This window comes from Streptopelia decaocto (genome assembly GCF_964273445.1).
Source record: "Streptopelia decaocto genome assembly, chromosome: 6".
In the NCBI taxonomy this organism is placed as follows: domain Eukaryota; kingdom Metazoa; phylum Chordata; class Aves; order Columbiformes; family Columbidae; genus Streptopelia; species Streptopelia decaocto.
Window position 1 is genome coordinate 20218200 of NC_138660.1, and position 144179 is coordinate 20362378.

Here is a 144179-nt window from a genome sequence, read left to right on the forward strand (position 1 = left end):
GTCTTTGTTCTAAGTAAATTGAGCGCTTCTCCTAAAATAAATAAATATGAAGACTATTTTTGAAGTAAAAAAGAAACACAGATTTGAGATGCTGTGTCAAATCAAACAGATTTTGGATGCAAATTCCTATGCTTGTTTCAGATTTTTTTATGCCCTCCACCCGGTCTCCCCAATGAAACCATAGTAGAGCATGTATTTAATTAGTTTATGCGGTAGGGTATTACCATTGACATTAGCTATCTGCTTTTCTCAGTGTAGTGAACATGGAGTTAAAGGAATTTCAAAGGATGTTGCATTGCCATGAGTGTTATGGTAAAACATGAACGAGTCGCCCAACAAATCTCCAGCTCTTCTGCAGAGTGGACATGCTGTAACTACATGTTTATGAGTAGGGCATTCAAATATGCTCCAAGATTATATTAATCTGATTTTCTGAAAGATCTTAGAAGAATTGGAAACCTCCTAGGGCATAATATTTGGAAACTCTGTTAAACTGTAGGCCAGGCACTTTTTTTTTGTCCCCTCCCCCTCTATGAGTGGTAATGGACAAACAAAACCTTTTTGTCATATTTTTGGCAGTAATATATCTTTTTTTAAGAAAACAAAGGAGGGGGCAAATCCTTTAAAACCTATTTTCTATAAGTTTTGCTTTTCTCCAGGTACCGAAGGCATCAGTGATGGAGAGAGAAGGCATTGGTAGCAGGCAGACAGCAGAGACTTTGGGGTTTTTCCCTTGTTTTGTTTTGTTTTCATAGTGATGGGAGAGTTTTGATTTCACTCACCTGTAGAATTCGGTCTAACAAGAAGGTGTAGATAAAAGGCTTATGTTTTCATCATAGAGAGGTTGAATACTGTGTGCTGCCAGGAAAACCAAAAAGTTTTGTTTTTCTTGCTCTGAGCAATGTGTGGTGGAGCACATGGAGAAGCAGAGTGCGGTGTGTGCTGAGCACTCGTGCTCAGGGCTGGGTGGCAGGACAGGTCTGAGCTGCTCCAAGCGATGAACGCGCTGCTTCTCGCTCTGGTACTGCCTCACACCAGTGAAGTATTTGGCGTAGACTGGGATACCTGCAGACAATCCGGCCTGCTGGACCTTGAGGATTTCACCACCATGTCAGAGAGCATTTCTTTGATCAGTAAAAACTTTTTATCAGTAAAATGTTCAGATGAATCCTCAAACTGAATGTGCGGGTTATGCGTTACTGCATCATTGAAACACTTTTTGCTGTTGAAATAATCCTTGACATAGTAAAATGCAGTTCTGAACTTTTCAAAAAGAAGACCAGATTTTTTTAATGTTGAACTTGTTGTGGTAAAGAATATGTCTCCATATACTTCGTTGTTTGAAGACCTGCGCAGATGGCTGGTCCTTCCGCTGCTCCTGTGCATGAAGCCAAGGGCAGATGTTGCAATTTGTTATCTTGACAGTAGGATGAGTGGAGTGTTTCAGTCTAATTTGCAGTTCTAAGAACTAATGGTGAAGTGATAAGAGGTGATAAAGATCATAATCTATATGAAGTAACAAGGACCAGGACAGAATTGTGTCATTTTCTTGGCTGCAAATACATGTAAGTATTGCTCTGCTAGTTCAAATGAGGTGAAACAAATGCAGAAATTCTGGAAAAGCATGTTCATAAACAAAAGTATTTACCATAGATGTCCCTTTACCACCAAGTTATGCTAGAGATCAATATATCTTTCTTGGCTGGTTTCTGTCTTTATATTTGGATATTTTTACAAGAATAAGATTACAAATGCTTAGCTTTAGAGCATTATACTTATGTAGCTTGTTTTATCTTTGCTTTCTTTTTTAAACATCAACGTTTTTCATGAACCGTTATCATAATGACCTTCTGATTAACAAATTTCTGTTCTTGTTAGTGGCTAGTTGAAAAATATAAGGTGACAGCATTGCAGCTGCTCTAGTGATACTTTAAAAATGAGAAATACAGCCTTTTCTTTAACCAGGAGAGAGCACAAATCAAACCACATTCCTGATCATGTGTAAATAATCTAAAACTGGCAGCAATTCGGACACGAACTTCCCAAATTGTTAAGCATGGAGTACAGCCATTTGGCATCTTTTTCTCAGTTGTGCAATGTCATGTAATACAGTAGCTGGATGATTTTACCATATTTTGGGAAACCATGTAAGTATTTGAAGGCTTTCGTGTAGTGACTTCAGTCTTTTCAGCCTCTCAGGATATAGTTCTATTTTTGAATATTCCAGTTTGCTCAGTGTCTGTGAAAAGCAGTAAGAATTACTAAAGCAAAAAACTCTCTGGATTATGTGTTTTGGTTCCTTAGTATCTGCAAAGTTGGTAGTGCAATTTGGGACACTTTCTGGCTTATCTGGGGAAATGAGCATCTTGTAGGTTGAGGGTGACATTACAGTGTATTCATGCTGTTGTACAGAGCTGCTACCTTTAGACTCCTCATTGAGGTAGAAGATTCATATATAGCTAAAAGTAAAACATAGGTACCCACAACAGGTGATTTGTAACTCTAATTGTTCTCTGGAGGACTCTGCTCATATCCATATAGGCAACGTGCTATGGAACAGGCTGTCCAGAGAGGTTGTGGAGTGTCCTTCTCTGGAGACATTCGAATCCCACCTGGACACATTCCTGTGCAACCTGCTCTGGGTGAACCTGCTTTAGCAGGTGGGTTGGATTGGATGATCTCCAGAGGTCCCTTCCAACCCCAGCTGGTCTGTGATTGTGTCTTGCTGTGGGAATGTGAGAGGAGGCTCCTGACTGCTGTCCATAAAGTTAAATGTCTGAGGCAAATACTGTGACTGTCCCCCCGTGTGGCAGTGGGGTGACTGTCCAGGGCACACAAATGGAGCCACACACTAAATTCACACTGTTGCCTGTTAGGTGCTCTCTTGCACAGGCTGGTGCTCTGGAAAAGGAGGGGAGTGCTGACTGTCCTGTCCACTTCAACACTGGGGGCTCTGCCCTTTCAGCCACACCTGGGCAGTTACACTTCTTCAGACTTTCAGTGCTTTGGATGATCTCATTTTACAAACAAACATGTTCACACCTCTGAATCGCAAAGATCTGAGAGCCTGTTGATGGGGAAAGGTTTCTCCATACAAGATTTTAATCTCAATTACATGCTTTAATGTAGATTTTGTTTATTCAGTGGCTGTTGGTTGCCTCCTGTGTCGTGAGTTATTGTTAACATCTGTCTTCTGCATAGCAGAATTTTCATTAAATAACATTTGAAGAACAATACTTGTGCAAACAAATGTTCCTCATATTCATGGCAAATCTGCCACTCATTTCAAAGTGTGCCTACTTATAAAACAAGTCTAGGTGTAGTTAAGGAAATAGTTTTAAAAATACCTATCCTGACAATTCTTAATAGTTTTGTAAGCTATTATGGCATCGGTAGAGCATTTAATCCGGATGTATAGTTGTGTGTTAGATGTGCAAAAGTGCATGTTAATCTCATTAAAAAAAAAAAAAAAAAACAAAAACAAACAAAAAAAAAACTTAACAGATCCTAATCTAAGAAGGTTTTCTTGCATATTACTAAATTAATCTATTTCAGAGTAGGTTCACTAGAACACTGAATAGTTTTTATAGATTGATCCTTTTTGCTCTGCTGTAAGAAAATCTACATGATGAGTTGCTTAGAGAATTGTAGTTAACTAATACATTGAGTATTACTTTCTTCTACAGAGAACGTAATTGTGCATTTAACCAATTTCAGGACAATTTCCTTATTTAGAGCAGAACTTTACTCTTGCAGAAGAAGTCTGGTGGGACAGACTACAAAGGAAATGGGGAGAGCTTCCTCCAGGTTGTTTTGTTAAGATGGTTTTTCCCTTACAAGACTTTTCTTCTCTCTGTTGGCTCGGGGTCAGCAGTGACTTTCCTGGCTGGCTGGAAGCACAGTAATAATGAGAACACACTTCTGGAAATGTCCTTGTTGTCTGTTGCCCTTGGAACTAGTCCTTAAAAAAGGTTTTGTCCTTAAAAGTCTGGAGGAGCAACGTTCAGCCTTAGCTAAATTACTTTCTGTTCAATCCATGGTGTGTAGGATGGACACCACCTCTCTTACTTGTGATCCATGCAGGTCCCTCACTGGGGGGTGTGTGGCCAGAGCTGCAGTGGCGCTGGCTGGGGCTGCAGGGGCTGCAGTGGTGCTGGCTGACACAGGGATAGGAGAGGGCAGGTCCCCACCTGACCCACACAACTGTTCCAGCTGCTCTTCAGTACTGACCAAGTGTCATTCCACTGGAGCTTCATGTTGATTAAGGCTTCAGTACATTGTCTTGGAGATTAGTTAATCCTGTCATTGCGTTAGTGCTGCTTACTAATGCAATTAACAGGTATTAATGTCTGTGCTTTTCAAGAAATGAACAATAATATAATTTCCAAATCAGCTTGTTTTTCACAAGCATCTTTCCTGAGCTATGCTATACCTTAATGGCAAGATGGAACTACATGTAGCTCTCTGCAGTTCTACTAGGTTCAAACAATCCATAATTTAATTTGAAATGGCTTAAGGGGCCTTAAAAATACATTTGTGTTATAGTCAGCTTCATAACATATTTCAGGTATCTGTACCAAATATTGATTTTTTTTTTTCAATTTTGCTTTTTAAATTTCCACATTCTCAAAGCAACACTACTTGAAATTACAAGTTCAGTTATCAGCAACATGAATTATTGTTATCAATCGATCTTTCTTCCTCCAGATATTAATTTTCTAGGGCCTGCATTTTGCTATGTTGCAATGAAAATGAAGGTGATGCCTTATTTGGCTAAATGATGGTTGAGATTTTGTTATATTTATGGTTTTGCTCTCTTTTTATTTCTTGTGGTTCAAATTGGTTATAATGGGTCCTATACCTAATATATGTATTTTTTTTTTCCATCAACATTTTAAACTACATGTATTGTGGGCTCAAAGTTATGTAATTAAATAAAATCTTAATAATAAATGGGATCTTGTATGTTAAAAATTAATTTTTTTAATGAGGAAAAATATCAGCACTTTTGTGTAGTGAACAAATTTTTTTCTGTAGTGAAAATCCATAAATGTATACAGTTGAACTAACATTTTGGAACGTTGGTTGAATTGTATTTAATTTTATCAACTGTCTGGATCCACTTTCAGGAAAAAAACTGAGAACATTCTCAAAAGTTCCTTATTCAAAGTCAAGTGTGACTACCTAGCAGTCCAGAGACAGAAATCCATTCACACGGAACCATGTCTCAATAGCAAGATTGCAAATGTTTCAAAAGCAATTATTTAAATAATAAAACAAACACCTGCTCCTTAAAAGCCAAAAGCAAAGAAAATCCACCCCCCTGCAAAAGCCCAAACGCAGAAGCGTACTCTTTGGAAGAAAAAGACTTAGTGCCTTAGGAGTTTGCTGAAGTGAAAGATGACTCTAAGCTCACCAGCTGAACAATAGTCATGTTTTTAGCGCTTGCTTTAAATAAACATTCTCTGGTGAGGGCCTCCTTTACTGAACATGCTTTTTGTTGGTTTTAGTTGTTCTGTAGCATCCTCTTCCTTTCATCTTCTAGATTTTGAATACATTTTTGACAAAGTGTGATTTATTTAAAAAAAAAGAAAAAAGTAAAAAAATAAAAGAAAAAAGCTTTATGCATCTTGTATGTGGGACTTTTTTCTTAACCTAAGAAAATTGTAAAGGAACTTGTCAAAGTTGATTTCTTTGTGTTGATCTAAAGAATTCGAGTTAAAAGCTTTTTGAAGTGTGTAGTAGCTGCAGCAGCAATTTATATGGATGGGAGATCAGAGCCTTATACTAAATAGCTAGCCGCATGTATATAACTTCTAAAAGCCTATCATCTTGTCTGTTAAGTAACTTTTTTTTAATTAAAAAAAGCCTCTAATTAATCATGTGATAATATTGTGGTATGATTAATGGAAGCTTAATTTGATCTAGAATTAATTTATTTGCCAACGTGAACATAGTTTGGCAACATCCTATTTAACTTCATCTCTGAATTGAGCTTTTTGCATTGTGCTAATATTATTACAGTTGAATGACAAAGCTGCTGACTTTCCGATGGAAGCAGCAGGCGATGCCCCAGCTCTGCTACCAGTGCCTGCCCCACACCTGACTCACACTGTGCTCATGGGTCACTTCAGCATCCCATGGCAAAATATTTGGGGGATAGAGGCCTGTGTTCCTGAATTATTTCTGGAGGGAAGGATTAGATATCTCACCCCTACTCTTTTGTATCAAGGTTAACAGGGAACACCCAAGTTTAAAACCAGCCACCCCACAAGGTACTTGCAGTGAGGATGAGGAGATTGGTTTCCTCCCTTGTTTGCTTTCTCTGGGCTAGTGGGTTGGAGAAGCTGCACTGACTTGCCCAAGCCCACTGGAGGTTCATGTCTCATCAGAAACAAGTGTCCAGTTGTGGCTGCTCCTGCATCCCCAGATGTTCCATGGAGCTTGTGCTCAGCCAGTACCAAAATTTTTGAAGATGTGCTGCTAGGACAATCTCTCAAACTGTCTCTGATGTCTGATGTTATGCTGCTGAACGTGAGCTGATTTTGTGATAAGGTTCCTAAGTAGTAGTCTTCTGAGTATCACCTGGAATTCAGAAGTCACAGAAATTCTATAATCTTGTGTTTGGGATTGGACTGATTACTACAGGATAGGAGAGGGGTAAAAAAATCATTTGAACCCTTGTTGCAGAGGGTCTAATACTAAACTTCAGTTTCCTAACTCATGATTGAAATAGTCATCTTTAATGCTCTCTCCTCATGAAAAATCTATGGCAAAAGTAGTTACGCATATGATATCCAGTAACATACGGTATATATAATGTTGATTTGGCTCATGCTGATGGTTCTCTGTCTATCTTCTGTGTGAAAACAAGGAGAGGTGACAAGATGACAATCTTTCCTTCCCTATTTCTGAACAGAGAAGATAATTTTTCCGTATGTGTTTCATCCTAAATGTTTTAGGTCCCACATCTCCTCTCATCAAATGTTCAGTCCTGCTTTTTTTTGTACATCTGAAAAAGGTCGTGTCTTTTGTTTTATAAAGAATGCAACTGACTCTATGGAAGAGGTAAGAAAATGTTCTTCTGGGAAAATTGTCCTACAAATTGGGCTTAAAACAGGACAGTGCAGTTTGATATGTTTGATATGTCTGTATATAGATATATATGTTTAGGCATCACCAGTGATGTAAATATATGCTGTGAAAGGTCTGCTGTTTTGTTCTGCAAGTGTAGGACATGGTGGGTAGCAATGTGGGAGCTGAAGGGGGGTGTGGGATGCTGGCGGGACAGGGCAGAGCCAGGAATGTCAGCACCATCGGTGGCACCGAACTGTAACTTGGTCTGTTTAGATTGAAACTGAGCAAATGAATGGGAACATATTAGTGGTGTTGGTGATGAGGTTTTTATTCTACATGGTACTTCTTAGGCTTCTAATAAAACAGAAAGGGAGTTGTAAGTAGTATCAATTATCTCCAAATATTGCAGAGGGAGTGAATTTCCTTTTTTTGGAAGGTGATTGTGATGAGTTTTAGCATTCTGCATGTCTTCAAGACCAGTTTTATTGTTCTCGCAAACTATTGGTGTGTCTGATTGCTTGAATATGCTATTATTGTCAGTTAACTTTCTGAACTTGGACAATGAACAACACGAAATTGCTGTTACAATTTCTTTTTCTTTCTTGGCCAAATTGTTCTTCTGTCATATGACAGGATTGGAAGGAAGCTTCTGTTCACACATATCCATTTTTCTTGACAGAACTATCTGCAAATGTAGATATTAAACATTGCATCTTATGACATATATAGAATACATAAGATATTTTATGTTTTGGAGTATATCCTGAGGATATAGTTTATTAACAGAGTTAAACAATGGCTAATTTATTTCCAGTAAAGATGTCTTTTGATTGATTTCTGATAAAAAAAAATGTGGCTTTTTCTGAAAAAGTGAAAACCAGCTGAAATGCATGCAATTTAGCACTCTGAAATACATAATACTATGCAATTATAATTTTACATATAACAATAACTCCTTCAAAGGAAGGGAGTTCTGGGTGTATGTAATTTGGCATACTGGCTGCGCATCCTGCTGTCACCGAGCGAGGTGGGTGACAACACTTTTTCCAAACAAGCAGTTCTCCTGTTAAAGTGTTTGAGTCAGAGCATCCAAGAAGAAATCAATTAGAGGTGAATAGCCTGGAGGTAGGAATGCTGTGTTGCAGACCATGTGTTGATCCAATTAACTGGGAAAAAAAAAAAGAAAAAAAGAAAAAAATTAGAGTTCATGAAGTCCTTGTTTAACTTCCAGCAGAGAAAAATGTTTTTTCCCCTCTCGCTTGCCAGTTTCTATTAAATGTCCTTACCTCGCAGTGAATTCAGGGGAACCTGGGCTGGTAGCTGGCTTGTAGGATGGGGTTTGTAGCATGTTGGTGTTTGCCTCAAGCTAAACGCAGGCTAGAATTTGAGCAGCAGACTCTACCTTAGAGATGAAATCCACAGTAGTGTTAACTCCCAAGAACAATAGGTTGATAGGATGGAAATCCTGTTGAGCTCTCGGCTACATTGGTTTGACCATTACCATTTGGTTTATGACTTCATGTAGAACTCCAAAGGTGGAAAACCCAAAAAAGCACTTATCTCCAGCTGCACACACACTTTCATTTTCACTTTTGATGGCTGGAGCTCTGATAAAGACAACAAAGAAATCCTGGTTCTCAAGGTTTTGAGGCTTTTAGATCAAAATTGCAGGTAGCAAAGGCTGTGTGTTACTCCTGAATATCTTTTCGTTCTTTCCCTAAGTAAATTAACATAGTCTTGTTTGATTTAATTTTTACACCTTTAAACTTGCATTGTGTTTTCTCCGTGCTGATATGGCAGTGAAATGTTTCTATATTTTCTCATCTCAATCTCATTCAAAATTCACATGCTTCCTGAGTATTAGCTCTCCTTGCTTTACTCCTCATCCTTATTCTTCTGTGATCTGCTATATTTGTCAGAGCAGCTGCTACTATGATACTACCTTTTCCCCATCTGGAAGGCAGATGGGCTAATCCACAAAGAGCCACTATTTGTTCATGGATCAATTTTCAGAGAGTCTAAAGTGAACAAATGACAATCTTCCCAAAGATGCTGAACATGTCCACGCCTGGGCAATGTTCCACAAAACAAGAGTCTTTCAAGACTTTTATGTGTTCCTCTGTGTATAGGAATAGGAAGACAGACAGACCATGGTAATTGTTTTTAAATTAGAAGATTATTTTGAGAACCCCCTTATGCAAGTGCCTCTGCATTTTTTTTTAATTCTTTCTATTTTTTAAGAGAGAATATATTACAAAATGAAAAGGGAAGGACTCATTCTCTTCTCCTAGATACCAGCAACTGCAATAGTTAAAGTATTTTACAAATTCAGCAAGGATTGTGTTATATCAAAAGGCTAATGCTTCTTTGACTTATGATCTCTTAAACTTTTTTAGTTTTCCTACTGGCATCTTGCTCTTTATTTAAATATTTGGGCTTTGTTGCCTGGAGAGTTACTTCATCCTTGCTGTTTAAATATGATGTCAAACTATTTATCCTCTGGTTTTGGAAATTTTGAAAAAGTACAAGATGGGCTAGAAGTACACTTAGTCTTCCAAAGTTTAGTTAGCAGGGGGATGTGTGCCATAGTATATGTGACAGCACACAAACTATGGATACATTACCATTAGAAAAAAGCTCTGTTGGGGGGCAACTTGCTACTTTATGAATCCTATTTTAAAGTCCTTCATAACAGATTGAAAAATAAGTGAAAAATTATTTTCAGGTATATTTTTTGGGGATGAGTTAAATAACAAGATTTGTTTTCTTTGTCTCCTCAGACCTTGAGTTTCTATTCTAAAAGACAGTCAGTGGGACACGTTCTGCCTAACAAACAATTATGCGAGACCAGTATCTCTATTGTTTTCCTTCCTAGAGGTTGTATGTCCCTTGTGAGCCCTGTGCATTGTCCCAGGTAGGGCAGGTCATACTGCAGAGAAAATATTAACAGAGACCCTGCATATGCTCTAAGTTGCTGGAAAGTGGCCCTGTGGGTGTCAGAGTCCCATAAAGAAAATGATACATTTTCACTTCACAACATAGATTGTCACAAGAGTTGTAACACATCTTAATTGAGGGCTGGAACTGTTTTCTTTTAGAAGCTGGCCCATGCGTATTGTGTGCTTTTCACCTTTGTTCGCCATCTGTCCGTGCTGGAGCTGACGGCTGCCATCCGAGGGCTGCCTCCCTGATGCTTAATTCTCTGATTAGGTGCTTATGGCACCCTCAAAAAAAGCCCCAGAAAACCAAAGACAATCGTGTGTCTTTGTACGGCACACACTTCCATAGCCCCACGGCGCTTTTGTGCGCGCACCCTTAGGAACAGCCCTTTGTGTGTCCAGACCCCAGATGGTTGCCTGCAGTCACAGCCTTTAGTAGAAGAATCATATTCAAATTGTCTAATGGATAATAAACTGTACTGACTTGGCTTTTGATGTGAATGGATGTTTTCAAGTTGAAGGAACAAAAGATCTCTCGGGGAAAATTGCCGGAGATATGTATAATTGTAAATCTTGAAGAGTTGGGGCAAGCTGAATAAATTACAGCTACTTGTTGGGTTTGCTGAGGAAACAAGCGCTGCAGAAGTTGAACATTAAAATCCAGAAAATATGGTAGAATTAGTAGAATATCTCTTCAATCCCGTTGCCTGGATTATTGCAGCTAAGCAACTAATACAGATTATTTTTTTTGGTATGTTCTGAATTCACACAGGCCATATTTGATATCTGGCATATTTAGCAGTCTAATTTTACCAAAACAAAATGTTTTCAAGAAGACTTTACAGTTGCTAGAATATTCCCAGAAATTTGCAATGACAGTAACAGAAAACCTTTGAGGCTCTGTCCCCTCCTCTCTGACCTTCAAATCTGGGAACAGAAAAATGTGACGCATCCTGAGAGTTTCAGATGGAGTTTCCTGGAGTTTGAGATGTTGATAATCAGTCTGAGCAAAAGAAGAGTCCACACAGGTATTAATCAGGCTTAAGTGGGATCTTTGAGTAAGTATTCCAGGGCTGGGAAAACAAAGTTGTGGGTTTTTTTTTTTTGATAGATGGTTTCTTTAACATGATGAAAAATGTATTAATGTAAATTGGTTTTTAGCTCTTAGAGGCACGTTGCTAAAATGTGTTTTTCTAAAAATTAGGGTTTTTTTCAGTCTTTTAAAAAGTAGTAATTAGCACTGGATTTTTTTTCTTCCAAACATAGGAGGTAAGATAATGAAACAGTAAAACTCTTAGATATATCTAATATTCCTGGAATATTATATGTATGTGTATATATATATGTATATATATGTGTATATATATATGTGTGTGTGTATATATATATACATATATATATCTATAAAATAAGGTGAATGTCTGGAATATGCTGGGTAACAGCAGTAGTGTATTTTTATAGGGAGGATGTGAATAAATCTATCTTTGATACAGATTCCTCAAGTTTTGGAAAATGCAGGATTTTTCTTCCAGAAGCAAGGCAGAATACAGTGTAAATTCTGCCTTTTTGAAGAGAAGGATCTTTTTTGGACCTACTTCTTCATTTTTCTGATAGTTACATTTTGAAAACTCATGGAAATTATCCACTAAGTAGTTTAGGAAAACAGTTTGGAAACAAAAACCAGTCTGTTTCAGTTAAAAAATTTCTGGGCACTGTGTGTGAGAGATACTTTATTGCTTATATTTCTAGAAATACATTGTGGGGAAATGTGTGTGACAGGTCTACCCACATTAGCTCCTCAACAGGTTTTGAAAGAACAGCTAATGTCCTCTGGTTTTGCTTGCTCAAGTTGCCTGTGATCTGAAGTATGCGTCTTGTGGCTTTCCTCAAGTAATTAGTTTGGGATGTTGTATTCATATTAAAAGAAAAAGATAGGAGAGAAAGATCGTCATAGTCACTTCTTGCTAACAATAAAGTAAAAGCTTTTAACATGGCAGGTTGTGCAGACCTTTTACCTCACTTTGACTGGCTCAGTGGGCAAGTACCAATATTATCAAAAGCATTAAGAATATCTAATCTGAGCTTCCTTCACTTGTGTAGTGGCTGATGTAACAGAATGAATACACGGTGACCTAATGATCCTGGGGGCTGGATCACTCATGATTCAGTCTAAGTAAAGCTAGGATGATGCTGATGCAATGAGGAGACTCAAGTGAGCTAATGAGGACCCACTTGCACCCCAAACTCATCAGTGTCACTGTCCTTTTGCAAAACAAGCACATGATGCACTGCAGCATCAGCAGGCCGGTACACTGACTGGGTTTGGGGTGTTCATCTTACCACTGTCCTCCCAGACTCTATATCTGTCCCTTCCTACTGAAAATTTTGTGTTCAATTTCCTTCCCAAAATGGACCTTCCTGTAGTTGCATTTGATAGCTATAATATACTCTGGGAAGTGCTATATAGTAATATCACTTGAAAGTTAAAGTTAATGCAAAATATGATCATGTGCATTATGCAATTTTCAAGAGGAGACCACAATGCCAGAGTCTTGTGATGTGAACTAGCTGCCAGTCGGGTTCCAATGAGGTTTGTGCATTGTAATGACTTAAAAGGGTCTAATGATGTTTTAAAGCAAGTTCTAAGAAAACCCCTCTTTGTGCTGGGCTGCAGCAGCCAGGGGACGTACGGGCTTGCTGGGCTTCCTAAACATTAACTACATCCTCAGAGATCATTCTCAGACAGAGGTTTCTGTGTTGGAATTTAACCACTGGAATTTGCCCTTCAGGTTGTGCTGAACCCAAAATAAGTAAGTAGAATGAATTTCGGATTGGTTTCAGTACTGTAATAACTATTGCCTTTGTTTATCAATTGATTCTGTTGCATCCTCTGACATGTCCCTACCTTGTTTACTGCTGGCACAGGCCAAGTAGTCATTACAGTGTTCAAGAAAAAAATCCCTTCCCTAGAAACCATGGGCTGACTTGTTTCTGTGTTGATGGAAACTTACGTCTATCTATGTCCAACTAAATTTTGCATGAGTGAAAGACTTGACTACCACAGAGCAGCCAGTTACTTCAGACAGTCCTTGAGACGGTGAGGTCTGATGAAGATAATACCAGAGCAAAACAAAAGGGGACTTGAGCTGGATTTTTCTAACCTGAGAGTTTTGTGTGTGTATAGTCTGAGTATCTTTTTTTCCTTATCGGATGTGTTTGGGGAAGAGACTTGGCTATGATGTAGGATAGGAAGTATATAGTAAGCTTTGGAAATCCATCTGAGAGTGTGGGTAGCTCTGCTTTTTGGACAGACTTTTGACACTTTAAATAAGCTATTCTTGCAATGTTAAGTATTTCTGAATGCCATCCTTATTTCTCAAATGGGGCATGCAGAATTTTATCCTCTGTTTAGAATCTTTGAACTAATTAAACGTTTATGCAAGTAACTATTTCTTAATCTCTGTGGACTCTTCCTCGTTGTGCTTGTAGGGGGATGTACTCTAAGAAGGTAAATTCTAACTTCTGCCCAATGGCCTATGGGAGCAGATCTCAGTCTCAGCAGCAATTTGTCAATTCATTAAGAGATACACATATCGTAGCTTCCTGCTTAATAGTTTTGGTAGACTCCAAGTAGCAGTGGGGGAGTCTGAATTCGTTGTTACAAGTCCATGGCCAGGTCAGAATGAAAACCCCCATGTCAAGTAGCTCTACCATGGGACAGAGCTTTGCGTGGTCAGAGGGAGGTGTATGCTTCTGTGTTTCTCTGGATCCTTTGATATAGACGTCCAGCACTCATCCAGCACTCTCAGCTTTGAGAGTGGACAACTCTTAAGATTTAAACATCTTTTGTGAGTGTTTTGTGAATTTTAGACAGCTACAGCTAACATCATGTCCTTTTGTGTGAATATCTAAAATGCATGAAAACAAGTTTTTTATCATAATTCTCAACTCTGGTTCCTCTGTAAGAATGATGATCGTAGTAGTATCGCTGTACCTAAGAGGGCTGTTAGAAATAATATGGGTTGCTTAAGCACCTTAAATGGAAAATATGATGCAATGAAACATAGTTCTTTACAGTCTATAAATCTCAATTGTGTATTTGTGCTGTCTGGTGGACTTCAAGGTGGGCTTTGTCCTCACTGTCCATTCTGCAGGTAACCTTTTGTTTTCAGCCTCTCTCAACTCTCTCCTCTGCTCTTACCTGGATCTTGCCCAAAACTCAGACCTGCACTCATACTTGCATCCAAACAGGAAGAATTCCAGGGGTGTAGAACCACGGGATGTGGTACCTCAATAGTGTCACATTGCGAGCTCCTTTGGCCCGTGCTGTGAGGTGGCTCTGCGGGGAAAGCCAGGTGGCCGCAGGGCAGGTGGCCTGGACTGTCACAGAGCAGCTCAGCCTGGTACTCAAAATCAGATGTTGACACCCTGAATATAGCAGTACCTGGAAACCAAGAGGATAAAATAATAGTTATTTATTTGTTATTTAGATGAATTGTAGGGTCAAGGCTCAGGACTCATTGCATGTGTGTAGGAAATATTTCCTAATTACTTTCAAGCAGAGTTGAGGGTGGATGAAGGTTCACCTTGAGGTAAACGTGCAACTTACTTTGAAAATGAATGTGTAAGGGCAGAAAAAATTTGGGCCTTTAATTCTTCTCTGTCTGTTTGTCAAGCTCAGATGTCAAGATACAACTTCAAACTGTGATTCTCATGTGTGATACAAGTAGAGAGCAGATTATTGCCTTCTCTCTCTTCATCTAATTCAACTTCCCTTTCCTCATCTTTTTTTCTTAACTGTGCTTACTCTTTCATGGGCAGCAGTGAGCAGCTTTTACCCTCAACTGTCAGACCAGCAATTCCAAGCAGATAGGAGAGGCAAAAGATTTCTCACCTGCTCCTCACCACCTAGCAGTGGCATTTCACAATCACATAGAGAAATGCATGTTAAGAGTTCCTTCCTGTCTGTGAGTTTTCTTTCATGAGGTAAATCAAACCAATGGAAGACTCGGAGAATCTGAGTAATGCACAATGCTTTATGATACAGCCTGGGTTCTGCCCTTTGTGGTGGGCAGCTCCAGGAACTGTACCAAATGGTTGGTTTTGTTGCTTTTGTGTCACAGAGTTTATCCTGAAAGGCTCCTAATGTTATGCAAACGTCTACCTCTTCCTCACCTCCCCAGCTATTGTATGAGATCAGCTCAGGAGAGCCAGCTGTATCTATACCATGCTCAAAGTCTATTTCAAAATCATGTTAATATTTTAAAATGTGATTGTTTCCTATTCTTTTAGTGAGTCCTTTGGAGAGGTGTATATACATCCTCATCTATGTACAAAGAGCATGTTCTAGACCTCATTAATCAAAATGACACTTTCTACACCCTCAAGTGTTTTCACATTTGCACATGAAGTGTGTTCCCGAAACTCTGTGCTGACTGACTGATCTCTGCATTGTTCAATTTTCAGACCTATGTGTCTAAAGCTGGCTGAAAAGATACAAAAGTTGGCTTCTAATGCGATTTCTTTAATCTTCATTTGTAGAATTAGTATTACAAACCATGTAGAAAGTCTTTCCAGGCTCTCTTTTTGCATCAAGCTTGGCACATGCAGGAAGGACCACATCCCATCTTACACTGGAAAACACAGTGCTTACTGCCAAAAAAAGCGTTAGGCGACACTGCTGCTTTTGGAAAGTGTGTCAAAGAAATGTGTCTGTTAAAAACTGAGGAAAAGAAAGGAAAACATCCTTCAAGGCACAGGCTTGCCCTGCTTACTCTGTTTAAACATTGTGTGTTCTAGGGCTCCTCTCCCAAAGGAATGCCATGGAACAGATATTAGCTGGTGCTCACATCCAAGAGGAGGATTTAAATTCAGTAACGTGTCTGCTAGTAAAAAACACAGTCAACTACTCATTTCAAGACTTCCACGTGTGTGTATATACAAACCAGATAAAGAGCGCCTGAGGGAATGGGAAGCAGTAGAAAGCCTTTTCTAAGCTCAAAGAACTGTGGAGCATATAGAAAACTCCCATTCATCCTCTGCTTTCTATTTGCTGTACTTCTACCAGTTATCTGAAAGGCTGGGGAGACGTGTGTGTGTGTGTGCAGGGTCTGGAGAGGAGCCTGAGTTTAGTGTGCTTTTCTGAAATATTTTGGTAGGGTTCTGGAGTGCCTGAGCTCTGGAGGCACCTCTGGGTCCCCACAGCAGAGGTGCTGCCCGTATCTGGCACTTTTTCTGCCCACATGGCATGTGTGAAACACACGGCCAGTTTTACTGCAGCTTGTACTAAGGATGTCTCGACTGAAGACTCTCAAAAGAATTTGCAGAATTTCCTCTCTATTTTTTTAAAGGTCTAAGCACGGGTATTTCTCTTGTCTGGCTCAGTTCTTTGCTAAAAGCCTGTCTGAGGACTTTAGTAAAAGATGTAAAAATAATGTAGAAATAAATATCACCATGAAAGAGTAAGGGGAAAAAATTTTGCCCTCTCCATCTCCGGAAGTACAAAGGATTTGTAGGAAATTTGAGGAAATGTACTTCCTAATGTAAGTTCTTCACCTTTGCAAGTTTTTACTGTTTTGTCCTGAAAGAGATAAGTCACGTTTATGGACTGCTCTAAACTCTCTGAGAGGTTAATCTAGTTTTGGGGTGGGAAGTGCATAGACAGCATCTGATGTTTCTTGGCTCGAGCTCTGACCCACGTGCTGTGGATGTGAGACAGAAAATGCAACATCTGTGCAAAACTATGCTGGTGTTCCTGGTGCTGGGGGGCTTCAAGCCAGAGATTAAGATTAGAAAACACTGATTTTCAGGTTGTTTACTGATATTGACGAGTAGCAATGGAAGGGCTTGCCTTTTGACTGTTTTGTAACCTGTGCCTGTAACTTGCCATGTCTGTAGCTTTGTAGAAGTTTTGGAGTTTACCTAGAAGTGTGTGTTCGGTTTTGTTATCCAATAGTATAATGAGAGCTTCACTTGCAGGTATATGGCTTAGAGAGTCCAAATAATGAAGAAAGACAAGAACAACACACACCCCAAGATGGTAATTTGTGTAAATAGTGTTTATAGTAATCCCACGTGCAAACTCTGCCCCGTCCCCAGCTCCGGCTTCCCCGGGCAGCCCACGAGGGGCGGGCAGGAATCACGGGCAGGGTTTGCCCTTGTCGGCTCGCTCCCAGCCCGGCGCGGTGCTGACCCGCGGGGCTTCCCAGCGCCGCTCGCTCTCTCCGGCCCGAAGCGGGGGGGGCGGCGGCGGCGGCAGCTGGAAAAGTTTGCAGGTGCGCGGGGGCGCGTGGGCAGCGGGGACCCCTGGGCGCGCGCTGCCCGGCTCGGCGGGCGGCGGCTCGCGCGCGGCGCTGCGCGCGCGCGGGGCGGGGGGAAGGGGCGTCGCCATCTGCTGCGAATTGCCGGTCATTGGATTAGTGCCCCCGGGGATGAGATCAGCGGGATCGGCTTTCGCAGGGGGCTCGGCGCTCGCCGCGCTCCCCAGCTGCGCCGGCTCTCGCATGAGGCGGCGGCGGGCGGCCCCGGGGAGGCAGCGCGCACAAAGCCCGGGAGCCGCCACAGGCCGCCTCCCGCCTCGCCGCCGCCCCCGGCACCGGGCACCGGGCGGGGCTCCCGGGCGGCCCGGCCCAGCCGAGCGGAGCCGAGCCGAGCGGGGCTGCGCCGCCCCGAGCCCCGGAGCCCTCCGCAGCGCCCCGGGCGCGGCGCCTCCCGGCTCCCCCCGCCTCCCCGGGGCCGCGACTCGCCCTGGCGCGGCGGCGGTTGCTGGCAGGCAGTTGGGATCGGTCTTCTCCCGGAGAGAGCACCGTGGAGGGGGCACTCCTGCGAGTCACAGCGGCTGGGGCTTGAGTTTGTTTACTTGCGACGGGCGTCTCTTCCCCGGGATTCTTTCTCTGCTCACATAACGGATCGATAGAGGTGCTCGGAGGGGGTTTATGGTAAGTTTGCCATGGGTGGGCTCTTCTGTTCGTGGGAATTCTGTGTTTTGTTGCAGTGTGTAGAGACGAGATTTTTTTTCTTTAAACAGTGCTGTTTTTCAAGCTGGTGTTTAAAGAAATACTCTTCTGAAACGCTTTCTGATTTACACTGAAGTATTTTATAATAGAAAATAGTTTCTTGAGCTATAAAAGAGAATTATTTCTACGTGTTAGGCAGGTAAAGATTTACGTTTCTTATAAACTGAGTTTGACTTTGCGCTGAAGAAAGCAAAACCTCTTGCCTGATGCTTGCCACAAGCCAATATTTTACTGTGGTTACTTGGTGCTTTTTCCGGCAGTAAAAGCCAGACCTCAGTTCAACTGTTTAGACGGATCTGAAATCCTAAACTATCCTCGCAGCAAGGCTAGGAGGCAAGCTGAAGCTTTGTCAAGTCAAGTCCGAATTTGTATGCATGACTTGGGTTTCAACAAAGACAGGTATTGACTGAATTTCCCCCCGCGTTACTCCCAGAGCTGCCAGCCGGGATAGGTGCTGCCCCTGCAGCAGGGCCCGGCTGGGGACCGACCGCTGCCCTCCTGCCGGGATCACTCCTGAAGAGGCTTCGGCATGAGGGCAGCCGAGGAGCTGATGTGGCAGCGTCTGTGCTGGCTGCAATTCATTTTTATTTCTTTGTGTCTAGGACGTGGAGCATAGATTGCTCTAGGGGGGCAAGCATCCTATGTGGAGAGGTGGCCAGCTGCTATTTCAGTCGCTGTTTTGATGTTTGCTCCAGCCCTTTGGTGCTGAAGTCATAACTGATATTTTCACAGTGCTTTGCTTGCCTTTGGTGACAGAAGTGGTCCCTGGTATCTCCACGTTGCTGAAGAGCTTGTCCTCTGGGGAGGAAACAGCCCCAAAGAGTTACTCCTGATGCTTGTGGCTGAAACTGGCCTGGCGCGTGCAGCATATCTCAAAGGATGCTACATTTTTAATGTTGTTTCTGTAACTAAAGCAGCTTGTAAGGGACGTGAATATCAAATAGCCGTTAGGCTGTTTGGCACTGCTGACAGAGTGATGCCAGATCCATTGAGTTCTCTTAACAACAAGTGGAAGTTTTATAACCGGCCTTGGTAATGGAAGTCTGGTTTTCTTGGTAGCTAATATGCCTCAGTGTCTTGCTGCTGACTGTGGATGTCCTTGGATGACCGTTCCGTGTGCCTCAGTGTCCATGCCAGGGCTGCAGGGAGACTGGGTACTTCCCTGCGTCACAGGGATGATAAAACTTCACAGCTCCATGCCTTGCTGGGGCCCTCATGTGGGTGTTGCTCTGGAAGTACACGCTGGGGCTGTTGGGCTTGGAAAGCCCTGTGCTCACTGATCCCCTCCTACCAGTGTGCTCTCTGCACTTGTGTTTGTCTTTGCAAATGTCACTTCAGGCAGCTTTGAAACACCAGGCTTCCTGTTCAACAGGCTTTGGGGCTTGGGAGTAATTAGGAGTTGTGAGTTTTTTTGGCTTTTTTTTCATAGAGGCACAACCCTCCCCTACTGAAGTACTAATTGAATATCTTGTTTTCTGAAATAACTAGAACTTCTGATTTTTGATTTGACCACATTGCAGTCAGTTTTTACTCGAATTTTGTGCAGCATAGGATTGAGCCTTCTTTCCTGTCACTCCGCAAGTAGCAGCTCATTAACTTGTCAGTCCTCGTTGTTGCTGTGTAAACTTCTGTAATGGATTTTCCATGTACCAAGAAAAATCAAGCAAGCTATTTTTGTCTTGTTTTCCTTTGCAATGGCTGTTTGCTCCTCTTCGGCCTGTAGGTCACAGTCCTCTTTTGTGGGGAAAGAAAATAATTTTCACAGTGGAACTCGATGCTGTGTCGTAGAACTCCGTGGTGGTTTCTTTGAGTTGGCTTTTGTAATTCGGACAGCTGGAGACTTTGCCTTTGAGGAGCTATTTTGCTTATACACTTGAGGCACAGTGACAGCAATTGAGGAAGAAAGCAAAGTAAAGCATGGTTTTCTGAGATGTTAGCTGTTAAAAATGCTTGATTAAAGTGTTTAGCAACATCATGTTAGAGACCCAGCTGGCCTATCCCCATGATTCTTCTTGGCCAAGAAGAGGGGAGTGGAAGGAGGGATGCCTTTACCAAATTCAAGTTCTGTAAGTCACGCAGCATTTTAGCTGTCTTCTCTCTTTAACCTGCTTGACTGCTCACTGCTACTGTGCTGACATCCTTGACTCGCATCTTTTTGTGCTGGGGCAACACCGCTTTGGTGGTGAGGCTTACAGAGTGCTTCTGTGCACAGTAAATGCCAGCTTGAGTAATGATAACGCGGAGTGTCCTTGATACTCACTCCCATTTCCTTCCTCAGTTAGTGAGAATAAATTCACTCTTCTTAGAATATCCACGTAAAGGAATTGTAGATGTATTTTTGTTTTAGCAGGTTTCCTAGGATAGAGATTTGACATAAATGTTGCTGGAGTTCATAAATCCTGGCTTAAGGCCAAGGCAAGACTGATGGTAGAGAGGAGCAGAGGCTGGTGCCTGCCTTCCTGACGCCAGCCAGGAAGCAAACCTGGGCTCATGGCTCAAGCAGTGAAGGGCTTCACGCTGGCAAAACTGTTTAGATGGGCGCAGCTAATTTAGTGTAGGTTTGCTGAGTTATGTTAGTAGAGTACACAACTTGAGGCTAATGGAGATGTAAGCCACACATATTGTCCTGGGAACTTACACTATTTATTAACCCATTATAGATCAATTTTCTGTGATGAAGGCAATGCTTAAGGCTGCCCCTTGAGCCGTTAACCAATTTTTTGAAGTCAAAATGCAGTGTAAGGTTGCTATGTGTATCCAAATATTTGCTAATAATTCTGGAAGTTAGTGTTGTTGGACTTACTGTCTGAGAACAAACATGTGCTGTGGATTGCAACTTGCCAGACCAGATAGCTACCTCACCCACACGTATTTTTTTGTGGGGTTGTGTACATGCTAGTGAATCCGCGTCACTCCCTGCAGCACACACATCCTTTAGGGATGGCTTTAAGCTGTCTCTGTAACATACAATTTGGGCAGCTGAGAACTCTGTAGCTGATGTATGGTTGTGCTGTAGGATAAGATGTTAATGTATCGTGAGCTTCTGGGAAGAGTAGTTTATGTATTCAGAATTTTAACTTTGCTCAACTTTGGCTCAGGTTATTTGGGGGGGAGGTTGTTTGGAACGTCTTGCTTATTTGCTTTTTACTTTGAAAAGGTGGCTGTGACTTGCTCACACGGTCAATAGACCATAAATGTTGACATGAAATAGACATAATGTTGACATAAATGGACGTAAATGTTGTAGTGTGCCACTCCAAAAGGGCTGAATAATGAAAAATCAACTGTTGTCCTCCGAGAAAGTTATTTTGTTACACTGTCTAAGCTACTGTTGCTTGACTGTTGCTGTGTGCTCTTTCCAGAGGAAAGGTATTTGAAGTGGTGGGTGCTGTCTGAATCCCGCTGTAAGATGATGTCCGGTGTGATGTCAGGAAATGCCTTTCTCTTGCCTTGGCTGTTTGCAGTGCTTTACAGCCCACAGCCCTTTACATTGTATGATGATAATTTTGTGTGTGTATGTGTGTGTTTGGAAAGCTGGCAGTATAATCAATAGCATCCATGACTGACCAAGGAAAAATCCTTGCCTTGAAGAGATTTTGTTCTAAAGCAAGGCTTAAAGAAAGCAGTGTGCCCTAATAGCCTTGGTGGCAGCGTGGAAACATGTATCAAAGAGGAGAGCAAGAAAACAGGGTTTATGTTTTGGGAGCAGTGCTCGCAGGGTGCCATGGGTCTGAGCTAAGAACTGCAGTTGCAATTTGACTGGCAATATTTGGTTAAAACCCGATGGCTGTATTTTGGCTACCTCTGCTCTATTAAAGACTGGACCTGCCCATCAGGAGTGCTGGGTAGAGCTCACTACTTTCCTTCCTTTGGCTCCTTTTTGACCAGTAATGGAGTAGTGAAAAGTACTAGCTTATTTAAATTTACCTGCGTATATATATATATTTTTTTTTTTTTTTTGAGGGTATCTTTTTAAAATGGATGTTGTCTTTGCCTCAGAGGCTAATACTGTGCATCTCCTAATCTGTGTATCAATTGAAATGCAGAATTTTAATATAATTTGCTGTGTTTTGGTCATAGCGAAGAAACGTATGAGGGAGAGTTTGAATCTGTTTGCTTTCTTAGTGAGAGGTGAAGTGCTCAGGTTAAATGTGGGTGCTTAGCTGTGACCTAAATCTGTTCATACTGAAGTCACCTGAACTTAGATGGATGCTGAGCAGTATTTGATATAACTTTTGCTTCTTGCTGCTTAATCTGTGTATCTTTGGGCTGAACGTGATAGAGTAATGCTGCTCCTGACTGCTGTCAGGTGACAGGTTTTGTTGTGTTGCACTGCAGAGTGTGGGTGACTTAGCAACTTTATCTTTGAGGATTTGTCAAAGGCTGAAGTGACAGGTACACTTTGGTGTGCGGCACGAAGCATGGCAATGCTTGAAATCCATCTTTGAGCTGATTACAAACTAATTCTTTCAGAGCCATACCGCAGACGCTGTAGTTGAGTTTGCTTTCTTGATTTAAATATGTGTATATCCCAAAGCTCTTTCTAATACTGCCTTTCTTGTTTCACCTTATCACCAAGGTCTGGCATGCACTTGCCTTCTGTTAGACTGAGCTGTTCCTTTCTATGTTGACAAGTCCCGAAGATCTCGCAAAGGCCTTTTGAGAGAGAGAAAAGATTGGCTGTGTTGATGCTGTCTTGTCGGAAGAACGAGGATTTATTTGCTTCCTGCACAAACAGGTCCATGCCCTGGCACCTCAGCAGGGTCTGACTTGTGCGAGCTCCCTCTCCCCACGCCTGCCCTTGGTGGGGCGGCTGCTGGGCTTCTGCAGCAGCTCCTGCCCACGGCTGCCAGCGAGGGCTGTGGTGAGCACTGCGCTGCCGGGCGCTTTGCTGTTGTGTATCTTGAGTAGTTCTCGTGCTCTGTACCTGAAGGGAGCAAGGCTCGATATGAGGGGGGAGTGGGAGGTCAGTACCTGGACACCATTCAGGCTCCTTCTACACCTGGCAGCAGCAGCTGCCTCGCCTGACTTGGAGTTTTTCTCATGACAAGACTGCAGTATTAGGTAGTCTGAGCAGTGCTTTGTCCATTTCTTTTTAAACTCAGTAGGCTTTGTTAAAAGTGGTGTTTCTTGAATATTAAAAAAATTACCTTATTTAGAATTGCTCTCTCAAGGGGGCATTAATCATATGAGAGCATTTGCATAGTTTTAGGCATGGATAAAGGCAGGATCTTTCAAAATTGCCAAAAGGTTTAGGTACTTAGTCGTCATTTAATTTTTACTGTTTGTCATCCACCTCTTCTTCAATGAATGCAGAAATAAATACCCTACATTTTTTGTTATATATTGGAGGCCATAATTTCAAAAGAAAGCTTTGTTGCACAAAGTATTTACATCAGTGGTACATTTCATACTGAGCATGTGCTGTCCACAAAACTCCCTAAGTGGTGATTATAGCCATGGTCATGATCTGTGAGTTTATTTTTTTGTTTTTTCTTCAAGAATATTCTGAAAAATAGTTTTACTAGGGAGAGCCAGAAGTGGCTTGCAAGAAAGTTGGCTGTTGTTACCTTTGAACACTGACTTATTCCACAAAATCTCAAGCTTATTTCATAATTAAACTATTTTTGATAGGAGCTATGCAGTGCACAAATTTGTCAATGATGACTGTCTTACTTCACAGGTCAGAAAACGCTGTGACAGTCAAACCTATGTGTAGCCAAGGAAATAGTTGGATTAAGTGTGGGGTAAAGGGAATTTTTGATTCAGAGCTTAAATTATTTTGTACGTTACTAGCTAAATTGTAAAAGGTTTCTTGTTTTGAGAATTACTTTAAGGGTAGCTTGGACATATAGACCAATCATGGGTACTTTTGAAACTTTGTTTTCCAAGCTAAATATTTTGGACTCCATTTCCAGAATAAGCTCCGCTGTGTTATTTGCCAAAGGTTGTCATGTGCTTTTGGCAGCAGAATTGTTGTAGTATTTTGAAGCGAATAGCTGCTTTAAAATCAAGTTAAAATGTTAATTTGTTGATACTAGTATTTCTTGCTTAGTGATGTCATTACATATAATTTTGTAGTGTATCCTGTGTTTGAGTTAATTTACATGGATTATTGGCTCAATTTAAAAGTGATCCCATAATTCAGTGTAGTGAATCTGGGGATTTAAGAGTTAAAATTGAAATCTGGTCTTTATGGCATTGTTTGTGTTGTATTATTTGCTTTTCTGGCTGAAAGAGACACTTAGTTGAGCTTAAGAAAAGCTCATTAAAATTAAAATTTAACTATTCCTTTTGTTATCTTCAAAGTTCATCCTTATTTAACCTGTAAGAAGATTGACTTGTAGATATTTTTTTCAGATTTGTGTGACATGGAGAACTGAGTATCTGTTCCACATGGTTTATCACTGGTCTCCTTGGACTTAAACTGAGGACCTGGGTGTGCAATACTGGCACGTGCTGAACTTTTCAAAGACCTATGAATATTTTGGGGCTCCAGCTAGTTCACTTGAGCAGCATCGTTATTTTATCCTTTGTATAGGAAAGAAGCAGCAGATGCCCTTGGGCATGTGTTAAACCTGAGACTGTTGATAAATGAAATTCTGAGCTTTGGTGGTTTCATCCCGTGATTTAACAAGGTCCCTGTCTGTGGAACACAGCAGCTCGGTGGTTATTTTGGGGGTGTGACCCCACCAAGGAGGTGCATTGTGTCAACTTGATGTAATAAATTAAAATGCAGCATAAAGAAGCCAAAATACTGGCTTCCCTGTTGTTGTTGAAAACTGTTGTTGAGCATATCAGAGATGTCAGGAGTTGTTTGAACTAAAGATGGTGACGCATTGGAGTGTATAAAAGACAGCAAATGCTGCCATCCCAACCTCATTTTAACTATGTTGCTGCATATTAGTGTTACACCTGGTTTGTGCCAGCTGTTGACTGCGTCCCTGCTTTTCGGTATTGTCAGTCTCTGATGCTGTTAACATCTGGGTAATACTTACTGTGATATTCCCCTTTCTAATTTAGAGTGTACAGATCATTCACTAAATATTTATATAGTCCTTCATTTTGATGTTGCAAGATAAAAAGGATGTTTTTTCCATCATCTTTGGTATTCAAAGGCACATAATGTGTTGCGGCTGCTGATTATTTAAAATTATTAAAACATAAAATAAAGACGTTCCTTTGTACTTTGGTCAGTGCTGATGTAAGAGTTTCCAGTAGTCTAGAAAATCTTCCATGTAGTTCATTGATGGCTTGTTTAGACTAAGATGCAGTGTTTTAAGTGCAACGATAATTTACCAAAGATGTGAGAATGTGCTCAGGAAGGATTTGTTACAACACGTGTGGTATCTGATCCTTTGAGGTTTAAATATAACAAGATATATTAAACAAGCATGAGCATGAGATGTGGAATATGTACTGGTTGTTCTTAAGTTTCTTAACGTTCATATCAATGGTATGTGGAGCAAAATGTGTGGGTGGAGAGGAGGAAGGGAAGAGAGGCTCGCCTGTACAATAACGTTCCCAGCAGCCATGTACTGAAGCACAGACACAGCGGGAGGAGAGGAACATTCAACAGCACAGGTTCTTGGAGGTGCACCTGGAGAAAAGGTGTTTAGTTTGTCAAAGGGGCTAAGCTTAAGTATTCCTCAGGATTTTAAAATTAAATGGGGAGCGAAAATAGATTTCATAGGCACGATGCACAAATGAACCTGTCGGAGTTGTTGTAGGATGCTTCTGTAATGCTCAGACCCCTGTAAGCACTCAGCACTGACGTGGAAACGTACCTCACCTTTGATAATTGCTTTCTGTTTCCTACTCTTAGACCCTGTAACATGAATCAACAGCTTATTTTTACTCATATGCACCTCTTTCAAGCAATGTTGAATGATAATGCAAGAGTAGAAAAAAATCCATACATGCCAGGCCATCTCAGTTTGACTGCTGGAAGAAAACACCAAAGGGAAATTCAAGCTGAAGTGTTTCAGCGCTCCAGGGCCGCAAGGCTGACTGATGAGCTCGCTCTTACTGCTGTACTCCATCCACAGCCTGCTAATAGAGGATATTGGAGCAGAATGTCTTAATGAATACAGAAGCCAACTCTTATTTTTAGACTTGTTTTCCCTGTGTTAAAATAGATTGGAACTTGGGGAACCTATGCCCAAGGTTGGGCAGAAGTGTGACTAAGTAGTGAATGCTGCCTGCTGTGCAACTATTTGGGAGATGAGGGGAAACTGTTTCTCTTTCCCTGTAGCTGCGATTGATTGTTGGTGTAATGTAGTTCCAGTGTGTGAAGGCCTGACATCCTGTGTGCTTCTGCAAATGAATGAAGATAGTGAATTAATGCAGAAGTGTTTTTCTTTTAATTTTGAGTGTTGGAAAGAGTGGGAAAATCACTGCCTTAATCTGGCATCTAAATTTAGATGCCTGAATTAGCGGTGCAGGAAACGTGAGTGTAGAGAGCAGCTCCGTTCCTCTGGAGCGATGCTGGCGGCATAGACAGCTTGGGCACATAAGTCATTCAGGCACCTCCACTGTGCCAAGCAGGCATCTCTGTACCCCTTCTGAAAAATGGGTGTGGGATGCTTCCTCTGGATATCCTTACACCAAGACATCACAGGCATTTTAATACAACATTCATCAGAGTTCCTACTGAAGTGGTCTTCACAATGGATTTTCTGCTTGTACTTTTTTTTTAATCTGAATATTTGCATACAGTGGTTTCTGCTTCCACAACTGTTTTGTGTTTGGTTTCCTAAGCGGTAAGAAATGGAGTATGCTGAAATCAAAGCTGACTGTGATAGACTATTGTATAATTGTAAGGGAAAATTCAAGCAGTTACTCTGTTGCAGCAAAGATGTGTGGGTTGGTGGTCTTGGTAGAATTCAGTTGTTGCATTTAGGTCTCTTATGGTGCAAGAAGACATTTTTATTATATGCAAGAATTAGCTTTTGAAATAAAGGGGATTATCTTTCATTTTAATCACTCTGTCTTAATAGCAGCGAAGAAAAATCATTGTTTTGTAAGAGTCCCAACTCCATTCTCAGTGTTTTCTAGAATGACATTTTAATTGAATTTTATATCTATGGGACTGATACTTAAAACTTGCTGTTCTCTTGGGTTCATATATGTTCCCTCACTGTATATTAATCAGTTGTATTTTTAAAGAGCGTAAGCTTCTGTCTTGCTTGTCTTACCAAAAAAAAACTCGGTAAACAATTCTCCGTGAAGAGAATTATTACTTCTATTGGTTGTTTTTAATGTGTAACTCTAATACTCAGCTATGCTTCTCTTGTTAACATGAAGCATTATATAGTTGCTTCATATCCAGTACATGAAGAGCTTGTAAATAAATAACAAAAATAGGTTTAAATTTCATGCCTGTACTTAGCAAAACTAATGGATGGTAATCAGCATAATGGCTGATGATAGATTGTGCTGTGCCAGCAGGGGAACTTGCACCCAGAAACACTAACACAGAGCAGGAGTGGATGGAGACTGTTTGGTGAATGTGTTCTCCAGATGCTTTCTTAATTCCTTCAATTACCTTGATTAAGCAGCTTAGCTTAAATAAGCAGAATATGTGACTTGGAAGTTGTCCCATGTAGTATTTTCCTGTTGCCTTAGGAATTAATTCCTTTGATATTTTGCCTGTGTAAAGCAGGCAGCCTTGGTCGCTCCTGCATCTTGCACAGACATGAGATGGTGTATGCTTAGTACGAGAGGCATACACAGGGTGGGTTTTTTTCTCCTCTGCAATTGGATCTAGGCAGAAATCATAGATCATAGTGATTTCTGCACAGTGCAATTGAATGGAGACTGGCTACCTTACATTTTATTAGTATTGAAAGCTCCCCGCTGCGTACATCACTACGAATCCTTCCTGCACAGAGAAGGATGTCCCCGTTTTTCCCTTTGCGATTTGCTCTACTCCAGAGCTGTTCTGTGGTGCAAGGTTGGCTCTGAATGCCATCCTCCGATACCTGAGCTGGATACCGGGTATGTCGGTGGCAGAGCCTGGCCAAAGCAGCGACTGGGAAGATTTTCTGCATGGGATTCTTTGTTCACGAACGCTGTGCACCGTGTTCCAATTACAGCATTTGAATGTGTGTTTTCTCACTGCTCTTGGGTGTCTGTGTTGGCTGCAGCTGTAGCACAGGGTTCCTGTCAGTCTCTCTTTGTTTCTGGTAAGAATGGTGGTTACGTTATAGTGTCTTCTCTTTTTCAGAACACAGGAAAGTGGCCAAAGATGAAGTCTGGTGGTACTAGAGAACTTATCCATTAGGAACTACTGCAGCACAAACTTAAGGTTGACTTTTGGGTATTGTGGTAGCCTGGAGCTCTGTGTGGCTCACCTTCTGTGTTTTCAGTTGCTGGTCCAACAAATTCCAGATTATAGGAGTCTCCATCTGGCTCTGTCTTGTCCTCCAGCAGGAATGTGTCCTGAGCTCCACTGTTACATGGCCACAGACTATTTTGACCAGTTTTCTGAACAAATACAAGTATTTTTTTCAGTATTAGAAGTAGAGATGTGTCTCACAGATTGTCTTTAAATCCATGTGGCAGCTTTGGAAATGGGGATCTGTGTTTGTAACTGTTTTTTTCCTTGCAAGAGTTTCAGAGAAGACCCTGACACTTTTACCTTTTCTCCTCCCCTCGATTATACTGTACTGATAAAAATCATGACATAAACATCTTGATAATTACTATTAAGTCTGTAAATTGGGATTGAACAGGTAACTGCTACCTAATGAAAGGTGTTGGTTGAATGGTATGTTTGTGTGGTCTGTCTTCTTCCAGCAGTGCCAGCTGGGCTTTACTAGCTTTAAGAACCTTTGCTGTGGATTTGGAGGTAAATGTCTTCAAAGGGTACTAAAATATGAGAAGAGCATCCAAGTGTTTTTGGTGGCCTTACATATGTACTGGTTTCTCCCCCTTTCTCAATGTTGATTATGAAGGGGACATTAAATGAGTTATTATGTTGGTTCTGGAGGTGTATGAGGTAAATTTCTTCCTCTTCTTTCTCCTCTCATTTTGGAGAAGATTTACTTTTATCTCTCTTGCAGAACGGGCATTTACAAGCTGTAATTTTATCCCAGTGGTGAGCTTATCCGCATCATAGAATTTAAATTTTGTTAGGTGAATCCCACGTGTGGGATCTGGTTAATATTTGCAGCTGATTTTTAGGATTTGGAAACCAGTGATCTTTCAGGAATTGGAGTGAGCCGGTGGCTGTGGAGAAGGATCAGCATCCACTAGTGATGAATTGTGATGATGAAGTCTCTGGCGTGAGGTCAGGAAGACTCATGTGGAAGAGAGCTCTGAAGTTTAGGGAGAGTCAAAGCCTTAATTCTTAAGAAGAGAAAACAGAACAGGGACACGCAAATAAAGTCTTTCTTCTCTTATGTAATGACTTTGGTGTAGAATCTTGTATCTTGATGACTAATGCAAGCCAATTAGCTTTTACAAACCAGCCTTGCCTAAATGTAATTATTTTGGGGATATTTCAGATTTTTGTGAATAATTGAGCCCTGAATTGGTCCCATAATTGAGTCCTAATATGAGCAGAACTGAGTCCATCAGGAAGGCTGCATGATTAAGCAAGCCACATGTGGCTTCCTGGTATTAAAGAAGCTGATGATGGGGTGTGCAGGGGAAGGGGTGGAAATAAGGATGAGACTGAAAAGACCAGGACTGTAAGAGAAAGCCCTTTGCCGTAAATCTGTGATGAAGATGATGTGCAGGGGAATTCAAAATACCTGTTTTTCATTCCTTCCCTTGCTATGGGGAAAGACCGCTGCTCATGACAGAGATTCTTCAGGTAGTTCAAAGCATTCACAAACTTCTGGACTTTAACACTCCATTTAACTTCTGTACTGCGTAAATTACTATCTTTGAACTTGGCTCTGTTTTTGATCTGTTTTTACTGTAAACTGTAACAGAGTTAATGGTAAATCTAAAAATGCACAACTGCTCTTGATCCAATGATTCTAGTAGCAATTTCCATGTTTGCACAATGCTGGGAAAAGTATATGTCAGTGAATCTTTTGAAAGACTGGTTGAAACTTAAAACCCTCAGATTTCTAGTGTCTTTAGATACTCTTTTTTTGTCATAACCCATTGGCCAAAGGCCTTGCTTTCCTCTGCTGAAGCAATTTATAGTGATTGTGCAGTATCCAGCATGGTTTTACATTCAAAAGAGTGGGGTGGTTTATATGTGACTTCCAAGTCTTTTGCAATAGTAAATCATAGTTTGCTTGGTAAATGCAAATTTGCACTTATGCTGATGTGAATATCTTGGTTTAACGTCAAATGATTCTGGAAGAATGTTTGTATTAATCAACTCACTTCCCTTCTGCTTGTGCTGTTCTTGAGGATGTGATAAACAAAAACAAGTCTATATATTATTATATATTATACATGTTGATGTAGCTCAGCTTGTATTTACTGATGTGCTTTCTCTTTGTGTATAGTGCTGCTGATGCAAATATAGACTGCGCATATTTTTCTTCAGGGTAAAGCAGGGCCTGCCTGAGTTATTGGCGAATTGGTGTCTGGCAGATTGAGAGGGTGTCTTGAAGATTCTTTGCCATAATATCAAATACATTTTGTTGTTGTTGTGCAAAGATTTTGCAAGACTTCCAGGTAGTCATATTAGGTGACAGCACAACTAGAGATTGAGTACTAATTTATTTTTATTCCCATCAAAACTTGCATCCTGATACAATTTTCTTCCAAATAATTTTCAGTATTTATTTTTTTCCTTTTCCTCCTAATGCATTAAAGAATGAAATATGGGTAGTAATTAATTGTTACAAATAAAACATCTCTTGAAAGAGAATTCTTCGTGGAAGACTGCTTAGCAGTGGGAACTTAAGCATGAAGTTATTTTGAGAAATACAGACCTTGTGTTTGAGCTTGCAGATCATAATGTGTGTTGAGACTCCTGTAGGCAGGCACAAAGCTGTTGTACGTCTGTTAGGAAGTCTAGTGTGGATTTTTTTAAGTTCTTTTCTGTGGTCAAAAATACCTGGAATTGTTGGCACTTGTAGCATGAAATTGTTCTAGGATGTGCACTGTTAGGTCAGTAGTAGAGACATGTAAATGCTGCTCGGAGTAGCAACTTCTCTCACCATGGCTCTTCCTAGTTGGAGGCCCTCTAGGACAATGAAAGGTCCAGAAGGAAAATAACATTCCACGTAGCCTTCACCACTGTGAGACCCAGCCTGGGTTCTCACCAAGGTGTCCTCTGTGTCTTCAGGGTGAGGAACAGACTCTTGACATGGGACATACCTGTCTGTAAATCGTTAACTCCTGAAATCCCTGTAGCCTTTCCCAGCCTCTCCTGCATTACCACATGCCCTATTTCCTCAGTTACTAGCAAATACAAAGGAAAATACTGCTCTATAAAGTGGGAAAGTTTTTATGTGCACAAGGAAAATGGATTTTGTTGCTTGGAGCTCAGGCAGTTTGTTTCTATGATATTACTTTCTCCATCATCCTCATTTGTCTGTGCAATAGTTCTCTACTGACAGTTGGTTTTAGCAGAAGTGTGTGTTTAAGACAGATTAAATTCATTGCTGTTGCTTGAAAATGTGTTGAGTTCTTTTTGAGAAAACACTTATTTAACATGAAGTTGGCTTGTGTTCTTGTTAGCTCTCAAAAGCTGTGTGTGACTTCATTTGTCACCTCACCTGGGAAATACAAAGCCAGCCACATAGTTTCAATTTGTGATGCTGCTTCCTTAAGATATATGAAGTCTGTTTACTTAATTTCTGTTCTTTAAAAGAAGCCACTTTAGAAACTGCAGGACTGATGAAGCATTGCTTCCTGGATTTGTGTCTTGTGGCTGACTTCACTTGAACTCTTTAGGTTACAGCTTTGAAGTGAGCTCATTCTCTTTTGGGTTCCTTGGCAAGATGTAAACTCGCAGCCCAGCCTGACCTTCCATCAGGTCACTTCCAAGATGCCTGTCCTCTCTCCAGCTGTTCCTTCTGTAGGAACAGGGTTATCTTTGAGCCTGCTGCTGTAGTGTCAAATTTGGCTCATGGAGGCTATTGACTGAAATGGTTAGGGGGGAAGGGTTTAGGAGGGATGCAGATGGTGTGATTGTGTAAGCTTATTTTCCTATTAAACAAAAGAATACGCTTTTGTTCAGGATCAAACTTGTTCTGGTGTATTCATCTTCTACATGTTTGTGCAAGTACAATGGCTGGGTTCCCTCCAACCCTGCCCTCCCCCTCGCCCCACACAACCCTGAGCAGCGGGAATGGGCCCCAGCCCTGCCTGTGTTTGTGGCTCCCCTATAACTGATCACCCGTGGTTTGCCCAAAACAGCCTTTTTGAGCATCATCTTCTTCTGAGTCTGTTCAACTTGCTGCAGGAAGGAGAATATCTATCTTCAATTCTTGTCTATTTTGTTTGGCCAAAGGCACAATACTGTTTTGTCACTGGAGTCTGGCAGCGCTGTTGGAAGTATTAAAGCCATCCAGGTCAGACTGGGAACTGCCTCTAATGGGCTACTTCAGCTGGAGCATCCGATGGGTTTGATTCTGGCCCACCAATGGTGAGAGCATCTGACAGGTATTGTTTGTATGCTGCTGCTTCTGTTCAATTGAGAATTAAATAAAGGCTTCAAAACAAGATGACAAAACTATCTCAGCCATTCCAAGAGCACTGCAAATTTTAAGCTGTTAGCAAATGTTTTTTGTAGATAAAAGGGTAGAGAGGCTGAGAACTTGTCTCATCCATTAACTGCAAAAAGTATAGACACGCACTGTGAGAGTGGAGCCATCTCTTGTAGAGTCTAATAAGTCTACAGCAACCTTGTGATTAAAGAAGAGCTGCTGTTAGTGGTTGTTCCTCCTTACCCCCATCCTCATTGTGATCCTGCCGCTAGAAAACCACTTGCAGATCTAGGTTCCATCTTCAATTATGAAGACTCACCAGGTTTGGAGTATGTTGACACATACAATACTTGAGCTAATGGGACACTGTTTCACCAGAGCATGTTATTACAGTTTCTGCAGTTGCAATGAAGTGCTGGTGAAAAATGGTGTTAAGCTAGAGGAGCTCTCATCTGTCTGATTGTCACTTTTTTACATCTTTGGACCTCCCATCAGTCTGTTCTGGCGCATCCCCTGGGATTTGCTGCTGGCTAGAATAAGGAATGATGCTTTCCAGGAGTCTTTTTCTCATCTATGGCTTCCTAACTTTCCTTTTGAAATACAACTGGCTCCATTGTACATTATAGCAAAAGAAAGATGGCTGGAAGATATTCAGCCATTGTGGGCATTGTTTAATGACTGATCTGGTTTTGAAATTGAGACTGTAGGGTATTGATCCTCTACAAAGCTGTAGAGGTAAGAGTAAAATAAATAGTCTAAAAAGTGTTAAGCTGGTGACAAGTAGTAGCGACTGGAGAGAAATTGCAATATTAAAACTTAATTATTCTTTGGGCTTTAAATCTCATGTGGTCTGACACCTATTGATACTACTTATTTGGTGAAGCATGGCTGACTAGAAATGTAAAATAGCAAATGATCCTGCATAAAGCAAAGCAGAGCTGAAAACGTAACTCTCAATTTAGTGTTAAGCCTTTCTCATGTGCTAATTTGCTTTTTTAATATAACCCTGACACTTGAATATTCAAAATGGCTACATCAGGCATTCAGGAAAGACAGGAAAGTATTTACTGTAACAGAGGGGTGGCTGGAGGATGAAAGATGCATCTTTTCATGCCAGAAGGGTGAGAAAGATGCAAGCAGAGCTCATGACTTTACTGAATTTAGACATGAAGTTCAGCTTTGCCCCTTAAGGCAGCTTAAAGTGATTGGAAATTCGCTCCACAATTCTCGGGCTGCTTTTTAAATAGATGGTTCTGCCTTTCAGCTTTTTCTTTCTCCCTTTCCTTATGCTAGAGCAAGTGTTTACATTATTGTCTGATGTGCCAGATCAGAGGGCTTATCCACCTGAAAATAACCTGGCAAAATAAAATACTAATTTTTACCCACTTTAGTTTTCTGAGGCAGACCCACCTCCAGGCCATTAGAATGCAGGGGGCTGCAAGACAAAAGGGAAGATTGAATAGGAAGGGGTGGTAGAAGGGATGTAGCAGCTTGAACATCTGTAAGCTTGTGTTAATTGTGCAATCACAAGGGTATTCCTGTTAAATACCCGGAAAAGAAAGTAAAGGTTTCCTTTCAGTAACTTCAGAACTGGAATGTTGCTGTTCTAAGAAGTACTTGCATAGTAAAAAAAAAAAAAAAAAAGTGATTATATTATGTTACTATATTTGTTTTTCAAATTACATTGCTCTATTCTAACTGAGAAGTCAGCATGCAAAAAAAACCTGTCTACAGAAGTCTTTTTTTGTCACCCTTCATGTTTCTTCAGAATATGTTTGCATTTAAAACCAACTTTCAGTAGCAGAGAGGTGAATTCCAGAAACATATGCAGAGAGGTAGAAGGCATAAAACCAACCCAAAACCTCAAACCAGCTCGCTTCCAAAGTACAGTTGATGGAAGTATTTAAAAATATACATTCAGCTGTATTCATAGCTACTCAAGATTCTTTCTGAATTCTTTGTCATATGACTACACTGCTTCTAACTCTGGTGGTACAGATGGTGTGGTATTTCAGATTATTCTAATTCCAAGTGGCTAAATGCACAGTGTATTTTAATAACAAGCTTATCTTGAATTTTGAAACAATTACATATTTGTAACAGTACGAAACAAGTTACCCTTTAGGGAGGAATGTCCTTGGATTTTCAGGATTTGCATTCCTTTCAGGAATTGAAGGAGTCATGACTTACTGCTGCATTGTTCATCCCACATGTTAAATGTCATTTGCTAAGTGTTCATGCAGCATAAAATTTTATCTGTAGCAGAGGATAATTTAGAGTATCCAAGCATTTCTGGCTGATTTCATTGTTACTGTATATTCCCAGTTTGACAGAGAAAGCCAACATTGTTCAAAATGGGCAATAAATTGACAAAGTTGGATACCAGGATCTATAGTTGAATCCAAGCTGGCCAAACTTCTTAGGGTGCCAAAAATGTGCTTAATTCATTGTTACCCTCAAACCAGTGTTGTCATGGTTATGTAGCTGTTTGCACACTGGGAACATAGTTGATAGACAGTGGGCCTTGTGCCTCTATGTTGTCTGGGTGGAGGTAAAAGTCCTTGATCTTGAACTTACAAACCCTTCTTCATCAACTTGCTCAGCACAGCAGAGCTGGTGTTTTCTGTCTTCTTGTAGGGCCGTTAGGACCAGGGGTAGGTTCAGAGTGCTCCAGCACTTAAGGTATTGGTTCTGTTCAGGTATCTGGGCAATTTGGGTGCCCGTGGAGAAGGGGCCTTGGTTCAGAGCCTCCTGTTGAACTGCCAGCGTTCAGGAGTCCCCTGGCTTGCTGGTGACCAAGCCCAGGTTGGCAGGGAAGGTGGCAGCTAAGTCTGGCTGCAGGAAGGAGAAAACCCAACAAGGGTCAATATCTAAAAGAGTGGCAACTGCTGTGTAACAGCTGGAGATGCTGATAGACAGAGGGATCACCTGCCCTGCTTTTTCTGATAGACAATTTTGCTGATCAGTACCATTTGCTGGAACTCGCCTCACTTTTCACTTTTTTGGTAAGAATCCATTTAGCAGAATTAACCTAAGTCGTAGCACATTCTTACTGTAGTTTTGAATTACGTTTATGTAGTGTCATTTCTTATGCATGTTTTTCAAGCTGTCTGCACATCTCGTACATCATAATCCACAGGGAAATATAACTATGAATGCTGAAAGCTGACTTTGCAGAAAGCATGTTTCTTTTAACAACGGTTATGTTCTACTGATGCCAACAAATCAGATTGTTAAAAATGCACCCTATTTAATTACAGTAAAGTGATGTCCCAGCAAGCCTTTCTCTGGTAAGGAGTAAGTATAATTTGTGGTTTTATTGTGAATAATTTCCCTAAATATTTTGGCAATCTGCATGAGGACACTGCTAAGCAATGTTGACACACTTTTCCTGTTTGGAGTTGGTTTGTTCTTGTACAGTACGTTTAATCTAATCATCATATCCTGACAAAGCGTGACGTGAATGTGAAACTGTGAGACAGAAGTAATTTAGGTTACAAAAACTAACAGTGTTCTCAACCAGAGATTTCCAGTTGATACAGGAGTGGAGTAATGTGTGGTTCTTCTCTTCCCATGAAAACACTACTGTCTTTTCCACAAAATACATTTTATCACAGGGGTGAGGGAGGAAATTTAGTGTTTCAGCTGTAGTCACTAAACAGGTATGATAGAGAGAGGTGATATGTATGTTAAGATAGACTGAAATATTTTCTTATTTCCTATCTCCTGTAGTGTTTTGAAATTACTGCAAGAGCAAAATTTGGGAAAATATTCAAAGCAAAATTATACAGTGAAAATGCACTTTTTTTTTTTTTAATTTCAGAATATTTATGTTTCTAGTGAGAAGATACAGGCAAGGAAATCTAAGGTTCTCTGAGTAGTATCAGATTACAAAAAAGTAACAGGTGTGTGATAATTGCACAGCTCTGGGAGAAGCTGTGTGGAGATCCCGACAGTAACGGTACGAGTCTGATGCTTCCAATTCTTCTGCGTTGGAAATAGGGAGGGGATGTTTGCCGGCAGAGATGGGCTGGGCCCTGGTAAGCTGTGCTACTCCAACAGTAGCTTCTGATGGGGTGAAGGACAAGGTGGTGCCTCCGTGTGGGTCTCTGCCATCTGCTTGGTGTAAATGGACAGGATGCAGACAACACAAGGGATAGACGGACTTGGCTTTCAGACAGGTTGCTCCTGCCAGCAGCAAGCGGGACCATTGTGAGCAGCTGGGAGGACTTTCTGCATGAGTCGCTCCCTGTAGAGCTGACGCTAATGTTGCATGGGTTGTGAGCAGGAGGCATGTGGTACTGCCCCTCGCTGCCACCTCATATGAAGTTTTAATGTCAGCTGCTACTAAACACCAGCAATCAGAGCCGTGAGATCATAGCCAGCATGGGGTTACACCGTTATTACTGTACTGGTACAAACGATTAAATGTTGACTTTTTTTGCGTTTACTTGTTCAAGTCCATGGATACTTGAATGAGCTTAAGTACGGCTATAACTGGCCTTCTAACAGAAGTTGAGAACAACTACCAGCTCCACAGAACTAGGATGCAAGAGAGTATAATATGTTACAATGGGTGGGAGGAAGGTAGCTTTTGAGCTGTGCCACTGCTTAGGAACTGCTGCATCTTGGATGCATCAGCGACTGTAAGACTTTTACGTTACTGTTCAGTCCTGTGTCCGTACACAGCTACTTGGCAAAATGTTACATTCTATAATTAAATTATGTGGTAGTGTTCATCTATGAAGAAAGGCCTAATATTGTAAGAATACAGTTTCAAACCAAAGTGCTTACTAAGTGCATCCCAGAATAAAGGCAGAGTTGTGCGCATATCAAGCTACTTAAAATGATGCATTTTACTCCTCTGAATTACTGATCTATCTATTAGCAGTCTATTTATTTTACAGTTTGGGGCACATTAGGAAGAATGTTTGTCTGTGGCTTGCCAAGTGAGTCACTCTGGTGTTTATAATCTCTTGGTGATTTGCCAGCTCAGCCTCTGTGCCAAGTTTAGTTTCTCATGTGATCAGGAAGTGATACAGGAGGATGCACTGAGGACTTCCCCGGCCGTGTCCCCTCTGCACCCTGACAGGAACATGGCAATTGTCTTGTTTTAAAGAGGAAGTTTTCAAAGGCACGTAGAGCTAAATCTCATATAGAAATCGCTGGGATTCCCCTTCAATATCTGCACGCTTTCTCTTTTCCTATCCTCCTCTCCAGCTCAAATAATCAAACACCTTTTCTAAAGGAGTTGCCCAATCCGTGAGCATGTGTCCTCCGAGGAAAGCTCACTCTCCTGATGACATTTACTCCCTTTTGCTTCCCTGTGTGTCTCTTAGGGTCAGTGTTTCCTATCTCCCAGGATTATTAGTGTAGAATCAGGTATTGAACTTTCTTCGATGGGCAAAATTTCCCATTATACCTTTGAAACAACCTATTAGTGCTTTTGCAATAGTGGAAATGGCAACCGTCAAGTTATAAGTAATTACTGTTAAAATTTCAGATTATTTTTACGTGGTTTGAAAAGATATAAGTGGGGGATTGTTCCAGCTGATTTCATGTGGGTTAATTTTCAAGTTGTGGCTACTGTATCAGTGGGAAGAAGCTCCTGTGAATCGTTCTGGATCCTCCTAGAAACATAATATGAGCGGCTTGGGGGTTTATGTTTAATTTTGATTTTAAAGATTAAAATTATGTGCAAAGAAGTGGTTATTTTAAGCTCAAGTGTGCACATATACCATGTGGGATCAGCCACCAGAAAATAATGTTTATATACAGTCACTTAACTGTCACATGAATTTGAAAATATGCTTTTTAGTGTGGGTTCTTGTTTTTTGTTTTTGTTTTTTTTTTTTTTTTAAGCATTGACTTAACACAGCTGTTGTTTCGTTTCTGTATTTGATACATGCAGAAAACACTTTACATAATATTGGCCACTACAAATAATATAAGGAATTCATTAACTTCTAAAACATGGCTGGATTGTACATTTTATAGGTGTTGTTTTTGTAGACTTCTCTTTTTACTTCCTTTCATTGGGAGTGCACATTGCTTACTCTTCTTTCAGAAATGATCTTTGCAATGGGACAGTGTATTTGGGGTAGAAGTTCTTTAAAAGGAAGGACGGTGACATCTTGCAAGATGTTTTTTTGCAACAAATCTATGCCTCTGTTTGATGTTTTATGAAAACCTGCTGTCAGCTGGGCTCTTCAGGCTTTTGAGAGTCTGGTGATTTTTGTTGCTTCTTGAAACTTTCTGTCACTCTGTCAGTAAATAAACAGCGTGGGTCTCCTCACCTATCATATATTTGAGCATTCCTGGACTTGGCACTTATTTGGTAGAAGACAGAACTATGTCTGCTGTTGGAGATACTATATTTGATCCTACGTCAATCATCTGCTTAAGTTTATAGGACTTTGTCTTCATTTTATCCATTTACTACTTTTGGAAGTTCTTGGTTTCCCTTTGCACCCTACCTGACCTCTAGAAGGTGAATGAATCTAACTTATCTGGGCTGCAAAGAATCTTTCCTGAGTGCTTTTGACCATTTCCAGCTACATTACCGTGTTTGTCCATGGAAGCACAGAAAGAATACATTTCAAAATCATGTTTTCCCTGTAATGCGTCCTACTGTGCTCCACACCCTCACATCAGCCTAATATTGCAATATAGAAAATGTGAATTAGCCTGCTGTCCAGTAGTGTAAAGAAATACGAGCTGCCCATTCAGAAAAGTCTGCTGAAGAACTGAAATTACCATTTGTCATTTGTCCTCCATGCCTCCTCTTTCCTTGTTGTGTCTCCTTTTTTTTTTTTTTTTTTAGCCTCTTTATAAGAAGACTAAAGCTTGCTGGATTCTTTTGTTTTACTGAAGGACATTTAAACATTTAAAATTTGAAGCCATTTGCTGTTGTCTGCATTTGTTTTAATAACAGTTCAGAACCTGAAGCCCTGTGTTGCCAGGGCCCAGGGAAGAGAACAGTTAGAAATAAAAGGAGATTCTGCATCCCACATATTTCTAAGACTGTGAAACAAAGGCACAAGTGAAAGTGAAGCTACTGTTGAACGTAAAGTTTATCGCTGTTGCTGGGGAGTAGCGTACGCCTTTTTCAGGGCTGCTGTGAACTTGGCCAGACAGAATGGGTGGAAGGGCAGAAGGTGGGGAATGTCTGCATCCTATTATGAATTGGAGGAAATGACTGTCTGCGTTCTGTGCGCTGGTGGGCTCAGAGCATCCTGCTGGCAGGCTGCTTAGCACTGTGGGATACTGAACAAAAAGTGGGGAATTGTCAGCTCTGGTGTTTTAAATAACTACTAGGGATAAGAAGAAGTTCTTTAAAAATATGCTGTGGGGTTTCTGTTGACTTTCTTAAACTAACTGGAAACTTTCTGCTTTCTTTCAGGAGCATTTTTTCTCTGAAAACACTGCTGCTAAAAAGCTCCAAACAGGAGAAGTAAATCCAGTCAGCTTGTCAGGTCACTGGCTCAGTGTAAAAGTGCTTTCATGAGGTAACATTGGGCCAAAGTCAACTTTTCTTTCTCCTTTGTAAATCTGCAGCCAAGCAATGGGCCAGAAAATCTCAGGGAGCATAAAGTCTGTGGATGTGAGGGAGCCCCCTTATAGACCTGTTAAACGAGAGCTGAGAGGCCCGGATTTTTGCAAGCCAGCACGACTGGACATGCTGTTGGATATGCCCCCTGCCAAGCTGGAGGTCCAGTATAAACATGCTTGGAATAATGAAGATCGCTCCTTAAATATATTTGTAAAGGAAGATGACAAACTGACTTTTCATAGACACCCAGTTGCCCAAAGCACAGATTGCATCCGGGGCAAAGTCGGCTACACGAGAGGCCTGCACGTCTGGCAAATCCACTGGCCCACGAGGCAACGGGGAACTCACGCTGTGGTGGGCGTCTCCACGGCCGAAGCTCCGCTGCACTCGGTGGGATACACGTCGTTGGTTGGTAGCAATAGTGAATCGTGGGGCTGGGATCTGGGACGCAACAAACTCTACCACAATTGTAAAAACCAGCCTGGAGTCACGTATCCTGTCTTTTTGGAACCGGATGAGTCTTTTGTACTCCCAGACTCCTTACTGGTGGTTTTGGATATGGATGAAGGGACGCTTAGCTTCATGGTAGATGGACAGTATCTTGGAGTGGCCTTCAGAGGACTAAAAGGGAAAAAACTTTACCCCATAGTCAGTGCAGTTTGGGGGCACTGTGAAATAACAATGAGATACGTCAATGGACTTGACCGTAAGTGTTACCATGTTTCTTCATTACACATCTTTTGACTTTTTTCATGTAGGATTTTATTTTTTTTATTTATCCTTTCATTGTGAGCAGAGTGTGCCAGGGTGGGGACTGTCCACTGTGAGTAAATTGCATCCCATAGTTACTGCCCACAACTAATACCTGTCGGTTGTGGCATGTAATGACGGTATGGATTGTATCAAAGTGTCTTCCCTTCTGGCAAGCAGAGTAGTAAGGAATCTCTGTCCAAAGAAAGTGAACAGACTGAGAAAAAAGATCTTGAGAAACTTCTGGGTATATTTAACACTAAAACTTTTGTTTACTGGAGGATATGTTTTAAATCTGTGGTTTTCAAATAGGATTTGTGGATCCTGTAAAAATTTCCTGTAGTAGTGGGAACTCTTACATGGTGTGCATAAACATACTTGAATTCAGGCCAGTAGTCTTCTTTCCATAGTTGCCTTTCCAGGACCCTCAGAAGCAGCTGTGGATCCCTGAAAATCTAGGAGCTCAGGTCAAATATTGCTTTCAGCAATGAAAGAGAGCTCTGTTCCTTAGTTTGTTTCAGAAGGTGCTCTCTCAGGGTATTTTTTTCTCCAGAAATATGTGTTTTTGGATAAGCATTGGCTATTTTTGATCCAAAGGGGTAATATCAAATTAAATGGTTGCGTAGTAAGCAGCAGCATGTTGCTGCCGTGACGGTGAAGCGGTAGCCCACCAAAAGATGAGTTGCAGAACTGGGTCTTGTCCAGTTCCTCTCGCTGCCCGGCCAGCTCTGCCAGGTCCATACCCGGCACCGCAGGCGTTCTGTCATGCCCAGGTATCTCCTGTCAGATTGTCAGCTGCTGTGAATTGGGGAACGGGAGGCTGAACAAGGTAGCAAGTGGAACATTGTTCTTGTTTAGCACTGTATTATCTGAGCCATAGGAGGAAACATGAATATAAATACATGGATTTAACAAAAATAGATGACTGAACAAAGCGTTCATGGTGTTTGGTCTCTATGAATGGAACTTAGTCTTGTAAAAGGAGGGTAATAGCAAGTGTACAACACCTGCCTTTCAATTAGTAATTTCTAGAGGAATTTTCTGTTCTTTTCAATTAGGTTGTTGGGGTGGTGTGGTTTTTTTTCTGTCAAAAAGTAATTCTCTGCTCATTAGCCTTACATCTGACATACAAAGTAGAAACATAATTAAATAATTTGACCTTAAAATTACCTCTTCATAAACATCTGTAACAATCACTGGGGGAAAGAATCTTTATCCACAGAAGTTCTGCAGGTTATTACAGCCAGATGCTAAATGGCAGCTTCCTGAGTGCTTTCATATCCCTCTTTTCAGGGGAATATCGGAGGAGCGTAAGTATTTTGCGATTACTTAGTCATAGCAAAGAGTGGTGTGCAGACAGGTCTGGTGGGTTTTTTTTGGAGGGTGGTGGGGGAGAGGTACTTTTGCAAACTGGATAATTTCTGTGCAAGAACAGTTTTTATAATACTGGGAATATCTGCCAAACTAAGCGAAGTACAGCTCAGCTTGGTCCACCACGTCTACACAAGGAATTGTTCTGCATTCCTTTTGTAGCCTTCGCAGGACTGCTCAAGGGAGCTCTAGAAAGATGAAAACACCAGGAGGAGGATGTGAATGGGTTTGGTAGAAAGTATAAAATAAAAGGCACTAAGTAGAGAAGGATAGCTGTGGTCTGTGAGATGACAGAGAGAAAAATTCCCATCCGGTTTCTCATGGGATAATTTTGCTGGATGAGGCAGGATAGCTTCCTAAACTATCCCTGAGAAAGTCAAAGTAGTCTTGTTTTTTTTTTTTGAGCATGAACCCATGGCTAAAATTAAACTTGTAAACTAAACTAGGCCTGAGTGTTAATCTGATCATGTGAAGAGGAAGTTTAAAGCCACTTTGCCATGGGGCAGTTTGACATCCTGGAATCACATCATTTGTTATCACATGTTCACTGATCCATTACTGTCCTGTAACAAAAACAGCATTCAAGAAACCAAAGTAGCTTGTTTAGCTGGTGCTTTAAAGCAAACACCTCTCTTCTCTGCTAAAAGCATTTCTATCCAGGCAGCCCTTGTGAACCCGTGCAAGCTTGTGGCAATCTTCATGTTCACTCTCATAGCACTTAATAGTACAGTTTTTATAATTGTTCTTTGAAAATCAGAGTGAGATGCTCGTGTTGCATTCACAAATTTCGATACATTTGAACCTACGTATGTCTGTGGATGTGGGGGGTTGTTGTTTGCTTGCTTTTTAACCTTACAAATTCATCTTTTTTTTTTTTCTTCCCTGGAAGGATCTCATACTGCTGATTGCAGCTTTTAGTAGATCTGGCAATAGTAGCTTAGCTGTTCTTGAAACTGCTGTCAAACAGAGACTTGTAACTTGCTATTTAGTGATTGATTGTTAACTCTCAGAATGCATACCACAGCTTGCAATGGTTGTTTATGTGCTGTCTTGCAGAGCAAATGGAGAGTTCGACTGTGGGGATTTCTAGCATTTTCAACACATGCTGTTTCAATAGAAGACCTCTGAATACTTTAAAGGCCCATGTATTTCAGTTGCCTGGCAAAGAGTGAAAGGATCAAATGATGGGCTTGTGCAGCTGCAATGAACTTAAACATATGTCGTAGTGGTATAGAGACGATGCAGACTTTGAAGTATGTTAATTACTGCGTAGATGGCAGAGTCATAGAAGGATAAGCCTGCAGGTCAAAGATCGAGAACCTGAGTGCCCTCTGGTCTCTGGGTATTGCTCCTAGAATAATGCTGTAGTTAAAAGAGATGCCAGCTGCATCTGATACCCAGAGAGTATTCTGCTTTCAGAAGCTGCTTTGAGCATCACATGATGATGTGTTGGGATTTTCACAAAACAGTTTTTCACTCACATTTGAGAGACTCAGAGTTGCAAATAGTTGTCAGGGTTTGGGAGGGAAGGCAGGGGCACAGGGTGGAGAGTGCTCATCATAAGCATGTTGAGTTCTTCCCAGGACAAACTTTGATCAAGCACTATCAGTATTTACCACAGTGATGTTTGCGCAGTGCCTAAGTTTTACGGAATTTTACATCTTACTCATTGCGTATCACAAGAATTAGAAAACCCAAATAACATAAATGCAGTATATGTTATTTTTCAGATGCTTTCTTTCATCAGGGTATGTGCATGTTTTAAAAAAGCTAGGCTATTTATATCTGTTTTCTGATGAGGAATCCTGAAGACTAGTTATAGGCTGGAACAGAGAAGTAGAAAAACACTTTTGTGTAAATGTACGTTGTGGATCATGACTGATGCATTAGCACTTGTGTGTTTAAACAAAGTGGTGGGAGGACAACATAACAGTGCCATGGTGGAGAACTTTGTCATTGAGTAGGTGAGTTGAACAAGAGTGATTTATTTTGATCCTTGAAAATACCTGACAGAACAGGCAGTATTTTGACTTCCAGAAGTCAAAATGCTTTTATAAGTGTGCATTACAGGTCCAGCTCTGTCCTGTTCTGAATTGGTATGAAAGAGCAAAGCAGATGGTCTCTATTCTGTATATAATAATAATAGGTGATCCATAGACATAGAATTGCATAATGCAACTCAAAGGTACAAAACTTAGCCTTTAATATCTTCCTAGGCAGGGAGAAGGCAGAGTGAGGCTGCAGACAGACTTTTTTTTTTTCCAGCCATCCTTGTGTGACAGTGCAGAGATTTGTTGAAATGAAATACTGAGAGCTCACAGGAGGGCTGGAGGGGCTCTGCTGGTCTTGGAAACCCTCCCATGTATGTATGTCAGCACGTCAGGTTCTCATGAGGGTCTTGAAGAAACATATGGAGGTTTGCATCAGCACAGGCTTTCTGGCCATCTCTAAAAATGCCTGCTGTAGGGCTTTCACATTTCTTTGTCCTGCAACGTGCACTCTCGCTGGAAGTGCAGCAGTGGCTGCTACAGCTGCTGCCTTGGAGTGGAACATCTGGTTGGGATATGTTGTGGGATGCATCCCAATTGAAGACACTGTCTCCATGTGATCATCACAATTTTAAAGAAAGCGACAACTTGCCAAACAGTTGCCTAAACTCTTGACTCTTGGGCAGTTGCTTGAAGGAAGGATGACTAAATGTTTAAATGAGCTTTAAAAGTCTTGAAATTGCATATGAGAGGAAAGAACTTTGAATTCTGTATTATGACATGTCGAGTAGACTACAATAACTGAAGATGAAGAAATCGCACCCCACTACCACTGATTTTTTTATGTTTCTGGTTATAAATCCTGAAGTTATTTCTTAGATATGAGTAAGTTTGGCAAGATTTTGGGGTAATGCTGCCCAACCAACTTCTTGGTAATAATGTTTGTTGTCCAGCACAGCCATGTTTTACTCTTAGAATTTCTTTTGCCTTTTTAAGTTCCAAAGAGAATAACGAATAAAATTGCAGGATGGTTAACTGCCAGGACAAATATGTAATCTCTCATCAGACTGTGGATTTTCCTCCAAATGGTTTTAAATCAAAATTTTTAAATGGATATGTTTTTTATCAAAACCAGTTTGCTTTATATGATATTTCTATAATACATTATTCTGGATGTTACAATGGAAGTAACGTACTCTGAAAATCCAATATTGCTAAACCTTATGAAGAATTTTTATCTACAGACATGCAATCAGAGGATGAAGTGGTAGTAATGAAGCAGCTAATGCCATAGAGAATCAATCTTCAGCTTTTGAGATAACAGGAAGCAGCATTGTCAGTTCCTACTTCAGGAATCTGATAGTTAGGGGTTTTGTGGTTGTCTTCCATGTGCACCTCCCCTTCCCTGGCTTAAGTGCATTTCGTGTCCTTTAATCCTAATTTGTTGACACTTTCTAATTAATTTTCAACCTTTCCTCCTTGCATTGAAATCACTACATTATGGTCTTTGTAATGGTCTTTTGGGGTGAATGTTGCATATTCAGAGTTTTTCATTTGTATAAATTAATTGCAATCATGCAGAGAATCATCTGATTACCTCAGGCTGGTAGCAAGGGATTGCTTATGAAGGTACGGAGCTAGAAAGAGCTTCTCAAACTCCTACGCTTTTAAGATTAGCCTTGTCTTTTTTTATACAACTTTGACCTATTAAGACCTCCAGCAATAGACTCCTCAGGCAATCTAAGACACTCATTAGCTTTACAGATAACATTTTTTCTCTTACAACCTAGTCTAGTTTATTTAGCAGGGAATCCAGTTATCATTGACCTAAAATATAAGAAGGTACTGGCATACTTTAAGGTCAGTAGCTCCTGAGGCTGAGAAGCAGCATCCCTAGTCCACAGCTGTGTTATGGTTTATTTGCATCCTGACATACCTGTGCTTTTTCTTCCTTCTCTGGTTCATAACGGTGCCATGGCAACTGCTAACACTAACTCATGTTAGCGTGTTCTGATTATGTTTCCACTAATTTCTCATGTATCTTGTTTTTAAGAAGTAAAAACCTTGAAGAGCAATGACTACACCTCTGTTCTCAAAATGAAAGTAGAAGTTGTAATCTGAAGTTATACTTTGAATATTGTATGTATTACTCTAAAATAGCAATCAGAAAATTGATAGCCTTGCTTAATCCTTTTATGAATTTGGTTGAGCTGTGATGCTGGAATTGCTGAGCAATATGAACAAATTCTTACAGGTTTGTATTAGAAGTAGAAATTTGTAAAGGGTATTTATTTTTAGATCTGTTCTATCCATATTGCTGTTGGGCATTGTATAGCATAAATCCAAGCTTCAGTGCAAATAATGATGCTTCTGCAATAGATTATCCGGTGATATACCTAACTTCTTGCCAAAAAAATGTGTGTGTTTTGTCCATCTTGACTATGTTTTCATAAAAGTTTCCTCATAAGTTATATTTCTCCTTAAGATAATTTGTCTGTCTAGCCGTTGCAGTTTCTTCTCTAATCACAAGCTCTTTGGAGATGGCCTCTTTTTCTTCCTTTAAAAGACAGTAGCTCCTCTATTAGGAAGACCAGATAGCAACGTGATTTCTAGTTTGGGCTCAGAGCAAATTCCATTTTAAAAAGGTGAACATGAGAAGACTGTGATCTTCCTGGAGTATATTGTGGTGAGTGGCGATTTTTATACCAGTCTTCAGATTATAGCAAAACCCGTATTTTTATGGTAGATCTACAGGTAATGTGCCACAAAATGAGCACATCTAGAAATGCTGCCGTGTTCAGCAGATGGTTCCGCTGAAAGCAGTGACAGTGCTGTGTCCCTGTGTGCCCCAGAGGAAAGCTGCCCAGCAGTAAAGCCTGGTGCAGCAGTGCTGAGGCTGTGAGGTCAAACACTGCAGAGCTGGCAAGTGGCAGAACGGGCTTTGCTTTTTGCAGCTGTAATTGGGAGCTCAGCAGCCTTTAACTGCACTGTGCCCCACTTTCTCCCAGATAATGTTTCACTCTGGTAAGAGGTGGGAAGTTCTGCTGCAAGTCATCCTTTTGTGTTCCTTTTCTGGCTGCATTTCTTCCTTGAATCTTTTCTCTCCAGTCCTGGGTGGCTGAGAGCTGGCGTATTTTGTAGTTTCCCTGGGACAGCCGCCGGGGAAACCTGATGGAGCATGACAGGCCCTGTGTTCTCAGGTTCAGCTTTGTGTTGCCCTTTGAAGATAACAAATGACAAGTCCTGCTAGCAAGCACAGGACTGGATCAAAGCTCCCACTCGTTTTGTTGGCTTTGTGAATATACAGAGAATTTAAATAACTTTAGTCTTCAACTTTAAACTGTTTTGAGGTGAGACTGATGATCACATCTGTCTTCAGGCCTATTATCAAACCTGATTTTTGCTGAAAAACCTCCGACACTGGAAGTGCGAGATGGGGCATTTCAGTGTTCAGCACTGAAACTCAGGGTGGAGGCAGAGATGTTAGAAGTTATTGACACAGCTGAACGAGAACTATGTACAAGAACTATGAGGATTATTTCAGTTGTTTAAACGTTATTTTTAAATGTTAGTTGGTGGTGAAATACAGAAGATAAAATGATGACACTTCTAAGAGGATTCCTGTTCGTAATTTGAAACAAACTGAGCATTTTGTATAGCCCTCTGCTCGTTGGCTGGGATTCTGCATGGCTGGGTTGGAGCTGCACATCTTCAGCATTGGTGCCCAGAGTGTCTGCAATGGGAAGATTATTCACTAGGAGCACTGGATAAAAATATTTTTGGTAATGCTTGTTCAGAGTGGACTGAGCAGGCGGCCAGTGAGGCAGGGGTCCGGTCAAAGCTGTGCCTCTGCTTTCTGGGGATGTGCCTAAGAAAACACAAATTTCGTAGGTATGTCAAACTCAGATGTTCAATAAGGGAGGAAGATACTCTTACATTGTTATGTGAATGTTTTTTTCTGAAAGTAATGAACTTCCAGACTTAGCATATCCTTGGGCTGTGGGGTTTTTTGTTGTTTGTTTGTTTTTATTAAGAGATTATTTATTGGTTCTGTCTCTAGCAATTTCTTAGAACTGGTTGGCCAAACAAGTTATCTCATTCCAGAAAAGTGATTTGTATGAAACCAAAATGGATTTTTAGCAAGCAAGTAGGTAACATGAAAAAAGGATAATTTTTATTTGAGATTCACAGTTGCGTTTTGTCCCAACAGACAGTTTGATTTCCGCAGCATGCTGCATCTGCAGTGCAAATGGGAACTCAGGTCTGCATGGATTGTTTGGACATGAACCTTAAAGATGTGCTTCTCCTTTTCAATAAAAAGTAACTCTAAATGTTTTATACTCTTCTCATGTATGCCACGTATCTGTATGCCTATTCAGTATGGCACTGAATTGGCCACAGAGCCTTGATACACCATCTTGGAGCTAAAAAAATGGTTTCAGCAAGCTTGACAGCTGCAGTATATTTAACCAAGAAAAAGCAATTAGTTTCTTTTACATTCTGGTGATTTTTTTTTCTCATTTCTTGTAGTATTTCTTTCTCATTTCTTTTTTTTTGGGGGGGGATTCTCTTAAGCAGAGAGCCTGTAACTGTTCTCAAAAATATGTTCCTCTGTCAATCAAAAGAAAATGGAGTGTGGGGTTCCCATTCTCACTTTCAAAATTGAATTGCTTTTTGCTTCTGGAAAAGCCTTGTTTCCAGGTCATTCATGTTATGTAAAATGTGCTGTTTGGAGAGGCTTTTTAAAAGGTCTTTATAAAGGTTAAAATAATTTTTAAAGGCTTAGGAATTACGTTTTTTTAAGCATGTAATGATTTTTTTAAATAGCAAATTTTAGTTTTAAAGCTAGCATAAATATTATGAAAATAATGTATTTTCACTGAACAAAGAACTTCTCTCTAGCCTCTGGTGAAATGCATCATCCAGACACAGGCACCGTGCTGGAGTTTGGGGGTCAAACAGAGGCAGCCCAGGGGTGCCCGCTGCAGCAACAGCTGCCGCTCAGCCTCGCTCCGTAAACTTCTCCAGTCTTTGCAGTATTAAGTGCCACAGGGCTGAGATTGCACTTAAATTTGACTCTGATGGTATCAAAGGCTGCCACTTTTTATGAAACAAGGACTGTTACCGTGAGTGACTGGGGTTAGACTGGACTGGAACATACGTATTGGCTTCTGAAGAAATGCCAACTCATTTCTTTGTTCATACTGAGTTTCATTGCACTGGAAGGTCTCCTTACCACGTACGTGGACTCACTGTATCTTTGTTATTTTAACTAAAGTAATTGCTTTAATATGCTGTGGATGGTTGTAGCCATGACTACACTTCTGCTCCATCCGTGCTTGCCATATGTGTAAACAATTTGCTTATTTTAGTGGTATGACCTACTGGCCTCTGCCTGTATAAACAAATGAAGGCCAAAGTTCAGAGAGATCAGAGGGTAAACTTTAAACATCCTGCAAAATCTGCAGTCCATCAAGTGTACGTTAGTATTTGGTTACAGCCAATCCTTTTGTACTTCCAGATAATTTGTTCATGGTGCCTTTGGAAAGGAGGATAAGAAGCTTCACCTGGTCCATGCAGGCTTCAGGGAACACAATTGCATTGGTGTTATGTTAAGAAACCAGCTTCAATGGTATTGTCTAACATCAAGAAGGGAAGTAATGCTAACATATGCTTTCTTTTTCGTTTAGATTGAGATTTAAATGTTAAAGTTGGTCGGACAAGCCATTGAAAAAAAGGCTATAGTGTACAAAGACTGGATGATATCCTGAGAGACAGATGACCCACGTGCAACAGAATTTAATGTGTGTCACAGGAGGAGGAAAACTACGAGGTAAAGTGAGAAGTACCAGTGAGAACTAGGAAGAGATATTTGAAAGAGCACTAGTGCTTAAAAGGAAAAGAGAAGGCAGGGAAGTATGGTAAGAGGGTTAAAAAGGAAAGATGCAGAGATTTTGATGGAAGCCAATAAACCTTGATGTAGTAAATCAAGTAGCACACAGGGAAAGGAAAGGTCAGGACTATCCAAGCTCCTGAATGACCAAACCTCCCTACTTCACTTTCTTTCATCAGCAGTTTTTCTGGCAGGAGCAGAGGAGCTCAGATTGCAGCCCCCAACTGTATGGTAGGGAGTGAAAATTCCCCTGGTTCCTCCTGGTTAAGTTCAGCCATGCTGGACTTTCTTGACTGCTGGTAACTGCTTGATCTTGTAAGTCAAACTAAGAGCCTCTGGAAGTCAAAGAACTTTAGAAATCTGTTGTGTATTTTCAGTATTTCAGGAATCACTGTGATGCCATTGGTATCTCACAGGTGGGTCTTTTGTCATGAATGACTTTACAACTGAACTTGTCAATTTGATTAGAAATGAGTCAGCTATTAATATTTCGGGATCCAAGAGGCTGAATTAACCCTGCAGACTGAAATATTATTAATTTATTATGGACTTTTCTGTTTCTAAAATTCATGTTCCTAATTTTCTGAAGACTTACTAAAAAATTGTGTGTTATTTCTACATGGCAGATTAACTTCCATGTATAACTGATCACCAGTTAAAGTTTAAGGCATTTTATAATTTCATTGACTGAGAATAAAGCAGAAGCTAAAACATCGACGTTGCAAACATTTTCAAAATTGAGCATATAACTTCATGTACTTAAAATACTGGAGTTATAGCATTCTATCATCATCCTGGGCAACATTTCCACAATGCAGCTCTGATACATTGGCAGCATGAACAATGCTAGCATCTGTATGCAAACAACAGCTGCCGAGAATGCAATATTTTTTTTCTTAAATCACTTGCACAGAGGAACTTCCAGCCTTTCTCTGGCCAATTTTTTCCAAACATCTTTAATACATAATGCATATATATGCTATAATGGTAAATTATTAATGAAAATAAGTTTGTCTTCAGAGCGGAATGGAGATGGAACAAAATGGAATGATGGTGAGGACTTTGTACCAAAGGGGGTTCTGCCTTTAGCAGCATCTCTGGCTGTGGAGCAGCAGCAGTTCTGTATTTCTGCTTTTTATCCACGTACTGTTTCTCTGGTTCTCTAGACACACAGGATCTGGTGAGGTGTTGCGGTACAAGGTGTGAGAACCTACCTGGTTGGGGGGGGTCTGTATGCTGCATACGTATTTAGTGGGTGAAAACTCACTGCTGAGAAAGAGTTGCAGCACAAATTGGCTAGAGATTGACTATTTCCAAAAAATGTCTAAAAACCACCTATTCGGGTGTCTGTATGCTTAGAAGTGCCTCCCCTGAAATGTGTTGGGGAATACAGTACTGTGGAAGTGGCCCTTCTTTCTGTGTATAGCGCTACTTTCAGAGCAAGAAAACCCCTTACGCTGTTGTGGTGGAGGGTTTCTCAGCAACCCACTTGAACACGCCGGTCATCAAATCCCAGAGCTCCAAGTCACTTCTCATCTGACTAGTCGGCTGCTTTCTGTTCCCCAGATGACTGTGTTGATAGAAACTTCCTTAAAATGCAAGTGTCAAGAAACATTTTGTGTATGAAACATGAGTGAGCATAACATCTAAACATCACTTTTAACATAGTCTACTGAATCACTTATTCCCCTTTATCCTGAATGATTGTCACTTTGGCTTAGCAGAAATTCACTTTAAGTGTACTTGATCAATTTATTGAGACATCTTAATAAACAGTTATAGGAAGCATGATACATTAAATAGGAAAAAGCAAAATACTGTAGCTGGTGAAAATGTCAGTTTTCCCTCATACACTCTGAAGACAACAAACTTGCTTGCAAATGCAAATGTTCCTAAGTCAGCATGAGTTCTCCCATTAAGTGATATTTCCATATGTGCATTTTATAGTCACAGATCCTAACTAAGCCGCAGATAGTGTTTTGGCTTTAAGAAATTTTGCCAGTGTCATGAAGATTGAGTCCTGCAAGGTTGAGGAAGACTGCTATATGAAAATTAAAAAAGCATGCTAATAATAATTAGGCAGGAGGGAGCTTAATTAACATTATGTACAACTGTTTGTTTTTCCATTGTTTACAATTCCTCGCAATAACAAATGTCATTATTTGCTATTTTTCCTGTTGTATGTTTAGTCAGCCTTATACAAAGGATAAGCTGTAGATGCAAACCCCATTAATGTTAACGTCTTCTAGGTATGTTCTCTCCTCAGTGCACAACTGCTTTTGCAGTGTTAATTTTTACAAAAGAGGTTGGGCTTTTAAACTACAGCTTTTGACTGACTTTACATGGTCTGTATTTGAAGTAATACCTGAAAGTAGGTGTTTTATAGGAACTAATCTGCTCTTAGAGCAGGTGAAAATGGTAATCAAATGTTCTTTCTACTTGGGAGGTTGCTCGGTACTAAATTATTCAGCTGCTGATGAAGAAAACCACATTTTTGTAACCAATATGAGAACACACACTAAGTGTAAAAAAGCTTGTTTTTCAAGCTTTTAGGATTAAGATTTTGAGCCAAGAAGGCAGATGGTAAATCCATTTCCCAATGCTGCTCTGGCAATAATGTCCTGATCCTCTGCGGAGCTCAGTAACGCTGTGTGCTTCCCTGAAATCCACAGGCTGCTGGTAAATGGTATTTCCTCATGCAAGAAGTCGTCTCTGTTAGTTTATCTGGGGATGGAGGAATGCCTCCTGCCAGCAGGCAGGTATGGGTAATGCTGGGTCTCAAGTTTATCTGCAGAGAATATCATTTTAAATTAGTGTTTTGAGGTAAAAAGTGAGACATGCCTTTAGAAGAAATTGAGGTAAGCCAAGTGAGCAAGACATAAAAATGTAGTTGTGCAAAGCTGTCTATATGAGTCTTGAGCACATCTAAATGGGAATTCATTCCCAGAATGAACTGGAAAGTTGTTGGTTGGTTGGTTTTTGGTTGGTTGGTTGGTTGTTTTTTTTAGAAGAAAATTTCTTTGATTGTCAAGAAGTTAGTTTTGTTTAATATCGAAAATCCCAATAGAACTGATGCAGTTGTAGATCCTTCTTCAACCTTGTACAATGAGAAGCCATCTAAAAGATGGATTTTCAGCTGGTTGGTCGGGAGGTATTGGCTAAAGGCCCTTCTGGATCTTACTGCTGGTGCTGAAAAGGGCCTTTTGCTTCTGTTTCTGTGATGAAGTTGGTCTCAGTCTCAGGGTTTCTGAAGGGCTGTTTGACCTGGTTTGGCAGGACCTGTGGAGCTTGCTTTCCCATTTTACCCAGAGTGCAATGAACTGGTAAGCAAAGGGAGCCTTTTTCACATAAGGGCTGATGTCCGGTATTACACGACACTTTCAAAGAATGAAGTGTTCTGGATTAAGCAGGGTTAGACCTGTAATTTCTCCAGATCTTTATCTGTTTTTTAGGTAATGACTTGCACATTTGGCTGCACTATAACTTGACAAATAAGCTTCCGCAGACAGAGGCAAAGTATCTGTGCACCATATTGGCCATCCAAGATGAATGAATGCATATATTTATTCTTATCCATTTTAGGGCCTGTCTTGAAATATCCATAAAATACATTCAGCTGTTATTGGAGAAATGAAACCAACTGCTTTATTAAGCACATAATTGTCTGGTGCAGACAGGAGTCTCCGAAGATGTTACTGCCCTTTTTGCTGGGTAATTGTAGCAGGGAATTCAATGCCCTCTGGGGCACTTCTCCTGCCATCAGTCTCTGGTTGTTTCCTGCCTCGTAGGAAAAACGGTGAACAGTAAATGATTTCTGGTTTTAATTAGGTTGACAAAGATGCATGTCCTAAGTACATTAGAAGGTGTAGTCATTAAGTGTAGTTTCCCTATAGGCATTTCCTGGATGTCCCTTACACTTGCATGTCCAGGGATTTGCCATTGAGCAGGCTCTGAGGGTATGTGTGTGTCTCTTTTGACTTGTTTCCCAAACTTGCACGGAACTGCCGTCTCTGGCGATCGGTCCCTTTTTAATAATGACTGTATGAAACTAGAGCTTCCACCACTGGAATGGTGACTGCAGCATTTTAACAGCCATTTTTATGCTCAGACTACCAGAATTTTCATGTTGCTCCCATTGAGGCCTCAGACCTACTTCTGCAGTGCTTTTCAATTTCTCTAGATGTTCCATTTGAGAAAAGAAATCTATTTTGAATCATCTAGTCAACATTATGTACAATAGATTCTATTATAGAGGGAAGGTCATAGAGTTTTTGCTTCTCATTGATCCAGGCTGGAGATCTAGTGTTCAGATAAAGATGAAATTAAAAAATTAAGAAGAAATTTGGCTTCTGCTGTTACAGACTGTAATAAAGAATAGAATTATTAGGCAGGTGAATATATATATATGAAGATAATTGTGATCGTTTTGTGGAAGGAAGTTAGTCTAATGCTATTCAGAGTTCTCTGAAGGTGGTAACAAGAGCAATCTGAAGGTGGGAGTAAGGGTGGTCCACTAGGTTTTGAAATTCCAGATACTTCAGAGAACCTGACAAAAGCATCCCTTCTAAGAAACTTGTACATTGTTAAAGTTGGACAGTTCTTTAGGGGACTTTTATCAAAGACAGGCAACAAAAGTTAGAAACAAATGGTCAGATTTTAAGTTGGAAGGAGATTATTAGTAGGGTCTCTGCTGGGTTCTGCTCTGCTCAGTTTGTTAACAATGAACTGGAAAATAAGGTGAAGTAATTTAGGCAAAGTGTTCCAAGGTGGATAAATCTTAATTAGACTCCAAGGAGAGTCGTAGAAGAGTCCTGCAGTACTTACAATAACAACTGGATAACAAAGTGGTAGGTGAAATTCAGCGGTGTTATGGGCCCAGTAATGCGTAGTGAAGGACGGGGTGAAGGGAGCAGATCTGCTGTGCATAGTGAGCGAGGAGTTCTGTGCACAATGAACTGCTGCCACCTGGAAAGAGAACCTGGAGGCAATGTGCGTAATGTTACAAAAATATCAATAAAGATGAGTGATCCAAAGGGTGAATATGATGTTGTCATTTGGAACAGAATGGGAACCTGGTTATGTTATTGTGTCCAGCTTGTATCTTTAGTACTCTGTGCTATAGTTGTCCATACCTGTCCTCTTCTGCCCCTTCTCCACAGCTGTGAAAATAAGTAAATAAATGCTAAACTTCATAGGCTGGAGAAGCAGGAAAATGTGGGTTCTGTACAAGGAACGAATACATAAACCTGGATCTGACCGATGGTCCACCTAACTCGGGATCCAGTCCTCAGTGAGGATTAATAGCTGGCCAAGGAGGAGTTTGGGAACTGGGAAAGCTTACAGGGTGATCCCTATTCTTTCCCTGATTCCTATGAAGCTTATTTTGTTTGGGTGATTCCTTAGCCTCTCATCATCTGCATTTCAGTGACTTACTTAGCCAGATGTGGTTTTGTTAAGTAATCCTTCATAGTTAGTTTCCTAAACTCTCGTCTCCTTTTGTGGAGCTGTGTAAGCTTTTTGCATCCAGAGCATGTTGTGGCAGCTTACATATATATATATGTTATGTGAAAACCACCTCCTTTGGTTTGCTTTGGCGTAACTCTTCAGCCTGAAAAAGAATTAACTGCAGAGAATATTAAAAAAATGTCTGTGCATTAATAAATGGCATAGAAACAGTGACTGTGGAAGGTCTTGTGTCAAAATCTGATGATTGAGGTGTTGAAGTGAAATATCAGGTGCCTTATTTAAAAAAAAATCATGCATTGAAAAAATCAGTCCTATGAATCATTGGAGTGAAATTATGTCAAATCAAAAGTATGAATGGGTTTGAAAAGGGACTAAATATCTTCACAAAGGATCCACTGATATTGGTTGAACATGGCAGTTCAGTTACATCCTTCAACATAGGAAATTTCAGAAAATGGAAAAGAAAATAGTGTTGCTAAACTATAATAAAATTATCTGCTCATAGAAAAGGTTGAAATTTCATATGATGCTTCCCTTGTATATTAAAGATTTAGCTATATGTTTATTAAAACTAAAATGCTGAAAGGTAAGATAATTTGTGGCTCTACATATAATGATCTATGATAGCAGAGAGAGCATAACTTGATTTTTAGTAAAATGTCAAGTAATTTTGAAGAGCACTGAAGCTGTTCTATGAGTTGCAGACTGGTTTGTCTGGTCATGTAAGGTGAATTTCATTTCCACTTCGCCTCTATGAATAAGAGTAAAATAAGTTATGGAAATACTACTGTTAGAATTATTTGATATTCAATTTCTCGCATGTGTTTTCCATTACCAACTAAATGCTTAAAATCGTTCCAGGAGACTAAAGTTTTTGTCAGACACAATTTATAAAATAGTTTCAACAACTTAAAATGGAAACAGTTTAAAATGGATTATTACAGGTAAGCCTAAAAACTGCTTGCAATGAAGATTAGACTGTGGCAGAATTCCTGCTGTTGCTTGATAGTGGAGTTAATTCCATGTTTTTTCTCGAGCTGAATATGTGCGTCTGTTCATATTGAGGTAACCTTTAAACCTAAAGGAAGCTGTACGTGTTGTTTGCAGCTATCGTCAGAGCCACTCACTGATGGTTCATTGAGGACTGGTCATCACTAACACATTGTAAATGTAAAACCTTCCCTGCGAGGAAAACCAGCAATTATTTTGCCTTCTCTCTTGCTATAGAAAGTAGATGCTGCCCAACCTGTGAAGAAGGAAAATGTTCTGTTTAGAATGATGTACCTTACTATGTCTGACCTAAAAAATCCAGCTGTTGTTCAAACCCATCACCAGTGCTTCAGGATAGCAAGGGAAGAAAATGCTACCTCCTGACTCATTTTATCTCGGTCTTGTTTCTGCTTACATTTGGAAGCTGATGCTCTATAATATATCCTTAAGGTGTTACGCAGCATGTGACAAAAGCTGCATCTTGCCTCACGTTGTTTCATGCTGTTACTATGAGCGTTGGTGCAAGTTTGGCCTCAGTGGGCTGGTCATGGAACATAATTGCTACTGAATGTGAAGGCAGGGTGTAAAGTGCCAGGATACCTTTCTGGCAGTCAGTGAAGTTGATGTGACTCTCTATTGCAAATCTTCACCTCCCTAAAGCATCACTAACAAATATGTCACTAAAATGCTGTCTATTAGAAACACTGGGATGTAAGAAGAAAAAAGCATTCATTTTAAACTTATCTTTTTTTAACCCTGAGAAGTTTATTTAAAAATATACTGAGTTTTAAGAAAAATAAATTACGGGGCCTTGAATCATTGAACACCCTTAGAGTAGTTCATTTGCAGATTGACTTAGCTGCTAGCAAGCTTAATCTGTTCGACATGCATTGATCCAGCCCATTAAAGCAGGTCACTTTCTCATTATTTCCTGAATTGGAGCTTAAGATCCCAAATTGCCCAACTTTGCCAGGTCTTATATTAGGTAACCAAGTCTTGGCCCCGCCCAGAACGATTCCCCTGCCCTGCTTCTTCTGGTTTATCCTTCAATAGCATCAGATGTCCAACAAGCTCATGTTTTCAGGAAACCTCCTGGGCCTCTTTACTGTCGGACAGTTGCACTGGAGAGCGTTGGGGAGGTCAGTAATTGATTTTGGAAGAAGATGAAATCCCTTAAGTGACATATGAAAGAGGTGTGCATTTTTAATGTTTTAGCTTTGTGTGAGAGAGAGAGTGAACCGAGGCTGTTTTGTTGTTGGCACCTAGTGATAAGTTCTTAATTAAAAAAAAAAACAAACCTGTGGCTTTTAATTCATTGAGCAGGAAAACTTTCAGTAGTTTCTGCACAATGGTTTAAAACCATACAAGAAGCGTGGTGGTGGTGGTGGTTGTGTGTGTGGTGTGTCTTTTTTTTTTTTTTTTTTTTTTTTTTTTTTTAATGCAGTGCTCTGATTTTTACTTTCCTGTAGGAGTTTTTCCATTTCTGAGGTGTAGTTGCAGTGGGCCACCCTTTCAGCTGCTGGAACTCAGTGCAGTGCTGATGCAGCCAGTGCACTGGGCCAACCTGTGTGCTAGATGAGAATCTGTCCTATCTGACTAGTTTCTCTATTTCCTGAGCTTAGCAGAGCATTATATAGGCCAGTACATGAAGACAAATTCTACTTGGTATCTGGTTCACCCTTCTGGCTTTTCCACTCTTTGGTTAAATGCATGATTTCAGCATTAAGATCTGTTTTGGATCTAAATGTGTGTTCTTGTAAAGGAGTTACTTGAAGCCCGTAGCTTGTCTATTCTAGTATTTTTGTGTCTCTTAACACTTGGAAGAACAGAGCATTTGTTTTAAATATGGAATGTAACTTGACAGTATGGACTGTGGAGTCCTCCATATATGTTCCCTGCTGCTGTTTTACTGAGAAAAATTGACCTCTTTGAAAATTGTAACTTAACAGTGCTGTGATGTTAGGGCTTTGAAATGCTTCATGTTCTTTCCTGATATTAAGGTCCCATTAAAGTGCCAAAAATACCGAGGAAGGGAATTGATAACACATTGTGTACATCACACAAAGGACTTGACCATGGAAAATGTTGCTTTCCTTTTAATGTTGTGGTTTGGGTTTATTATCAGTTGTCTTAGTAAGCATCCTCAGTAGTGTCGGTTGCTAAGCCCAGGAGGGATGCATTTGCAGAAAAGTGTGATCTTCTTCTTTTTTCCTCTTCCCTCCTTGCCCCATCTGTGCTACTTGTACTTTGGGCTCAGTTTTGGTGTTCTAGCCATAGTTTGTGTTTTTCAGCCTTTACAAGCACAGAATTTGCTTTCTCTTGGGAAAATGAAAATATTGAAAGTAAGCAAACTTTGACTGCAGTTGTAAGATAGGAAGAGACTTGCTGGGTCAGTATTGTCCGATGACATTTAATACTTGACTACATTGCTTACGGGGCGTAGGAGCTAAGTTTAGGTACTGCTGCTGTGTAGAGCGTACTGAGTTAAACTTCAAGGGGGAAGAAGAACATGTAAAATTGCACAGCCTAATTCTTTGCCTTATTTATAAAGCTCTTGTTCAGAACTACCTTGGTAGTGTAATATATAATATTTTATTGAAACTGTAATGAATCCTGGGCAGAAGAGAGAGGTGCCTAATTTGATAGTATGGTCACCTTTGGGTGTAGGATGATTTTGGAGACAAGCTTATTTAATGTGATTTCATTAAGAAAATTATTTGAGCTTCATATGGCGATTGACTCCCATTCCAATGGCCATCAGCATATTTCAAAAATAATATTGTAAGAAACAGGGAAAATGGACACAAGGCTTTTGTATTAATATAGGAATCAGTTTAATCAGATGCATATTTTTGTTGGTGTGCGTTCATGTACTTTTTTAATTTTTGAAGTGTTGTTTGTTGCATAAGCGCTTAGTGCAAATTTTTATTTGCTATGAAGTTTTATTACAAAAATGTTTTGACTAGAGCGCTACTGCACTAGAAACACAGCCTCTGTTCTTTCCCTTCCTGCTTGATGTTACTTTATTATAAAGAAACTTTTTGTGGAGAAAATGGTTCTGTCGGTCTTGCTTTAGGTAGCTATTATTACTGTAGAGTTAACGTGGCCATGTGCTCCTAGAAGGTTGGTAAGGTGAGGAAAAAAGCTTGGCACTTCTTTGACTAAATTGCTTGTGTTGGGATGAGGCCAAACTAAACACCAGGACCTCTCTGGGCTTATGATTTGCATCTCTCTTCAGCTGTTGGGGTTCTGTGGGATTCGTCTCGTTGTTCAGGCTCTGCCCGCAGGTTCTATGGATCCCATTACCGTATAGAACAAATACATGGAGTGCATCTGGGGAGAAATAAAATTTCTATTCTTTGACTCTTTTGAGAGAAATTTTACTGCATCTCCCTTGAGAAACGGTTCCTGTAGGTGAGTGATTACTGTTTTCCGTGAGGGGAAATGTTGAAAAATGTGTGGGTGAATCCACACGTTTTACCATTACAGTTTAAACTTGTGCCTTCAATGTTAGGTTTTAGAAGTATGTGTAGGCCAACCAGCAAACCATAAGTCCTCTTTAAAACTTACTGCAATTATTGAAATGCTCATTTTACCTAAAATTATACTCAGGCCTTGTTTGTTTTTGTTTAGAAAAGTTCAGAAGCATTTCTTTATTTAGAAAACTCCATGTCAACTCCTGTATCATTTTTTCTCTCTCCACACCTCTGTTCATCTATATAGATAGAAATAAATTTAAAAGAAACTCACCAAGACAAACACAAAAACTAACAAAACACACACACACCCCAACAAAAAAGAAACACCACCAAAAACCCTCAAAACCAAACCAAACATGTTCTTAAAGCTTGAAAGAGCCATCTTCTGTGTTGGTCCATCAGAGCCCAGGTTGCCCTCTGCACCGCAGCTGTCAGCTGCAGTGCCTGCATGGTTCACTTCTTGCTGAATGCTCCTTCAGCCAGAAACGGCATCGTGATTTAGGAGTTCATATTCGAGGAGAAAAATGATGAGAAAAGAGCTCTTTCAGTTAACATGTGCAGGGCCCAGTAAGACCTGCTGGTTAGCAGGAGAGTATGAACTGGAACTAAGTTGCATATTTTAGTAGCGAGGGTGATTTATTGTCCTTTGGAACACTTTATCAAGGGATATCCAGTAAATTCCCCTAGTTGCTGGGGTTTTTTTAATTTGAGTTCAGGTAGCTTGATAAAACTGTATTCCATTTATCGGATCTGCTGGGGGGGTTACAGGGCGAGATTGTGGCAGTCACTATGCTGGGTTAAAGTTGGGTGATTTTCATCTGTCTCAACAAGAGCTGCTGAGATACATTGCGTCTCAGCAGGTACTGATTTGGCTTTGTTCTGCCACAGCCAGGGCAGCTCCGCTTCTGATTTTTTGCTGGAGTACTGTTGAATACCCCTGAAAATGCCACCCGTAGTCACTTGTGTAGTGTGTAGCTATGGCAGCCAAGCTTACTTGCCTGTTGCTGCTTGGAGCAGGGTTACAACTGTGACAAGTAACGTAATGTGGCCATTGCATTCTCCAGTTGAGAAATGGAAACCAGTGCATGCTGATGTTCCCTCGGCTCCTAGGCACAGCGAGGCAGCCATGAGATCTGGACATTAAAGGCTTCCATGAACATATGTTGCAGAGTAACCTTTAATATGGTGTGTTTGACATGGTTGGCTGGGTAAGGCACAAAAGATGTGACAGTTTTTTAGTCTGCAAAGCCTCTGAGACCCTTGAATAATGCATGGCGGGGGCTGCCCGACAGCTGGTTTCATAGAGCCCTTGTCAGGAACAGGGGTTGGCTCATGTGAGCGGGCTTGTCCCCGATGGTGGCACCACAGCATTCTTGTCCTTTTGTCATTAAATATCATGTACTTACTAACATTTCTTTTAGACAGCAGCTAATGGAATTATGGATATTTTATGTCATCTCTACATCAATAATGCAATATGAGCCACATAAAGAATTGATTTTCTTTTTTGTTTGTTTGTGGAGGGAGAAGGAAAGATAATTTAGCTCTTGGCAGCAGAGATTTCTTTTAGTAGTTCCAGTTTGATGTAGATTCTAGTTATGACCTTGAAGTCACATCTAAAAGCAGGGAGGCTAATTAGTAAAATTTTGTAATTACTTTAGATGACTCCCTAAATTATAGTCACACAATAAAATCAATATCCCCTGGAGCAAACCAAGTTGTACTGCACAAACAGGTTAGTGCTTAGGACTACACTGCTTGTATTGCTATGCTAAATAGGTTGTAATATCAGTATTTTATTGGGTCTAGAAACTAGGTTGTTGGTGTGTGTGGTGTTTGTTTGTTTGTTGTTTATTTATCCGTGCGGTAGCCTGTGAGAAGAATTGTTAATTCTTCTATGTGCTACTTCCACACCTGTTCTCCTTCAGTCAGAGAAAATCAGCACTTGTGTTTGCTGGTGCCATGTTTGCTGTGTCCATTGAGAGGATCGGTGGAGTCCTCTAAGCTGCCTTCAGAAAGGAGGAATAACTTTAGTTTGCCTGTGCCCTTTCAGATGGCAAGGTAATGCTGTGATTTAGCAGAAATGAGCCAAGTCAGGAGGATATTCAAAGGGAGATGGCGATTCCACACGGCTGTTGAAAGCGCTGGGAATGTTTGCCATTCATAGATAATGTGGACTTTATAAGCTGCAGTTTTGGTTGCCAAAACTTCCCTTGAAGGCTGACAGTAAGCTTTTAATCCAGATTTAGTAATTTCAGAAGTCTGGATTTTGTATACATGAGTTAACATATACCTGCTTGGTTTGGCTTACCTTGAGCATTAAGCATTGAAAACCAGTACTGATGTGTTTATTTCTATAATTTAGGGTTTTTTTCTTTTGCACACTGTAAATATATGTTCAAACATTTGGGGAGATGATGTGCAAGAACGGGAGTTTTTTACATAGAATTGCTTCTTTCTTCTTTTTTTTTTTTTTTTACTTTTACAGAGAAAAATATTTCAGGTGAAGCTTTTGCTCATCTCTATGGTATTAGAAGCTTTTTGTTTGAGAAGCAGCATTCCTATGTAGCAAATACTTCAAAAGTGTTATCGTCATTACTGTTCATATGTAGTTCTAATACAGATTAATCTGGATGTTGATATTGCTAACATAAATGGGATAATTATTCGACATAAAGGTTAAGGATTTATAGATGTGATCTTCACCTAAAGCTGCTAAAGAGAAGCCCTTTGGACAATTGTTGTCTTAAATTTATTAATTTTGATTAAAATACTTTTTTTCTCAGACTCAAGATCAACCCCTTTTTGTAGTTCCGTGTTATGCAACAAACCACTCAAGAGCTTCCTTGTGTTGCTCAAGAAGTTTGCGCAGAAACTCTTGGTGTGTTTACGCAGAAGCTGTTCACCCGATGCCAGCGCTAGTGCCTGGCTCTGTGCTGAGCGCCCGCCCCAGTCCAGGGTATCATCTCTGTTTAAGCAAATTCTTCAACTGTTTGCCTAAATTCACACGAAGTCAGCGGCACGTAGGCACACGCTTAACCCTACTTGAAGACTTCCTGGTGCCTGGCCCAAGTCTGGAGGAAGAGACCAACCTGCCAGTGGCAGAATTGGGTTATGTTCATGTCTTACTGAGCCAGCTGATTTATTAGTACTCACAAAGCTTATGAAAGACACACTCTTCTGTTGGTACAGCATATATTAAGATAATCAGCTGTGATTATAAACTGACCTACCCAGTTTAGAACAACAACAACAAACCAAACAAACAAACAAACCCAAACCCATGAACTCTTTTCAGACTTTCATCAAGTGTGATTTTGCTGATGCTGACAGAAATGAGAGGTGAGCATGCTATGAATACACTTACCCTCTTTTAAATTTGTCTGTGATAATGAAAACTCACATCCTTCCCCATTGACACAAAGAGCAGACGTGCTTTTGGCCTGCACATTTGCTGAGTTGACAGTCTCTGTCGCTCACTCTGTGCTATTAGCCCGTCATCTGGTCATATTTTTATTCTGCTGGCAAATCTGCACCAACTAGATAGTTGATGGCAAAAGTCCAGTTTTTGTTTCTACTGATGCTTCATCATACTTTGTGTTTGCATCTATGATTATTGATTTTTAATTTCTTGTGTTCTGTTTAATGTGAATGACAAGGGGATACACGCTTGTGACGCTGGGATATTAGCCTTTGCAAGCACACAGGTACTGGAACTTCAAAATAAATGCCTGCTTATTGGTGGGTTTATGTATACTGAATTATTAAAAATGATATATTTTCCAGGATTATTTTTTGTCATTGCATACACGGGTAAAGATAATGGTTGATAATGGTTGATAATGGTTGGTTTTATAAGACACCAGTCCAGACACTGTCACGTGGGAAAGGTTTATCTCGCAGGGGCAAAAGGATGCTGGGGCAGGAATTAGCTGGGCTCATTTGGAGAGCTTTAAACTAGGCTCGAAGGGGGATGGGGTTGTAGCTGGGCTTGTCCCAGTGGGGCTGCATTCTAAAACTGATGAGGACCGGGTGGCCTCTTATGCCCCTAGGGAGAAACTGATGTGCTCTGCTCGCTCCCTGAAATGCCTGTACACCAATGCGCGCAGCATGGGGAATAAGCAGGAGGAGCTAGAATCCTATGTTCAGTCGGGAGATTATGATCTGGTGGCAATTACAGAAACATGGTGGGACAGTTCACATGACTGGAATGTGGTCATGGATGGCTATGCCCTTTTCAGGAAAGACAGGCCAGCCAGGCGTGGTGGTGGAGTTGCTCTCTATGTGAGAGAGCAACTACAATGTACTAAATTCTGCCCAGGAGCGGATGACGAGCGAGTTGAGAGTGTATGGGTCAGGATCAAGGGGCAGGCTGGCAGGGCTGACACTGTTGTGGGCGTCTGTTACAGGCCACCAGATCAGGCTGAGGAAGTTGATGAGGCCTTCTATGGGCAGCTGAGAGTGGCCTCACAGTCACAGGCCATGGTTGTTGTGGGTGATTTTAACTTCCCTGATGTTTGCTGGAAGGACCATTCAGCCAGCCAGCCACAGTCCAGGAGGTTCCTCCAGTGCATTGATGATAACTTCCTCATGCAGATGGTGGAGGAGCCGACTAGGAGGGGTGCACTGCCGGATCTCATCCTCACTAACAAGGAGGGTCTGGTCGAAGCAGTAAAGGTTGAGGGCTGCCTGGGTTGCAGTGACCACGAGATGGTGGAGTTCAGCATCTCGTGTGGCAGGAACAGAATAGCAAGTAGAATTGCAACCCTGGACTTCAGCAGGGCTAACTTTGGCCTTTTCAAGCAATTGCTGGGGGAAATCCCATGGGCAAGACTGCTTGAAGGAAAAGGGGCCCAAGATAGCTGGGTGGCATTCAGAGATTGCTTCTTCCACGCTCAGGATCAGAGCATCCCCACACGTAGGAAGTCAAGGAAGGGAGCCAGGAGGCCTGCGTGGTTGAATAGGGATCTGTTGGGTATGCTCAAGCAGAAGAGGAGAGTTTACAGGTCATGGAAGCAGGGGCTGGCCACTTGGGAGGAATATAAGGCTGCTGTTAGAGGATGTAGGAAGGCAGCTAGGATAGCCAAGGCCTCCTTAGAAGTACAGCTGGCGAGAGGGGTCAAGGACAGCAAAAAGAACTTTTTCAAATACATAGCAGATAAAACTAATACCAGAGGCAATGTAGGCCCACTGATGAATGGGGTGGGTGCCCTGGTGGCAGAAGATACAGAGAAGGCAGAATTACTGAATGCCTTCTTTGTCTCTGTCTACTCTGCCGGAGGCTGTCCTGGGGAGCCCCGTACCCCTGAGACCCTGGATGAAGCCAGGTCAATGGAGGAGTTTGCTTTAGTTGATGAGGACTGGGTTAGGGAGCAATTAAATAGTCTGGACATCCATAAATCCATGGGTCCAGATGGGATGCATCCGTGGGTGCTGAGGGAGCTGGCTGAAGTCATTGCTGGACCGCTCTCCATCATCTTTGCCAAGTCTTGGGAAACGGGAGAGGTGCCCGAGGATTGGAGGAAAGCAAATGTCACTCCAGTCTTCAAAAAGGGCAAGAAGGAGGACCCGGGTAATTATAGACCGGTCAGCCTCACCTCTGTCCCTGGGAAAGTAATGGAACAGCTTGTCCTTGGTGCCATCTCAAGGCATATCAAGGATAAGAGGGTTATTAGGGGCAGTCAGCATGGCTTTACCAAGGGTAGGTCATGCTTGACCAACCTCATAGCCTTTTATGAGAATGTAACAAGGTGGATGGATGCTGGCAGAGCGGTGGATGTGGTCTACCTTGACTTCAGTAAAGCCTTTGACACAGTCTCCCACAGCATCCTCACAGCTAAGTTGAGGAGGTGTGGTCTAGACAATAGAGTAGTGAGGTGGGTTGCAAACTGGCTTAGGGAGAGAAGCCAGAGAGTGGTAGTCAATGGTGCGGAGTCTAGTTGGAGGCCAGTATCTAGTGGAGTGCCTCAGGGGTCAGTGCTGGGGCCAATATTATTCAATATATTCATTAACGATTTGGACGAGGGAATTGAGTGTACTATCAGCAAGTTTGCTGATGACACCAAGCTGGGAGGAGTGGCTGACACGCCAGAAGGCTGTGCTGCCATCCAGCGGGACCTGGACAGGCTGGAGAGTTGGGCGGGGAATAACCTAATGAAATTTAACAAGGGCAAGTGTAGAGTCCTGCATCTGGGCAGGAACAACCCCAGGTTCCAGTATAGGTTGGGAGATTACATATTAGAGAGCAGTGTAGGGGAAAGGGACCTGGGGGTCCTGGTGGACAACAGGATGACCATGAGCCAGCACTGTGCCCTTGTGGCCAGGAAGGCCAATGGCATCCTGGGGTGTATTAGAAGGGGGGTGGTTAGTAGATCGAGAGAGGTCCTCCTTCCCCTCTACTCCGCCCTGGTGAGACCACATCTGGAATATTGTGTCCAGTTCTGGGCCCCTCAGTTCAAGAAGGACAGGGAACTGCTGGAGAGGGTCCAGCGTAGGGCAACGAAGATGATTAAGGGAGTGGAGCACCTCCCTTATGAAGAAAGGCTGAGGGAGCTGGGTCTCTTTAGTTTGGAGAAGAGGAGACTGAGGGGGGACCTTATTAATGTTTATAAATATATAAAGGGTGAGTGCCATGGGGATGGAGCCAGGCTCTTCTCGGTGGCAAACAATAATAGGACAAGGGGTAATGGGATCAAGCTGGAACACAAGAGGTTCCACTTAAATTTGAGAAGAAACTTCTTCTCAGTAAGGGTGACAGAGCACTGGAACAGGCTGCCCAGGGAAGTTGTGGAGTCTCCTTCTCTGGAGACATTCAAAACCCACCTGGACATGTTCCTGTGCGACCTCACCTAGGTGTTCCTGCTCCAGCAGGGGGATTGGACTAGATGATCTTTTGAGGTCCCTTCCAATCCCAAACATACTGTGATACTGTGAAAGACATATATTCTAATGTATTTTAAACATAGAGCAAGGTCTTTGCAGCTCACCTCTCCTCATGCTGGAGTCTCCTGTGGCCAGAGCAGGGGCAGGCAGGCAGGATGGATCCTCACCCCCCTGCCTGTCACTCTGCCTCTGTCTTGCCTCTGGTGCTTTCAGCTGAAGGGGAAAAGGATGAGTCATCTATCAGCTTATTGTAAGACAGTGTAGACAGCTGTAAATATATCCTGTCTGGAGATTTGATTCCAGTAATCAGCACAAAATAACCATTGACATCACACAGGGTAACTCTGAGCCCGTCCTGCTGGAAAGAAGCTGGCGGGTGGGGAGGAGAGGGAAGGGGTTGATGATGCTGAAATAGCAAAGGGTAATATTCCTGCTCGTGTAGGCTGCGTGTGTTCCTGTGGTGGTTGTTGCCTTCACAAACTACATGGAAACAACTTGTAGACTGTTGCTCTGGCTCAGTATCTTAATATGGCTTTCTTCTAAAAAATAATAAAAATCTAAATATGAGGGTACAAAAGTTTCTGTGCCAAGGGCTAAACTTGTGGCATGGGGAATGGGTACATTTCTTAATTGTAGACAACTTGGGCTGAAATCTTGAATTTAGCTTGCAGAAATGTTTGAGAAGGACATGGCTGAAATAGGATGTGTGTTTAATTTTTATGAGCATGGCTTTTGTATTTCTGTGGTTAAAGGCTTATGAATTACAGGTCTCCATTTGAACTTTGCAATAAGTGGAAGTGTGTGAAGTGAACCAGTTTCCCCTGCATACTTTGCGTTTGTTTATTTGGAGTGCTTAAATCTACTGAGGCGTTAAAGCACTATAGCTGCTTCCAAAGGCAGATTAGAAACATGGTCAAAAGTGAGGAATAGCCTGAAGGTTTGACGTTATTTTCTGTCTGGCTGCACAACATCCATACAGACAACAAATATCCAGGAGAGAGTGAGGAAGAGGTTGCATTCTCTCAATGTACCTATGGCCAGCTGTAGCTTTCCTTCAGGAATAGTAGTTTAGCAATCTGAGTCTTAAAGCCCCTTTTTATTTCTGAAGCTACTAGTATGGTTAGGATCACTCCATAATAACCCTGTCCAAAACAGCCAGTTACAATTGATATATTTTCTTTTATCCAATATTATGAATTCCATGATCTGTTAAATATGTGCACAGAGTAAATTAGGGATTTTGCATTCTTTTAAAAAGAGTGATTTGTAATGCCTCATGCAAATCCTCTCTGTAGCAGAAAGCCTCAGGGAGCGTACATAGACTTATTTTCATGCCTTTATCAAATGAATCTGTAGGTTGGAAGCTTTCACAGTACAGAAGAAGCAGGTTACTTCTCTGCTTGGCATATGGAAATGAGATTTAAGGAATCATTCAAACAGTGATGTCTAGATTTGCTGCTTTGAAATGGAAATAGGTTGCAAAACAAAGATGTTGGTTTTGTATGGGTCTCTGATAGTCTTGCTAGTGCTGCTGCAGAAGGCAGGAATGAAGTGTAAGACATTAAAGTAACAAAACCATTAAATCCTTTTTTCCTTTCAAGCTAGCTGTATGTAGTCCATGTTCAAAGAGTTGTTGCTTCTGTCAGAAACTTCTCAATTTAACATAAAATCCGTAATTCTGTTAAACGAATGTTTAAAATGTTCACATCAAATGTATGTGCAGTAGGATCCACACGCGTGGGTCTGGAATTGGGCAGCCTGAAAACCCTGCCTGGCTTGGGGCTCCCAAGGCTCCTGTGCCTTCAGTAACCCCTGAAGTCAGTGTACGAGTACTGCCAGTCCTGCGCCCCAAGTGCTGCGTGTGGTTCCAGACAAACAGGAAAGTGAGCTCCTAGTCTAGGGTTTTAAGATGCTTAATGTCCTGGAAATAATTAGGGTCTCTATGGGAGCATCTGTGAGCTAATGAGTGCTACTATAGGGTTTTTTTCGTGGTTTTCTCCAAGCTTCTGGAACGTAATATTATAAAATATAATTTCGGATACTTTAGTGTGTGCATTCCTCCTTGCAGCGGAGCAGGTCTGACAGGGCCTTGCAGTACTTGCTGGGGTAGAAGTACAGGTGGCAGGAGCCAACACGATGCTGTTAGTGAAGAGCAGGACTTGAACTGGCCACAGCGTCAGTCCTCTCTCCTACATAAAGCACTAATAATGAAAAGTTTGCTCTTCTGACTCGTGACTGAATATTTTTCATGCATTAAAAATTCAAAAATAAGAGGAGGGTGGTGACTGTGTGTGGTCTGAGGAAAGAGATTCACCGGCTTAATACTGAAAGATGTGCATTAACTGCTGAATCATCCTCCTGGGGATCCTTTGAACTTTAATGTGGCTGAAAAGAAGTGAACATACTTTTCCTGTGCACAGTCGCATAGACATGGTATCCTTTTCTAAGGGCTTAGTATTTAACATGAATTTTGTTATTCTCTTAAAAAAAAATATTTAGAAGTTTATAAATAAGCAGCATCTACCAGTTAATTGCTGGAATTAGCATGTGAAAAATGCATGCTCTTTTCCAGGGGGAATTCTGGACGAGCACTTTGAAGTTTATTCTCTGTGCATCTACCTAATTTTTTTCAGATGGCTGGAAAGGCTGCCAGCTTCTCTGCTGATTCAGAACAAGCTGATAGTGTTCTCACTCTGCTGCAGAGATAGCTGTGTCTTTGGTCTGAATGAATCAATGCAACGTTTATAGGGCAGAGTCTGTGAAGCTTGTGTGGAATACTCGTTAGAGAGCAGTGCTCTCGCTTTTCATGTAAAATCAATCAAACAAAATAGAAATATATTTAATATACTTAGAATTAGGAAATTTCAGTAGGGTGTGTGGTGAGTGTTAATGCTAAGAAAGGTCATAACTGGGTGGAGATTAAGAGCTTAGTATTTGTGTGTGTTTTCCAGTAATTCATACATCAGCTTGAGCTGTCAGATCAACAAGTGGTGTCGTGGCATGTGCCTCTTGGGGCTGTAGGTAGAGTCAGTATTCTTGTATCGATGTCTCATTTTATTTTGGAAAAAGCTTTGACTTGACTGGTGTTAAGTTTATTGAATATAATGGAGAATATGCAAGAAGTTACAGGAAACAATTGCATGCAATTTGAAACATTTAGTTATTTCTTTTTTGGGGCTGAGATGACTGTTTTACTGTATTGTGGTCTACTTATTGTTTTAAAAACCTGGATATGAGTTTCAGACAAAAGCACAGCAAAACTTGTCTGGTTTTGATTCCTGGAGGTGTAATGTGAGAGGTAATTCTGCTCTCTTCCATGTCAGTGGGATTTGTAATAGGTGCTGTGGGCTTGTTTGAAAGCTACTTCCATTAGTTATTTCCCCAGCTCTGGGCCTGGCATCTCCTCTTCCTCAAGCGTACATTGCCCTTTTTCTTAATGTTTCCAACCCCTCAACCTTTAAGATTCAGCTGATGTATTGTAGCTCCATGTATTTGGAGTAGTGGTTGTATTCTAGCTCTCCAGGTGTGTTGCCTTAGCTGTGGGTAACTTTCATCCTTCTCATAACCAAGGAAACAAGTTCTGAAACTTTAAATATAACACACTGCAATTTAAAAGAAGATAAATTATCGGATTAGGATTTAAAGGATGTTTTTTGAAACATGTTTCTTTCTGCTTTATTTCTTCTTTATTAAAAACCAAGTTATCACCATAAGATTTTTATTGATAACGTTGCATTTAGTTGTTGTACGTTTTGAAATGTATGGTTAGGCTGCTTGCAGTAAAAAAATCCAGTGTTCAGTTTGATGTCAATGTGCAATTGTGTGCGTGCAATATAGGTGGTATATATTTAGTACCGGATTTGGATTTTTAGTATTGCAAAATAATGTTTGTTTCAACAGTGGTGTGGGTCTCTTTTCCCAGGTAACAAGTGATAGAAGAAGACAAATGGCTTCAAGTTGTGCCAGGGGAGGTTTAGATTGGATATTAGGAAAAATTCCTCCACAGGAATGGTTGTCAGGCATTGGAACAGGCTGCCCAGGGCAGTGGTGGAGTCACCATCCCCAGACGTGTTCAAAAGATGTGTAGATGCGGTGCTTAGGGACACGGTTTAGTGGTGGACTTGACAGTGCCAGGTTAATGTTTGGACTTGATGGTCTTAAAGATCTTTTCCAACCAAAACAGGTCTGTGATTCTATGCCTTACAAAATGCTTTTGTATGCATAATGTGATACAGAATGATAGACACACAATTTGTGTTGTGCTTTTTCTTATTATTGTATCAGCATGGTCTAATGATTCAGGATACTTTTGCAGCAAGTTTGAGGAAAGTCAGGAAAATGCAACAGATGAAGAAACAGGGACAGCCTGTGCAGAGAAGTGCTGGTTTCCAGGGAGCGTGGTGTTCTGTGAGACTGGGTCCATCCCTGGATACCCGTGATCCAAGATGATGAAAGCCCATTGGCATGTGGTTGCAGATTATCAGATATTTTACTTAAAATCCTGGGAATGACAGTGTGAGGAGAAGGAATCCAATCCAGGCCACATGTGTGTCTGTGTACAATGGTCCTCAGGAAGACAGTCTCAGAGAATAAATCTATTTTTTTATGAACAAGCACCTGTTGCTTTTCATGGAAGTGATAATCCTGGAGCAGCTGCTGGTTAGGACTGGTAGTATCAGCTCTCGGGCCCCGCTGTTAGCACAACATGTTTAAGACCCCGTGTGTGGACTCACTGATCTGCTTTACGATAAACACAGGCGATACTTGGACTGCGAGGACTGACAAATGGAAAGTTACAGAGAGCTCCTTGTTGCAGCTTGGCTTATGTTTCTTTGCCCACTTCAAGAGGCAGCATTAGTCACCCACAAGTGTCAGATGCCGTGGGTCCGTGCTGGCTTTTCCTTGACACCGCAGGGTGCTGCAGCTCTCCCTGCTGTCCTAAATGCTGCCTACTTCTTTCTGTCTCTTCCAGCCTCTTCAGAGGACAAAAAGCCCCACAGTGTTCTAAAGTGAATAAATATGTACATTTCCATTTTTTGAATCTGATTTTTAAAATGTCACGGCGTAGAAAATGGCCGAATTGTGAAAGACTTCATGTTACAGGTTGTGCTGCTTCTCCCGTGGGCTGAACTGGCAGTGGCAGGAAGAGAGGACTTCGGCAGGTCCAGATTTAATAGGGGCTTGGAAGCCTGATGGCACTGATAAACCCTTTAAAACCTATTTTTAGGCTAGAAATACTGAGGAAAGACCAACACTGTAGACTGTTGCCAGGGGAAATTTAGGCTGGATATTAGAAAGAAATTCTTTACAGAGGGGGCGGTCAGGCATTGGAATGGCTGCCCAGGGCGGTGGTGGACTCGCCGTCCCTGGAGGTTTTTAAACTGAGATTGGACATGGCACTTAGTGCCATGATCTAGTAAACAGACTAGAGTTGGACCAAGGGTTGGACTCAATGATCTCTGAGGTCTTTTCCAACCCAGTCGATTCTGTGTGATTCTGTGTGACTTTTGGGGTCGGTCTTTTTCCATCTTTCTCTTTAAGCCGACACAATGGCTGTTTTGTTTGCAGAATGATAGTGTAAAATAAGGAAAAAACAAACCCACAACATTTTAAGCTTTTATAAAATCTAATAAAAGCATGGAGTTTTTTTGTAATCATAGGGAGCATGCTTCTGAAACAAGTCATGGTTTTTGCAGTGTTTCTTGAAAGCTGCGAGAAGGACAAGACAAGAGGAACCCGAGTTGCCTGTTAGCTGTTTACAGCCTGTAGCACACAACTAGCTCTTAAAATGACCAAACATTTATTCAACTTCTTTCTGGTTAAAATACAAAAGACATTTTTTCTAATTCTTTTTGCTCTGGCTGCTGTTGTCATTGGGAAGGTATCATTTGTTAAGGTGAAGGGAGCGTGGTGGATCCGCTGGCAGAGTTGGTCCCGGGCCGCTGTGTGGTGCCTGGAGGCCGAGTCCTGCACCAGACCGGGCACAGGGCCAACCCCCACAAACTGATATATCTTGATAGCGCAGTGGACACTGTGTCAGCTTTCTGTATTTGCCAAAGCATTAAATATGTTTATGGTAGATCATGTAATCGTGGTGTTTCTAGGCATGCATTACCAGTTGTACTAATTTTATTATGTTGTGTTGACTTGTTTGGGGTTTTATTTGCAAACTCTCAGAAGAAATTGTGCTACATTGCACAGCAGTGTAAATAGGGCTTTCAGGGCACAATTTAAAATTGATGTGCATCTGAATTCCTTATATTGCTTTGAAAATGGAGTAATCAATAATCTGCTCAGTGATTTGGTTAGTAAGCATCAGGCACCATAAATAAAACTGTGTAAGTGCTATTTAGATAGCTAGGGAATACATAGCAATTCCAGAAATAAATACACATCACTTGTAGTTTCAAATGTCAGTTTTCGTTTGGTATGTTTCATGTGATGAGCTTCTGACATGCATGTGTGGATCAGAGGATGATCACTTATTAGTCCTCAGCTTTTAATGAACATTATGACCATTCCACTGCAAGAACAGGGATCAGCATTCAAAATAACCAGAGCAGTGTGTGGCTTTCCTGCAGAGTGCCCGGCAGCGTTTCCTTCCGCATTGGAACACATCAGTGATGTTGACTCAGAAGGCTCCTCTTTTTTGTAAAATGTGAGCTGAAAGCTGTTGCCTGCTCAGGTCTATCCCAAAGGATGGGATGTGTCCTAGCACAGCTGAGTGCTGTAGACTCTGGAATTATCTCTACCACTGATGTGTCTTGAGGAGAAAAGTGTTTTACATGGGAGTTTTCTTTTGTCCAAGGTCAGTTATTACTCTGAAGCGTAAGCAGAAGGTATCGAACTACTGTTAGAAATAGATACAGTGTTTCTTTGCTCTAAATTTCCCATTATCCCTCCTTTCAGAAATTCTGGTGTTTCTGTAACTTGGGATATAATGCATTTCTTATTTTTTCCAAGATAAAACATTTTTCACAGTATCATCCCCAGTGACTGAAACAATAGGTTTTGGAATGTGCACAGATGGATAATTGCAAGTGATGCTCAGATTATATCAGCAGAAAATAAGACATGTAGTTCAGAAAAGGGAGTACCCGTTACACAGCCTTTCAGGAGTGACCTGTGTCTCATATTGCCCAGTACGAGAACACCTGGCCTTGACAGAGAGGACATCTCTTGTTGGACAGAGCAAGGTAAACTGGTGGATGGTGTGTCTCCTGAGCCTGAGAAGGGATTAGAAGAGGAGGCCGCTTTTCAGAGAGCATTTTTTTAGGGCATTCTGGACGTTTGCCTGCAGAGGATAAGCCTTTGTCAGTGCCTGCTGTCACAAAATGCAGTGCGGTCCTTCTGCTGACTTCAATAGCAGCAGATCAAGCCCCGTCACATTCATAACAGCTGAAGCTCCTTTTTCTACTTCACTTCTCAGTCTGGCAGCATCTGATAAGCATCTGCGCTCTTTGGGTTGGAGCCACAACAATGAGGCTTTTGTTGCATCAAGTGTTTTGGAAGAGGAGGAGGCTGTGTGAAAGTTAATTTTGGGTACTAGCTCATCAGTGTTAACGTGTTTCCCGTCACCCTTTGGTTGATGCTGCTGATGCAGTGATATGTTGCCTGGTAAGGAAATGTAAGAGACTTTTTCACAATGGAAATTAAACTGTGTAGAGGAAATAATTCTCTGGAGCTGCTTGTGGTCTCCTTAATGAGTGGGAGTTTGGATTTGGGCAAACTATAGAAATAGGGCTGATGAAGTGAAACTCTTCCTGCCTCTCATCTCTCGTAACTTATGATTCAACTACTGGTTTTTGCATTCTCTTATCTCATTTGGTCTCCTACTGCAGTCAGGTTTGGAAACACATGACTATTAAATTATTTAGTAGTAATAGGTCTGAAGCACTCCTCTACAAATTTACAAGAATAATAAAGAAATCAAATGCTGTTCCAGGTGGGAAATAATACATTGAATAGATGATTCATAATAACATGAGATCTTAAAGATTTCTCAGAATTGGAAAAGGGGAGGTAGCTTGGAAACAAACTCTACATGTCAAGTTTATTGCTTGTTGTTGTTAACGTTTCTATATTATTGATAGTAATGTATCCCATAATAGTGTTAGCAAGCCAAGTTCTTTTTTGCCCATTTGAGAAGATTTTTCCCAAAATATTTGCTGACCGGCTCATCCTTTTCTCTGGATGACCAGACCTATTCTAGTGTACCTGTCCAACAGTTTCGTCCATTTAGTTCTGATGTTTATGTTCCTAGTGGAGGGGGAACTTCTGGGTTCTATCTGGAAAGTGCCTGGTGAGGTTCTCCTACTGTTAAGCTCTGTGAGAGTTATTTTGGGACTATAATTTGTCCTCTTTTTCTTTCTTTTTTTTTTTTTTTTTTAATTAAAAGACTTCTTTGTCTTTCACATGCTGCATATTTTACTGCATTCTCACACAATGCAGTACTTCAGTAGTGCAAGTGCCTTTTCCTGTGATAAATTGAATAAAGGATAAAGGATGTGATAAAGGAAGGACGAGGATATTCTGCCTTCTAAATTATAGAATATATGACTGTGAAGTTTTATCTGCAGGTAAAGATGACAGCAATGTACCTGTGGTTAATTTTACTCCATTTTACATTTGGGCTCCATTACCACTCCTGTGGGACCATGGTAGAACATAGTATTTATCATTTTAAGCAGAGCTTAAAAAAAAACCCAAACAAACAAACAAAACAACAACAAAAAACCCCGCAAACATCAAACACACACTTTAAAAATATTTCACAATAAGTAACAAACACAGCTTAGAGTGACTGTTGTTTCTACTTCTGTTCTTCTGACGGTGTTTTGTTTTTTTTTTAAAGAAAAACTTCTAGTGAGGACCCAGCTAGTATTTTCATTCCTCCAAAAAGAAAAGGTTTTTTTTTTCATACTTCCTTGCCAATATTTGGGCATATAGGTATTCCTTAGAGTTTGTGTGGAATATATTCCTTCCTTAAAAAGTATTTTTTCAAGAACTAGAATGCAATTGGGAAAAGAATGCTTTTGTAAGTATCACCAAGCTTAGCAACTTCTTGTTTCATTTTTAAACTCTATTATTTCCATAAATAGAATAACAAGACAAAGATAAAAGATTTACTCCAAATATTTGAGATCTGCAGAGCTTGTGTGTGTATGTGATGAAGCAGTTGGCTTCAGCTGCTTTCTGGTGAATATTACAGAAGATGCTGCAAGTAAGGTATTTGACTGAGGTCACACTTACTAATGAGTTCAAAGCAGAGCTTTGTCACGGGGTTTAATGTCTGTATCCTCCAGAGGGGAGGGCAGGGATTTGTGAAAAGAAAGTCGGCTGCACAGGGTGATGAAACGGGCTGTGGTGGTGCTGTAATGAGGTACTAATTCATCAGCCTGGTGGCCAGCAAAGAGATGGTGGGGGGGAAAGCTCTTGGCTGAAGTGATGTTTGACAGATGGGAAGGGCAGCTTTTCTATAGATTTAGAGAATAATAGAAAAAAAATAACTAAAAAATAGCTCTTTACTTTTATAGTCTTAGTTACACTTTCATGACGGCAGCTCTGTCTGGAGCAGCCAGGGACATTGCCCTGCTCTGGCCCCACCTGAGTGTCATGGGGCTGCAGGGACGCTCTCCTCACTTGCCCTGCCTGGGGAGGAGCTGTCAACAGTGGGGGAAAGTACAGCTAAATCTCTTGTAAACAGTGAAACTACAAATACCTCTGTCTTTGTCCTGAGGTTCTGGTAGTTAGAGCTGTACCCAGCCTGGGTGGCTGAGTTCTGCCCGGGCAGGACGGTGCGGGGGGAACTCGTAGCACCTGGGAAGCCTTTGTAGTCAAGGTGAAGGGAGCTGTTACAGATGGAAGGATGAACAAGCAAAGAAGTTAGGACAGTCTCAAGGAGCATTTTAAATATTTTCCTCATGGGAAGAGGTGTTGGGCTCATAATTTTGCTTTTTAAGGAATTGGAGATATTTATTTGCAGAGCGCAGTAAATACTACCATTGACTTACAAAACAATCAAGACCTGGGCTGAAATATTGACAGGCAGCTGGGCTTTCACTGGGGTACTTGTGTTGTGCCAGTCACCTCTGAAAGCAGGGAGAGTGCTCTCATGTTGAACGGAGGGGAGGGCTGAGGAGGATGGAGTGAGCGGAGGTCGCTCTCCCCCTCGCTTCACTGGCAGCCTCTCCCCCGGGGCAGTGCGGTGGCTTCATGGCTGTAGGATCTGGCCCTGTGGAGGGCAGGAGGTGACAGGGACATGCTGCAGCTGCAGCAGCTCCAGAGCACAGGAGGACAACAGGCAGTGGGGTGGAGAACCAGCTCCTTTCCAATGCTCTTCTGCTGAGCACAGCTCAATGTGTGATTCTGTACTTCTGGCTGGGGCTTTTGCTGTCAGATGCCCATGGTGGGCCTGGCCAGCAGCCATTCAGCTGCAGAAAGGCATGGCTGAAATGAAGAAAACAATCACTTAGCTTAAGTAAATGCCTATTAAATAGAATAGATCAATTGGAATGATAAGTTCATGTGATATTTAATATCGTGTCTGCTTCAAGTTAATCAGTAAGCTAAATTTGCTGAAATTTTAAGCTATATGTTGTAAATTCTGGGTGAGCTTGTGCCCTGCCTAAGGCTGTACAGGAAAGGAGACTTACACAGTGGAGGAGGGGCATGCATAGCCAAAGCAGAAAATGAGGGGAGGAGGAAAGAATCAATAGTTCATTATATCTGTAGAGTAGCAGAAGGAGAAAAAGATCAATAGTTCATCAAATCTGGAGTCTTGGCTTGTGAGATGTGGTTGGTTAACACAATAATGCTTTAGTGGAGTCATTGTTCATGTTCCTGTTTTAACTAGTGCATATCATGTAACAGTTGATATAATTATATGTGAAAGGATAAAGGAGAAGTAGAAATGAAGGGTAGTCAGCTTGCAAAGCCTAGTTTAGGGGAAGGCGCTCCCTTAAAGAGATCTTGTTGACATACGAAATAATTCTTTGAGGTTCTCCAGCCCTCCTTTCACCAACATTGTCTTCACCATAACAGCATTGCTCAAAATTCTGCAGTTTTCAATTAGGATTTCAGTGAATGTGAGTTTTGTCTGCAAGATTAGGCGTTGTGGTTTTAATAGTTTACAGCCCAGGTGAAAAGTAAATACTGTGTTGTAACAGCCAGAATTCAGACTTGAGTGTGAAATTTTCTACAAAATGAGCTCACTTATTTAACACATATGGGATAGAAGTAATGCAGTCATGCAGTTTCCATGATTATGCTGTAGAGAAATAATAGCTACTATAAAGGTATATTTTTAGAAAAGTTGCAAGCATGCAGTATTAGTTTGGACTTGCACTCCATAGTGGATGTAAATAGTTTAAGTGAAAAGGGCTACTTTTAGTACAAAGTAGCTATTTTCTGTGGTTTTATTGATTTGAAAGATTGTGTATTGGCTGGCATTAAATGCTGATGGTCTCATTAGGGCCCATGAAAGTATGCTGTATAATAGCCACATGCTCTGACATCTTCTAGTAACACAAGAATCCTTTCTTGCGTTTAGGAATATCAGTTAGCTCAAATACTGCTGGGTGTTCTCTTGCTGCGTCCAGGGGAGAACCGTCCAGCTCTGCCGCAGGAGCTCCAGCAGTGCCTGTGTGAACTGGAAGCAATCCCTGGGCTCCGTGTGGCTCTCTGAGAAATGCAGCAGTTAACTATCGCTTGCTTTCAGATAAAATAATGCAGCTGGCCTTGTTAATGGCTACAGATTATGAGAGCTTCAGATTCAGAGCTCCCTGTAGCCCTCTAAGCTGATGAGTGTTCTCCTGTCCTCCATGCATGAATAATGCATGACCTTGCTAGCTTCACTAAGACACAGTTAATTCTCTTGGCCTTTAAGGGTTTTTCTCCTCCTGTTATTACTTAGCTGCCATCCTGTTTGAAGGGAATGAATTAACCGCAGGTCTACAAACGCTGGTGAATTTAGGAGACAATCACATGATATGGATAAAGCAGCTCCAGTGTTCAAGGTCTTCAGCAGAGGTCTCCTCAGACTTACTAAATGTCTCTCTTGTGCCATGGACATTGTTGGCATATCAATATTCAGATAATTTTGTCTGTAGAGCTTTACTAGATCTCAGTGAAACCCTCTGGCATTGCTGTATGAAGGAGGGGAGAGCCTGGTGCAGTTGGCAGGGCCTTTGGGCAGCTGGCATCTGGGGAAACATCTGCAGGTGGTTCCACATGTGCTCCCACTTGGGCCTGACCCTGTGAGTTAGCACGGCACGGAGGTATGGGCAGGGTTGCTGTTTGCAGTAGTTTTTGTATTTGCGTTTTGTATGTTTTATACAATTCCTGAAGGTCAGAAGACTATTGAAACACTAATGCACCCTTCCTAGGATGGTCAGGGAATAGAGACTTGCCTGTCTTTCTTTATCTGGATGGAATATCCTTTTGAATGCCTTAATAAGAGCTTAAATCTGTTCTTCTCTGTTTTAACCAGCACAGCTGTGGAGAGATTTTTGGCATGCTTTGTTAATTTTAGCAACATTTTCTCTCGATGTTGAGTAGGTAAGTAAAAACTTGAGAATGGCAGGGATTGACAGTGCACCTGCTAAAACAGGCTGCTCGTTATAATCTGTAATTCAAATGTTTATTTTAAAAGGAAATACTTTGGTTGGCAGGCTATATAGTGTGTGATGGTAGCTGAGTAAGCCTAAGCCTATCTGGATAGCAAGAGGTAGATCCAGGTTGTGACGCATTGTGCTTTTTCTCAAGGTGCTATACTCAACAATTTTTCAGCTAGTTAACTTGATTGGCTGACCCCCATCGAGAGTAACTGAACCCTAACAAAATGATTTTTGATTCATGAAAAGCTGTAGCTGGACTGGAACATTAAAATTCTTCTGTAGTATCTAGAGACATTTACTTACAGTCCTGAAACAGTCAAGAATAGGTGAGATTTCTTGGTGTAGCATGCTAACAGCTCAATGTTGGATCTCAGTTTTTATTCATTGTATACTATATTGCATCAATTTATTGTTATTACTGTTATTGGCAGGCTGGAGGTGGAGGGCTGGATTCTCTGCTGGTGGGCAGGAGCCCAACTCTGGCCTGATCCCATTGCTACAGCAAAAGCTTAGGCAGTAAAACTAAGGAGTTTGTGCCATGCAGTCAGAGCCTTTCTGTTGCATCCAGTCAGTATGAACAGTTTTCTGCCTAAGAAATTGTTCTACCTGCATCACTGCCACCTTCCCTTCTACTGCCTCATTTCTATTACCTCCAAAATCAAATCCTTCATTTCCCCTTTTTGCACTTAAGTTGAGAAGTTACAGACATTGCTCCGTGCAGAAAGGCCACGTAACACCAGGAGTTTTTATAAGGAGCATGGGATGAACTGGCATCGAGGGTGCTGTGCTGCCTGAACTGCCCTGCAGAAAGCAGGAAAAATAAGCAGCTGAAATGGGGCTGCTCTGGTGGATTCCTTGGTTCATTGTTTTTCAGACTGGACACAGTCATGCTTCTTCCAAGAGCTTCAAAAATACTTATCTCTTTCTCTCTCAGAAGCTGAGAATCATCCAGGCATTTGTGTGTTTTTCTATATGTGCATTTATATACATGCATATATAAGAATGTCAGTTACAGCTATCAAATTAAGTTTAGAAATGTGGCATATAATTCAGTAATATTTATCACTATCATGCTAAAAGCATGTAAATCGCAAGAAATCATGGCACCAGCTAATTTAATAGTTCATGCTTGGTTTATTCTTTGGATTTCTGGCTCCCTTTATTAAGCATTGTCATAGGTAAATTGAGAAAGGGGGACCACTTACATTATTTCAAAGCACAGGAGAAACAGGGGAGAAAGATATTTGATGGTGGTAGAAGAGATAATCTAGGCTGACAAAATTCTGTGTTATTTCCTGTGCTTAACTGGTATTTTCTTACAGAAGAAAAGTGGTATTGTTAGACAAGACAATAAATCCGCAGGTGCCGCATGTTATATTCCATATTTGTCTGGTTTAAATTTTTGCAAGTCCTACCAATTGTTTAATTGTGGTGCATAAATTACTCATGTTTCTTGTTCTTCTCCCTGACGATGTTGCACTGAATTTTTTAAAGACTTATTACTGTCATCCCCACTAGAGTTGCTCTTTTACATCAATAGTCATTCACAACTTGCTGGATGCCTGCAGCTACAAATCAGCCATTTAAGCAACCCTGGGAAGTGTTTTGTAATTTTTTTTCCTCACATTATACAGCCCATCTGGTAATGGAAGAAGCTAATAGCTATAAGCATATTATCAACTTGAAATCAAGCCATTTCTGAAACATTGTAAGTACCAGTTACTTGGGCCCTTGAGATGACTCTAAGGATGCCCACGTGTGTGTATAGAGGACAGGAGGTTTTTGCTCTTGCTTTCTTGCTGCATGAAAGCCTCGCAGGAGGACAAAAACGGGAAACCTGCTTTGAAGACACGTTTTGCATTGGTCTGTGCAAGTGGGTACACTTCACAGTGGGATTAAATTTAAAAGAAAGAAAGAAAAAAAAAAAAGGTGTGTTTTCTTAGGTTCCACTGTTCATCAGCAATCTTTTCAAAAACAGGTTAATTGAAATGGACTTTGAACAGAAGCCAATCAGAAGTTTACTTAAGAAATGCAGTGTAACTTTCTGTACATCAGACAGTATTTCTCTTTAGATGATAGCTGTATATTTGATGTTTAATTTTCTGGTGCCTGTTTGAGTAATAAGAGGATAGAAAATAAAAACTTTTGCTTATCTCTTTTCCAATTTACCCAATGTGATTATAAATGTTAGGGTTGACCCTTTGCTATTCTTTCTAATACTTGTTACAAGGGAAATAAACATAGGCTGCTCTAAGATAAGGCTCAAACAGTAAGAGAAATAGTCTATATTATATTATTTACAGTATCAAGGTAGTAAACTCAATGACCCAGTTTGTTGTTTGTTGTTTTTTGTTTTGTTTTGTTTTAAATGGCTTCTGTTCATCTGCCAGAAGACTTAGTTGTTCTGGGCTGAATGGCTTTAGCATCTTCCCCCACACACCCTTCCTATTCTACAAGCATCAGATGACAGAACTCCCATTCTCTGGTTCAGGAGGTTATTCTGCAGCTCATTTCTGTTATTCGTCTTAGACCACTTTTGTTTCCAAAGTTGTACGATTTGCTAGGCAGTAGTTGCTCTTCATGCTGAGAGCTGTGACTTTTGATTTTAGTCTGTCCCGTCATCTCCTCATTTCTACATTCATTTTAACAAATTCTGTGGTGTGAGTTCTTTTAATCTCTCGTTCCAAACTTAATTTAGTCAACCTTAATTCAGGCATAAATGTTGAATTATTGCATACAAATGTTGGCGCGTTAGAAGTGTACTAATGTAATCCATTCCTATGCCGTATGCCGCAGTTTAATGATTCTGCACTAGGAAACTGGATTAAGGATTTAATTTTGCACTAAATCTGAGAAATTGAAGGCTATTTTTTCTTCTTGTTGCAAACTGGAAGGAGCTACAGGTATATCTGAGCTTTGCCTTTGACTCATGCTCCATAATTCACTGCTGAAAGATGCTTTCCATGTCCATCCCCTTGACAAGTTTTGCTGTCCATTTTCAGAGCAAGCCATCTGTTATGCTCTCAGTATGTTTCACAGCCACTTTTATTCAAATATGCTGAAAGCTGCTGAAGGAAGAGATTTTTTTTCAGGCACTTAGTTCTGACTAAGTGGAATGAGTGATGTTGAGCTTCGCTCAGGACTGATCTGTTTAATAATGGAATTAGGCTGGGCACATCCAAACAGGAGTGCTCCGATGTTGCTCCTGCCTGTGCGAACAGCCACTGTGATTCTTTCCAGCTTGTCATGATAAACCAAACTAAGACGGCAGTCTTCATTATACCAAAAGTTAATTTGACAGGCATTTTTGCAACTAAGTTAGCACTAAAAACGTTGCCAGCAGTACTCAGGCTAGCTCTTGATGCTGCCAAGTGAGTAACGTGGTCTTCTGGGTTTATTCGCAGGAATTGCTGGCACTTAGGTGAGCCCTTTTCTTTTAAACTACTTCAGAAGAATGCTTCAAAGGCAGGCTCTTTTTTTTTATTTTTTTAAATTTGGTGGTTATGCTTCAAAGGCAGGGGTGCTGACGGAGCAATGAAGCGCTGTTGGTAAATATTTTAGACTGTAGTTACCACTGGTTTGTTGAACACTGCCTTCATATTTTACCTTTAATGAGCAGCGACTGAGTGTAAGTGAAGGTAAAGCTTTATTTTAGATGAGAGGGCTGTGCAGTGAGTCAAGCCGCATGGTTGGCAGTGGCTGTTCTCGCTGTCCCAGACTGCTCCCAGCAGGACGGCTGGCAGGGCACTGCTCTCACCCAAGGAGATGGGGAGCGGGATGTTCTGGGGTTCGCACCCCTGGACATTCCTGAAGCCCTTGGCTCCCTCCCGTGGTGCAGAACAAGGGGGTTCCGCAGCTGCTCACTGTGGGCACGTTACCCACAGTAAACGCAAAACTTGGTACCTCTTCAAGAGGCAATCAGATGTTACAGTTCATTTGCCCAGCTTAGATATTGTAGCATCTCTTCTGTATTCTTGAAAAATAAAGAAGTATTTGGCTCTCAATCACTCATTTTAATTGGTAAACAGAAAGAAACAAGCATGCAACTTAATGCATTAAGTGCCCCCCTCCTTGTTTCTCCCAAGTGCCTCAGCTGGTTTCTTTTCAGAATTTCTTTCCTTGGTATTGTTTTTAGCTGAGCAAACTTCATTTCATGGAGGAGCCACTGCAAGTGCTAGTTCTGTTAATATCTTTAGAGATTTTCCTCACTGTGTGAAAATGGCTGTAATGGAAGCCAGTCTGGCAGAACGGTCACCTCCTGTAAATGACTTGGTTTTTACTTTCCTTTCTCAGTAGTAGGAGAACCTGAAAGTCTTTGGATATTGGTCATTACCAAACGTGCTTTGCAAAGGAATTTTTTTTTTAGAGTGAGGAAGGTGGATAATGGCGATATGTTGTCACATGCTGCTAAGAGGACAGGGGTCCACTCCAAGCTGTGCTTGTCTCCTGCCAGAATGTGTTATTCTATGTTACTGTACCACAGTGTGGATTTTCTGGGAAAAAAAAAAAAAAAAAAGAAACCCTCTAATATCGAAAGTACAAGATTTCATTCATTAAAATGTGGCTTTGTGAAGTAAAAATTTTGTTTAAAAAAATAAAACAATCAGGTGTGTAAAGACTAATAAGCTCTCCTGTTGCCATCTGTCCATCTCATCTCTGTTGCCATTTCTCAGCCAGAGGGGCCTCACAGAGCCGGGGGGCAGCGCTGGCTTCTGCCTCCTGGGCATGCGGCTGTTGGGTGGCCTGGATCAAACAGGTTGTCAGTGCTAAAGGCAAAATACAAAATGCCCCTTTCCCTTTGGACTGGAATGGGTTCTCTCATGCACGTGTTGGGTGAAAGATCCACCAAAGTCCTTGCATGGTTCCATGAGAGTGTTTGCCTCTGGACAAGACTCTGGACCCATTTCATGCCAGCTGAGGTTATTGCGATAATATGTACTTGTGGCCTTTCAGGCACACGGGGATTTCTCAGCTATTCAGGCCTGTATTATGTACACACAGGATTTGACAGGGTCGTCTGCCAATTTTTAGTACATCTCATGTCCATTGCATTCCAAATGTGAGCCATGGCAAGACAAACATTGCACCTAGCTCAGCCTCTCAAGATGGGTCTGAAATAAAGAACACAGACAGAAGCCTACATGTAAATGTTGTCTTACAAAATGCTTTTAGGACTCAGCAAAGTGATGTAGTACTCCTCTAAATTCCAAAGCAGAACGTCCCCAGGGGCATGTCAGGTCCAAGTGCAACACCAGCATGTCAGCTCAGAAGTGGCTCGATGTTGCTGTGCTCTTCTCCATACAAACGTGCAGTAGGGACAGCTTGAGTACAGTAACCTAAGTGGTTTGGCCAAAGCAGTGCAGGAAATGTGTCAGAGCTAGGAATAAGTCCTCTGTGACTGCTGTGTTTTCACATGTGTGGTGGTTTAGTATCCACAAAGTGTCCAGATTCCTCAACACCACTGTGGTTCATTTTACAGTGTTGAAATGATGGTTCTTGTAGTGTTTCATAGGCTCTGACTGAGCAACCCTGACAAGCCAGGCTGGACGGGGCTCTGAGCAACCTTATCTGGGTGAAGATGTCCCTGCCCATAGCAGGGGGTTGGACTAGATGAGCTTTAAATGTCTCTTCCAACCCGAACTATTCTATGTGCATTTATACCAGATGCCCACAATCTTAAAATAATGCAAGATGATAATTTCTTTCTCTGAGGTTGGTATAGTTTTACATTCATGGCACTGTATTTTATTCTCCCTTCAGATGTAAGCAATAACTTCTCAGTACTGTTTCATTATGCATCTACTATCCAAAGCTAGACACCTGAAAATTTACTGAAGTGCAAATAAAATGATCATTAGACCTCAGTGAACATGGTGCGCTCTGCACTGTGCCTTACTTGTTATTTTCCTAATTTCTGTCACCACTTACAGGAAACTATAATGCTCCTTAGATAGGTAAATCATCCTTTGGTGTTAAAGAAAACCAGTCCATCGGTCAGTGCCAGGTGAAAGCATTCACTGCTGGCAGGTACTTCTCTTGGTGCCTCTGCTGGTTTGGAACTCTGCTCCCAAGCTTGTGTCCTATAAAAATGCTCAACATCTGCAGAACCTTCCGTTAGTGATGCACAGTCTCAGTTGTACTTAAGCTATTCCTTCCTTTCTACAACATCTTTCTATAAATACTTTGAAAGCATTTTAATGCATTATTCTTAACCTACAGTGACCTTCCTGGAACAAAAGATTTGTTTAGGAGATGATTGTTAATAAAAGTATTCACAGGCAAAAACTGGAGGATGTATGTGTAGGACAAGCTCTTCTGGTGGATAAAGTGTATCTGCTGTCTTAATCCGTGTAGCATAAAATTGATATAGAAAAAAGCAATATATAACTTGCTTCTGCAGATAGACCACACTGTTTTATTTTAAAGAGGCTAGTAAAACATGGTAGTTTACCACTTCAGAATGTAACTTAAATGTTCAGAGCCCACGGTATTTCCCTAGAGTGATTAATAATACAGCAAGAAATGGAAAGCTTAAGAAAAGGGAGGAGGGTCTGGATGAGAATACTTAAAATTTCTTGGCAGATGCTTGCTGCTAGGGAAGCTTAGGTTTTTTTCTCTTTCCTTCTGGGAGCAAGAGATTTGGAGGAGGAAATGGCTGATGTGGGTTCCTGAGAGTGCTTTCTGAAGGCAAGCTTAGGGAGCAACCTCGTTTACATCGCACATCCCGGTGAAAAATGCAGCCTGTGCTCTGAACCTGCGGAGCTTGGCTGCTGCTCCTGGGAACGGAGCCACCGCTGCCCGAATGGCAGCCCACGCTGCACAGCGCTCCTGCTTGGGCACTGATAAACAGCCTTTTTCTGTTGGAGGGAATGGAATCATATAGTTGCAACTGGAACCTTGCTGTTCTTCTTCCTGAAAGTCAAGATTAAAGACTCACGTAAGACTAGTGTTCTGGCATGGCACAAACAGTGCTGTTTTGCTCTTATCAGATGACCTTCAGATGTTTTCAGTTTTTGCAAATGGTAGATGGAGAGGGTGCATCATAGTTATGTTTTCCAAAATATATTGAATTTCCAGCATCACAAATTGTTTATGGCACTTGGGGGAATCATTATTATTTGAATTTCTGATAACAGCTCTTGGTTTTACCTTGTTTCAAGCAGAGTTTCATGAAGACCTGCTTTAAAGCTATGGCAGGTAGAGCTTCACTGAGGCTGTACAGGATTAGGGTCACACACTGCGTTACATCTGCAGAGTGCAACTTGCACAGAGTGAGGGGCAGCTTTCAGAATCCCAAAAGGAGTCGAGACATCAGAGAGCTTCTGGTTTGCTCTACTTCTTTTATTGTGCTGTTCCTTCAACTTCCCTGCTTTGTCAGCTCTAGATTACTTTGTGCATGCAAATATAATTGGATTGGACATCAATACTAAAGTTTTCAGTGATGGATTGTAAATTTATTGTGACTATGTTTAACAGGTGTGACAGTGGGTTTAGCTGTATAGTAGTCGTGTATTTGTGGCTCTCATTGTTGTGATTATTGTATACTTTATGTACCATGTGGCATAGGAGGTGTGCTTGGAAAAACAGGAAAGCCAAAACCATGGCAGATGTCAGCATGGCTATCTTTCAACCAAAATGCAATTTGGCATTGCCCTCTAAGGACTTTCTATGTGATGGTGTTTGCCTCCATCTTCTCTGAAGCTCAGCTTTGGCCAGGATAGGCAAGGGAAAACAGATGCAGAAAACCAAAATTCTGACTCTGAAATGGGTTTTCAGGAGTGAGACAGGAAGTAGCTATTTGCAAGAACATCACTGAAACACAGAAGTCTGTTGAGAACCGTCAGCAGCCAAGGGGTCACTGGGCATAAGGAACTTACAAAGACAGAAATGTATGCAGGCTTTCTCTAAAGCCATTTTCTCTGAATGTTTTTTACCACTGATAAATCCCCTACTGTCCCTCTTTCCCCTTCTGGTGACTTGTCCTAAGAGCAACTGCAAGTCCCAGGCTTGGTCCAAATTCTGGTGGGAAGTGGCTTGGGAAGAACTGTGTCACTGCTGCCAAGAGCACAGTGAAACCGGGAAAGAGGAAAAAGTCCATGCATATTAGTATCTTAGTGTGAACAATTGGAAATACCTTGCTATTATTAAGCAAGAAATTATTTTTAAAAGTTAGGTGCGTAGCTTTTAGGAACAATTTGCAGAGACAAAATTTCAGAGCAGACCTTTAAAAGAGGTATGGTAGTTGCCAAAGGGTGGCAGTTGTACAAGAAGACAACTTTGGTCTGTTCTGTATTCTTGTTTTATGATTAACAGGTAACTCAACCTTTTGAACTTTCTAGATTCGTGGGGTTCTTTTAGTCTGTGTATTATTATTTGGGATCCCATTCTCATTTCAGGACTCCTTGAAAATGGTTTTCCATTAACAAAATTCTGCAACCAGGACGTCTGTAAGTACTTCCCAAAAGCAAGAGAGATTTAATTCAGATATTCTAAATAGCCTCAAAGGAAGTAAGTTTTTGTGAGGCATCCATGTTTGAACAGACCAAGCTGAATCTTTCATCAAAATTGGCCAAAAAGCCCATAAGGAAAAATGCACATAAAATTAATTGAGTGTTACGTATTAGAAAGCAAGGACTCAGCCCTGCTATAACTACTGAGCACAGAATAGGAACAGACGGCTTTGGAACAGGCTCCAGGTCCCTGCTCCATTGCCAGCAGCGGGGATGTACGAGTGAGCAGCACACCCTGGAGCTGCACTTGCAAGCTCCCACGGAAGAGATGCAGATGGTCCCTGCCCCTCTCTCCTCCTTGTCTCCTCAGCCGGGAGATGCTTTGGAAGGATAAAGCCACTTCGCTTCTCACTGCGATGTCCTGGGTGTTTGTGTCTCTGCTTTGGTATTGTTTGACTGCTTCTGCCTCACAACTCTGAAGGAAAGCATCTTCCTTGATTTATTAACTCTGCTTTTTTGAAGAAGTTTGATTCTTTTTGAAAGGACAAGAGATGTAAAACGAGGATCACTGCTTTGGGAAATGGGATACATGAGTGGGTCAGGTCACCTTAAACTCATAAGTTTTCTTGCCCCAAGTGCCTGACTTTGACTTTTCAGTGCTTCTTTGGGGTTGAGGTTTTGGTTCTATGAATGACTGGATAAGATTTAGAACAACCACAGGGAGGTCTTGATCTTTCCTCTTGGACGGGGGAGTAAAAGCATAACCAAAGTAAACAACTGACTAATGTGGTGGGTTTAGAGGATGGGTTAAATTGAAGATTCCCTGGGAAGTCTGGTCGGGGTGCTTCTTCCCACCCCTGCAAAGGATGATTTTGGAAAGCTGTGTGTAGCTTTTTACTCGGCCATTGTTTACCTGATTAACTTAATTAGTCAAGAAATATCCAAGACATCAAAATGACGTGAGCATATTCTTCTGCCCCAGGAGTCAGTGTTTATCTCAAAACTGTGAGTGCTTGGAAAAAAAAGTCATCAATTTCATCTTACAGGTCAGGTCGACATCAGAAATGACTTTGCAACAGGGGAAAAGTGAAATATCTGTGGATGGGAGACCCCATTTAGCAGTATTTACCCTGGCAAAATTCCCCTTGGCTTTGCTGACAATGCTGGTGGAGTGCAAAAGGCTGAGTCGACAGGGAACAGAAGGAATTCAGTGGGAAGCATTCTTTTGTGCTGTGTGTATTTCTGAATGTGCTTTTAATATTTTGGGGCTTTGTACTTTGGCTTAAGTACTGAGGTAAAGAATTTGTTTAGAAAATTTAGCATTTAGTCTGGTGCACCAATGTCACCTAGATTTTACATTTTAAAAAAGGCAAAATATCCTGTGCCCGATGTTAACAGACCCACAGGTAGAAGGGCTTTTCATTTTTAAATGGCAGGTCACTGAGGGACACTGTTGGCTTTGAGAGCAGGAGCACAGAAGAAAGGGAAGGAGGTGACTGATAAGAGGAGAAAACAAGACAGACGTAGATGGTTTAATAAATCAGAAGATTTGGTTGCAAACACTCACAGTAGAGTTTTATATATATATATGTAAGTAAGAATAAAAATACTTTTATACATGCCACACAAGCATAAAGTGGGATTGATATTTCTCTTTCACTTCTTTTTGTTTTTATTTTTGTCATCACATTAAGAAAAAGATAAAAGATAGGGTTACAAATATGAAGCTGATAGTAGTCTGTCTAGAATCTATTAAAACATAATGGAAATTGAGCATTGAACTTATATTCCACTATTTTTTTTTTTTTTAAAGGCCCACAAAGAAGTGAGTATGTGATTTTGAAATTGTCATATCCAAAACTGTAAATACAATATCAAAGAAAAAGTTGACAAAAAATGCCATCCCCTTTTTTGGGCTAGAAATGACCTTATTGTCTTCACTAAGCTCTGCTGCCTGCTTGACACTGTAATGAATCAAGTCATTTATTGTGGTATCTAAATATGGCCTTGCATAAACTCACTTATTCTTGAAAACCTTAACCTGCATATTTACCAATGCCCACATAAGAAAATGTATCCTCTTGTAGCTAAAACCATGTTGAAATTAGTTTATATTTTGTACTAAGAAATTACTGTACATCTGCCCAAATTGTAGAACTCTACAAGGATTTTTTTCTGTGCAATGAAACACAGTATTTTTCTTAACATAAGTAGAATAATATTAATTCCAGCTCATAACTTCATCTCTTTTGTCTATTTCCCTTTGTTGAAATCTAAAATAAAATAGTAATAGCTGGTTTGTGTCACCAAACTCTATGGTGTGTTACTGCCACTAGACTAAATAAGTAAAGTATGTACGTAGGGAGAAGGTGGTTCAAATGTTTCCCTCGTATTCATACCTTTTTATGTTCTTGTGCCTGTGTGTGTATGTGTTTTATAAATATACATGTATATACGCACACTTACATAGTGTGCTGAATGCCTCAGGCTACTACCTGAATCTCCTCAGGAATCTGAAAACATAAACACGTAGAAATTGTTATATGGGTTTTAGTGCATATTCAGTTTCTTTCATTCTAGTTTATTTGAAGTCAGCCGTATTGGTGGGTTAATGGGATTCCTTTTCCTACAGAAATAAGGTGTGTAAGTACATTAAAGAGGTGAGCGAATTGCTCAGCTTTTCTTTGTTGTTCCCAGAGGCAATTTTTTAATTGCCAGCCTTACAGATTGACTTTAGGATCTGAAAATCTAGATAAATCTGTGTTCATAATAGCTTCTTTGCAGGCCAAATGATGCTTTCATTTACACCTGTGCAACTGCATGAGCCAGCTGGCAGCTGGGGCGGGGGGGGGGGGGGGGGTAGGCAGGAAAAGGCTGTTTATGGACAAAACGTATTTGATAATGAATCAGTAAGAAGCAATAAGCCCTGACCCTTCGTGGTGTTTTATAGTTCCTCCCAGGCACAGCCACGCTGCTTGGTGGTTCAGCTGTCCTTGGTGTTCTCATCTTGTTTCACATCACTGTCCATGCAGATGGTCACACACCTGCGAGTGGACAACGTGAAGCACGAGGACAGAAGGACCAAGTGTGAAGCTGGGAGGTGTGTGAGGAGGAGAGGGCTGGGGTAAGCCACCCTGTCACTTTTTGCTGTCCTCTCCTTTGTGTCTGAATTCATGCGAACAGCAAGTGAGTGCCATCGAGGGGAAGAGGTTTGGCAGGTGCAGAGAAAATGTGTGAGCCGGGTCTGGTGAGCTGGAGGAGGAAGGGCAGGCAGTGAGCAGTATGCTGCTGCAGGCCGAGTTCTCCGAGTGTTTTAAGCAGTGTGGTGAGGAGTAGCATGATGGATGGCACATGGCACCAGGTTCCACCACAACTGCCACCCCCCACTTCAGCCCTTCAGGCCAGAGAAGACAGCTCAGGGAGGGCTCCTGCTGTCCGGGTATCCAGCAGGACCAAGCACAGAAAGGTTTCGACCAGTGATGCTGTCCTGAAAATGAAGAAATTCAGTGCAAGCAAAACTTGAGTTAGCCATTAGATTCTAGTAATCCTGTGTGAAATTCCAGAACTTTGAGAGCTTTAGTGTTTGTTGTCATGCTGGATCCCACTCATATGCTCAGGAACAGGACAAGTCACTTTTGGTGGCAAACCACTCTCCCTGCCCCCCCCCACCTTCCCGTCGGTGGGTTTTATGCTGGCGCTTCAGAGGCTCGGGGTCCGATCACACATTGCATGCAATATAACATGGAAATCATCCTTCCACACTCTATTTCTCACAAAATGACCAGACCATTTGTGAGACAATGTGCCAGGAGTGCCGGTTGTAGGCATTGGCATAGCAGTGTGGAATTTCAGACAGAGCTTTGCCAGAGTTGAAAGATGGTAACAAGAGCCTGTGAGGAGCTGAGCGATGGTGAGTAAAGCAGCCTCGTGCGTTCTACCTGTGATGTAAGGGTGCATTCGTATTGAAATTAATGCTTTAGAAATGTCTTCAGAGAGCATCTGCTGTGTTTGCGTACCAGGAATGAAACCAAAATTCAGTATGAAAATAATTCTAATTGTCTCCAGTACCCATTTTCTGCTGATAAATATTACAGTACTTAAGAAAAAAAAACACTTTCAAGAAATTGAAAATATAAATGGCACTAATCTAATGGGATCAAATGCATTATATTGAGCCTATTTGCAACTGCGTTGCTGCAGATTTATTCTAGTGTAATTCTATTAATATCAAAACTTGAGTTACAAAGTGATGAGTCATGTCTGTTGTCTGTGGATCTCCCCTAGAGATCATTAGCTTCTATACAATTGCATTAAAATTTAAATGACGTGCTGCTGCCATTTTTTGCTTGGTTTGAGGAAATCTGCATATGTTGCAGCCTCTGGGTAATTGAAATTGAAGCAGTTGAGAAAATGTCACCTAACGATGATATGAGGAATCTAGTCAAGTATTTATTGTCTTAAACAGCTCAGCACAATTTGTATTAATTTAAGTGGGAAAGTCATCAGTTCTGTTGCCCTGTCAATATGGTGAAACTTTGGAGAAAGCTGCAATGTGGCACAATGTGATGCAGAAGATGCTTTGAATCAATTTAATTGCTAACTAGAGTAAATAACTTTAGTATAATAATAAACACTCATACAGAAAACTACTGTGATAGGTTCCAGCTGAGAATACATCCATTGTAAGAGGTGGAAATCTTGCATGAGCATGTGTTGTTGTGGTATGGTAGCATTTAGAAATTCTTGTGAGGCTCCAGCATGCTGGGCATAGTACAAGAAAAGATGCCAGAGCGTTCATCATCCCACACAATGAGTATGTCATACAAAATACAACAGGTAGATAAAATAGGCCTGTGGGAGAAGGGCAGATGGGGCAGCCAGGCAACCAGGTACCCAGCTGGTTCTCTAACATTTTCTCTTTTTACATGTGTCTCTCATTCGTTCATTCATTCATTCATTCTCTCTCTCTCTAAAAAAAAGTGTAGTTGATTAACTTAACCCAAAATAAAAAATGTGCTTAAGAACAGCTGTGAAAACTTAACGATTTTGAATTTTAGAATATTTTAATCAGTACAGTTAGGTTTCCCACCAAGAAATCTCATCATCTGCTGTAATACTATGAAGGCAGAAGTGTGCCAGTGAACTGAGGGATAGGAAAAGATTATCCTAAAATCTCCTTCCAATTCCCCCCACCCTAGAACAATAAAAGCTTGTTCACAGCCATAAAGGTTGTTATTAGGTGTGTACCTGTGCATGGATGGTTTATTTGCCCGTTTCTGAAGCACATTACATGAAGTGATAAAACACAAGAAACTGTTTCACCATATTTCAGTCATCATGTTGCATATTGCATACAGCATGTGAACTTCTGTTGCAATAATTGTCTGCAGTGGTTTGTCCTTGAAACCTGAACTTGCCTTCAACTTTCTCAGTTATTACTTTGCCTATAAATCTGTACATACCCCAGAACAACGTTGTCTTTGAACTCCAGTGCATCTACTCAGTGAAATTCTCATCCAGACTTTAATCTTCTCTCACCTTGATATATTTTAACTTCCCTCTTTATGGCCTGGCACACAAGCTGAATTTAATGGTGATAAATGTGTTTCTAAGAGTAAAAGCTATAAAGTGTACATAAGAGATTAATCTAAGCCAAGTCCTCATTCCCAACATGTTAAATTTGGAGAGGTTTGAGCTGGGAGGAGCTAAGGAGCCAATAGTTGTAGTTTAGGTTCATCTTCCAACATAAAGCACTTTAAAAAATTTAAACCAGTATGTATTCATGTGTCTTTTCTACTAAAGAAGATTTAGGTCATCACTGAAATAAATGTCTCTATTTACTTTCATGCTGTGTTCAAGACCAAAGATAAGAGGTGTTTTGTGGAAGTATTTGAGAGGAGGAGATGAACAAACAAATCAAGACCAGAAGGCAAATCTTTGCAGCTCATCCTTCCTGTTTGCATTTTCCCGATGCACACAGGGAATGAAATCCTACGTGCGCTTCCTCTTTCAGAAGGGAAGTGGCCGCCATTCTCCCTCTCACTGTCTGGCAGCATGCAGATGTATCGAGCTGTAACAAACCCGCCTTATTACATGGCTTTGTGCCTTTTTTAAAAAGCCACATGTTTGCTGGTGAAGTTCACTATTACCTGTCTCTGTTTTGCAACAACTTCTGAATCATTAGAGCAGTACATTTGAGTAATCTGTAGATGGGAAAAACAGTGGTTTTAAATGCTTTCAAATAGGGGGGTTTTGTTGTTACTGGAAATCAAATTATGATGCGTATGTGCATTTAAAATAGCTGTTGTAATTCAAAAAATGGTGGTTTTCAGGAAAGTTGCTACAGTGAAGTGTGCTTGAAGTTTTGGCCTGGGTCAGACTTTCTATTTCTTCTGTTCTACATATTAAATGGACTTGATCTAGAGCCCTGAACTGTAGAGCACTTTCAGCCCCTCAAAAGAAGGTTACCACAGATATATATGTATATGACTCTATATATACAGCCTGCCTGGAAATGTACAGAGAGACAAATTACTTTTCAAGGAAAAACAGTCTTATAACCAGTATGACTCAAAAAAGTGTTTAGGTATATGCTTAAGTCTACTAAATTGAAACCTTTAGGAATGAATTTTAAGCCTGCCTGGAATTCTTTGGATTTAGGCATGTGCTCTGGGGCTCGTGAGTCAGGATCAGTTGTCTAAGTCTTGCGTTGTCTTCACTGGAGACTGCAAATACTGAAATGCAAAAAAAGAAATTGCAAGGATACGTACTTGTGTTCAAATGACTGAGTCTTTATCAAACCCCTAACAGGAGGCCACTGGCTTTTGGGATTGGTTTTGGGTTGTTTTCATGCTGTTTTGCTTTTCAACTCTTTTCCTCTCAAGAAAGCACAGCTGGAGAGCATTAACTGAAAACAAATGATGCTGCAGAATATCTGCTTGTTCATTGCTGCTTTTTCAGCTGAATTCTGCTAAATGATACTCGATTGAAGTGTTAAACTGTGCTTAACTGCATTTAACAGGTAAAAACAAAGGTATTGGTAAAACAATCCCCCCACCTCACACTACCCCAGCACAAGACAATCAGAGAAGGAGGAGGGAGGTTCACCCCTGAGTTCTTCCCTCTGACCAAGCTTCCTTGCCTTCCTTTTGCCTTTAACATACTTGATTTCAAGTATCAAATTTTGGTGGGATGTGGGTTAGCTCAGATACAGGAGGGTGCTTTTGTTGTTTTTGTGTTTTTCTTCCTCAACCTGTCTGCTAAAACCAAGGCGTTGATGTGATGCTGAATAAAGCTTTATTTGTCCTGGTAGACAACTGCTGGAGACAGCGGCTGTTTATCAGCCTTGACCGATAACAAAAAAATCCCACCATCTGCCACCCGCTCGGCTTTTGAAGCAGCGAGCGTGATGGCTTCCAGCTGCACGTGGAGAAGCTGCCGGGGCGGGAGGGGGTGGTGGAGGGGCTGAGGGAGGCTGAGTGGGTGCTGTGCCTGCCAACAGCATCCCCTACAAAGGTCGGGGCTTTGTAGCACCAGACTTCGGCAAAGCCCCAGCCTAAGCTGGGTACTAGTCTGCTGGAGCCTGCCACTCTTGGGTAAATAAACATGGAGTCAGAGGAAAAATGGCAATGCTCTTCTGAGAAACCACCATGTTCCCCTTTTGAATTGCAGAATTTGTGAGAGTGGTGATTCCTCTGGGTAGCCTGAGCCTTAATTAAAATGTGGTGTTCTAAGTTGCTTCACCTCTATGGTTTGCTGGGCTAGGCTGCTGAGCTTAAAGACATCTGTGGGAAAAACAGATAAGTGGTTTCTTTTGTCTTGTTATCCTTTGACTGAATTTTCATTGCTGTTAAGAGATTTATTAGCATTTTTTATTACTGGTCATAGCCTGTGTTCTTTAATATATTATTTGCAATTTCCTTTCCCTAGATTGTGCCATTTAAGGAACACGACTCAAATTTTCCATCAGTTGCATCAGGGAAGCCATAAATATGTCACAGGGGGTGTATTTATGTACCTTATTATGTGGGAGAAAGAGTTTGGCCTGTACTGTGTAAAGTTAAAACAATAATTAATCTTTGGCAGAAAGGTTGAAAGAAAAACTCCTGGCTTACAAATATTTGTATGTTTATTGTATGTCATAATTAAATGGCAGTTACAAATTTCTGTATACCTTAAATCAATCTAATGGCAACTCTTAGGCCACCCTTAGCAGGTGTTTTAATACCTGGAGGAAGAGGGAAATTTCAAGACAAAGGATTAATAAAGTGCTGCAGTGTGGAGTGTGGTGGGCACTCAAGTGTCCCCCACTGAGGGGGAACACAGAGGATTGTCCATCGGAACAGGCAGGGTAGGGTAGCAGAGTGGTGACAAGGTCTGGGGAGAGCTTTCACTTCCTGCCTGAGTCATGGATGTCCCACCAGAACAGGGACAGTGTAGAACATCATCTCTTATCTGTGTTGGATCCCCTGTATTGGGCCATCAGCCCTCTAACGGCGGTCATCATCACTGATGTTGGCAAAGTATGAGATGAAAATTGAGTGGTGAAAAGAAGTGCAGGGCAGGAACCTGTGTGATGCTGACTTACTGGTGGCAAGGAGCGGTGGGTAGAGAGGGGAACCAGGCAATAGCCACCAAGTACGTAACGTGTATAGAAGACCGCATGCCCATCGGGGACGTGAGCAGGGGCATGGTGCATTGCCCTGGCTGCCCAGACCCCTCTCTGTGCCAGGCGTGTGTTGCTCATGCAAGAGGTTCCTTTCCCTGCCGTTCCTGGGGCGATGCTGCTTCTCCTCGCTCCTCTGCCACAAGGAAGGTTCCGCTGCTGCTGGCACCATTGTCAGCGCAGCAAAGTTCTGGCTGTGGAATGTCATCCGCTTATTTAATGATGTGCAATTGCATCTCTGTCTCGGAACACTGTTATTTTTTCTTTAAATCTGAGTTTAAAGCTGCATTACAGCAGTTGGAAACAGTAACACGAATCACTGAATGTAAGTGCTTTTTAGTAAGTCGAAGGCCAAAAATATAAGATAACTTGGTGTCTTAGGTAGGCCTATAAAATAATTAGAAAAAAAATGGTGATGATGATTCTTACAAAAACTTCCTTTGCTTCTCAACCAGCTTTAATCTTGCTTTGATTTTTTTTTTCCCCGAGGGAACTCTTGATTTTATAAAATGTGATAAAAATATGCTCTTCATAGATTAGTGAAAGCTGTGCTCATTATGTGCTGTTAGAGCTTTAAAAATTTCTTTAATAAATGAGTATCCTCATTTGGCAAATAGCTGTTGTGTGCTAAAAGCTGCTCTTTTGTATGCGACTTATGTAACATTGCAGTTAATAACGTGTAGTGTTATTGGCTGCTAAATGACTTTAGTATCTTAACTATAAAAGCCTGTTTACAAAGCTGAGGCAGTCTTGTTGGAGTGCCAGACTGTTAAATAACTACAGGTTGCCAAAACTAATTGAACTTTTACGCTGGTAATGATGTGCGAATTGCTATCACAGATACATATTTATTGGAGAAAAGCTCACAAGAACATAGTTGTTTCTGGTTATAAACATTTCTTTGCCTTTGTCCTTAAACCATGAGTGATACCATTAGAATGAGTATATCTAGATATATAAACACAGCTATTTTGTGTTATTAATAGCTGCTAATAGCTGTTTTTGTTTAATTAATTGGATAGCTATTTAAGCTATTTTTAAGCTATTAGATCTGATGTTAAATAGTTATTTAAGCTATTTCATACACCGCTTGGTGAAACGCAGCTCTGTGTGAGAGGAGCAGCTGCTGGTGGCCTCACCCCCAGCTCCCGGCTGCTCAGGTGTTGTGCATGGAACTGGGGTGCTGGGAAAGGCAGTTTGGCACAGCCCCTGTACTGGGACCCGTGGGAGCCTTCCCGAGAAAGAGTGGAAGCAAAAAAGCAAAAGTCTGTTCGTGGTTAGTTTTTTTGTTTTTAATGGGCCTTCTTGTAAACTACCGGTACAAAATTGGGAGATGCAGGAATTAAACTCTGACACATAAATTAAGCAGTATTATTTTTTTAACTGTGGTTTTTCTTTTTCTTTTTTTTTTTCCTCCTGAAAAATAGTTTTCTGTAATGTGACAAGGTTTCATACTAAACTTTAAAGGAGAAGACAATTCCTTAAAGTACGTGGAGGAAGGTGTCGGGGCTCAGTGCGTGTGCTCCCCAGGCAGGCGCGGGTGCGCGTTGCGAGCTCTGCCGCAGCCGGGAGGAAGCGCTGGTTTCCTGTGCGGGGCTGGTGCCCTCACCCAGGAGCGGCTCGCTTTGAATGTCTTAGCCTGCTTGGGAATTTAATACAAAGAACCGTTCTTGTGAGTCATGTTTTCTTTAGAATTTTGCATTCCAGCTCAGCAATTCATACCTCCTTTTTCTAATGGCAAGAGCATTACTGGATTTCACAGAACTTCAGCAAAGGGGCTGGCTCATATTCCATTCCGTTGTGGGTTATTCTAAAAATACACCACTTGTAATGCATATTAGGTACATCAAGTAGTGAGATGTTCTGACAATCAGTTAATATCCATGAATTTAAATATTTTTCAAAGGCAAACATTTAGTGTTGTGAAAGAAAGGCTTTGCCGGTAGCCAAACTTACAGCTAACCACGTGGCTTCAGAATATTCATCTTTCCATCTCTTGCATTATTAGAATATTCTCTTCTCAGCACTATTTGTATGATCTCAAATATAAATATCATTTTGGAAATACTGTTTTGAACATTTGAATGTGCCATCGAGTGTTTTGGATACATTAAGTCTCTGTGTGTGTTTTAGGTGGGGTGCAATAGCAATATATTCTCAGGTTGGTTGAACTTTTCTCTGTAAAGACTGTGTTACTTGCGATACTTTTATTTCTCACTGAGTTTCCCTGAAAACCTGAAGGAGCTTTGGCGTTTGCATGTGTGTGAAAGAGACAGTTCAGCTGTTACAGCAGATGATGAGCAACCCATTTGCAGCTGCCCATTTCCTCGCCGCTGTGCTGTGCTACCCTCACCTAACTCCCTCTGCCCTGGCACAGGGAAAGCCCCACAGCTGGTGGATCACCGGAGCTGCCGTGGGGACACGGCAGAGCCTGGGCTTGGCAGCCAGGCTGGACACCAGGTACTGGCGTCTGGGGAATGTTAAAGCATCTCTGAAATGACCAGTCGCGTCTGTCTGGTGAGGCGGCCAGGGTGCCCGGCAACGCCCGCGTTCTCAGCCACAGGGCAGGGTGCTGAGCCCTTCGCAGGACCAGAGCCCCGCACAGCCCTTACACAGGACTCCTGCTGCCTCTGCCCTCCCGCTGGAGCTCGCACAGTTTTCAGAAACTTACTCGTGGTTGTTAAACCACTTTTTTCCAAGTGATCCTCCTTTGTAAAATACGTAGTAAAAATGTGAGATGTGATGGATGGGAGGTTGCTTGCACTGCGATACATACCAAATGTTTAATAATGGTTCTGTTGAGTTAGACTGCCCAGAAATTGTTGGTCTGTAATTTTAAGCAGCTTTACATTTATACTATAAACTATTTTGAAAACTGAGATCATTTGTTCTTCTGAATTTCATTTTAGATCATTTAGGGCTATTCACAGCCGCAAAAATTTTTTACTTAGAATGCTGTTGTTACAATTTTTCCTCAAGTTCTTAACAGCCAACACCCCAGAAAATGTAACTTTTATTTAGTATTGTAGGACAAACCTATTCTGATTTTGTTGTAGGTTTGAACTGCTGTTGGATAGAAGGGAGAATAAAAAGGGTATAGTTACATTTTTGAGTTGCAAACCCACACTTCAGTATGTGTAATTTAGCAGCTGTTGCAAACACCTGGGGGCATTTTCTGTAGCATTTGAAAATTCCCTGTAGAAGTGAGACAGGAGACATCAATTTAGCATTTCAAGCCTGAAAAATATTTTAACCTTTCCTTAAATTGTGTTTTGAAGTTTAGGATTAGCTCTGTGCTTGGCTGCACAGATGGCTACATTTTACATATTCCTTTGTCTAGGAAAAAAAGAGACCACATGGTCAGTCAACGGCTTTAAACACTATTAGTTTTGATTTTGCATCTTCTTAATGGGACTTTAGAGATTCTGGGAAGATACTTAGAAAGTTGTTGTTTATGGTGTAAGGCTTGTGAGATGTGCTGTATTCTGTGTCCTGGAACTCCTCAGCTATTTTTGCTCCTACTTATTAATCCCGGTTAATGAATTTTACAGCTTCATCCCTTAAGATTCATAATGTTCATAGTGTTCATTCAATGTTCATAATTCTGGTGTGTAAAAATAAAAACTGAGATCACTGATGTGTAGAAAATGTTACTGTATTACTGGAATGTGAGGGCTCTTATTTTTTAATCTTTTAATAGCCAAAATTTTAGATGAAGTGGAATTTCTAAGCAGATAGGCTCCATATCCAAGTCACTGACGTGGTTATAAAGTTAAATAAGCTTTTTAGTCTTTCAGAATACAACAGAATGCTTTCTAAGCTTTTTCCCCGGGCACTTTTGGGAAACACCATAGTGAACTGTGGTCTATACAAATCAAATGCGATGCCGGGATAAATGGTGGAAAATCCATTAAGTAAGTGGTGTGTCACCAGAGCAGACAATTATAGCCTATAAAACCAATCCTTAAATCAAATGTTTTGTGCTTTGTAATGATTTTTTTTTCAGGTAGCTTTTAAAATACTATCAGCTAAAGGACTGGTAGATTAGCGTAGTTTGCCTAATGCTGCATGTGGCACATAAAAGAGCTCTTGATAAAACCACTGAATGCCATACAAGGTTCAGCACTTGTAAGTAATCTGTCAGGTTTATAAAAGGTTATCACTGTGACAGAGGCATATGACTCTTTTTTTTCTCTCCATTTGGAAGCACTAGTAAGGTTTGAAAGGCTACCACTGTTTTATCACAGAGAGAGAAAGAGTTTCCTGTGGTCTTTTGGGCTCTTACCCTTTTCAACCAACATGTGCAAATCCATCTGGTTGAAGATAGCTGTAACTGGTTAAAGACTTTACAGCTTTATTCCAGTTCCTGCTGCAAAAAGATTTCCATTGCAGACTCTGCAGTCACAGAGGTCGTTCATGTTACTATTAGATGGAAATTTTATGATGTTCCTGAAATTCTGTGTGAGTCTTGCAGGCCAGGATGGGATACGGGGCTGCAATGGTTTGAGATGCTGCAGATCACTGTGTTTGTGTCTCCAGTCTTAAGTGCTATCAGCCAGGTGTTTCTGACTGATACTTAGTTTAAATTAATAGAGTTAAATTAAGAGCATCTACAGACATTGTTTGTGTATTTTGGGGAAGTTTGTGTATATACGTATGAGAACACACACCCTGCCTTCTAGTCAGCGGAATCCTCCTCCCCTAATTTATTCATGAAGGAAAAGGTTAAGTTTCCTCTAGATTTTTGAGGGTGTTTTGTTTAGTTTTTTGCTTCCTGTGAACTTCCTAGAAAGAAAGACTAAGAGAGTGTTGCAGGAAAAGCAGTATTTGGTGAGAAGTTTGGTTACCCTAAGTGCCATTTCCAGTTCCTAAGACACAGAAGGAACTGGTATGTAAAGGTCAGAAGTTGCCAGTGTAGTTCGTGTTAACATGACATGACAAATGTTGTGTTACAAACAGACTAGAAGCTCTTTGTCTTGTTAGAAATCTGGAAATGTAATAACTTCTTATGCTGCAACTTGGCAAGCCTGACCAGGGGGTTTGGATTATTTTAAGCCTTTCAGATAAGGAAGCTCAGTCTGAAACTTTGCAGCCACTTGTGGGTGAAATGTGTAGAATTCTGTCTTGCTTCTATTGATTATCTTAATTATCTCATGGCTGTCCGTTTTTCACAATACCATTACTATCTTTATGACTGTTTAATACAATACAGAATCTATGTTAATAAATAAAACACTGCCTGTTAATGGAGCTGCTGAAAAATTAACTCTTTATTTTCTTGTGTTTTTTCAGCGGAACCCCTGCCTTTAATGGACTTGTGCCGAAGATCAATTCGTTTTGCTCTTGGCAGAGACCGCCTGCATGACATAGAAGTTCTACCTTTGCCTCTGTCTCTGAAAAATTATTTACAGTACCAATAAGTCGTCTAGAACCCTCTGGCCTCACGTTGGACTAGATCAATGCAAATGGCAGAAAATTGTTTACAGCAAAATATAAATCTTCGTGATGGACACTTAAGTGTTATTTAATTTTTAATATATATTTTTTTTCTGAACCAGTGAAAGCAGATCACTGTGGGGGACTACTAAAGAATGTGAAAACATTGATTTGATCGAGATTTGTGTATTATCTGTTGCCTGTTGTGTTTACAGTCCTGAAGGCCATTAATCTCATCTCATCTCATCTCTCACGTATTGGTTTATCTTTGTTGCCTCTGGTAAATACCAATAGAAAATCTGACCTGCAGGATCCACTGTCATGCAGGACAGAACTTTCTTCAATAATGTGATGATTTTTTTTTTTTCTTTTTCTCTCCTGCACCTCACCCCAATAGATGAAAATATTTTAGCAAAGGAATAATCTTGACAGTAACTTTTTCAAAATATTTAAATCTTGCCTTTGGTGTCCAGAGTTGTTGAGAGCTCTGAGTGCTCAGCACTCAACATAATCAGGCCTATGATATCTAAAAGTTCTAGTATTTAAAAAATCAGATTATTGTCTAGAAGAAAAGTGTGTGATCTAAAAACACAAGAGTTAAAAAACTGGTATATGTGTCAGAAAGATCAATTTTTGAATGTGGTAACAGTGAGATGCAGTCCACTGTTTTCAAGACCAAATCTAGTCCCTCCAAAGTTCTGCAGTTTATAACAAAGTGTTCACTTTCCCAAGAATTTAGGATATTTGTATTTTAGAAAGCTTGTCACTTTTTTATTTGAACAAATATATAATTTTTATGTGGTATGAACTCTAAGTACTTGGTTCTCTTTTTAATGTATGTGTGGTTATAATGTTTATTTATCTGTTTAGAGTCTGTGGAGTTCTCATCTGTTTCCCATCTTGGGGTGACTGATTTTGGTTTTTTTCCCCCAACTCCACCTGAAATGTATTAATTTTTCAGGCTCATCCCATTTTTTAAGATGCTGCTTTCTATTTGCATTTCTTACATGTTTCAAGTTATCTGCCTGATCAGTTATCTAGTTTTTAAACTGGAAGTTGTTGTTATGGCAGGTTGTCAAATGTTTAGACTGAGCTGCCTTCAGCATATTTTAATGTGAATTTACTGATGAATGAGGAGAAAATTTCTAATAAAGTCTACTGTCCAAAATAGAACTCCTGTCTCATTCAATGAAGTGTTAAATAACATAGCAGTGTGTACAGAGTTGTTCGGTTCCTCTTGCAGCTTTGCAAATGTTTCTGTTCATCACTCCTTTGAAATTGCTGCTTTGTGTTCACATGCAACTGACATTGCAGACAGTGTTGTGTCCTGTTCCTGATTTAGCCCACTCACTCTGAATATAGCTGTGCTCTTGCTTTTAACACAGTTCTGGCCAGATTCCTCTGAACAGTTTTATGCGAAGCTGCACTTTAAAACTCTGTGCTTTTGAGGTAGTCGAAATTTAACCATGGTGCACTGATGATTCAGGCAAAACCATCAAACCGCAGATGGTTGCGCTTCTCTCAGACACCCCAAGGAACAGAATTACAGTTTCAGTTGGAAATGAGAAACATAAGATAAAACAACACGAGTAATAGTGGAAGCAACAGGGGCAACGTGACACGGGGACGTCAAAAATTAAAGAACAAGTGTTTGCTTCGCTGGGCTTAACTGCATAAGTTGATGCTTGCTTCAGCATCAGCCTGCTTTTGGACTTGCTTTCCCTTAAGGCAAGAGCTACACACTGTATTCCTTACCTTAGTCTTGCAAAGGGGAAGAAATTACAGCTGTGATCTGTATTTCTTACTTTTCCCACTTGCTTTGTCCAATTTCAATCTTTTGTCTCAATAGGTACATAGGAAGAAGGAGATAGAAAGGTATAATAACTCACTCAAAAGGAGAAATATAGCTGTGTCAAGTGATCTTTCATAAGCAAGGTAAGCAGCTGTACGAATGGCACAGTAATCCTGGTAGACCTTACTTTTACACCTCTGAAGTCCATTTTAGGGAAACATTTCCTGAAATCAGTGTTTTACTGTGTTTAACTAGGCTTCGTGTTCCTTTGAATAACCATAGTGACACAACTGTTAAGTGTTGTCTTCTCTGTTCTTTCACTTGACCCAGGTTGACAGCTTTTTAATGTGACAGTAAAGTGGGAACCGATATCATGAGACAAATTAATTGTGCTTCTGTATGTTAATTAACCTAATTCTTTTACAGTTGGATTGGAATTTCAGTTAGTGCCCCTTCTGTGATGATGCCTCTAAACCAAATATTTTAACCTCCAGACATTTTTTCTAACACTTAGCTGTCTTCCAGGAGTGCTTGTGTTACGGGAAGGATAGTTTTATTCTTTTACTCTTCACTAATTACATATTTTGATGCTGTGGATGGTAGATGCACCCCTTCATGTGGGATTAGGGGCCTGTTTTAGGGGGTCAAAGTTTTTTGATACAGTTTTCTTGGTCTATGGAAGTCTTGTAAGGAGGATGTACCATGGAGAATATTAACAATACTTCAGTGTTCCTGTTAACCATCCCTTTGCAAAGAGATTCTCTTCCAAGAGGGCTTACAGGGCAAGCAGAGTGCCCATCTGTATTGCTAGGAAGGAGTCAAGCATTGAGGCTAAGCAAGTAGTCTGAGTATCTCCTCATAGAATGTACCAAAAAAAGAGTCTCTGTTGCTGAACTCCAGCCTGGGTGGTATGTTCCTCACATTGATTCTCAAGGCTGACTTTACTGACTTTACTGGAATGCATTGTTTACTGTCTGCTTCAGGAGTGACTTGAGCAATAATTTATAGGGTGGCAATGCATTGGCTTTTGCCCAAAACAGAGGTCAAACACTAAGTTACAATCGTTTTTCAACCAATCAAGTTAAAACTTCTCAGGCGCTCTATCCTGGAGGCCTAAATGCAGCAAGATACCTACCCAAGTGTCCACTCTTGGGCATATCTAACAGAGAGGATAATTGCTTACTACAAAGCTGTTCTATGTTGAGATTTGCATCTCTGTTTTTATCTTCCAGCCACTTTTGGCTTTCAACACACAAACGTAGACAATAAATATGATGGTTTTTAGCTTTTGTGTCTGTGTGTCTGAGCAAAAGGAGTATAGCTTTTCTTGACGTGATCTGAACGTGTTCCCATGGCTGGTAAACTAAGGCAAGTGGAAACTCTTGAGAGCAAAACACGAGTCTCTGTTGTATTTCAAGGAAAAGGGCACATGGGAGCTGCAGCCAAATTGCAACCTTTGTGATGGGTGTGTGCTAATTACTGGGTTCTCATAGGAAGTATTTCACCTACTCTTCAGGATTTGGATCTCTAATATGGCCCCTTCCTAGGAAGTACTGAAGGTGCAGAATCCCTTCTGTTCAAACTGTGGTTAAGACTTGTGGAAGCATGCATCGTACCTTTTCTTCATTGTTGGCTCAGTATTGCGGTTCTTCTGCAGCCTTTGAGAGGGAGGGGACTTGACTTATCCACCTAGAAGTCCTGCTTTTGGGACCACAATTCACGAGTGCTATAACCTCAATGATGTTTTAGGCCACTCTTAGCTTTTAGGCTTGCTAAAGCTGTAATATTATAACACCTAAATTTGGAGTCAGATTCGAGAAGCCCTTGTCCTCTGGTATAGCAGCTGTCACACGTGTCCCTGCCACTAGGCTGACAAAGTCAGCACTGTGAAGGCTTTAATTCTGCTTCAGATTGGACCAAGGGAAATGTACTGAAATGTCTGCATTCTTATCCAGAGGTAACGTAATACTGTCTGCAGAGAAATTGTGAAGTCCTATTTTAGGCTTTGTATGTAGTCTTCTGGTGTTCAAGTTTCTGTCTCAACAGATTGACTCAAACTCTTCCTGTTGAGACAGGATCTAACTGCAAGTTTCTCAGTGTTCACTTGAAGCTGGGAAAAACTGTTACAGCAGCAGATATGTACGAATCATTTGAGTGTTTCTGATGGTTATAAGAGCAATAAGCCAGAACTGCTATAAAATTTTCTTCTCATCTCCATTACAGTTGGTATTGTTAAACTATAACCATATGTTCTCACATCAGTCAGCAGCGATCACTGCACAGCAAGCTTTGTATGGGATCCAGCAGTGCTCACTCAGGTACAATTCCCACTGCCACCAGCAGGAGATCTGCCTGAGTCAGCACTGCTGCTCTTGGTTCCCATGTAAGGATCTCCAAACATTTCCAATACATTGTATTGAGCGATACTTTATTATATGTAAGCAATGTCAAGCAGATGGTTTCTGCAGGAGTTTTTCTAATTTGGCAAAACATGCTGGCAAGTGCAGTTAGGTAAATGTGAGAAAGCTGAACGAAAAAATGCATCTAGTTGAGGCTGAAAGCAATATTCAAAGTGGGAGCTAGACTTTTTGGCTCCTTGATGGTGAGTTTCAAAAGCTTTTTACTTTATAAACCTTTAAAATCTCACAGTGCTTTTTATTCTGTATACTTAAAGGAATGTAGGATTTTCATTCATTCCTGTTTATCTCAGAAAAGAATGTCTGGTGATCATGAAGTGGAAATCCTTTGTTTGCTTGATTCAGAAAGACACCAAAAAACCTCCTTCCTCCTTGGGAAATGCTGTCTCTGGACACAGAGCCATGGGAAATATACAACGCTCAGCAGCCTGAATTCCTGCCCCCGCTCCTCTTTTTTTTTTCTTTCTCTTGAGATGGCAACTGTTCTTCAGAGAAGAGCTGCAGTGTGTTCTGCGGGCAGCGTCAAAAATGTTTTGAAACGGAACACCCTACTGAGGGTACACTGAAGCAAATTTGAATGTATGTGGTGGGGGCCGAGAACAAAGGACACATGACTTCTAGAGAACAGCATTTCCCTAAGGGCTTTTTAGCCCCACCCTGGAGTACAAATAAGGAGGGAAATAAAAAATAAAAGTTGTTCTTGCTTCCATCACAACCGTGTGTGTAGTGTTAATGTTTAAAGTTTATGCAACAGCATCTTTTTCCCCACTAAACTCTTGTTGCACAGCTTTAACATCCCAAAGCGCTGCCACTGGCTTCACGTGCTTCAACAGCCTCTGTGCCCTGCTGTCGTATCAAGTATCACCCTGTTCCACATATTGTCCGCTTAGAACCTTAATGAATTAACTTCTAGGCAAAGAGCACAGTTGCTCATTACTGCTGTGACTGTAGTAATATAGGGGTACCCAAACTAGCTTAAATACCGGCCAAATAGGAGCCCGGGAACTGGCAGAACAGAGCTCAGTATGGGGTAGTTTACTATGCCAAGCAGCAGTGAGACAGCAGTGTCAGCATCTCCGAGGCCATTAATAAATGGTTGAGCTTAAAAGAGTTCAATTGGAGGTGTCTCTGCAAATCCTGTTTAAAAGAGGTGTCCGGATCAGATATTTCTAGTTTCAATTGTGTAGCTGTGAAAATTTCAAACTTATATAGCCTCTAATCTCTCCAGGTGACTGTAGGTGTAAAAGTAGAGCTCATGTTTGTAATGACTTCAGTATAGTAGGGGTTACTTACAGTTGAGACAGCTGCATTCTTGGATTTTAATAGATTGTTTCTCTGGCTTTTGAAAGCTGCAGCACAAAAGACAGGTGTCTTCAGACTTCTAAGGAAAAGCAAACAAAACATAGAAATGAGCTGATATTTCTGACAGCCCTTCTGTACAACACATTCTACTGACAGTTTCAAATACCGGTCCTAAGCCATCACTATAGAGGTACGTAGTTGGGGTTGCTATCTGTTCAGTGTACCTAGATCACTTTCCTCTGCATTTATTTATTTTTTACAAGCAGATGGTATTAAATAAGGTTATTCAAATTGCAAGCTTCTCTTGAAAATGCAGTCTTTTAACAAATAAAATATTCATATTACACTTAAGACTTTATTAAGAGAGAAAAAGTTGAGTTTGGCACACATAACTGGGAAACTAATGTTTTTAATGGCAAAATACTTCAGCTTTTTTCTCTCTCTCTTCACAAAGAAAATCAGTTTGGCAAGTGCATTGCTTCTCATGTAGCGAAATGTGAACAGCTTTAAGGCACGAGGCCAGAATTTCAATACGCACATTTGGAAGTGACTTCTCAAACATAGTCAAGGTGCCTGTGGCATTATTTTGAGGACTGGAGTTTTACCTTATTTATAGATAAATTTTAACTGCATAACATTCTTGTCAATTAATAGGATATGGATCCTCCTAAGCAAAGTATTATATCAGGGCTTGTTTAGAGATGGTACAAAGCAAAACCAAACTCTCTCACAAATTAAGCTACCTGGGTAAACATAGCCTGGCATCAGGTGCCGCTGCTATTAAAATGTTTCCCAAATTCAACCATCTAATTGTATAAACCAACCTCCATTGGAAAGAGCCTTCTAAAAAAAGAAAGGATGTTTTGAGTATTCAATTGGCCTCCAGAAGATCTAAGTGGAAATCCAGGTTCAGCCAGAAACTGTATCACCTTGATGATTTGCTGTTAGGTTGGGTTTGGTTTCTGGTTGGTTTGGGGTTTGTTTTGTTTGTTAGTGGGTTGGTTTGGTGTTGGTTTTTTGGTTTTTTTTTTTGGGTGTGTTTTTTTTGTTTGTTGGTTTGGTTGTGTGTGTGTTTTGGTTTGGTTTTTTTAGTAATTTCCTTGTGTACATCCAAACCAGCAGTCATTTTTCTTCCATTTTTATAGCCAATGTCTCTCTGGGTTCCGGTTCCTTCGTAGGACTATTGTTTTATAACTAGTGCTCTAATTACTTTTGTAGTCTTCTGCAGTGCTGCTCTATTTCTGCAGAAAAATGTTGTGGAGAATATCTCCCGTTGCATATTCAGTGGTACCAAACAGCTGTGAACTTGTTGGTTTAATTTGTGGCTGGCGCAGCAGAACAAGGACTCTCTTTCCATGGCAGTTGTGTAAAAGCAGCCTCATTGCCAGTCATGGGTAGCAGAACTGAACTATGGACAACATCATACTTGGCTCCTTCAGAAAACTTGCACCAGAGTGTAAGTGGCTTTGTCTGCAAGAAACAAATGTTGCCCATGACCCAGTTTAGTTCCCATGGGTCTAATGCAGGAGCTCTGATAACAGCCAGTACATTGCCCTTTAGGTAGAAGAGATGGATCTCGTGTAGATAGGTGCAATTTAATCCACCAGCTGCCTCCTAGTCTGTAGTAAAGACTGATGTAAGCCCTGAAACATGGCTTCATAGTTCTTCCAGTTTTTCTTCATCACTTAGTTTTCATGATGCAAATAAATACATCTAGTTCATTTATTCATTGTTTTTAATGTTACTGTGTTTTTTACCTCACTGGTGTTTGGGAATCAGACTGTTTGCCAAGGGAAGCTTCAGGAAAATACAATTTATTGTGAAATGTTTGATATTATCCAGTGGAAGTGTGTGCCATGCCATATCTGAAGGAAAGTGTTTCTTTTTGTTTGTTTAGATATCTCTACATTGTAATTTCATTCCTCACCACTCACATTGTGGAGAGCATCTTTACTGTTGAATGTAGCTGTTCATGACCCCAAGAGCCTAAGCAAAAGCATGTTGAAACACATGTCATGTTAGTGACTTTCTGTTGAACCGATCTCATTTGATTTTAATTTAGTAACTGTCCAGTTACTAAGTCCTGTGCCCCCAAATGGCCTCTTTCTGCATATATACCCAAATACACAAGAGACCGCTGCTAGTTTACAGTTTGCAACTAACATTCCTTTCGTCTTGTGCATCTTGTTTTGACATGCGGCTTCTCTTGGCCCTTCTGCTGGGACCTCACTATGGGAAAACCACTGTGGGTGCTTTAACTTTAAGTGACCGTAGTTTAATTTGTCTTCTCAGAAAGATCAACAGTATTGCAAGTAAAAATTTGTTTTAGATCTAAGTTCTTCAAGCTGTCACAGAAGTATTGCCAAGGACTGGAATAAATATGATTTTTCAATAATACTGCAGCTTATTGTGGAGGTTTAAAACACCACACTTCAGTTTCTCTCACATCTTTAACCCACCTTCACTAAGGAATGTTATACAGAACTTACTGTCAATGGTCACTCTGACATAAAAATAAAATAAATAAATCTGTAGTTGTCATTCAGAAACTTCCTCCTGTCTGAGATCCATGGCCTCCAGCTTCCTGCTGAATCTGAGTTACAAAATAGAGATCTGGAGAGTCTCTTTTCTTGCATTACTTGGTGTTCTCATCCCCCACAGAAGTGGGAACAAATGGTTTTTAGTTGTCAAGTAATGTCTGATAAATGGGCAGCAGTAATAGAAAGCTGTCCTAGGATATTGTGTCTTCTGCATTGAAGCTAAAATGATTTTTTTCTTTTTTTTTCAAAAACTTTGTCTCTCCAGGAAGATTTCCTAAACATTTATCTTCTAAACGTGTGTACCTCATTGAGCTTGAGGAGGTGCTCCTCAGCATTTTGAAATACTAGCCTTTTGGATCAGGGAGCTTTTTGACTTGGAAAAAGGAAGGACACATTAGGTCATGCCCTCTTTTTATTTCTTTGATTTTTAATTAACATTTTAAAGTTTTGTTTGCTTTCTGGTTTTGCAATTTGCTTTTATAAATATAACCGTTATTCTTTTCGTGAGTTTCCTTACTGAGCCTATGTTTTTGTGGTCTTGCTATAATGAAGGAATCCAGATGGAGAAATGACGTCTTTTATGAGACCAATCGATGGAAATGCAAAGGAAGAGACACTGTCAGGCACATAAATTCTTCTTCTCCACTGAAATACAAATGCCAGTTTTCAAAGTTAAATTCAGATTAAGAACTACTTAAACTTGATTCTGCTACACAGGAATTTTAGAGTCAATAAATGTGTAAGTTCTGTGTCCTGTTATAGTTTTTCGTATTCCTGAACCACCAGCAATTCCTCTGTTTCTGCTTTCTAAGAGAGAGTTTCTTCTTTTTAATATTCTCCCCGCTTCATAGTTGCAGGTACAAACTTCTTTGATGATCTAATTGATTGACTTGGTAGGTTAAACTTGTATCACTAGTTCAAGATGTGTTTTGCTTTGAGGATCAAAGCTTCAGCCTGCATATCCTGAAAGCCAGCCTGGTTTTTAGAGTATAGCATTACTCTCATTAAAGATATTATCTTTGTAAATTCACTCCTGTTTATATCCTACAGTAATCATGCTTATATTCACACCATCGCTTCTACAGAGAAGGTAACTGAAAAGACCAGGTGTCATATATATAATCAAGATCTTTCCCTTTCATGATTTTCCTGTTTAAAGAAAGCAAGGATAAAGGAGTTCTGAGAATTTCAGTTCTCTGCTGTTTGCACAGAGCTCCCTTTTGAAGGTTTTCTTAGGTCCACACATGTTCTGCTCTCATGGGAAAACATGATAGGAGCTTGTTATGAGTTTCTACAATGGAGTAAAAAGAAAAGAGACTTCTTTAACTCACTTTTGAATACAGGAGAGATGAGGAAAAAGCAGACAAAGCAGAATTGCTCCCCTTCTGTTTTTACCACTTAGAAGGCTAATTGTGAACTTACAATTTGAGTGCAACAGTTCTGTTTTCTGTTCTGACAGCCATCTTATTCAAAGACTTCAGTTTACGTGTCACACAGCTCCCCAGTTTGTGCACATGTTCAAACACAGTCAGCTAAAGGCACTTTTCTCCATATCAGTCGCATCCTGAGGCCTTGGCTTCCCTTGGCCTGTGTAGGCCAATGCCATCAACCTCTGGCTGTGTTTCTTGTCTGAAAGCTCTTTCTGTTGATCTACACTGGGAATGGGAACCCTCTGCCTACAGGTCCTTGTGACTAGAGGTGATTCCTAACCCCTTGGAGCCTCCAGAACCTGTTCTAGAAGTTTACCCGGTAGGTACTTATAGATTTATGGTTGTTCTTTAGACCATGCAATACTGAAAGCAGCCTTTCCATGAGTTAAGCTAGGGTTTCTCCTTTGTTCTAATCCTCTTCTGCAGGAAATCAGTACAAAAGTGTTGTCTCCAGGCTTCCCTGGAAGTGCTACTCCTTCTGTTAGCAGAAGAGATGTGGAATGGTAAGGAGAATGCGAATAAACCAGAATTTATAAATTGCAGAGATGGGTTCTTCAAAACACAAAACTTACATGTCTTGGCAGGCTAAGTTGGATCAAAAGTCCAATTTCACTCTTAATAGGAACTGCTCAGCAATGCATGGGAAACACAGCTCCAGCACGCGTCTCTGAGTTTCTCTGTCAAACTCAAAGCAGATTTTCAGCTGTCAGTGGTTCCTAATTCAAGAAATTCTAGGCAAGTGAAGCTGCTTTTGGCCACCTGTGGCTCTCCCAAGGTCCCTATGCCAGATGTTTGCTCTGTCTCTGCTGCACAAGCAGAGCAAGGAGGTCCCAGAACATCATTATCTGCAATACGTATTAAGCAATGCAAAGAAAATATGTGTTTCTTTGGCAAGCTGTTAAAAGTTGTGCTGCTTGCCCTTGCTGGTGAAGGGAGGGAAAATGATGAAGGAAGGTTTTCTGGAGAACAGGTTTTTTCGCATAGCACTCACATGGGAATAGAAGAGGGAGAGAAATCAGATGTTTTCACAGCTTTTTAAGTCCAGAAGAAACTGTTACCTCATTTAATTTAATAGTTTCATAAAAAAGGTCACAACATCTCGCTTTAGCAAGTCAAAACCCTTCAGTTGGACTATGATGCTTAGCTAGATAACAATAAATGTGTTTCTCATTCACTATTTAATGAGCTTGTTCCATTTGTGTATAACAACAACAATTACTGCTGAGAATTAAGTCTTTTTCCTTGACCTAAAATTATCTATATTGAGCTGCTGGCCGCTGGTGGTTCTTTCTGTATGAAATTAAAGAAGGATGTAGCACTCAGGATTGTCTTCCCAGGCTGATACATTTGCATTGTGAATGAGCCACAACTTGATCATCTTTTGGCAATATAACCATACAGTTAAATCTTAAATTGTAAGGAAACATTTCTAACTGTTGATGAAGGACATGTTTCTTCCTATGTGCCAGGTTCTACCTTCTCTTAAAACTGGATTTGTCAGTCAATGGTCTATAGCCAGGTAAAAAAATTCTGTCTCTGGCTCTGTCCCCCACTTAATTACTGAGAAGAGGAACAGATTATCCTTCTCGCTTTCGTTCCTTCTTTGTTTCATCTGCCGTGGCACTGCTTTGAAAACTCATATTTTAGCTGCCTGTCTATTGTGACCCTTATGTTTTTGAGCTGCTACTTCCTGGCATAGTCCCTTCTCTCATAATCAAAACCTGATGCCTTGTTCTTTGATACCTAACTTTGCTTGGCTTTCCATCAACACTGTGTTTGAATGGGTCTAATTCTTCAAGTGATCCAAATTTTTCTGCCTTGTTTTCCCTTGTTATCTATCACCCCATCAGCTCTTCTGTAGTCTGTAAATTTGATAAGCCATGATTTGATAGTTGCAACCAAATCACCAAGTAAACTTCAAACAGCACTGAACACAACTGGAAATATTTTCAGTAATGATGGCCTGTGGATAACCTCTTTGAGGGCTTTCAGCCAGCCAGTGCTATCCATTCAACGTGTCATTTGCTGAGGGTGCCATCGTTTTCTGAAGTAAAGCATTGGGTACTAGGTCAAATTATTCACCCAAGTGAAAATAGTTCTTTCTCTTTTGCAGCTTGAAACAAAGTTCAAAAGAAGTATGTGAGGGAGTGGTGGAGAAGACTAGGAAACAAAAGTACGTAGTTGAGGAAGGGAACCAAAAAAGAGAAGGTAATGGCAGAGAAAAGACAAGAGCTTTTTTACTAACTAGAAATATAGTAAAGTCTCTTGCTGGCCCAATGATTTAGTGCAGTCGTTATGATAATCTCTGAAAAATATCACGCAGACTATTTAAGGCTAAATGGCAAATTTAAAACAGTGTTTTCCTAACAGTTTGGTTTTTACAAATTTTGTTTTTATTTCAATTATGATCTTGCTGTTATTGTGCACTCTCTGGTTGTCAACTGCATTGATTTATTTCAATTTGCTTGTGTGTTTTCTGCCCAAAATGTTGAGGCATTGTCAATTCACTTATGTTTGATTATATTTTGTGAATGTGTTTACAAACACTACAGCAGAAAGCTAATATTAGTACTCTATTTGTGTCATATCTTTCTTGTATCTCATATTTTCAAATCTGTAGAGGGTGTTGCAGGTTGGATGATTGTAAAGAGTTAATGCTTTACAAATGGTTGCTGTAATACATTTCATATAGAAAACATAATCCCTTGCTAAAAATATAATAAGGCAAGTTCTTTTTCTAGTTTTGGCACAGATTTTTGTACCTGCTCAAGCCTGTACCTTGACCGCTCCTGCATTTGGAGGTGTTTATACTCAGTCACTATTTCCAAGGAATTAATAGGTGAAAGTACTTTTTCTGAAAGGTGTACCAACCTTTGGTGCCACAAAAAACACTTTGAAAGATACAAGGATGGCTGGTGAACATGATAATGAGGTGCTTGAGATTACAGAGCGCTGCTGGAGTAGCTTCCATTAAGCATCAGTTTCTTGTTCCTACAGAGGCTGATCTATGCTAATGGATTTATAGTCATGACACTGTATCAGGATACTATATGAGTTAATGGTAGAGTGCTGTGACTGACTTCTGTGCACACAGGTTCTCAGGAGATGCCTTGTACTTACAGCTTGGCAGCCTCACGTATCTGTTCAGGAAGGAAGGTTATATGTTTTAGCACCTTGGCAGGGTCACCCAATGCTTTGTTAACAGCACAAATTGAAAATATGCTTGGCCAGAGGGAGGGCTCAGGAGCAGTGCTCTGGGTATGGCTGCGCACCGCGGTGGGAGGCGGGAGATCGAGGTGGGCTGCTGATGGAACACGTCTCCACAGCAGCTACAAGGAAAGCTTGCCTCTGACAGATCCTGGTTGCTCCCTGCCGGTCTCTATTAGCACTCGCATGGTATGATTTAATTTTTTTTCCAGTCAGATAGAACCACTATCTAAAATAGATCAGGAAATGCAAAACCAAACACAAGTCATCATTATCCTTACTTCCTCTTTAGGAAACTGTTCTTTGGCTCTTTGGGGATAAACTTTGAAATTACATCTCTCTTTTCTGCCATTAAGTTTCTGCTTAGTTCTGTGTTTTATATATTGTTCCTTTCACTTGACAATAGCAAAAAATCATTGAAGTGTGGCAGGTCACTAGGTAAAGCCCACAGCTATCTTGACAGCAACCCCATAAATTTACCTTCTCAGGTGAATTTTTGGTTTCTCCTTCCATGTCATAGAGCAAAATGCTGATCTATAAAAACTAAAAACTATACCTGTTTTAAAGCTTACAAAATGCATTCATATTCAGTCTATGCTCCCTTTGTCTCTAGGCCGAAGAGTGGGTGCTGTTGTCTGTCGTTTTCCCGTGGTGTGCTTACAGACAGCACCAGCATCCCTTCGCCCCTCCGATGTCCTGCTCCTAGGCAATGTCGTCCAGGCGTCCTCTCTGCACGAGGGCCCTGTTCCCCCCACAGCTGTTGACAGGGCTCTGGGTGAAAGCCTGTGATGGCTCCATGCAACCCCATACCTAGGTCTGGTTTTAGATTGTACTTGCCTTATTCACAGGTCTGTTGCGTTGGCAACTCATGATCACAAATGCGAGGTGTCCCTCATGTCCTGTTCCCTTTGGGTGTATTTCTACGCTACAAAATACAGAGTCAAGGACTAGTCTGTAGTTCTAAGGTGGAGTGACACAGACTGGCCCAGGTCAAACTGCACAGCAGCCATGTCTTTGTGTGTCTTTTGGTTCGAAAAGTCTGAGATGATGAGGAGATCAGGGCCCCTGAAGGCGCCAGGGGGACAAAGATGCTGGGACAGTGGTGCAGAGCAACATGGCCTGGAGAAGCCAAACCGCAGTGACGTTGTCTCCTGCCTGCTGGAGCCATCCCTGGTGTGGCCGTGACTGAGGAAAGCCATGCTGGAAACTTCCCAGCAACTCATCTTCAGAGGTATTAGTGTGGGGCTGGCTCTGTGGTGCTGACCACATCGCAGTAGAGTTTAACACTGCAGCAAGATGAAAGCAAGGCAGTATAGATTCAGCGTGTAGATACTCAGATTTAGGAAGGGGAGTTAATGGGTCGTCTGCCCAGCAGCTCCCACCTGCCGCCACAGCCCGCCCGGCGCTGCCCCAGCTGCTGTGGGAACACCCGCCATTCCCCTCACAGCCCGCAGGGCAGCACTGACTGGGAGGGGAAAGGTGTTTGCGGGCTGCAGGGCCATGGGCCGGGTCAAATGCGTTTTGTCTGTGCTTGAAGAGTGTGGGGTATTTTTTTTGTTTGTTTGTTTTTTGTGTGGTTTTTTGTGTGTGTTTGTTTGTTTTTTCTTTTGTTTTTGTTGTTTTCTCCAGAGGAGAGAAAGCTGGTGGATATGAAAGGCAGGGCAGAAGGAAGAGTGGGATTTGATTCAGGTGTGTGTGGGGACAGAGGGAGGCAGCCCAGATAGTGGCTTAAAAACAACAAAACACAAACCCTGAATTGTGGGGAGTTCCCCTGAAATGCACCACAAATGACACCAGATTGGCAGTGCGAGTGTAACACATGTGCCAGGGAGGGAAATGTAGCTTTTAAGGTGAAGAAGAGAAAGGACTGCTTTCCCAGTGAGGAGTAACACACCAGATATTCCTGAGGTGGAATGGGCCGGGCCTCTCCTCAGGGGTGGTGGTGCCAGTGGGGTGAGAGGCTGCTCCTCAAACCCAAAAGGCTGAGTTGGGGGCATGCAGATGCCCCTCTGATGTGCTTGGTGATGTTTGGCCTCCCTGGATAACTGTTTGGGTTTGACAATCTGTCCTGGACCAGGGGAACAATTTGGCTGAGCAATGGCTTGAGCAGCATAAGCCACTTTAGAGTTTTGGGTGTAATTCATCCCTTGTCTGGTCACACTTGTCAGATATAAGTCAAAACCAAAGAGGAAATTCGAAAGTCATTCTGTACCCCTCAGCTCAGGCCAGGCACAATTTTCATCTGTCCTTTTCCACAGCTGTATTTAACTTATCTGCCCAGCATCTTATGGCCCTAACTACAGTGTAGGGGGGTTGGAAATGGGGCAGTTGTTTTGGTATACTTCATATTATTTCTGTATTTATTCTGGCATGTCTTTATGTACACATGTAAAGTCAAGAATCCAGCTTGGATTGTGGTTGGTGGCCTCATCTTCAGGCTTTATTTTCCTGAGTGAAATCATGAGATGGTGTTAAATAATTCAAACCTTATTCACATTGATCCGTTTTAGAGTATAAGACCTGAAGAGATCATACAAAGTGGCAACAGTCCAAGAGCTCATCAGCTACTAGAGAGGAGTAACCTGTTGTTGGTGCACAGCGTCAGCTGTCAGCAATTCTTATAACCTAGCACAGCCCATTCAGGCAGACTGACAAATATTTGAGTTTTTATTCTTTTCCTTTTTTTCTTATGGTGTCCTTTTCCAATTTCACTTAAAAGGTTATGCTGCGGTAATTGTGTGTTACTAACTTTGGCCTAATTGCATCAATATTCTCTATTTAGGTTCATGTTTTACCACACCCTATTAATAAATTATTACATCATGATTCATGTCCTGTTATGTCTGTTGCTTAATTAACTCAAAAGAGTGAAATACAGCATATATTCATCATTTTTGCACAGAAAGTTTGTGAATGCACTGAGCTGCCTGTCTTGGAAGACTGCTTCCTGATGCTGGGCAGCTTGTGGGGTACTTCATTACAGCTCTTGTAGCTGTGTGTTTCAGGTTTCTTATAATTTGGAGTAATAGAAGAGATGAGAAAAATGTGGTTATTCTGTGATCTTTCCCAGGTTTACTGGCGTAAATCACCCTAAAGGCCTGTAGCTGCTGCTGACAAGGGCAATGCAATCTTTTTCTCTCAGAGATGACTGTGTGCTGCCTTCCATGTGTTGGCACTTGTGGTTGTGTTGGCCCCACAGGCAGCAGAAAAGGAAGAAAACAAATTAACTTTCAGCTGTATCAGCAAGTTGATCTGACTTGCCATGTACCAGTGATTGCTGGTGGTGACAAGAAAAAGGGCAGGAGAATACAGCTGTGAGTGTGGGTTCAGATGGATTTAAGTTGAAGATGAAACCACATCTTAAAAAGCAGCATAAGGGAGGAAGCATTTATCTTTCTTGCAGATGTACTGTGTCTTGAAAAAGATTTCTGTGTTGCTTTCATCTCTCTAGTCTATGGACTGTTGCACCCAGCCATCTGTTATCACCTCTCTGCATGCAGTGCAGGTTCTCCTCCTCACTCTTCCATTTTACTTTTTTTACCAAATTCATTATTTGCAAGTAAGAAACACTTTCTCATTTTTCCTATGCAATTTTTGAAGCTTCTTGTTTTGCTGTTTATCCCATATTCTTAAAAACAGCAGAATATTTGCTGAGCAGAGGGAAGCGCACTAGCTGAGGAATCAGGAGGTTGTATATGAAATCCTAGTTTTTCATCCCACTGTGGTTTTGTTTTCTTTCTGACTTCAGTTCATCTTAGAAGGTAGGTAGACAGCTGTTACTAGATTATGAATGGTAGCCAATTATGTCCTTTTGGGCTTTCATAAATCAATATTACTGCAAGTACTTACTTAGCTATTAGCTTGGTCAAAGTTTTCTTTTGACCTTTTATTTTTCCTTGAAGTTTGCTCTGTGTTTCAGGTATTTCTAGAGTTTTCTATTTCAGAAAGCTTTTATTTGTTTGGTTTTTATTGTTGGTTGGTTTGGTTTGTTGGGTTGTTTTTTTTACGATGTTATTGGGAAGCAACTCAAGGTTATCAGTTAGGCATTATTCTTATTAGAGCTGTATAGGTCACAATACATTTTGCTCATTTTCTTCAATTCCAGAACCTTCCTCAGGAAGGTTTATTTTCATTATTTTGTGAATATGCACTTGATATTAAATGCACTGGTGTGTTTTTTTGTTTTAACAGTATCTATCTTACTGACATTGATTTATAGTCCTTCTGCTTTTCTGGCAAAGTCCTATATGATCTAACAAAATACCACAACCTTTCTCTGCATTTTCATAGAGGAGACCAAGGATTTTCTAATCCTCTCTTAAACATGATATGTATTTGAGATACACACACAGAATCCTTACTAAATGTTTCACACATGAAATACTGTAAACAGCTGACAGGATGCAGTGTTGCTTATTAGTGAGTGTTCTCTGACAAAATGTCTCTCTCCTAATGGGGATATTTTGTTTGAATGTCCAGGTGGTTTCTGTGATGATACAGATTCAGTGAAAGACTACATGGATTTTCAGTGTTTATTTTTGGGTTTGTTTTCCTTACACTGCCACTCAGCGGTCAGTCATGTTGTCTGGAGACTCTAGCTTCTGATAGCTGAAAAGTTGCTATCCCAAATGTTCAGCTCTTTGGTTTTGGAGTTTTACTTCATGGTGGGATCACACGAGAGCTAAGTCTCAGCATTCAGAATGAGCGTTGCTACATCACCAGATGAAATGTTGTTTCACCACAAAGTTTGCAAGCAATACAACCGGATCCTTTGCCAAGAACTTGCTATTTGGCCATAGACAAAGAAGACTGCATTTCCATTTAGAGAAATGAGAATCATGTAAGAGAAAAGTTTTGCTTCATTTTTTTTTTAATTCTCTTCCTATTGATGTTGTATATGTGTCTTGAGATCTTGTTTAACTTTGAAGATTCATCGCTCCAAAGGCCAGTAAAGAAATGGGAACATCTAGAGGCAACTCATCCTAGCCTGAAGTCATTCCAGTCAAATGAGAAAGAAGTTGTTTGCGAGGAGCAACAAAACATTTTTCATGTCCAAAAATATAGTTATGTAATTTAGGATTGTGATATTTTAAAATTTAAAGGTATTTAATTTACATTTATAGAATTGAATACATTTAAATGAGAAGTATTTTTTTACAGATAATCTAATTATTTCAGTAGTAACGCTTTTAAAATTGTTTTAATTTTTTGAATAATTCCATTGCAAAATGTTGAATGGTTTTGATCAAGTAACCATCTGGAAGATTTTGCTTCTCTTTGTCTTCCAAACCATTTAATCTTCTGTGTGCATTTGTTATGTAGGGGTCTTTTGCACAGGGTGCTGCAAAACAGACACAGCAATTGAGCTCTAAGGGAAAAATCCCAGCTGAGGCATTGTTCATCCTTTTCTGGGGATGGGTGAAGAGATTAGCAGGACCTGTCTGTGCTCAGTTTTTGAGTTGAACATACCCGTGTGTTCTCTTGTACTTTCTATGATTATTTTTCAAGCTCTAAGCTTATTGAGACAGCTGCATCTTGTCATTTGAATTCCTGCTCTTTGGTTAGCTACATCTCATGAAATAATTTTCTGATCTCTGTGTAATAGGGGGCACATCTTCCAGCTTATAAATTATTAGGTAGATAACTTGGAGATCAAAGATATGTTGTTATCAAATGTTCCTGCAATTAAGGATACTTTTGAAAATAAGCACTTGTAAGTGCAGGAGACTCATCAGACAGGCACAGGCATCCAGCATGCATAGCCACCAGTGAATTTTGCCAGGACCAGCATTTTTTCAATTAGGAAAGTTTATAGGTGCTTGGAGATGAGAAAGTTTAATCTTCTTATGATAAAAGGGGCAGGAATGTCAAACCTGTTATCTCCAGAGCTCAAGGGGCAGTTTTGATGCTTCCCTCTCACTACATGTCTTTTGCCAGCTGCGTTTTCCTTATGGAGTTTGCAGGGTAGGGATGTCAGACTCAATAGACAGATACTTGGGGTGAAATCAGAAGGTAACTTTCTGCCTGTGTCCTGACATCTACAAGCATCTGAAGCAAGGAAAGCAGCACAAAACTAAGGTAAATTTCTCTCCCTTCTCAAAGGAGAGATATGTTTGGAAAAACATAGTAAGGGCAATAGACATGAAGAACAACAATGACCGTTGACTCTGACCTGGAAGAGAATACAGAAAAATTTGATGTTGTTAGCCTTATATACAGGGTCATCAGCAGACAGGGGGATGAAAGGAAGAAGAAAGGATGGGCCATTGAATTGTACTGGCAGAGATGCAGAGTGCAGAGCAGAGGAGGCAGCACTTGGCAGAGTGAGCGCTGCTGAGAACTGCCTGGGGCTGCTGCTGGGCAGTGCTGGCTGCTTCACAACCGGGAGGACATTACCAGCGAGAGGCTGTGATGTTCAACAGTTAGGAAGAAAACCAGTCCCAAGACATTGATTTAAAGCAATGTTTAAAATAAATGCTTCTTTTTTTATCCCCCGCTAGGCAATATTCTTCAGGGATAAATTGAAGCTGTATGTTTTGGAAGGAGGGGACGAAGCAGGTGGAAGCAGATGGCTTATGGTGGTTACCAATAGAAACATGAGAGCCGGAATTAAATAAAAAGTTTGGACTATGTATTTATATGCTGAAATAAATGAACTGAATAAGACTGCAGTTCAGTAAAATCTTTTCAAACCCATCTTGAAATCCAGTCTTATTCAGCAACAGCATAGTTTTTCAAAAATGCCAACCTACAAGTGAACAACACTTAGTCTGCTAAATTACTTGAGCGCTCTTGAAAATGTCACACCACAAGATGGAAGTACTGATTCAGGAAGACATCCCTAGTGAGGAAAGAGCTTAAACAAGGGTTTATGTCCATTTCTGAATTAGGACTGTTAATGTTGCTTCCATGACAAATAGATTTTGACAAAGTTTAAGAACATGTTTAAATTTAAAGACAATTAAATGGTCTCTTGAATTAGAACCTAACTTAGCAGAAGGAAACAGCTGAAGCAAGTGTGATAAATTAATTGAAAACATCTAGAAATTGTTTTGGGTGAAACATGACTGAAAATCAGGAAGATGGGTTTAAACTAAGCTGAAAAGGATTGTGATATCAAGAAAACGTGCTAATTCAACCTTTTTTTGTTACCTTCTCTCATGTTTCATAAATAGCTTTAACCCCCCCCCCCGATTTTGCACCTATGAGACAGGAAATGCCCAGGTCCTGAGGACAGGGAGCACTGTACAGCAGTCATTGGAAAATAAGCCTCCTGAGGCAGGAATAACTAACAGAGATGAGTGAGTGACAGAGGGGTGATGTTTAGTGTGTTATAAGGCCGGTGGTGCTCTCCATTTAAAACTTGCTTGCCTATTAATCATCCAAATCAGTACAAGCTATCTTCTCTCAAATTTTAGACTTTCACAGTTCATGAAAATGTGAAGTTAGTCAAGCAAAATAATTCTGTCACCACTCTGTAACAAATCTTTAAGGTTTATTGAACACATTTGAAAATAGTTCAGGAGAACAGCTGCATAGCATTAATCACTCTTGGGTCAAAACCTGATTTTTCCAGACCTTTGCATACACTTCACAGTCTCTCTTTCTCAAACGAAAAGCCTGTTCCTATTAAAAAGCCAAAACAAACAAATCAACAATTATTTGTAACAAATTTGTCTTCTTGACAAAGCAGTCAACTCACAAAAATCCCTGGCCACAAGCAAGGAAACTATGACCCTTTTGAGTGGGGGCTTTCATTAAATTCCAGCCCCATCACTGTGCTTTCTGATGGCTGTTCAGTCCCTGTGTGAAACCAGGTCTTTGTGTGGCAGTTGGCATCTCAAACCCTACACGACTGGTTCTTTGTGTTGTACGTGGTGGTAACTCCAGGCCTGAAGTGTTTGAGGACTGAAGGGTCCCCGAGGAGGTCTGGAGCAGTAAGAAGCATACATTGTCACTGCTTACCTTATATCAACTGAATGCATTTAGCAGATGTCTGCTGTCTGTCTCCTGGCTTACCAGTTGAGCTTTTCTAAGTTCACAGACATGCCAAAAATAACAGAAGTTGCAATTTATTTTTACTTAATTTGTTTTTTGTTTTCTTTAAGCAAAGGGAAGCAAATAAAGAATTTATTTATGACAGAAGGAAGTAATGTTTGCAAAAATTCCGTAGTCGAAATTAGCCTCTGGCTTTAGCAAATTTGCTCCAGGAGGAGGTTTTTCTTCTGCCTCTTCCCCTGCCTGTAGCTGTGTCACTATCAGTCAACAGAACACTCAAGTCTGAGTGGCAAGGGCCACCATGTGAAAGGTGTCTTGAATGGAACAGCAGCCTTTTTTGTGGAAGCATTTTTGCAGCAGGTCAGTGATTTCTCCCTGTGTATTAACCTCAATTTTGGTTTCCATTTAAAATACGGAAGATTCATTATTTTTATTCCTTGTGGGCTCCTCATTCTGGTCTTGCAAGTGCCACTCATTTTGTGGGAATGACTCAAGAACTCAGCGCTGTGAGATCAGGCTGAGAACCCAGAGCGCTCTTGTACCAAAGTTAACTTGGTCTGGAACAATTTATACTTTTGCAGATAGCTGGTCTCTGAAGATGCAGAGGTCACCACTTGGCAGGCTACTCTACTGAATTTTACATTAGTAAAGATGAGCAGCTTTTTTTTTTTTTTTTTCCTGAGAAACTGCTGATGGGTGTGGTGCACCCATGAGTACAGATGGCAGAGGTACATCCAACTTTTCTGAAATTTGAGCTTTCTACCTGAGTGAATTCTGATGTTTATTTCATGGAAGCATATACTTTTTGGAATGTATTCAGAAGGCTATCTATTGAGGTAGGCTGAATTTTCAACAGATATGAGCTAGCAGGTTGGTGATGAACAGAATGGGTAAGCATTCAGTGGGACATATTTTACTCACAGATTCTCTTTAGAAAGCTGAATTCTAAGTATCTGATGATTTTGAAAGCACAGTGGCTCCAATTAAGAACTGGTTGGTTCTTGCTAGACAAACACATTTTGGTATTTGCTGTAAATAAATAGCTAAGGTGCCAGTGAGATAAGAACAATAAAATACCCTGATGACCTGCTGGTGATGTGGTAAATTGTTCTGTACTGTAATTGACATTAAATATATTCAAACTAGAAACATCATTTTTTATTCTAATACAGGCCATAAACCTGCAGTTCCTGGTTATATTCTTAATTGTTGATAATTGAACGTGATAGATTTTTCCAGCTTATTTCAAAGACCAGGAAAATGAAAGATGTTGAAGTAAGAAAGCAGTGTGCGAGCATTGCTCAAACAAGCCTGCTAGATGTCTCCAACTGGAATCCAAGAACAGCAAGAGATCACATTAGAATAATTGCACGTCCTGCGTGCCGTCCCAGTGATTCTGGGACTCGGTAACTGCAGTGCACCTGGCGCCAGACAGTGTCTGCATTTTCAGAGTCTTTCTCTGGATAAGAATGATCCAGCTTGTCAAACACTGAGTCTGGAAAAATAAAAGATGAGCATGATACAGATGTACAAAACTCTCTTGTTAGATTACGTTTCTGAAAGAACAAAGTTTAAAAGGAATTCATCAAAAAAACCCACTCTAAGTTTTCAGGACAAAAATAAACATAATCATTTCAGGGATAAGTCAAATACTAAACTGGAGATAACTGCATATTTTTAGGAGTAAGGAACTGAGCTAAAACAGGGTTGCATGGAGCCACACGCAAACACATACATTATTAAAATGTGTTCCTGCTATTACTCAAATGCTCCATAGGATGAATTAAAACTTGCCTGCAAGGAATTGGGCAGGATTCTTTCAGCCCTACTAGTGCTGTATATGAGCTGTGCTCAGTGCTCATGGCTTATGTATGCAAAAGGGATAGATGCGTGGGAGCTGTTACATGAAATTTGCTTCGACAATAAGTTGTTTAAATCAATGAAAACAAATTATACATTGTAATTGTTGTTCTTTTAAAATAATTTACTCCAGTGTTTTATGAAGAATCAGCATCAATTCCTTTGTAGATTAAAACTCGAGTAGTATTATCCCATTACTATATGCTCTGCAACCCACCATCAAAATGCTGCCAGAGAGTACTGATCTTTCAGACAGGTAGATTAATGTGAAGGAGTGATGTATACTAGTGCTTTTTCTGATGTACTAATTTTTCATCTGTGGAACTGGAAGTACCTTTCAAGGTAGTCACCTTTATATAATGTGGTTGGGGATACTGAGGCTAATTGGCTTCCCCGGGGTCACAGCAGCAGGGCCAACACAGAACAAAAATCTCTTGGTAGGTACCTGTTTCCGTGCTGTCCTTATAGCTGCACAGGGCACAGATCTCTGTGCCTGAAAGGGATGTTTCATGAACAACTGAGCACATTCATGTTCTTTTCAAAAAATATTTTACAGCCATAGCAGTAAAACAAGAAGAGACAAAGAACTCTAACATAATGTAGTTGATAGGCAGGTTTAAGTTAATTTCCATTCCTCACTTATCGTTTATTCACATAAAATCTTTGGCATTTAAAATGAGAGAGAGCTGGAAGCACTGCACTCAGAAGAAAATTGAAGTGAATTGCATATAAAAGAGCACATAAGAAAACATTTTTTAAAGGCTATGCAAATAGGCAAGCTTTGAATTAATTTCAAGTTTTAGTACATACTAATAAGTTTAGAATGTTCATGACTCAGGAGATTGCCTTAAAAAATTTAGACTGGTGTTTGCTTATGGCTGTGCAAACCAGAATATAAATATATACAATATTTGATGCAGATATAGTAACCTTCTTGTCTTACTAGACATCTATTTACATCCAAATAAATTATGAGTTGTCATGTTCATACTACGCCCATAGAATAAATATTCGATACAAGCAGAGAAGTAGCAGTGGCAGTATGACATAGCAGATTTTTGTGTTATCCTTTCATAGGTGGAATATATATCTCTGTATAAAGCAGCCCTTATTCATCTATTTATATGTTGTTCCATTCCTTCACAAACCTGTGTTATTTCTTTTTTTGTCTTTTTTTTGTCTGTGTGAAAATGTGTTGAAGCTCTCTGCCTTGTTTGAGAGTGCTGCCTGTTTGTAAAAAGCTGAAAATATGAATGTCCCCACCAGTATGATCAACAGCCTCAATTTGGCTCTCCAAAATATAGTAATCTGTTCAGTTTCAGTCCTCTAGACTCCTCTTTAACCAATGGAAAAAGACAGTCTAAACGATGACCTCCTTCACACACCCTAGATACCTATCTTAACATGTGAATGTTAGATTATTTTGTATTGTCTGACCCATATTAATAGACCACAAAGCATAATCTGAGGCATTGTATTTGATGGGCTTGAAGGTAGGTTTTTTGACATTTTTTGTGTTCAGAGCTAAATACATTTGATTAAGGGAGTGGAGCATCTCCCTTATGAGGCAAGGGTGAAGGAGCTGGGTCTCTTTAGCTTGGAGGAGACTGAGGGGTGACCTCATTAATGTTTATAAATATGTAAAGGGTGAGTGTCATGAGGATGGTGCCAGGCTCTTCTCGGTGACAACCAGTGATAGGACACGGGGTAATGGGTATAAACTGGAACACAAGAGGTTCTATTTAAATTTGAGAAGAAACTTCTTCACAGTGTCTGACAGACACTGGAACAGGCTGCCCAGGGGGTTGTGGAGTCTCCTTCTCTGCAGACATTCAAAACCCGTCTGGACACCTTCCTGTGTAACCTCGTCTGGGTGTTCCTGCTCCAGCAGGGGGGTTGGACTGGATGATCTTTCGAGGTTCCTTCCAATCCCTGCCATTCTGTGATTCTGTGTGATATTTACTTTGCTTGTTGCAGTAAAGCATCTGATATGACAAAGCAAGTTTCTAATATGGATTTCAGCAGGCGTATTGTATATTTTTGTTTATGTAAATTGTCCCATGTAAATTCTTTATGAACACAATTTGGTGGAAGAAGTTGAGGTAGAAAGCCTATGTGATCCCATGTTTCTGTATAAATCAATTGTTACCACTTTTCCCTCTTGTTGTACCTGGGCTGTTATTTGAATCCTCAGTTTATGGTAGCTTTTACTTTCAGAGAGATGAGTGACTCCTAGAAGGCAAAGCTGGATTCAGCATACCCAGTTTAGATTTCTTACTTTACCAAAGGTCTTCAATGTGACCTTGAGTGAAGTACATCTGAGATGAGCACATGAGCAAATTAAGATCGGTCATGTTCTACTTCACTTCCCTGTCTTTCCAATTTATTTCAAGTAGGTTCTGAAGATAAATAAACAAAATGAAGGCTTTGTGGTATATTACTGTGAGGGGAATTACAAGAGTACTTGAGACAGTGAAATTATAGTTTCTTTCTAGACAGTCCTTCACACAGTCCTCAACAGTCCACCTCACAGTGTCACGGTGTGTAGCGAAGGAGGCTCCTGTAATGCAGAGCACTCTACATCGTTATTTAAAATTCAGGGACATTCTTCAGCCGTAGCAGCATCACAAGTCGTGCGAGCTCTTATTGACATTAGCAAAATGCCATTTTCCTCACATCCAAAAAAAGCACATTGGCTATTAGCAACAATCTACCCACCTGCTGATGGATTTAGTGCATAATCTACACAAGCCACTATCTCGCTCGCTGTGTTTCAACATGGTGATACAGAGGTGGCATCCAAGACAATGGCATCCTTTGCCCGAGCTGCCAAGTGTATCAGGTATTTGTTATTGAGTAAAAGGGGATGTGCTTATTTTTGTACCATGTTCTTGAGTAAATTCTATGAATGGATTTCAATGATGGTTCAAATGTTACCCCAAGCAAGTGCCTCTTCTGCGTCAAAGAGTGTTGTAAATTAAGCTAGGTATAAAAATTCAGGAGCTTTTGAGAGCACTATACATCTGAACAAAATAGAGTAGCAATAAATAGGCACTCTTTACTGCAGATGTTTTCTGGTACCAGAAAACGAATGATAATTTGAAGTGAATACTGAAGTGAATTAAGCAAAACTTTCCCTATTAAAGTTACAGTTATCAATGTGGTTGTTGGGTTCTGTTTTATCTGTTTACAGTCATGAGTAAAATGGTTACCAGCCCCATCCTTTAGAAGGCTGAGCATGGAAACACACACTAAACACAAGTAAATAACTATCTCCTACGGGCCTGATAATTATAATCCAAAGGGTCAGAGTGTTGTAAGAAAACAAGGGGCAAATCAACAAGAGTTGAAGCAGGTAGAAAATATTGATAAGTTTAAAAAATTTCTCTTTCATTCACTTCATTACTTCAATTTCCCTCTCATTACTATTTTCATCTAATATGGTAAAAACTATCTGAGGTTATCTGAGAGTCGTGCTCATGAGGTTTTGGCAATATGTTAATTTCCATAGTAATGTGCTTCATTTTTCTTTCTCTGTGACAGAATTAGATTTGATGTTCTCTGGAGGAACTTCAAAAATGGAAGTTGGAAATGAATCAACGCTGCATCAGTCACATTTTGCACTCTTGCCATGAAATTAAAGCAGTTGTGGACTGGACTCCAGGTTCCAATGCTACAGGTACTTGTCTTAACACGTACAGATAAATCATGTCAGTGTAATATGGTTGTATGAGAACAAAAAGTCAGGCACTCTAATTTAAGTGCCTGAGATCTCTGACCCGTTTGCAGAAAATTACAAAAATATTAGCTGCACTGAGGTTTTGTTTAGAAATGTGACAGGTTAGCTAAAACATTATTTCTGTACCTTCCCTTTCCTGCATTATACTTTTTCTATCAAATATGAACAAGTGAAAAACTACCGTGTTGACTGCTGAACATTGCTGGTTGGTAGTGTTAGACAACCAGCTCTGTCATCAGCGTTGCTTCTTTCCTCATGCCAGTGTTTGCTGCTGTCAGACTAACATGCTGCACATTCAGATATTTCTGGATCACATGGACATGGTGTAGGCTCAGCTCTTTATGAAGGTGAAGAGTTCTTGTTTGTAATGAGCTTCTGTGCAGCCAGACTTTCTCTCCTGAGTTTGTCTGTGACAGATTTCCACTTGTGCTTACAGCTGTTGTCTGTGATGACTGAACTGTTTGCTGTCTGATTTGTTATTTTACCCTTTTATGATACAGATGAGTTCACAGCTGTGTGACTTACCTGTGCTTTTCCAAACAACAAACATAGCACTTCATTTTGTAATAAATCATAATAGGCATGAAATAGCAGCTGCTATTCAGTACATCATTTAGTTTCAAAGTAAAACAAAGATTTTTGAACCACAAGCAGTGTGTTCAAGTGCATAACAGAGACATTGTGGGAATACCTATAAAGAACTCAGGACAAACCTCATCTCACCACCCTCATCTGCAGTGGCACTGGGGAAAAGAAATTAAGTTTTTAACAAAAATTGTAGTATCTGTGCAGCATTAAAAAAGGAAAGAAGGAGAACAGTAAATATTATGCCATTATACAAATGAATGGTATGTTCTTTTCTGAAATATCATATTTCATACAATTTTTTTCTTTCAGTTACTTCAAGCTAGGGGTTGTGAAATGTGGTCACCTTCTCAGAAATGAAATCAATAAAATGGAAAATAGTTTAACTGAGAAACTGAATGTACAAAATAATCAGCTTGTCCAATGTGTGGTCTGATAGCACAATGTATGTCTGTGAAAAGGGGGAAGTGCTAATGAACAGTGAATGAACGTGGTATAACTGTTGCCTCAGCAGAGCAGTAAAGAAGAAAAGAGTGACTAACTCAAATCCTCATTTTTTATTTTTCTGGGACGGACACAGTGGACTGTCTTAATGTATAGAACAGCTAATATTGTATTAGTTTTCAAGTTTGATAAACATGGAAATTATGAATACGGGAAAGTATGGCTCAAAGCCATAGGAAGCAAACTCTATGTATCTCTTCTGTAAAAGATCCCAAATTCTCAGCCTGAGGTTGGTGTATGTTTTCAGATGTGATACCTTTTACAGTTACAAATTCTTAGCATAAAACCACAACTGACCTAGTTAATAGTGGGAATATCATTTAATAGGGATTATTTTATATTCTTGCACACCTTGTTCATTTTAAGGCAGGGCAGTTAAATTGCGAAGACCCCAGTCCATCTCAGCTGGTAGGGAAAGATGTCATTTCACCCGTCAATGTTCCCTTAGCCGTTCTCCATCACTTCCGTGTTTGGTGTTGTCTTGTAAGCATGATTTCTCAGAAGTGACAACCTAGTTGTGGTTGGAATTTATTGCATTAGGAAGGACTCCTCACAGCCTCCCGAGGTTGTACTGCACTGGCTGAAGCATCTTGGCTGCTACAGCAATCAGTTTGGTCATGCTTTGCTTGCTATTTGTTCAAAAAATCCAGTATATATGTGCTTTACTGAATACTCATGCAGTCTATCTCTGTTGTAGTCTACTAGTTTAGGGTTTGTTTATTTGTTTGGTTTGTTTTTGTTTTAAGTATATGTTTAAAGACAGATAATGGAGACATTAATTTAGCCTTTAATTCAGAAGAATAGCATTTTTCCCTAATATTTCTTATGTAGTATCAGAATTTACTATCACTTGCCATGAAGAAAGTTTATTTTTATTTACTAATATTGAGTACTTTATATATAAACAGAAGATCTGTACTTAGTTAAATAAAACCCTTAAATATTTATATTGGTAGAAACAAAATATCTTAACACATACCATACAATTGGTATTTTGATGCACTTAATATGCAAAAAAGTATTAACTTTGTAACACTGGAGTTTCATACATTGAAAAGAGTAGCATTAGGGAACTTAAATTTTATTCTACAGTTTGCACTTTAATGACTCTGCAGTGAGTTTGTTCTTCTCAGAAGAAAAGCAAGTGTTGGGAATCTGATGTCATGGTTCTTCAAAGGCTGCCATAATTGCAAATATTCCCTTGTATTTTGTCCCAGTGCTGTAGCAGGAGAATGTCTTACAGGAAAAGGAGCCTAGGGTTTTCACATCAGAAAGCACCATCTAGTGTTAATTTTTAAAAGCTTGGCTGAAAATGTAAAGAGCAATGAAGTTAACAAGCAAAAAAAAAACCCCAAACAAACAAAAAATCAACCAACCAAAGAACTTAGGACTTCACAGTAAAATAAGCAAAAAGTCTCAAAAGGAGAAATGATGCTGAGTGCCCAAGTCACGGTGATGGATGTCTTCAATCTGGACTTCTCTAAAGCCTTTGACACAATCTCCCGCAACATCCTTCTCTCTAAATTGGAGAGATATGGATTTGATGGATGGGCTGTTCAGTGAATGAGGAATTGGCTGGATGTTCACTTCCAGAGGGTAGTGGTCTATGGCTCAAGGTCCAAATGGAGATCGGTGACAAGTGGTGTCCCTCAGGGGTCCGTAATGGGACCAGTATTGTTCAATATCTTAATCAGTGACAGAGACAGTGGGATCGACTGCCCCCTCAGCAGGCTTGCAGGTGACACCGAGCTGACACACCTGAGGGACAGGATACCATCCAGAGGGATCTGGACAAGGTTACAATATGACAAGGGGCAGTGGTTTTAAACTAAAAGTGGGGAGATTCAAATTAGATATAAGGAAGAACTTTTTTACAATGAGGGTGGTGAAGCACAAGAATAGGTTGCCCAGAGAGGTGATGGATGCCCTGTCCCTGGAAATATTCAAGGCCAGGCTGGACGGGGCTCTGAGCAACCTGATCTGGTTGAAGATGTCCCTGCTCATGACGGGGGGTTGGACTAGATGACCTTTGGAGGTCCATTCCAACTCCAACTGTTCTATGTTTCTATGATGACTAGTATAATAAAGAGATTTCCTTGGCACTCTGATTAAGAAGTTCACTCTAGGGTCCTTTCAGAATGCTTTGAATCATCTCTCACCATCATGTATTTTTGACTTCTTGCTTTCCAACCAGAGATACAGGACAGAAAAATTTCTTTGTGACCTAGGTGCTTGTAAAGTGGCTATATTTCACATAGAATGTAAGAGAGAAATTACTTCATTCAGCAGGCAGGATGCCTGGAATTTTTTATTCCTAAGTATGCTGCTTCTTATGGCAATGTTAAAGCCATTTTGTTTCTTCTGGTTTGTGTATTTTATTGTTTAGGCTTGAATCTAAACCCATTCACTCGTCATGGAGCATTCAGCAGAGTGACTCTTTACACCAAGACTCTAGGGTAGCATGGCTTCTTTTGGCAACAGAAAATTGCAGATTATTAGTCCCCCTAACTTGTGCAGTTCAGAAGAAAGCCTAAGTTTTGGTGGGATGAAAATGAGCAGGACTAGCTACAGAAAGGGGATGCTTCTTTCCTTACAGCTCATGTGCTGTGGCTAGGACTGCACAAAGGGATACCTGAGCTCTTTCCGCTGCTGCAATGAGCATCTTATACATGTTCCAACAAAGCATTTCATACAGAGTCTAAGAGTTTCAGCAGAGATTACTAAGAAAGACTTGACATTGTATTTCGTCTATCCCAGAGTTTCAAAGAGCTTTACTGATGTGGGTGAAAGCTATTTATCATGTTATCATGTTTTAGCTAGTATGGAAAGCAGGCAATGTTCTGCTGACAGGACCAGCAGGTCTTGTGAATGATCCTGGGAGTTGCAGGGTACTTAGAGTCATCTTATCTTACTAGAAACTTTAGATGTAAAATCTCTCTGCTTATGTATCAAGTAGGTGCTGGTGACTGCTCTAAGGGAGCGTACCTAGATATGGTATAGTGAAAGTGACATGCAGTTATCTCCATTGGGAAAATGACAGAATTAAATTTGAGGTTCACCTGGAAGAAGGAGGGAGCAGCATTTAGCCTGCCTAATGTCTTTTGAATCTATAATGTTTAATATGTAGCAGAATTTTAAATTGCAGTCTCTGGAGACCAAACACATGCATAACAATAATTATCAATAATTTGATGTAAAACCCACTGGAGTCTAGGAAACATTTTTAGTAACTCCGCTGAGAATTTTGGATCTGTCCAGAAGTAATCTGTTTTGTTAATAAAGTAAAGCATGTTCTGAAGAAATCAAAGGCTCATAAATAAAGAACTGGCTAATAGCTAGGGCAGCCTTAGAAGAATTCCTCAGTGAACTAATATCTTTTAAAGTTGAAATAAGCTCTAAGGCTTTAGAGAACCATTTTTTCATGTGTGGCAAGAGTTTGGCTCTGGAGACAAACAGATGAAACAAACTGACTGATGTCCTATGGGTCATTAAAAGAATTCCAACAAAATAAACAAGGGCTGGAAAGAAATGAAATAGAACATTTTGAGAACTGGATGTAGGAGAGATGCTATAGATGTCATCTGAGTAATAGTGAAGAGTGTACAGCGACTTAAGTTTGAAATTTAATGGGAGCAGTGAAATTCAAATTTTCTAGGGACACTAGTGGTAGATCAGGTGCTGTTGTTACCTTTACTGTGATAGCTAGTGCTCTAGAATAATGTATTTTCTACTCTAGAGCAAATCTGGGGGAAATCTTCAGATACATTAAGCATGTAAAGAAAAGGTTGAAAAAACATGTGAAAGCAACTTGTATTGTTTTAGACTGGACCAAAACTGAACCATATCAATAAAACATAATGTTTCAGAATATTTGGGGTTTTTTTAAATGAAGTGTTATGTTCTGGGGAAGAGGTGAAAATGTGATAATGTTCTTTTTCAGGAAAGTCTTGTTATTTGTCCAAATAAGGGCATTGAAAGTAAGTGGAGAGGGTATTAGAACACTGAAAGGAACTGCTTACCAAGGACAGACAGCTTGGATGCCGTAGGTTAAGGATTCCCAAGTCAGACTGAATTTGCAAACAAACAAATATGAAGGAGTTCACAGACAGAGCTGTTTCTGCATGGGCAGAATCTCATCACCTGGTAGCTGATGGAGATGTGATTCAAGGACTTCTGTTGTCCCTTCCATTCCTGCTAATGTAGTGACAAGGAAAAATGTCAGAGTAAATAATAATGCAATAAAATACTCCCTGGTTCTTATTCTAGCATGCTTCCTAAGGACAAGTGAAGCATGGATTGAATGCCAGGGAAAAAAATGGTTGAAATTTGGGATGCAACTTAATTATAAGAGCATTCAATTTATTGAACATAGTCTGCACTAATCCATAGGGGTTTTTTAAATCGAAAGATTCATTAAACACCTCTGATTTTGGAGCCATCCCTAAAACATTACACTTGAGAAATACAACATGACTGTTTACAAAATTGATGAGTTTAAAGTAGCTCTCCCAAACCAACTTTCTCAATGTTTCAACTTCGTACATCAATAGCTTGAATCAGAATCAAAAATGTCTTTTTTAATTTTACGTTAAGTTTTCAAGGTAGTAGAAAGACCTTAAAAAATACAGATTTCATATATTTAGAACTCGGAAGATATCTGAAATACATGCCAAAATATCTCATTGTATTTAAGATAATTTAATTATTTTTGTTGCTGGATTAATTTTATTGGAATACAGGGGGAAGGTTGTGATGTGTGCTGAGGGAAGTAGAAGAAATAATCTGTGTTACACCTTGTTTTCTGGTTGCATAGAAGTTGCATTCTTGTTTTTTGTCTTTAGGTTGCAGGTGAATCTTAGATATATAGATATATAGTAACTTTCTACACATACACATACACTGACACTGTATATGTATGTCACTATATATATGCATATGGATATGGATATGTATATAGTGATTATCAGTGTTCTTTGATGTTTTGACCTGTAAAGTTTTCCCAGATGGGTGGACCACTGAATAGGAAAATGTAAGTGTGCTGAGAGTGAATGTAGTTTGTAGTTACATTTTACAGTCCTCCGAGAAATTGTCCATGGCTCTACAGACACGTGGGAGCTTGGATTGAGAACTGCATGTTTAAACGAATAATAAATACATGTGGTTCCATGATATGAGCACCAGATGGCAATAGAAGGACATTGGAAACATTTCAGTGCTATTCTGCTTTTAATTCAGTGTAATGAGAAAATGAAGTACAATAAAACTGCTTTCACCCTGTTTGAAAATATTGCTTAGTAGGAACAGATATTCTCCTGAAAATATTGCTTAGTAGGAATAGATATTCTGCCCAACAAAGCATGATTTTCTATTGAGGAAGGCCCAGGATTTCATGGATAGTAGGTTTTGAGAAGACATCAATTAGAAGTTGCCTCAGATGTTGGTTTGTTTAATTCTGAAGATGCAAAAATAAACTTTGTAAGACATTAGTAGCTGTATTAATATCAGTGGGAGCCTCCAGCCCTTTCTTGTCAGCCAAATCTCAGGACAACACGAAAGAAGCGTAAGCATACCAGCTCTGCTCACAGGAGCGCAGCGAGGAGCTGCCTCAGCTGGCGGTGCCCGGGCTGCGCAGGGAAGCGGCACTGCGTGTGAAGGGACCCGTGATGGGTTGTGGAGGCAGCAGACGGCAGGCTGGGAGCACCACTAGTTTCACTAGTACGTTTCTGGTTGTCCTGTAGGTGTACCCAGTGATGAGGAAAAGGAGTTGCCTCATCAGCCCAAGATATTGATGATGTTTTGCAGAGGCGCTCATGCAAAACTGCTGTGCAAAGAATCTTGCAAACCAAGGAGCACGAGCATACCCATCTCTAGCATTACTCAAGTCGCAATCGTAACCTAGAAAAGCTTCTTGTGTAGAAAGTGTGAGCTTGTTAAAGACCACAGATACTAAAATCACAGTAAGAAGGCATGTTTGTAACCAAGATTTGGTTTAAATCTGCAATTCTGAGTGAATGTGGCCTACTGCCTGGAGTCTTATAGAATATGATATCCAAAGTGGCATAAGGTTCACGAAGATGAGAGGCGGTGGCTCCAGCAATGAGCATACAGTTCTGGGAGTGGGCTTCCAAGTGCAACTGTTTTCATGCCGTGTTGAAGCCTCTCCTCAGGAGAGCCTCAGGGTTAGTTTTTGAAAGAAAATCTATTTTTTAAAAGTGCCAATTGTTGTTTTGTTCTGAACCAGTAGAAAGGAGGTTAACTCTACTGTGTTGGCTCCTTCGTGATATGTTTTTGTGTGCTTATGCTAGGGGAGGCTGGTGGCTCTAGCAGCCATCTGAAATAATTAGACTCATCTTCAGTCAGCAAGATCCTTTCTGCCTGTGAAAGTCTGAAAACACCAAAGTGACACTTGCTGAATTATTCTCACCATCCAGTTGAAAACCATTTTCTCATTCAATATTGTTCTTTTCATTTTTGATTGCAAGGCATACTTCCTTGTTGTTTTACTTAAAGAAGTGCAGAAGAGGTTGACAACCTAATTTAATTTTTGTCTCAGATAAAATGATTTTTCCTCTGCAGAGACCTGTGGGGGATTTCAAACTCAGAGTCATGAAATGTGAAGTCTTTCTGTGTATCAAAATGTGTTGCAGCTGCAACTTTTAATCACAGTCAGGATAAAGATTAGCCTGTTACTGTGTTTAATATTGAAAAAGTAACAAGATAGCTCAGAGGCACATGAGCTAAGAGCATGATAAAGGTTTTAATCATGCTGAACTTTGACCATGAATCATATTTTTTTATAGATGTGGTCATACATTGCTGTGTGTATTTGTATACGTAGAATTAAACACACCCATACACATCCCTATGTGGACAGTAATGATGCAGTAGTAAGTAATGTGAAAAAGTCTTCAGCCTATAATGTGTTAATGTAGAACTGGTAGCAACTTAATTGGTAACATCTTTTCAAAGGAGACATCTGGGTGCAGTAGAAAGTTACCTTGAATCTATGGCAGCATTTAAGATCGGTGGTTTGGTTAACAGATGGCAGATAGAAAGCTGTAAAAGAGTAAGACTGAATTAAAATGCTTATAACCCATTTTGTTTCCTCTAATAATCTGGAAGACCTTGGTAGAGGTCTGAAATCTCATTTGATTGCAATAAGACTAGGTGATATACTCCCTAGGGTACCATAGAGAAGACATTTTTCAATATGCCACAACAATAATATTCAGCAGCAAATAACAAGGCAAACTCTGTAGTGAGCTACTTGGTGTATATTTTATGTGTGACAATCTCCACTCTTCACAAAGCTCTTTTTCTGGACTAACCTCAAACTGTAGGGACTTGAATGTCTCTTTTACTACCTGTACTGCTACTTAACTGCATTGCGATAGTGAGACAGTGAAATCCTTTCCTTTCTGTTATACCGAATATCCTGTTTACCCAGAGGCTGAAAGCACCCAACTTCTGATCTCTGGAGAGCCTTTCCTTTGCACTGTGTTAAACAGTCAGTTTTAGTGCATAAGGAATACTCAAACTAGAGAGGGATAGCCCCTTATCTTTTTAAAAATCAACTGTTCCTTAATTGTTCTGCATGGAAACTGATCTATGTTCATTGTTCGTGATTTTCTTCCTGATGTTAATTTTTCTAGACTGTTCTAGCAGGTGAAGTACCTCTGGCACTTGCAGCTTATACACTGGATTTTGCTTCCTTAAAGCCATTAGAAAATGGTACCAAAAAGTGGAGTGAGGGTCAGCAGTATTTCTAACTGAAAAGTGTATAACTATGATTTTCTCTTGTCCATTTAAATATCTATAGAAAATCTGTAAAGGGATATAAAACATATAGGATATATTTGAATTAGTCATTAATGAATAAGAAAGCTAAAAGGAAAGCCTGTTTATTTTTTTTTTATTCCTTGAGGAGAGCATTATTACTGTTTAACCAGTTAAAATGAAAATTGTTTTCCAAAATTTAAACGTATTATATTAACAGCACATATGTTGAGTGTTCCAAGTAGATAATGACAGATTTATATAAGGTGTGACAATGCTAATTGCTTGCCTCTGAAGCAGCACAATTTACCAGACAAATAGGTGAAGGAAGATGAACCTTTTGACATTTGGAAAAACTTCAGTTTTTCCTCAATATGTTTCTTGCCGATTCCTGTATTTGCACTTAGAACATGTTAGTTAAGAACAATTCAGGGCTGTAATACTCAAAATACGTATGTGCTTATTTATACAACACCAAAGTAGTATCTTTGTTGGGAAAAAATATGAATAAGATTTCCTTCAAACTGCCACCTTCTTGAGGCTCTTTAAGCCACTGATCTGGGTTAAGGCAGGAGCACTGACCCATGAGGGTGTATTGTAAGAATATAGATACTATGCAGGAGTATTGGCCCCAGGTGACACAGAAAATACAAGGTGATGTTGTTGATGAGGAAGGTGAATTGTGATGAAAGGTATCAATTTAGGCTATAATGATTTCTTAGACATAACAAATCAAAACCAGAGCAAGACAGAAAGGCTTCTTTCAGGGGGACTTGGAGTGTTTGTAGCCCCCTGTCAAGTGTGGGAATGGTAAAACCTGGAGCAGATCTTTACAGGGGATTTCCCCCTAATAAGCACAGGCCAGTGTCTCTTGTGGAAGGAGAGAATGACTGACATGTACCCTTTGATCCTCAGCAATGCCTGAAGAGTCACTGTGAAATGCAGCCTGAGGTTAGCTCTGCACTTGGGACATACACTTTGAATTTTTGGCTAGAGGGGAAGGTCACAGCAGATCTCCCCTGTGAAGCTGTGTATTCCTCTTTTTAGCCTGTTTTCATGCCTTAGCATGGCAAGGGGATGCTTTAAAAATCAGCTATTAGGGCTGATTTTTTTTTTTGGTTGGTTTTTTGGTTGGGGGGGTGTTAGTCATAAACACATTGCTTTCCTGATACTGTTAGATACCTGACATTTTAAAATGGAGTGTTTTTAGAGCCTTGAACAGGGAAACAACTGGAATGGATCAAAAATGGCTTGAAACCATGTTTTTGCATCTGTTTGCATTAAAATCTGAAGACATGAGAATTCTGCATCACCTCCATTGTAGAAACACATGGAGCATGCATGTATACCTTTACTGTGTTAAGGAGCGTAACATAAGAAAACCCTTTTGAATTACCGAAGGTGAAAGGGCTGCTCTAGCTATGGTGTCTTGTGTTTTTTGAAATTTCAGCCCTTACAACTAGGAAAACTGATCCCGAGTTTTCCAAGTGTCTCTGTTTTTCTTAAACGTTTGTTGATAAATGAAGCAAATGTGGACAGGTTGTTTTGAGTGTTTGATTTTTAGTTTTTGTCAGGTGTTTTTCATTCCAGAGGCTTCCTGGTCTATTATCTACCTTCCCTTGGGAACTCTGAGCTGTTTAGAAAGGAAATAACAAATGGTGCAATTTCTGAGTCAAACATTTTTACAGAGAATGTTAACTGTCCGATAAACTGAGCAACACTTTCAGTTTGCAAGTGATAATATGAAGATCATTCTCATTGTATTACACAATCAATGACACCACACCACACAGAACAATGAAATTAATTTGCAGTTTTCATTGATGAGATATTTGCTAATCTAGCTTTTTTTCTTTGGCCAGAACTATTGTGGAAAAGAGGAAAAATATCCCATAATAAATTCTGTGCTTTGTAGCCACTGCCTTTTATGTGTGGCACAGGACTAATTGTACAGTTAGATGAAAAGCACATTGAAAAATGAGTGAGAAGAATATATTAAGAAACAGTCAGGATAATGTATCCTGGAGCTAAATTTACAGTGTTAAACCAATACTGTACATTGATAGCACCTGAGAGTAATGCATGTGGTAGAGAAAATTATATTGCAATATGCCTTTATTACCATCTGCTTGATTTTAATTAATTTCCTTAATTGGAGAACAATGCATTTTCTAATTACACATGAAAACACCACTGGCTATTGCAGAGTCTTTATCTACTGCACAAGCTCTCCTGGTAGACCCACTGCCTGTCTAATTTATAAAGCCTCATCTCAGTGAACACGGGCTATTTGGCAGACTCTTGACAATTACTCAAATTAATCACATGTGAAGCAACGTTCCAAACTTGGTAATTTAGGTGCAATAAAATTCTAGCTGTGAATAACTCAGCTCATACAGATACAAGGGTGAAAGCTCCACCAGAAATGTAATTAGAAAACAACACAGTTTAAGCTAGAATCAAATTTAAAGTGAAATGTACCATCTGAATAAATGCTTTGGAGATAATGGCTTTGACCACAAGAATGGAGATTAGTCTCCTTACTTTACACCAAAAAGGTAGTGTAATAGAAAACTAACTTATTAGGTAAATAATAAAATATTTAAACCACACAATCAAAATATCAATCTCAGAGGACAAATTTATGCTACTTGTAGATCTATTGGCATCTAACTTTGTTACAGCCAAAATAAAATTGGCTCAGCGATTTAAGCTAGAATTTCTTCACATTAATGTCCCTCTTTTCTGCAGACTAATGGAATAAATCCATCAAGGTTTGCCTATCTTGTGGTTTAATCTTCTTCTTTCAGATATAGTCCATTGCAGCTCAGCAAGGAGCCCTTTCAGAGATTTTCAGGTCTCCAGCTGAGGCTTGAGTGACCTAAGTAAGAGTAAAGAGGGTTGGCTCTTATCTGACTTATCACCTGCCTCATTTTTGCAAGATTAATTCTATGCCAGCTATTTGAGTTTTTATGAAATGGGATCACATTTAGCTTTATTACTTGATCCTGTCTTCAAGGGCAAACTGTAAAACTGGGCAGTGCCTGGCTTAGGAAGAGGCCGCAGTGGTTCAAAGAGAACTGCGAGGGTTTCCTGGTCACCTTGGAAGAAAGCAGTTTGCAACACTGCAGCAAAATACTGCCCTTATGAACATGTGCTCTCTAGTTGTCTGTTCTGACACACCCTGTCTATGTTCTTTGAAATCAAATTAGTTAAATGACAAATGTCTGGAAGTTTGAAATGTGCAAAAGAAAAAAGAACACAATCCATATTCTTAGTTTGCAGAGTAGAATATCTGCTGATGTGTGATTCAAAAGGTTGGTCTGGCACAGAACCCAACACACCCTTTTCAGTGCATTTCACCAGTACTTTAGTGCATGTCACTGCAGCGCTGGCCAGAGGTGGGATTCCTCCCTCCCATGCTGCCTGTGCTTTGCCACTCTCCCAGTAGGCACGCGGAGGTTCTCCAGTGCTGTCACCAGAGAGGGTGGGAGCTCTGTTACTCCAGCTCCTGGGCTCACTCTGTGCCTCCCAAGCCTACGCAGCACAGGTGAGTGAATGCTTGATGACATTGCATCTGGCACTCACTTTCTTCTGTGTTGGTGTGATACCCTATAGATGGAAGAACAGAAGGCAAGTTTTAAACTTACCTAGACTACATGTGTTAGCAGAAACCTTTCCTTCAACTACTGGGGTATTTCTGCACTATAGGTGCCAAGCCTGAGTATCCAAGTCAGGAAAAGCATTTTCCCCGAGAAGGCAGGGAAACCTCAATGGGTGTTTTATACTGTCTGTGATCAGATTTCTGTTCCAAGGCATTCTTACACTTTTTTTGTCAGTGTGTTGCAAAGAGTTATTTCATGTAACTTTCAAATCAAAGCATTCTGTACTGAACTATAAATAAAACAGGGGCACAAAGTTATGCTTTTCATATGGGATTACACTTTTTATAGCAGCATTCATCAGAAAAATTAGAATAATTGACTTAAAGGTTAGTATTAATAGAAGTTTGTTTAAGGTGGTTTAAGTTAGCATGCTGAGTGTAAGTTGATATTATTTCTGCTTCCAGTCTACTTTTTTCTTTTTTTTTTTTTTAATTTAGGAATGTAGCCAATGAGCATGCTGTATCTGACAAAGTAGTCAAGTTGTTGCTATGTTATGAATAAGTACTCAGGTTGAGACTTGACACTTTCCAGAATCTGAGAAGGAGTGGGACAACAGAATCCAAAACCAGCAATGTGTAAGGAAATTCCTTTACTTTCTTCTCAGGAAAGTTACATAGAGGTGCTTGGTGTACCAATGCGAGGTAGCAATTTATTTAACACCTGTACCTAAGATTAAATCTCTGTAAGAATATTAGGGGACTGCCCTTCCCCATAGGATACTTTTGACAGTGTTTGATGGAATATACCAATTTTTTACCTTCAGGTGACAACTGTCTTGATGCCTTTTTGACAGAATCCTGCTATTCTTTTGCTAATGGCAGATGGGAAGCTAGTTGGGTGTTCCACAGCAGGAGCTCAGTGCTGACCTATTTGCTGGTTGGTCCTGACAACAGTTTGCGAGTCAGAGAATGCTCTTTAGAGCCACTGTACTTTCAGTGATCTGTGAACTATGGCAGGTGAATTTCTTGTCAGATGGCTTTGCGCAATTACCAAAACCCTGCTAACTTTGACAACAAAATTACAGATAAATGTCTCTGTGCTTTTTTTTCTTTCCTTTTTTTTTTTTTTTTAATTTAATATATATACACATATAAAGCCTACCAGAAGTAATGATGCAGAAATGCAGATTTACTAGTTCATTTTCAAGAGTACTGATCTTATAAGATTTAAACTGAAGAGGATGATTAGAGAGTGGCTGTATTTTAAATGACATAATTCTAAATTATCTTCCAGCAGCTTTTCAAGAGTGGTTTTGCAATAAGCAGAATATTGTCTATTCACTTTTGCTCTCTGATAGTGCCTTGTTTTTTTTTTTTTCTAAGGTCAGTGTCTTTCAAAGATTTGCTACCAAACTATTAAACTTTCTGACTCATTTATCTCTGAAGGAACAAAAGATAAAATTCAAGGGTAGGCTGTAGAAGGGCTAAGTTTCTGGAGAGCAAAGAGTAATGATGAATTGTGTGTAAAATGGCACTTTTACTTTTGCATCCTTCCCTTGGCAATTTCACTCAACTGTCTGGAGGTTACTTCAGTTGCCTGAAACTATCCCAATATCAAAAATGAGGAAACTTTTCCAACCTGGAGGTATATGATATTTAATGTCAACAATAGAAGAAAACGGATTGACATGATTAGGTATATTTTGTATCCAGCAAGAGTTTGCCAGGAAGATAAAGAATGTTATGGATGACCAATTAATCTTTTCTTTTTGAAAGCCTAGGATCACAGAATCACAGACTGCTTGGGGTAGGAATGGACCTCTGGAGATCATCTAGTCCAACCCACCTGCTAAAGCAGATTCACCAGAGCAGACTGCACAGGGTCATGTTCAGGAGGGTTTGAATGTCTCCAGAGAAGGAGACTCCACAACCTCTCTGGGCAGCCTGTTCCAGTGCACTGGCATCCTCAAAGTAAGGAAGTTTTTCCTCATAATAAGATGTGAATTTTCCCATATTCAGGATGGGAAAAGTCTCTTTAGGGTTGATTTGCAGGAACATAGAGGTACTAAATCATCTTGTAGATGCCAGTATTTAGATGTCACTAGCATTCACAAAAATCTCTACCCAGCTCTTGACTGACCAGCTGTCTCAGCATTGATGTTTTTGATGGTGAAGCCCCTATAAATTTTCTTCTGCTGGATAGATGTGTAATTACTTGATGCCACTGCTAGAGTCCATAGCTGAGACAGGGCAGGATTCACCAGCAGCCTCATATCCATATCCAGAGGCTCTTCATAAAGGTGGTGCAATTCCCACCTCATATACAGGAGCGCATCTGGAAAACAGATGGGAACAGTCCTGCCTTTGACTACTTTGGAGTGGGGAATTGAGTGTGGATCTGCAGCTTCTCCTGACAATGTCCTTTCTAATGTCTGATGCAGAGAATGTTCTGGAAATAATCTCAGTTCTCAGTCCTTCCCCATCATCTTGTTAGAATTTATGTAAAAAATTAAACATTTCTTAGAGTGTGTTTCCAGCTGAAGTAATCATCAAACCCTAGAGTCACTCTCAATTTGCCTGTGGCCTCTGGCTGATAATTGAAAGTAGATTTACCTGTAACGTTCTGCTTGCATCATTTAGGAGTCAGATATTTGAATAAATGGCAGTTGGGTTTTGTTTTGGCTGGTAATTCTTATGGATAACAGAAAATGCCCTATACAGCAGCTGCCTTCTCTGTAATGATTTTCTACAGCTGTAAACTCACACTTTTCACACGGATGGTCTGTATGGCACACAGCCTCCTCCTCTTGGTGAAAAATCACACTTGCATTAACAAGATGCAGTTGAGTTACAGATGCAGTAGAAATTACAACTTTTTTAGAAACCTAATTTGTTCTACCTATTTGTGAACAAGAATTCTGAGAAAAAATCATTTCTGTAATAAAAATCTATAGTAAAGTGCACCAAAGGACTTGTACGTAAGGCTTACATACTTCAACTATAGTTCCTTCATACTTCAACTATAGTTTCTGTCTATCCAACTACTCTTGGAGGTTTTGCTTTTATCTTCTGGGAGTGATTTTGAGGTGAATTGTTTAATATAGTCATTGCTTCTAATGACAATCCTTCCAAAAAGGCAGAAGTGTGCAGAAGTTGCAGTATTGCAAAGGAGAAGGTAAGAATCTCCAATCGGAAAGTTAACACTGTTGGTAAAATATTATGCTTTAT

The 144179-nt window shown here is 40.5% G+C and overlaps 1 protein-coding gene across 2 annotated transcripts; it reads left to right on the forward strand.

Moving 5' to 3' along the window:
- Positions 1-17510: 17510 nt before the first annotated feature.
- SPSB4 (splA/ryanodine receptor domain and SOCS box containing 4) lies at positions 17511-103459 on the forward strand. 2 transcript variants are annotated; one of them, XM_082055407.1, is made up of 3 exons: positions 17511-17957; positions 40064-40916; positions 102054-103459. In XM_082055407.1, exons 2-3 carry the CDS (start codon positions 40223-40225, stop codon positions 102179-102181), a joined length of 822 nt encoding a protein of 273 aa, XP_081911533.1. In that variant the 5' UTR covers positions 17511-17957; positions 40064-40222; the 3' UTR covers positions 102182-103459. The 2 variants fall into 2 exon arrangements, with proteins under 2 accessions (XP_081911533.1, XP_081911532.1); XM_082055406.1 differs by having other exon boundaries at positions 17511-17953; positions 40061-40916.
- The last annotated feature ends 40720 nt before the right edge of the window (positions 103460-144179 follow it).

Excerpts from the sequence above, each read along its gene's own strand:
- SPSB4 (XM_082055407.1), top strand. The coding sequence starts at position 40,223 with ATGGGCCAGAAAATCTCAGGGAGCATAAAGTCTGTGGATGTGAGGGAG. Across the intron at positions 40,917-102,053 it reads ATACGTCAATGGACTTGACC|CGGAACCCCTGCCTTTAATG; the intron begins GTAAGTGTTACC and ends GTGTTTTTTCAG.